The following is a 142,249-nucleotide window of genomic DNA, read 5'->3' as shown; positions in this document are numbered from 1 at the left end:
ATTCTACAATTTGCTACAGCAAAGTTAATTGACTAAGGGCAATTCTAACTGCCAAACAAACTACCAGCTTGGCAAAGGAAAGTGGAAATGGGCGAAAATGTTTGTATCTCAGCAGTTTAATCCTAAATCAGTTATGACTCTAGGAGTGACCCAAAAGAAGATATTTTAGGAAAGAACCAGCCATCCACCCAACCAACCAAGTGACCATTTGCTTCTTTCATTGATTATACACACATATCTTGTCTCCAACTACATGGTTTATCACTGCCAATTGTCTCATTTATCCCCTTGCCTTACTGAAATCTCTTTATCCCTCTTGCACTTTCCACGGGCCTTTGTAGTTTTGTTTTCTCCTTTTTTGGTTGTTCTCAATTTCTTTTATTCAGCTGATGTAACCAAAACTGTCTACAGCATTGAAGGGAAGGTCATGCCATTCATGTAATATCATTGTAATTTGTAGCATTTTCCAGGTTATTTTCGATTCCCCTTTGAAACACAGGCTAACTTCTTATTTGCTTTTAATCATCTCCGTGCATTGAGCAGATCCTTTTACTGAACTGTCTGCAGTGATTGTATCTGTCCGCAATCATTTCCAATTGTTTTTTTTTTTCAATCTATGTTGCTGCAAATTTAATTTCATCTACCATCACACTGCTCAAGCTACTGGCTTTGTTAAGAGCTGAGGGAATTATTCCCATCCCTTTGCTAGACACTGGTTTCTTACTGATGAATATTTAACAGAAAAAAGACAAAAAATTAGGTTAGGTCAATTCTACACATTGGGTCCTTCCAGACTGTGTCATTCTTTGACTTTCCATCTTGCTCCTCCATTAATCAGTCAATATTTCCTGGACACAGAACAACCCAATACAGTATAGGATTGTTGGAGATTTTTGTTCGCCCTTTGATTTAGATTTGGTTTTTGTTTTTGGTTTTTTTGTGAGTCTATACATCTTTGGCTTTCTTCAAATCATTCTTTCTCTGCAGACTCTAACAGGGACCAGCTTTGAATGGCTAGATCAGATACATCAGAAACATAGCAGCCATATTCTGCTTCAGCTGTAGCATCCATAATACTTGCAAAGATAGCTCCAGGGAAAGCACATTATAATTAGTTAGTTAATTATAAATAACTAACCGGGATATGGCATATCAAAATGAATATATTGTATTTATTTAAAAATGTGAAGTGCATCTTTGCATGCTGCACTTGAATTCTTTTACTATGTAGAAAATTGTTACAATGGAAAAGGTTTATAAGATATTAGGTGTTCAATATGTAAAGTAACTAGATCATTTTCCACTAGAGCTTTAACAGATTCATGGAATACTTTCTTCCCCCTTAAAAACAAAACCAAAAAGAAACAAACACAACTTGATGTCAACCATTAATTTTCATATGCAAACGTTTAGGAGCAATTGAATGATGCATCACAAAATAGTGCCAAACTTCTTGAAACAGTAAACGTATCTCCCTGTAGCAACAATCTATCTACCACAATAACATAATGCATTATTGTACCAACAATAATGCAAGAAAGGAGCCATCTTCTTGGAATACTGCATGCAAATTAACAATGATTGTAAAAGAATGTTATTTTTTCAAGATGCACATCTTTAGTTCCCGAGGACTCATTCTTATCTTCCCTCAGAATTGCAGGGGTGCACTGCATGAACTTATCAGGTTATTCTAAAGGGTACGGCTACAAAATAGGACAGACTTTTAAAGGAGAGTCCGACCATGCCTGGAATGCAGTTTACCTTGATGGACAGTGGCATTTGGTGGACAGCACTTGGGGGAGCGGCGCAGTTGATAAATGTTGCAGGTTTAGCTTCAGGTGCGTGTCTCTAGTTCTGATATGGTGCTGGGGGTGAGGACGGGGTGAGGGCATAGAGTAATTGCATACATTACCAATAACGTTATGACCCCTCTCTTTTTATTCTAGTTACAATGAATTTTATTTCCTCACCCACCCTGCACTCTTTATTAATAATCATTTCCCAGAAAACAACAACTGGCAGCTACTCAAACCAACCATGGCATTAAAACAGTATGAAAATAACCTGCGGTACTCCAGTGACTTTTACATGATGGGAATGCTGGTGGCCCATCCAGAAACACCTATTATTCAGACAGGTACAGTCATACAGTTTCTTGCCCCATGCTAGTATTATTATTAGATACTTTTCTAGCTTTTGGAAGGAAAACTTAATTTAAAACTTAGGGCAATTTTAATTAATTTTAAAAGATTAGCTTGGTAGAACTAACGTGTGGATCTCAAATTTTTACAGTTGTATTCACTTTTGCACTTATGCCAAGTATAATTTATGCCAAATTCAAAATGCCACTACATAATTAGTCTGAAGGGGTCCCTAGAATTTTTTGTATATTTCAATTTCAAAAAAAAAACACAAAAAAAGAAAGGTTAAGAATACAAATGACTTATAGGTGCAGGTTAATAAGCCTGATATATAAATAAACATAAATAAACATTAGTTCATAGGTTTTCTGATGTTTTCAGCTGTCCCTTCGGTGTCAATTAGCAGTTTAACTAGTCCAGGGGTGTCAAACCTGATCATATTACAGACCATATTGTGACGTATTTGGGGGTGGGTTGCTCTTGCGGGGCCAGGGTGGCCTGATCATATTACAGACCATATTGTGACGTATTGTGACGTATTTGGGGGGGGTTGCCCTTGTGGGGCCAGGGTGGCCATGGCTTGCACAGGCCAGATCCAGCCCACAGGCTGCATGTTTGACATGCCTGAACTAAACAAACATTTTCATTTTAGAATTCCAGCTTTAGAACTCTTTAACTCTTTGAAATCCAACAGTGAAAGAGCAGACAGAACTATAAGTAATAAAAACCACATATGCTTTTATGTTACCTCAGAATAATGAGCAATTCTATTACGCTAGCAATAGAATAAAAACAAACAAGTCCCCAAACTGAAATCTCCCTACCTGCAATCCTGTTGCTGTTTTATTCTGAATTTGGATATGACAGAGGTTTTAAACAATTTCTAACCACAATATTCAACTACAATGTACTCCTTTTCATTACCAAAGTGACTGACAGCAAAGCTGAGTTCAGGTCACTTTCTACAAGCTTTTTGATTGATTTGTGTTTCTCAATAATAAGACATATTCTAACTAGCTTTCTTTATTTGCATGTTACAGTAAATGGAAAAGTCACAATAGAAGTGGAAAGCCGTTCTCCAGTGCTGTTCATGTCTAAACTGAAAGGGGCAAAAGAATACAGCCTGATGACTTTGAAGAACAATGGGATGAAACTGGAACTGTACCCACAGGAGAAGGGGAGTCATAAACTCAAAATCTTTGCCAAACTGCCTAAAGGCCCTGAAGATGTTTACAAGCACATCCTAGAATACAAGATTGAGTGCAGTTCTATAGACAGGAATGTTTGTTTCCCAAAGGAACTCCATCAACCAGTTGGGCCCAACTGGTTCACAGAGAAACAAGGAATCATCAAACCTTCCCAGAAAGGTCCAGTTATTCATACTAATGATGGCTGCTGCAACCTCAGCTTCATCCTCAATAAAGACTTGAAAATTTTAGCCTCATTGGAGTCAGACGATGTAAGCCTCAGTGAAGATGAAAGAAACCGACATATCTTACAACAACAACAAGGAAACCAAATAAACTTTAAGATCCATCTTCCACATGCTGGGAATTTTGCTTTCCGAATTTTTGCTAAGAAAAAGTCAGATCGTGGTAATTATGGCTATATCTTTAATTACCTCATCTGTTGTCCAAACACTGATGTCAAATGGCCAATGTTCCCCCTGAAATATAGTACGTGGGCAGAAGGCTATGAATTAGTGGAACCTTTGGCTGCATTTCTACCAGCCAATTGCAACATTCAGTTCAAACTTAAACTTCACAGCATTGCCGAAGCATTTGTTCAATGTAAAAAACGTTGCCCCTTGTCTCTTAGTGAGGATGGCTACTGGGAGGGATCCTGCAGTACTTCTGGCTGCAGAGAGATATATGTGAATGTGGTAAAGAATGCAAACTACGAATTGTACATACCTGTTTTGAAATATGAAGTAGAATCACAGTAATAGGCCACTTGAACTTTTCCATCTGCCCATATGCACAATATATGATCTAACTATAATCCATTTCACTCTGAAAAATTTATTTCATGCTGTTGGGTGACAAACTCATGCTACTGAAGCAGCAGCAAATTAATTTAACTTGATCAACCCCCATCCTTTGAGACTTTTCACTGATGTTATATGATGCATGAGGTTTATACAAAATGTAACTTAAAAACCAAGCAAAACTTTTTCATAAATAATTTCAACATTACAAAATTATTTAGGTAGCTAGCATATAAAAAAGCAATTATATCTTCTCACCCATCTTGCCATAATTTTGAGATGAGACCACTGATTCGGAAAGGATATATTCAACATTATCACATATAACAAAAGAAGACTGTAGAATTTATGTTGGGCCAAAAAGAGAAAAAGACCCACATTTTTGACTGTCAATACAAAAGTGGCTACAGAATTGGAAGAAACATGAAGAAACATGCTTTTACAAGAGTATAATGTAAGCTTTCTTCTGTGCACTTCATTGTCTTACAAATAGAAATACTGAAAAGCTCATTTTTATTCACTGGGCTAGAGTATATAGTGAATGTTTTTAATAAGAATCAGTTATTTCTATATAATTTATATAAAAACTTATTTACTTTGGGAAATGCTTCTTCACGAAATACCGTATTTTTCGGAGTGTAAGATGCACCTTTTTCCCTCAAAAAAGAGGCTGAAAATCTGGGTGTGTCTTATACACTGAATACAGCATTTTTTTGCCTCCCTAAACCCTGCCCCCTTCATCAAAATGGCTGTGCAGAACCTTTCAGAGAGCTCGCTCCTGGAGGCTGGGGAAGGCAGTAATGAGTGAAAAACGGGCTATTTTTTGCTCAGGTTTCTTCCCCCCCCCCCCCCCTCAGCCAGCCTCCAGGAATACTCTATAAACCTCCTAAAGGCTATGCATGTAATTTTTTTGACAAAAAACGGGCCCGTTTTTGGGAAAAACTGGCCATTTTTTGCTCGTTTTGGGGGGATCCCCCAGGAACACTCTGTAAGCCTCCTAAAGGCAATTCATTATTTTTTTTTTAGTTCCCCAGCCACTCATACGAACCATCCCCTCTCATCCTCTCCAGTCTGCAAAGCCGGAAATGCTGGGGAACTCTGAACTAGATTACTACATAATGAAATACAATAAGTTATTATTGAAACTGGTGCTCTCTTTATATAGAAATCCTTTTTCAATCTATGGTTTTGCTGAATTAAAAAAAAATTCAACAAAAGTTACCTATTATTCAATCTCTTGTACTTTCAAACTGACCACATTTTGCAGATTATTTTTTTTAAAGTTTGTCTATGGTGCAGAAGCTTATTTAAAATGATCCTGGAGATGTTGAAATTTTGTATCATTAATAAATTTTTGATTGTTTCATACATAGAGAACTGTGTAAGTTCCTTGTCTCACCCAGAAAATATTAGCAATTCATTTTACAAATGCTGCTTGTCTTACTACTGTTTTATTACAGTTGTGCAGAACTGTAGATTCACACAAAAACCTCTTGTCAAATAAACAATTTTCTTGCTTTGTTACTTAGGTATCATTAACATACATTAAAGTATTTAAACAGACATATTTCAAGTGATGAAAGCCAGTAGACCCATTTGTAGTTCACATTCTTCAGATTCAGGGAAAAGCCAAATAATCATTGCCATGGAAAAATAGCATCACTTGTTTTCAAACCGGTTCTCACTACTAACTATTAACAAGGATTTCCTGACCTGACATTTTTCCTTCAATTTGAGATATTTAAAAAGCAAAGAATTTGTGCTATGTAGAAATTCTGGGACTTATCTTAAAATGCATTTGGAAGACACCAGTCAGGAAAGGTTTTTTTAAAAAAACTATAATGCTTGGTGCATAATCATAGAAAGTAGTACAGGAAAATAGCACAGCAGCCTAACTTTGAAGAGTAATAAAACCCTATGTAGAAAATAACAAATGCAATTTGAAACGCATTAGATGAGGGTGATAGTATTCAAGATAGGCAACATTCATCTATCAGAGTCTTAGTTTCAAAAAAATACTTGAAAAAATTCCTACAGTAAATCTTTCCAGGTGGTTTCATTTTGAAGATTTTGGCTCTTTGCCAATGATTTTGTGTAAACGAAGTAGGGAAAGCATACAAAGAATTCCTAGAATTTTTTACAACCCCATTAATAATGGTGGCCACAGGAGATGCTTTTGTTTTGTTATCCTGTGAAAGAAGCACAGAATAGGTTGTTTTTGAACTGCTGAGTCACATGACCCACTGCCCAATTCCTCTATCATTAGGGTTCACAAGGAATATTTTCTGGATTTTTGTTTCTTCTATAGCCCCAAGTCATATCCTGGCACTGTGTGTTTGTATGCCTCTGAGACAGTCTTGATTCTTGGCAATTGCTTAAGCATGTCCTTACAGTTTTCTTGGCAAGATTTTAGAAATGGTTTGGCATTACCTGGTTCCTAGGGCTGAGTATGTGTGTAAGAGACTTGTCCCGGGTCATCCAGCTAACTTTGTGCCTAAAGTGCAACTAGATCTCGGCCTCCCATTTTCTTAACTTCTGAACAAAATGGCTCTCTTAGCAATATCTAGCCTTCTTTATTTCACTGTTCGCCAATATTCCACTGGACTGAAAAGAAAAAAGTCGAGTTGTGTGGGCCTCAAGATTATCTCTTATTCTAATTCTGACAATATACTCAAATCAGGTGTGATGCATGAAACATCTTAAAACAGCAAGGATGTCTATTATGTATGCTTTCCTTTATTTCTTTTATGATGTCTTGAGAGGAAACTGCAAATACTATTGTTTGCCAATGTAGGATTGAAAACAAGTTCTAATTGTTACATCAATAAAAGTAGGCCAAGAAGCAATGGATAGAAACCTATCAAGGATAGAATCAATCTAGAAGTAAGGAGAAATTTTCTGACAGTTAATCAGTGAAACAATTTGCCTCCAGAAGTTGTGAGTGCTCTAAAACTGGAGGTTTTTAAGAAGAGACTGGGCAAGCATTTGAAATGGTATAGGCTCTCCTGCCTGAGCAGGGGGTTGGACTAGAAGACCTCCAAAGTCCCTTCCAACTCTGTTATTCTGTTAAATTTAATACATAGATTGTTCTAGTACAAAAGGGAACTCATACAGGTGAAACTCGAAAAATTAGAATATCGTGCAAAAGTTCATTTATTTCAGTAATGCAACTTAAAAGATGAAACTAATATATGAGATAGACTCATTACATGCAAAGCAAGATAGTTCAAGCCGTGATTTGTCATAATTGTGATGATTATGGCTTACAGCAAGCCCAACTATTTGATACCATATCTTTTTTTCTGATGAGCGTGTGTATTACTAAACACATATGTTCATTACACATTCTATGAACTCAAGGCTTTGACTACCAACTATATTATTAATGTATAACTTCATTTCAAAATATTTCTAAAATGTAATATGCATACCAGGATCAAACAAAATAGAAACTGTAGTTATTAAAATCCAGGTTTGAAGATGAAACTCCGCTACAACTCTATTAATTATAAATTTTTAACACCACTTGATTATTCCAAAGAAGCATTCAACATTCTCAAGGCATAACCCAGCAGTGACAGATAAAAGTGGTTCACATCAGTTATTCAAGAAACACCTTTTTCCACATCTAAGTGTTGTTATAGTCACCACCCACATCAATTCTGACAGTTTGATGCTATAATGCATAAGCTACAAGCTCCTGTTTTACATATACTTAAGCAACCATATCAACAATTTACCATAAATTATGGAATAACAATAAGAATTCTAATCTATTAGCATAATCTTTTAATTTTGAGCTACTAATCATTTGAAATAGACTGCTATGCCAAAATTAAGAACTGTTTCAGCGATTTGACATCACTATTATGACAACTGGTTTTCTTCAACTTGGAAACAAGTGTTTTTCAAGAACATAAAAACTAGCTGTTTAATTCCTGAAAAATACATGTAATAGCAAAGGCACAAGACACCATTTAATGCAATGATTAAAGTACAGGGCTAGAAACATGAAAGCTGTGAGTTCTAAGTCTGCCTTAAGTGTGAGGCCAGTCACTTACTCTTTGCTCTAGGAAGGCGGCTATGGCAAACCACTACATGGCATCGGACCTGGGTACCTGAGAGACCGTCTCCTGCCAATTACCTCCCAAAGACCAATTCGATCGCACAGGCTTGGCCTTCTCCGGGTTCCATCTGCCAACCAATGCCGGCTGGCGACCCCCCGGGGGAGAGCCTTTTCTGTTGCTGCTCCGGCCCTCTGGAATGAGCTCCCCGTGGAGATCTGGACCCTTACTACCCTCCCGGCCTTCCGTAAAGCTACTAAGTCCTGGCTGTTCCGGCAGGCTGGGGGTTGTTGAAGTACCCACCCCCGTTTCAATTGTGACTGTTGTGGATTTTTAATATTGTTTGTATTGTCTTATGTATTCCGCCCCTGTTTATTGTGAGCCACCCAGAGTCCTTCGGGAGTGGGCAGCATACAAAACCAATAAACCAAAACCAAACCAACCAACCAACCACTTCCAAAAACTTGCCAAAACGATTTCATGCAGTAATTGCCAGGAGTCAAGATTGATTTGAAGGCACACATACAGTATACACAAAAAGCAAAGGCACCAAGAATTTATCATTTGGGATAAAGATGGAATTAAATAAATAAATAAAATTTTAGCTTTAAATTATTTGCACTGATCATAATACAGATGATCCCAATACACTCTCACTCTCTATGTACACATACACAATCTGGACTCCAATTGCATGGTACCAGCCGAGGTACCGGGGCAAGGTCTTGAGCGGATTTTATGGAGCGAGTTTCAACTTGTCGCTCCTGAGGAAGTGGACAAGGCCATGGGAGCGGTGAGTGCCTCCACCTGTATAATGGACCCGTGCCCCTCCTGTCTGGTCTCGACCAGCAGGGAGGTGACACGTGGCTGGCTCCAGACGATAGTTAACACCTCTCTCTGGGAGGGATCCTTCCCGCACCTCCTAAACGATGCGGTGGTGAGACCCCTCCTGAAGAAACCTTCTCTGGATCCAGCCATTTTGAGTAACTATCGTCCAGTCTCCAACCTACCCTTTGTAGGGAAGGTTGTCAAGAAAGTGGTGGCCTTTCAACTCCAGCAGTCCTTGGATGAAACCAATTATCTGGATTCCTTTCAGTCTGGTTTCAGGCCTGGTTACAGCACGGAAGCTGCTTTGGTCGTGCTGATCGATGATCTCTGGCGAGCCAGGGATAGGGGTCATTCCTCTATCCTAGTGCTCCTTGACCTCTCTGTGGCCTTTGATACCATCGACCATGGTATCCTTCTGCGACGGTTGTGGGAGGTGGGAGTGGGAGGCACCATTCTTCGGTGGTTCTCCTCCTACCTCTCGGACAGGTCACAGTTGGTGTTGGTTGGAGGGCAGAGATCAACTCCTAGGCCCCTCAATTATGGAGTGCCGCAGGGTTCGGTCCTGTCCCCCCTCCTATTTAACATCTACATGAAGCTGCTGGGTGAGATCATATGCCGGCACGAGATTAAATATCATCAATATGTGGACAATACACAATTGTATCTGTCCATCCCGTGGCAACTCAGTGAAGCGGTAGAAGTGATGTGCCAGTGCCTGGAGGCTGTCAGGGTCTGGATGGGAATGAATAAGCTTGCACTCAATCCCGACAAGACTGAGAGGCTATTGATGCTCCCTCCCAAAGATGGTCCAGCTATTCCATCTCTTAGCCTGGGGGGTGAAATTATATGCCCCTAAGAGAGGGCTCGCAATTTGGGAGTTCTCCTGGATCTGCAGCTGACACTAGAACATCATTTGTCAGTTGTGACCAGGGGGGCCTTTGCCCAGGTTCACCTGGTGCACCAATTGCGACCCTATCTGGACTGGGAGGCCCTTCGGATAGTCACTCACGCCCTCGTCACCTCAAGACTGGATTACTGTAACGCGCTCTACATGGGGCTGCCCCTGAAGAGTGTTCGAAGACTTCAGCTAGTCCAGAATGCAGCCGCACAAGCGATTGTGGGTGCACCTAGGTACACCCATGTTACACCTATCCTCCGCAAGCTGCACTGGCTTCCCATTGGTCTCCAGACAGGCTTCCTGAGAGACTGCCTCCTGCCAATCACCTCCCAGAGACCTATTAGATCGCACAGACTTGGCCTCCTCCGGATTCCATCTGCCGGCCAATGTTGGCTGGTGACCCCCCAGGGGAGGGCCTTCTCTGTAGCTGCTCCGGCCCTATGGAACGATCTCCCCGTTGAGATCCGGAGGGGAGGGCCTTCTCTGTAGCTGCTCCGGCCCTATGGAACGATCTCCCCGTTGAGATCTGGACCCTTACTACCCTTCCACCCTTCCACAAAGCGACCAAGACCTGGCTGTTCCGGCAGACCTGGGGCTGTTGAATTATCCAGCCCCATTCTAAGTTATGAATGTTGTTGAATTTTTATTGTTGTTTTTTATTTTTATTTTTATTTAATTTTTTATAGCCCCCCCCTCCCCTTCTTATTGTAAGCCACCCTGAGTCTTCCAAGAGTGGGCGGCATACAAGCTAAATAAATAAATAAATAAATACATACATACATACATACATACATACATACATAATAAATAAATAAATAAATAAATAAATAAATAAATAAATAAATAAATAAATTTGTTCTCCACTGTCCCTCTGAACTGCTCATTGTACCAGCAAAGACAGTTTTCAAAGCGGACCAGTTAAATTCATCAAGAACAGAGCTATCAGTGGCTTATAATCTTCACAGTTGAATCTCGTCTCTGGAATCAAAAACGGCATTCCTAAAATGCCATTTAATAAGGATCAACAGTGGAAAAGAGCCATAACCTTCTTATAAACTTCCTGAGTGCTTCTGTTAGCCACTCCATGATGCCATCTTTCATAGTAGGGATCATAAGCAGGAACCATCTCCCATTGTGGTGATAGATTTATCTGTGTAAGGATGCTTTGTTAGATTTTATTCTGTGCTTTGCAGATGGAGAAGCTTCTACATAACTCATGGCATCAGGAGGATAGATCTGCTTGGAATAAAATTGTGGTTGCCCAGCCATTCCAGTGGCGGTGTAAATAATTAATGAAAAAAGGCTCATAGAATACTATAGCAGAAAGGCCTTTAATAGACAAATCTACTAAAGTCTTCACATGAGGGGAATTAAAGCAATCCGCTAAGAATGACTCTTTAAGAAGCGGAGGTGGCGCAGTGGTTAAATGCAGCACTGCAGGCTACTACAGCTGACTGCAGTTCTGCAGTTCGGCTGTTCAAATCTCACCGGCTCAGGGTTGACTCAGCCTTCCATATTTCCAAGGTGAGTAAAATGAGGACCCGGATTGTTGTTGGGGGCAATATGCTGACTCTGTAAACCGCTTAGAGAGGGCTGAAAGCACTATGAAGCGGTATATAAGTCTAACTGCTATTGCTATTATTCTGTTTTCTATTCTACTAGTAAACAGGAAGAGGAAGCAAAATGCTGGTCTTATATAATATAAACAGACTCTGTTGGTTTGAGGCTGTTGTTAAAAAGAAAATGTATCACTTGCAGTGTATTCAACCATTCTGATGTTCCTTCAGCAGCTGATTCAGCCATCGCTCCCTGTGGTCTGCCTGGGTCAGCTGCAGCAGGCAGGATCAATCAAAGCATGCCAGGCTATGTGTGCTTGTTGCCAAACAAGGAAAAGCCACGGCAATGGGCACAGTGGAAGATTTTCCCTTGAGCCAACACATTTCAGAAATGGTCCACAGGGAGATTCTGTTATTGTGGTTTCTTGCCAGCCTTTTGATTATGATAAGAAAATCTATTACAAACTAAAGTTAAAGAAAAAAATTAGTTTCAGGGATCAAGTCACAAGAAGTAGGTACCAAGTTAACCAGGAACATTATGCAAGTTTACTTGTTAGCTTGATTGTAGGGAGTTACATCAACTTACACCACTTCGTAAATAGTTCCCAAAAATTTTAGTTGCATAATTAATTATTAGAAATCTTCATGTGCTTAATATGAAGGTGTCAACAAATAAATTTTGGGTATTACGGTTTGATTACAGTACTTGTGAACTGTGCCTAGCTTTTAATAAACATCTTTCTTAACACAGGGAAGTTTAACCTGTATAAACATTGTGCAGATTGCCATGTGCCTGTCACTGTCAGGGAGGGCAGTTCCAGGAAGGTTTGGTATTCAGTATCATTCAACCTTTTAGGGACTGTTTTTTTTTTTTTTGCCTGGTCAAACCAGTTGAGTTGAGTTGAGTTTATTCAATTTGTATGCCGCCCCATTCCCGAAAGACTCAGGGCAGCTAACACTCAGAGGGGGGGGGATACAAAATAAAAATAAAAAGGCAGACAATTTAAAATACACAACAGACGTAACCTTGGATGGGGCTGAAAGATTCAACAGCCCCAGGCCTGCCGGAACAGCCAGGTCTTAACTGCTTTGCGGAAAGCCGGAAGGGTGGTAAGGGTCCGGATCTCAATGGGGAGATCACCCCAAAGGGCCGGAACAGCCACAGAGAAGGCCCTCCCCCGGGGAGTTGCCAGTCAACACTGGCCGGCAGATGGAATTCGGAAGAGGCCTAGTCTGTGGGATCTAATAGGTCTATGGGAGGTAATTGGCAGGAGGCAGTCTCTCAAGTACCCAGGTCCAATACCATGTAGGGCTTTAAAAGTAACGAGTAGCACCTTGAAGCGTGTCTGGAGACCAATGGGCAGCCAGTGCAGCTCACGGAGGATAGGTGTAACATGGGTGAACCGAGGCGCACCCACAATCGCTCGGGCGGCTGCATTCTGGACAAGCTGAAGTCTCCGAATACTCTTCAAGGGCATCCCCATGTAGAGCGTGTCACAGTAGTACAGTCTTGAAGTCACAAGGGCGTGAGTGACTGTTCGGAGGGCCTCCCGATCCAGGTAGGGTTGCAATTGGTGCACCAGGTCGTCACTTATAAAGCCCTTCATGGTATTGGACCTGGGTACTTGAGAGACCGCCTGCTGCCACTCACCTCCCAAAGACCCATTAGATCCCACAGATTAGGCCTCCTCCGAATTCCATCTGCCGGCCAGTGTTGACTGGCAACTCCCCGGGGGAGGGCCTTCTCTGTGGCTGTTCCGGCCCTTTGGGGTGATCTCCCCATTGAGATCCGGACCCTCACCTCCCTTCAGGCTTTCCATAAGGCCGTTAAAACCTGGCTGTTCCGACAGGCCTGGGGTTGACGAGTTCCCTTCCCCGCTCAAATTGTGTGACTGTTGATGGTTTTAATTTTCTCTGTATTTTGTTTGTTTGTTTTTTCCCTTGTCTGTATTACTCCCCTCCTGGGTTTGTTAGCCGCCCTGAGTCCCGAATCGAACCGAGCACTCTTAACAACTTGCACCAAGGAGTACATCAGGGCACTTAGGACAGCAAAAAGATCGTATATTGCTACCTTGGTTGCGTCCGCCGAGTCCCGCCCAGCCGCCCTGTTTAGGATAACCCGCTCCCTCCTAAATAGGAGGGATACGGGGGACCCCTTGCAGGGTAGGGCTGAGGATTATGTCCAGTTCTTAGCGGACAAAGTTGCTCGGTTTCGGTCGGATTTGGACTCCACCTCTGCAGATCCAGCCGAGGCACAGGAGGAAATTTTTGACCACCGCTGGGTTGAGTTTCAGGATGTTGCCCCCGGGGACGTGGACAAGGCCATGAGAGCTGTGAGTGCCTCCACCTGTGTATTGGACCCGTGTCCCTCCTGGCTGGTTGCCAACAGCAGAGAGGTGACATGGGGCTGGATCCAGGCGGTTGTTACCACCTCCCTTCGGGAGGGGCTCTTCCCCACCGCACTTAAAGCAGCGGTGGTGAGACCCCTCTTGAAGAAACCATCTCTGGATCCAGACGTTCTTAACAATTATCGTCCAGGCTCCAACCTTCCCTTTGTCGGGAAGGTTGTTGAGAAGGTGGTGGCCTACCAGCTCCAGCGGTCCTTGGAGGAAGCCGACTACCTGGACCCCTTCCAGTCCGGCTTCAGACCTGGTTACAGCACAGAAACCACTTTGGTCGCATTGACCGATGATCTCTGGAGAGCCAGGGATGGAGGCCACGCCTCCATCTTGGTTCTCCTTGACCGCTCGGCGGCTTTCGATACCATCGACCATGGTAATCCTTCTGCGACGACTGCGGGAGGTGGGGGTGGGAGGCACTGTTTTGCAGTGGTTCTCCTCCTACCTCTCGGACAGGTCGCAGTCGGTGTTGGTCGGGGGACAGAGATCGACCATGAGGCCCCTAACATATGGGGTGCCGCAGGGATCGGTCCTGTCCCCCGTACTATTTAACATCTACATGAAACCGCTGGGCGAGATCATTCGGAGGCACGGGATAAGATACCACCAATATGCGGACGATACGCAGCTGTATCTGTCCGCCCCGTGCCAACTCAATGAAGTGGTGGACGTGATGAACCAGGGTCTCGAGGCCGTCAGGGACTGGATGAGGGCTAACAAGCTTGTACTCAACCCAGAAAAGACCTAGTGGCTGTTGTGTTTCCCTCCCAAAAATTTGGTTAGTGTTCCATCGCTCAGGCTGGGGGGCCAAATTTTACACCCCTCAGACAGGGTTCGCAACTTGGGAGTCCTCCTGGATCCACAGCTGACCTTTGATTACCACCTGTCAGCTGTGACCAGGGGGGCATTTGCCCAGGTCCGCCTGGTGCGCCAGTTGCGACCCTACCTGAATCGGGAGGCTCTCACGACAGTCACTCGGGCCCTCGTGATCTCTAGGCTGGAATACTGCAACGTGCTCTACATGGGGCTGCCCTTGAAGAGCATCCGGCGGCTTCAGCTAGTCCAGAATGCGGCCACGCGAGTGATTGTGTGTGCACCTCGGTTCACCCACATAACACCTATCCTCCGCGAGCTGCACTGGCTACCTGTTGATCTCCGTGTGCGCTTCAAGGTGCTTCTTACTACCTACAAAGCCCTCCATGGTAGTGGATCTGCGTACTTGGGAGACCGCCTCCTGCCAATTACCTCCTCTCGACCCATAAGATCTCACAGATTAGGCCTCCTCCGAGTGCCATCTGCCAGCCAGTGCCGGCTGGCAACTAAGCGGAGGAGAGCCTTTTCAGTAGCAGTTCCGTCCCTCTGGAACGATCTCCCCGTGGACATTTGTACCCTCACCACCCTTCAGACCTTCCGCACAGCCCTCAAGATCTGGCTATCCCGCCAGGCCTGGGGGTAAAGACCATAATCCGCCCCCACCCGAATGTTGTATGAATGTTGCTTGATTTTAATTATACATTGTGTTTTTATGTTATTGTATGTCTTCCCCTCCCATACAAGTTGTTAGCCGCCCTGAGTCCCCTCAGGGAAAAGGGCGGCCTATAAATAAACTCAACTACAACTACAACTAAAAATACAACAATAATGGACTAATAAAAAAGTGGGCTCATTCATTCAGTCACACCAGTATCACATGCTCTCCCCATACAAGTTAAAAATTGCACAGCGGTGCAAGAAGTTCGTACAAAGTTTATGCTAATATGGAAGAGGGAGTCCTAGTATTCCTGATCTTCTCCTCTGCGGAGTCCAGCAGAGAGGGCAAAGTCCAAAAGTATGGAGCGGTAGGGAAGTTAATGTCAGTTGGAGGGAGGTGCGAAACAAGCTCCCCGCCCATGTCCTCCTCGTCCCCTGCTTAAGCGGGAATCTCAGCGAGGCCGGAGATGGATTCAAAAGACCCGGCTCGCTCCGAGATGATGGTCTGGAGGACGAAAGCAGGGGCAGAGATGGCCGGGAGGCAAAATGGCCATGGTTAGCAACCGGTACAGTAGTGAAAGCCGAAAGGCCAGTCATGATGCAGCAGCTGAAGCACCGCCCCCCCCCCATGGCAATCCGGATCCAGCTGAAAAAGACTGCGCCCCCGATGGAAGGGGTAAAGGGGGGAGGACATCCCTCTCAACAGCTGAGCCACGGTGTTCACAAGGTGGCATCAGCGAGCCAGTGGACCATCGGGCTAGCAACCCCAACCATACCCCTACCCCTACCCCTAACCCTAACCCTAGCCCTAACCCTAACCCTAACCCTAACCCTAACCCTAACCCTAACCCTAACCCTAACCCTAACCTAACCCTAGCCCTAACCCTAACCCTGACCCTGCCACTAAGCCTAACCCAAACCCTAAACCCTAACTCTAACCCTAACTCTAACCCTAACTCTAACCCTAAACCTAGCCCTAGCGCTAACCCTAGCCCTCACCCTGACCCTAGCCCTAACCCAGCAACAGCACAGCAGCGGTTGTAGCAGTCAGGGCAGCAATAGCCAGGTCAGGGGCCCCCCAAGACGGACCTCCGGGCTGCCGAGACCACAGTGCGACAACTGCAGCCGATGTTTTGCTTAATGATGGTCACAGAGCGGGTTCCTCCCCAAAGAATCCAGAGCCAGAAGCCAGAAACCGGAGTCTCGCCATCCCAACGCCGTCGCTGCCACCAGTGCTAGATTTAGAAATGCGCCGAATTCAAAACACTGCCGCCATTTTCCGTAGCCGGCATGGCGGATGGGAAGGTCTCCGGAGCATTCAAGTGTCCAGGGGCCACTAAAGCAATCCCCCTTTCAACGCTCCCCCACTCCCCCGCTCTTCCCTCCAAAGTCTAGCAGGCAGGAGTTAGAGGCTTGTTGTTAGGCTTATCGACCTAACGCTGCCACTGCCGCCGCTGCCGAGTTCAAAAAGCCAATCTACAGCTGATCTTCAGCGCCATCTTTACCGCAGACCAGCACAAGGTGGGAAGGTTTGGAGCGTTAAAAGTGCCTAGGGAGCTTTTACACGACCCCCCCCCTCCAGCCATAACGCACCCCCGGACTGCCTGATAGAAGTTCCACGGGGAACTTCTCCCTTCGAGTTTCCAGGGGCTCCGTCCCTCTCAATTCTGCTCCTCTCTTTTTCGCAAAGCTCAACGTTTCGCTCGAGTAGCCATCTTCCATCCAGGATTTATCCATTCTGTAGCACCCAAATGATAGCAAATCTGTAGTGGGCACAGAACATTTGTGATTTACTGTTAGTATCCATGATGAGAAGTGGTTGTTCTTTCAAATTAACAGAACCAGGCCATTAAAGAAGAATGTTATTTCCAACCAATTTGTAATAAGTTACTTCTATTTGGGGCATTCCTGTTCTCAGGTCTACCTACTGTGTCAATTTAGAGAGTAAAGAAGATGATTTTGACAGGGGGGGTGGCTGGCTGACAAGAGGTGAAAAATATTTTAAATCTAGATAACATTTGGAAGTGGCTTAGGCATAAACCAGGAGGAGAGGATACAGCAAATCAAATTTGCAAGTTTCTATCATTAGTATAGCCAATCTCAACAAAAGTAGTTTTAGTCTTCCTGGGGAATTGATTTCTTGATGGGTATACCCAATGAGACTGACAACAATCTTCCAAATCTTAATTGAACTTAAAATATTTTCACACTTTGTTGCCTTTGCAAGAGATCTTTCATATCTCTATCAAGGTCATCTTCCTTATTCTTTACAGTTGAGATATAGCTGGTAGTATGGATCTTAGACATTTTCTCTGTGTAGACTCAAGAGAATTTTTCTACATAAAAAGTCCCACCTAATCCCTATATATAGTTTGGGCAAGGTTTTTAATATTTGAACAATTTTAGGGTTGCTTAGTTATTTTAGACGAGTACTTTATATAAGGAATATTATTGCCTGCCCTGTTATGATCTTTGTAGATGCAGACACATTAGATTGCTGGTGTCAAACTCAATTTCTTTTTTTCTTTTTTTTATTTTTTTTTCAAAACAAACACAACAAAGAGAATCCTCCTTCTTTTCATACTGTAGAAAGTGTATCAGTTCGTTACAAAAGACTTCCGTGCAACTCTTCCACAGTCATCAACCATAATTCATATTAACTCAAGTATTTTAACTCAGATATTTATACATATTACCATCATCACACCTCCATTTTCATTTGACTATAATTGTTTAAACATCCTTCATCATAAAATATACCAAGATTTAAAACATAACCACATACTGGCATTTCATTTACTATTTCTAAAATCTTCCAATAACACTGAGTCCTTATGACCTATTCTAGCTAAACATCCATAATATTTAGTAACAAAATTTTCTAATCCTCCTTTCCAAATCACTATTTACAATTTACATCCAGTTTCCTTATGTTGTACCCATACATACATACATACATACATACATACATACAGAGAGAGAGAGAGAGAGAGAGAGAGAGAGAGAGAGAGAGAGAGAGATGATAGATAGATAGATTAGATATAGATATAGATATAGATATAGATATAGATATAGATATAGATATAGATATAGATATAGATATAGATATAGATATAGATATAGATATAGATATAGATATAGATATAGATATAGATATAGATATAGATATAGATATAGATATAGATATAGATAGATATATAGATATAGATAGATATATAGATATATAGATATATAGATATATAGATATATAGATATATAGATATATAGATATATGTTGTTATCATTATCTCTCCTTTATTTTACTGCATCCTGTATCATAACATTTTCCCCCTAATAATCAAAACGTAACTAAATTTAACTTAGTTCTTTTTTATTAGCCTTTATATATATCCAAAAAGATTTCTAATCTTCCTTTCATGGGTATCATTCAATATTCATATCCAATTATTACTTATCATAAAAATACATATGTATACATTATTATCATTATCAATTATTTATTTGACTATATCTATTGTCACTAAATTTAACTAAGTTTAACTAGTTTTAAATTATACACTTCTATCTATCAACCTGTATCTTTCCAGTAGCAAAACAGTCTCATGTCGTCTGCCATTTGTGGTATCAGTCCTCTAATCATCTTCTTAATCAAATTTGTATGGACTCCTCTTAGCAACTCCTTGCTTATTAAGTCTCTCATGTAATTTCGATGCCCCTTTTCTGTTTCCTTAATCAGCTTATCTTTAATTGTCACTATTGTTATTAATGATGTTGCTAATAAAATTTCTCTCTTTAAATCCATAAATTCTTTTGTTTTTCTTTTTTCTTCTTCTGTATCTTGCCATCTGGGTTAGAGTTCTCCTCCATTTAATTCCTCTTTCAGTGTTCCATTCTTTCCATTTCCAGACACAAACCAATCACCATAGATATCAGCAGATTTAATTTCTTTATGGTAATTTTCCTCTTCTGTTTTTAGGACTCTAACCTCCACTTTTTCCACTTGATAAACATCTCCAACTTCTTCATCATATTTTACTGTTATATGCTCTAGGTTTTCCAACTTCTTCTCCATTCTCTCAAATGTGTTTGATAATTTCTGAATTTCTAAGAATATCTTTTGCAGGCTTAAAGTTTCTTTCTGCTGTTGAAATTGTGCCATTATCTCCAGCTGACAAACACTGCAGCTCTGGCTTGGAAGGTTTTTACAAGATTAAGCATAAATTCATAATAAGGTCTTATTTTCACTTTTCTCTGGTTAAAGATATACTTCAAAGGAACATCTGTATGCTTTTCTTCTTATCACTCTCTATAAACAACAGTAAGACCTTGAAGTGCCAAGCCAGAATAATCAGTAAGAAAAGTAAACGTGTTTTGTTTCCAATACACAAACCTCCAGCCTCTGAGTAGCAGTGTTTTTCTTTCCCTCTGTTGTTACAATTTTCTTTGTTCCCTTTTATATCTTTTTTATATTCCAAGTTTTAAAAAAGTCAAATTCTTCAATGAGTTAGAGAAGAAAAGGGGGAAAACACCTGCTGTAATGAAGGAGAATTTTGGTCCATAGGTTACAAAGAATAATAATAAGAGAAAAAAATAGAAGAAGAAAACTTAATCCATTCGTTTTAAAAGGCTTGCATAAATTTCATCCATGAACATAGTATTTAAAAAGTAAGATAACCCACTCTCCAAAACCATTCAAAGCTTAATTCCGCCACTTATTTCTTCTGTTCTCAAATTTAAATTAACTTTAAGTTTTTTATACTCTTTTAAAACAGTAAAAATTCCTCACCAACTGGAAACACTTTCTCTTTCCGTATCCTTCCGTTTTGGAGACGCCCCGACTTCTTCAGCCTAATGGCTGGATTTTTTGTCACCAGCTTGAAGAACTTCTCTTGGATCAATCAGGGACTTTGTGATGTCCCTGAGATCAGCAAGACGTATTTTTCCTGTTCACCATCTCTGCGAGATGGTTTAGGTCCAATTGGACCACCCAGTGGCAAAAGTATTGGCTGCGGTCTTGGAGCAGCGAGACCGCACGTCTTATCATTGTGATATTAGCGTCTCCTCGTCAAACTCAATTTCATTTAGGGCTGCATCAAAGTTGTGTTTGACCTTGGGCAGCTGAGGTAGGCATGGTCAGGGTAGACATGGCCACTCAACATCACTCGTGTCAGGAGCGCCCGTGGTGGCCTGAGCACTCTGCCTGTGAAAATGGGTTCCCAAACTCTGTTTTAGCCTGCGACTGCCTCCTGTAACCCTCTGCCAGTGAAAATAGAGTTTGGGAGGGCTACCTGCTGGCAGAGGCACTGTGGGACAGCCCTTCACTGTTTCCAGGGCAGCCCCTTGGCCAGATCTAAGCACCCCTTGGGCCAGATCCAGCCACGGGCCTTGAGTTTGACACCCCTGCATTAGATCATTTGAATATATTTTCCAAGGCTTTCATCACTACTTTACCAAGTGATACTCCACAGAGTATTTTTGATTACTTGTTCCTTGCTCCTTCCTGTTGATAGTTGTTCATATAAAGCAACTGTCCACCACTAAATATCTTCATTGTTTATTCTAATAATATAATAATGCATAATATATGTGAATTATTTTGTTAGCATGTTAGCATATTCCTTTACCAAGAAAACCACAAAGAGAGAAACATTCACATACAAGTAGATAAAACTGGAAATGGTATTGGCTCTGAGTTGGGAAAACTACCAGTATATTTTAGGAGTAACCATTTTGTAATGAAAAGCCAGCTTGATTCAGTATGCATGTTGAATAGAATGCATTATGTAATATAGTCAACACTTAAACTATTCAATGTATAACTAATTACTGTATATATAGTTATGTGTTTTTAAAATCTTAATCTGTTCAGTTTTAATGTTTTAATATTTTAATTATTTTTAGCTAATTTTTAACAGGGTTTAATCATCCTTACCTCATTTTTAAATTTTAAATTTTTATATGCTGTTTCTAGAGATGAATATGGAGTGGCAACAGAATAGAATAGAATAGAATAGAATAGAATAGAATAGAATAGAATAGAATAACAGAGTTGGAAGGGACCTTGTAGGTCTTTTAGTCCAATCCCCACCTAGGCAGGAAACCCTATACCATTTCAGACAAATTGTTATCTAACATCTTCTTAAAACTTCCTGTGTTGGAGCATTCACAGCCTCTGTAGGTAAGTTGTTCCACTGATTAATTGTTCTAACTGTCAGGAAATTTCTCCTCAGTTCTAAGTTGCTTCTCTCCTTGATTAGTTTCTACCCATTGCTTCTTGTTCTGCCCTCAGATGCTTTGGAGAATAGTTTGACTTCCTCTTCTTTGTGGCAGCTCCTGAAATATTGGAAGACTTCTATCATGTCTCCCCTAGTCCTTCTTTTCATTAAACTACACATATCCACTTCCATGCAGGCTCAGGTTATTTGTAACTGTTCTTCATATGTTTTAGCCTCCAGTTCCTTAATCATCTTTGTTGCTCTTCTCTGCACTCTTTCTAGAGTCTCCACATCTTTTTTACATTGTGACAAACAAAACTGATTGCAGTATTTCAAGTGTTGTCTTACCAAGGCATTATAAAGTGGTATTAACACTTCATGTAATCTTGATTCTATCTCTCTGTTTATGCAGCCTAGAACTGTGTTGGCTTTTTTTTGGCAGCTGCTGAACACTGCTGGCTCAAATTTAAATGATTGTCCACTAGGATTCCAAGATACCTCTCACAGTTACTACTATTGAGCAAAGTACCACATATGCTATACCAATGCATTTGTTTTTTCTTGCCTAAATGTAGAACTTTACTTTTTTCACCACTGAATTTTATTTTGTTAGATAGCGCCCAATATTCAAGTTTGTCAAGTTCCTTCGTATCTTAAGCCTATCTTCTGGAGTGTTGGCTATTCCTGCTAGCTTGGTGTCATCTGCAAATTTGATGAGTTCCCCATTTATCCTCTCATCCAAATCATTGATGAAGATGTTAAAGAGTACTGGGCCTAAAACAAAACCTTGTAGATGCAGTTCCATTGAGGACTACACGTTAAGTACGGTTGGTCAGCCAGTTTCGAATCCATCTCGTGGTGATGCTGTGTAACCCACATTTTTCTACATTATCTAGTAGTAGGTAGTAGGCCTACTTTAGTAGGTCTACTTTATCAAATTCCTTACTGAAGTCCAAATAAATTATATCGACAACATTCCTCTGGTCCACTAATTTTGTCACTTTGTCAAAGAATGCAATAAGATTAGTCTGGCATGGTCTGTTTTTGACAAAGCCATGTTGGCTTTTGGTTATTACTTTTTTAACTTCTAGTTGTTCACTGATTTGTTTCTTGATTATCTTTACTAGAATCTTCCCTGGTATTGAGGTCAGGCTGTAGTTTCCTGGATCTATTTTTTTCCTTTTTTGAAGATGAGAACCACATCAGTTCTTTTCCAGTTCTCTGGCAGTTCCCCAGTGCTCCAGGATCTCTGAAAGATATAGTTCAGTGGTTCTGAGATCTCATCTGCCAGTTACTTCAGAATCCTGGGGTGTAATCCATCTGGTCCTGGTGATTTGAACTCGTCTAGGGGAGACAGGTGGTCACTTACCATTTTCTTCCCTATTTCAACTTGTGTTCCTAATCTGATTTTTGTGGTGCTTTACAGGCTCGGGCTATTTGCTGATATTCTGCCTTAGTTATGTCCCCCTCTTTCCACTTTTTATACTTATCCTTTTTGAATTTCAATTTGTCAGAGAGTTCTTTATGCAGCCATGTTGGTTTCTTTTGGAAGCTGTTATATTTCTTTTTCATTGGTATTGTGCTGACTGAACTTTTATAATCTCACTTTTCAAAATTTCCCATGCTTCTTGAGTTGTTTTTCCCTTGAGGATTCCCATCCATGGAATTCTTCCCAAGCTCTCTCTAAGTTTATTGAAATTAGCTCTCTTAAAGTCCAAGACTTTAGTTTGATTTTGTTCTACTACTTGTTTGCATAATGTTGAATTCCAATATTGCATGATCACTTGCCCACAAGGTTAATGTAGCTTCAACACCTTCTATCATTTCCTCTCTATTAGTAAGAATTAACTCCAATATGGCTGATGCCCTTGTTCCCTTCTCTACTTTTTGGGAAACAAAGTTGTCTGCTAGGTTTTTTAGGAACCTGTTGGATCTTTCACTTGGTGCAGAGTTTGTCTCCCAGTTGATGTCAGGGTAGTTTAAAAAACCCCATTACTATTGTGGTGTGCTTCCTACATACCTTAGTTAGCTGACTAGCAAAAAGTAACAGAAATGTTCTGTATCAATTAATTCTCTGTCCCCGCTGTTCAGTTTAAATGTTTATCCAGAAAATCTGTGAATCTAATGCCAAGTAACTCAGTTCCTTTCTTGGATGGATGCAAACCATCTCTTTTGTACAGTTATTCATTGGACCAGCTGCAGACATCATGACTAATGAAACCAAAGCCTTCCTTTTTACATCACTCTTTTAGCCACACATTAAACTCTGCTACATGCTGGTCTTTCCCTTTTTTGTTCCTTATATACTGGTAAAACCTCTGAAAAGATAAGCCTACAATCTATACTACTAAGTTCATACCCCAAGCTCTGGAAATCATTCTGCACAGAAAGTACATCTTTTTGGGACACATCATTTGTGCCAAGATGTATAATAGCATCAACATCACAGTCCTTTCTGGCATTTTTGACTATTTTAAGAATATACTTCTTGTCTCTGCTGACATTACACCTGGCAGACACCTGACCTCTTTCAAAACCTCCATATCATTTCCTAAATTTACATCGTTTACAATTGAATCACCAACCAGAAGGTGACTTCTCTTTTTGGATATCTTGCTCTTCTTGTATGACTGATGTGTAATACCTGACTCACACTTTTGCCTTTCCAAAGTAAGTTCTTCATTTCGGACTACAATCCCCTGCTTATTTGAGTCATTATTATCACAACTACCTTTACCTTAGTGTCCCCATTAAGGTCAGCAAGGGCACTATATCTGTTATGCTGGGATACAGCAAAAGCTTTGTGTTTATGGTTCACAGCTCTTACCATGGCAAATCCCACGGTTGTCCATACTGCTCTTCTCCGGCAGGATCATTGTGGTAGAGAGAATGTGGTACAGTGGAATGGCTGAATTGGGCACCTAATTTCTTCTTGGAGAGTACAGATTAGAGATTCCAGATAGGTAATCTGTCCGTGTAGATTAGTAATTTGTTTACAAAGGGGACTGTATCCAAATTTGAAAAGAGTACTGTGAAAGACAGCTGCAAAACAAGTATTACATTGAACTAAGCCGGTCATTTTGAAATAAAATAAAATCATAATCTCAAGCGCACTAACTCAGAATTTATTATTGCTATTTTTGGTTTATAGTTTTATGATTCACCTCTACCTTTGTCCTTTGTACTCTCTCTGACTCCCACTTCACAGCCAGCAGCTCCTCCCACCAGACTCAAGGAAGTTCAAATGAAATGGAGGCAATTTTACTCTACCTTTGTCCTCTGTACTCTCTGACTCCCTTCTCTCAGCCAGCCACTCCTCCCACCAGCTTCAAGGAAGTTCAAACAGCAAAAATGTTTTCCCTATGTGGTTTTATCAATGAACCAGGACTGATAAGATTGTTTGGACCTTTTACTTTTTCAGTATAAGTATTTTTAATAGACCTGTGATAGTCAGGCAACAAATTGTAACAGGCAAACCTCTTACAGACAACATGGCTGAGACAAGGCCGACAGAACCCAAGAAAAACTGCTGTTACCGGATAATAGAGATTGCAAGTAAGACTCATTTTTCTCTTTTCTTCCCCCACACCCTCCAAACAAACCTAGCCTCTTACTGGATTGGGAAGAGGATGATTGCTTCTCTGTGGAGGAGGGAGTTCCAGCTACAGTAGGAGCTAGTCGGGTAGGGGGACAAGAATAATATTAGGAACAATTTTAAAGGACACTTGAATTTGGTCACCAGAATTGCCTAAAGCACAAACAGTCTTTGCCATAATTGACCAGCTCCTGGAAGCAAATGGAGGAATTAAAGAACTAAAGTCTCTAATGGGAAAACAGATTAATAAGTTAGCAAAACTCACATTCCAAAGATTACCCATGATGTTTGGCCAGCCTGTATGGACTGGGAGCTTCAGGACAGAGAGGATGCAGTGGAGAGGATGATCTTGCAGAGATACAGAATATTACTCCAAGTTGCTTACACCCCTCTAAATAGGGGGAGGTGGCATAACAGAAGAGTGATTTTGATTTCTCTGTCCCAACTCTTATGCTGCAGGGTATATTCCAATGAGCTAATAGAGATTTCTTGGCTCCCAGACAGACAAGGCTGCAAAAGAATATTGCCAATCTTTGGGCAGATTGTTCTACATCAATGCTATTCATACTTGAAACCCCCCTAAAGAAACTTTGTATTTGGCCAAGATTGGAAATTTTGTATTTGGCGAAGACGAGTATTTCTCATCACCTAAATTCGGTTCCTGTTAAAGTCTGGGCAGAAAGCCAAGACATGAGGGAGATCAACATCCCTTGGAATTACAATATACTAATGGCCAAACAAACAAGCCCTCAACTAACAAGATTAGAAAAAAAATAAGGAGAATACAAAATAATATTTAATCTAAACAACGGAAAAGTTTAGTTCAAGAATGATGAGGAAGAGCTAGTCCACCAGTTTGCGCACCCTTTATCCAGAAGACCAAGAGAAGATGCTGACAAAGATTGAAATAATTGGTCAAATGTTAAGGTCAGGAACTAGTGCAACAGAATGTTGAATGTTTTGCTTCCTTCTGGCAGTTCCAGAGATGGGTTCTTACAGGTTCAGACCGGTTCGACCGAATAGGTAGTGGTGGCCTGGGTCACTGCAACTAGTAGGAACCTACCACTGGACCATATAACATGGTTGACAGATGGCTCACCAAAAAGATAGAGGTGACCCAAAATAAAAGGTTAATTTGGGTTAAAGTTGATATTAAGGCAAGGAGTTAGAAAGGAGATATAAAAAGAGGAAATGTTAATGTGGAGAGTTGTTAAAGAAGATGATGTTAAATATTATTGCTGTTATATTATTAATATTATGGTGATGAATACTACAACAAATATGTGTTGTAGTACCAGTAGCAGGAATTCTAAAGTAACTGAGATTTCCATTTGATGTACCAATCTCCACTGAAGAATGGGACAACTACTATCAAAATCTGTTTGCCTCAGTCGAATATGTAGAGAAACTGCCTCTGAGCAGTAAACAAACGCTTCCTGAAACCCTTCCCCCTTGGCCGCCGGTCTCTGTAACAGAGATACAATCTATTATTAAATGTCTAAAGAGCATAAAGCTCCAGGTGAGGATTTTCTACCAGCAGAAATATTTAAGAACTTTGCTGATTGGTGGATGGAATTTTACATTATTGGCAGGTCTATTCACACATACAGTATAAATAACACCTGCCATATTTCAATTGGCAGGAAGATGGCAATAATGGTCCCCATATACAAAAAGGGAATAAAAAGGATCATAGTAATTAAAGACCCATCAGCCTGATCAATCTCATAGCAAATATATATGCGAGGTTCCTTCTGAACAAAATAGAAATCTGGGCAGAGGAAAATCGTATTCTCGTAGAAGAACAAGCAGGCTTTAGACAAAGCCAATCTACCATTGACAACTGCTTTGTTCTAAACTATCTAATGGCCAAATATGCCTATAAGAAGAGACACCTATATTCAGCATTTATAGATCTTACAGCTGCATTTGATATGGTAAGTAGCAATGTACTATGGCATAAACTGATAGGTTTAAACTTAAAATTAAACCTAGATTACTAATCCTAATTAAAATCTTATATACAAATACTTGTTTGAAAGTGCGGTATGGGGCTAATGGAGCCCTGACTAACAGGATTCACATTAGCAAAGGGGTAAGGCAAGGGTGCATTTTAGCCCCATTACTATTTAATTCATACATCATTGCCAGGATTAACAAAAGACCCTATGATGCACATGCCAACAATCCTAAATAGAAATTGTAGCACCTTACTCTATGCTGATGATATACTATTATTATATTCACAAGTAGGATTGCATAGGCTACTAAAGAAATTTAGCTACTACTGTCAAATGACACTCTAATTATTAGCAAATCCAAATAAAAAATTATGGTGTTTGGTAAACATAATCAGAGATATGGGGAACTAATTGAGCAGGTTAACACCTTCATATACTTGGGCATAACTTTTCCTAAGATCTTCAGCTTGTAACCACCAACAGTGCACACTTAAGAGCAAAAGGTTGCTTGAATCTATTACTCAAATTAAAGAATCAAAGTTACCCAGCTCTCTAATACCACTAATCAAAGAATATAAAGCTAAAATAATCCCTATGCTCCTAATAGGAGCTGAGGTTTGGGGTTTACACCCTAGTACAGCTTTAGAGCAAACACACTCAGCACCAAAGATGTATTTTGAGTCCGGACCCTAAGACATCTGCTGCAGCAGTCAGAGTGGAACTGGGAATCTACACAATTCACACACTGTCTAAAATTAGAGTTTACAACTATTAGGTCAAAATTAATGAAATAGAGACGGATAGATTCCCTAAGGTATGTTTACTGAAGCAGATAAAATTGCAATCACAAACCCTCCTGAAATGTCTGAGCAAATTTATAAGTGCACCCTCCAAATAGACAACTATTTAAAATCACAATTGCCAAAACATCTCAGGCAGACATTTACCTGAACAAGATTCGAACAGCTTGATACAATGGTTAGATTTGGGAGATTCCATTATATCCATACAATGGATATACATGCATCTGTGGAGTTGAAGATGTAGAACAGTGGTAGTCAACCTGGTCCCTACCGCCCACTAGTGGGCATTCCAGCTTTCATGGTGGGCGGTAAGGGTTTGCTGTAACTCTGCTTTATAAATTTTATAAAGTAAAGTTACTTCCCTTCTTTATAAATCACCATTACTGTGGAACTGGTGGATGGTTAGAAAAATATACTACTAACAGAGATACAAAAGTGGGCGGTTGGTATAAAAAGGTTGACTACTCCGATGTAGAAGATCTGTTGTTATTGCTGTTAGTTGCAAAGTTGTGTCCGACCCATCGAAACCCTATGAACAATATTCGTCCAAGCCTTTTTGCCTTTTGGTTCTGTCCATGGGTTTTTCATGGCAAAGATATTGGAGTGGGTTGCCATTTCTTTCTCCAGTGTATCACGTTTTGTCAGAGCCCTCTGCTATGACCTGTCCATCTTGGGTGGCCCTGTACAGCATACTCATAGCTTCATTGAGCTACGCAAGCCCCTTCACCACAACAAGGCAGTAATCCATGAAGGGGTTGAAGATCTGACTCATATATTATTCAATTGCTGTTTATATAAGAGGGCGATAAATAAGGGCTTTGATTCACATATTAAATGCATAGCCCAGTGGGAGGCCCATATTAAAACAACATATCTCATGTGTGGCCAGAATCTGAAAATGACAGCACATTTTCTGACTAAAATAGTCTGACTGAGATTGGCATATGTGAGCCTGATTGGGATAAGATTGCAGGGGTGATGAGGAAATATAACTTTATGTCATTTTATTCTTTTTTACATGTTTATGTATTAAATTATTGTATTTTATCCTATAACTATTGTATTTTACCCTACTCTCATTTAAAACTCTTTGTTTAGAATTCTATTGGTAACATGTGTTTGAACCTATATGTTGATATGGCCTGTTGGAAGAATTGTCCATCTGGGTTCAGTTCCAAGTGGAAAAAAAGACACTGGAAACATGGAGACTACTTGGAAAGATGGTTTAATGGTGGACAGGACCACATGGTTTGAGATCCTGGGCAAAAAGAGCATAGGGGTGAGAGAGGGAGATAGATTTATACCTCTCTTGAGCCCCACCTTGGAGCTTCCTGTTCCTGTGTAAGAAATGTATTCTGATTGGTTGTCAGAATCCCATGGGGCCAGGTTGAATCTTGTCAAGTGATGATGTAATAAAGGGGCATTGGGCAATCCCTATTATGGTTTAATGGCTTTGTCCTGGTTTGGATCTTGAGTGAGGGCTAATCCTATATCACCCTGGAGCTGAAAGTCTTTTGTCTTGTAGATAACCAAAATATCTGCTGAGCGCAGGAAGCTGGAGTTTCTGTCTTAAGATTTCTATTCTCTTTTAGGAGAAATATTCTATTCTGCCTTTTTAATATTTCTGAGAATATTCCATTTTCCTAGGAGAGGGGTGGGTGCCAACTTCCTACAGGCCTATGGGCTAATAAATACACACACACACAACAGTTCTTATTCATTTGGAACAGATAATAGATGTTTACTACAAAATATAAACATAAGCTGAAGATTCCCCTCTGCACTTTCTGTTAACAGAATGCCTTGAACTTAAACTTCAAGAACTTCATTCACCTTGTTGTCCTAATTCCTTGATAGTTTTTTTCATCTTTCACATAAACTAGATCAGGGGTTGGTTTGCTGCTAGTGTTACTGCCCGTTCTCAATCCACATGCAATGTGTGCTGTTCAATGTAAATTGTTCTGCACGCATGCGCAGAACAATTTCTAGTGAACTGCACGTACACAGTCACTAAAATTTAAAATGTTGGCACCCATGTGGCAGTGAGGGAACTAGTTCGGGGTCATGGCAGGCCTGGGTCACTGCCAGTTCTGTGACTCAGGCATGAATTCCACTATCGGTTTGGCCAAACTGGCAGCAACCCACCTCTGAACTAGATGTCGCAAAGAGGAACGTTCAAGAAATATTTATTTCCGAAGGCATTTTTTTCTATATTGGGAGCCATAGGATCTGCAAAGGCTTTTCTAACCAACTGAGGTGCAGTTGGAATGTCTTAATAAAGATAAGAATTTCCAATGGCAGATTCCTGCAAGTTGAATGAGAATCAGCCGGAAGAGAATGTATAAGTAAGGAATTGATTAAGGAATAGTCTCCCCAAAGGAAGCTCTGGGAGAGCAGTGAATTTTAAGTGTGGAATGCATGAGGTAAGATATTTAATGATTTGAAACAAGAAATTAGAGATGAGTTTGTAAAGTAATGGTCACTGCTTTTGATATTTGAATTGAGCTGAAACACGGGAGCCAAGTGAGATAGCATTTTTTATGCTGGTTTATTACCAATGGCCACTTCTTATTTAAGAAACCATGGCTTGCTATTGTCCCCAGGAAAGCTTGCAGAATTTTGAGGTTTACAAAATTAGAAATAAGATTTTACAAAAAAAAAAATAGGAAGATAGAAAAAGGGAGGGAGGGCAGGGCAGGCAGGGGAGGGAAACGGAAGAGAGAGGAAAGAAACAAGCAGAAATGAGAATTAAGCACACTCAGTAATCATTAAATGTGGAATATAGTTATGAGGCGACAATATACACCAAAGTTAGGTCTAGATCCTATTTGTTTCTACTCGCCCAATTTCACACTACTTCTTTCACTTAATATATGTCTCTTTCTTTCTCCAGGGAATTTTTTTTGCAAGAAACAAGTCACTACACCCTGCTCATCTCAAGGTAGGTTGCAAACTAGTCACAAATGAGCCGATAGTTCCCTATGTTTCTGCAATTTTCATTCTCAGGAATAACATAAAAATTATGAAGCACTTGAAAAGATTTGGCAAGAATGGAAAAGTCTGTAAAGACATTATAATTCTGTTCATATATTCTACCTGAAGGGGAATTAAATTTGTGTCAAAGAGATGGGGTTATGCTTCCTGATTTTATTCAATTCGTTCCCAAGCTTCTTTATCCAGCAGGAAGTTAACAGAGAAGGATCATGCAAGATTGTATTGGCATTCAAGCACAAGCAAGCAGAACTTCCCCTTGAAAGCTTGCTGGAAAGATCAGGACTGATAGATTCTAGTTCACCTTTTAACAGGTACTTTTTCAGCTCAACATGTGGACAATGTCACCCATGTTTTTAAAAAATATATTGAAAGCGTGAAAGAAAATCTTAAATTAACATGTTCCTAATGGGTAAAGCATTAAAAGGATTCCTTTAGACCTGAATTATTGAAGTAACCAAAGCAGATCAACCTGGAATGATATTTTCTGTTAGAACAATTTTCTTACATTACCTCATATCAGCTATGAATCTTATTTTCATGCAAATGGGAGAATTGTCTATCTTGACGAAACCAAAGACTCATTTAATTCAGCATTGAGTCTCCATCCCTGATTTACCAGATGCCTGCAGAAAGTGTAGCTGAAAACTACACTTTCACTCTTCAGTGAAAACTGAAGAGTTGTACTGTAGCTCAGTGAGACAAGCTTATAAACAATATTCAGTTCCATCTCCAAAATCTTCAAAAGAGTTAGAAAAGTCTATGGTTACCAGCCATAGAAATCGATACTACATTGCCCAGAATTCCTAGATTTTGAATATATAACAAATTAGGATATTTGTGATGACTGGGAAAGCCAAAAACTGCTTATCCAAAGAATGCCCAATTGGGGTAAGTCTTATTAACATTTAAAGAAGTTTTGGGGCAGAAGTCCTTTGGGATTGGGCAGCATATAAATTTATTAAACATTAACATTAAACAGAATGTTAATTGAAACCCCCAACTGTATTTATTCTCATCATAATGACTTAGTGAAAAGGAGGATAAGAGAACTCAAAATATTTACATTATTATTACAATAATTACTTAATTTATCAGTTCTGCTAGTCTGAAGGAAATTTACTGACCCTACTGGTCAAACATTGAATCATATTTTGATGAAGGCTTTCTCCATTGATGGTCTATGGTAATTATGTCTCTTAAAAAGGTCCCCTTGATAAAGAACTGTAATAAATTGTAGATTGCTGTATCTGCCTTAGAGTGAGCAGGACCATCTTTCACCTTTTTGGCCCTTTGGAATGTGTGTGTGTGTGTGTGTATGTTTGTGTGTTTGTGTGTGCACCAGCAGAATGCCTTTAAAAATCGCTCAAGACACAATGTTAGAAGAAAATTCTGGTCTATTTTGTGGCTGAGTAAATGGGCAGATGATGCCTGGTTGAAGAAGAAATAAATTTTATTCAGTAGCAAAAACAGCCAAAAAAAATCAGCTGTCAATGGTACAAAGCTACAAGGTTAGGAAGCTAAGGGTGATAGTATTTATAGTAACAAAGGCCTTTAATTGAATAGTATTGGACTTTGATGTGAAGTATCTTAGATATGCAAATTGAGGTGTTTCTGCCCCTGTGAAATCCAGGTGAAGTCCAAGAGAGGAGGGTTTTGTGGTGTGTATGTGATAAATCTCTTCCTTGATGTGGAATTTTATTAGGGGTCTGGTCTCAAAGTGAAGTATTGTGATTTCCTCTTATCTTGAAAGGGTTCCATTTGATGTTTGCTTGTCAGTACCAGCTGATTTCCTGGAAAAAGTCATTTAATCAATTGCAGCTCAAGTGTCAAAGGCCAGCAGAAAAAGCTTAAGTAGTTTATCTATATCTTTATTTGAGGCTGCTGATAGATGACAGGTGGTTTCTGTTGATGTGTGACCTCATTAAGGGATGTGTGTGTCATATAGGGGCTTTTATTGTTCCAACAATAGATGGCATTTTCCTCCATTTGGAGGAGACAAGAAGCGTTTTTTTCATTTTGACTCTAAAAAGCTCTTAATTCTATTTGCAAAGAAAAAGGGGCAAAGATATTGCACACTGTGTAACCAAAAGGTTTGCCTGCATTTGATATAAACTTTATTGAGGCAAGTGAACCAAATTTCAGACTTGGTAGTACTGCATGCAATTTACTATAATTTTTAAGATTTCATATGGTTCCAAATGGAATAAGTTGAAGCTATTACATATCTATAATCTCATTTCTTTTCTGGAAAGATGTACAAATGGAAAATAGTGATGTCTGTACCTTATATAAAACTCTTATGTATGACAGGATGATTCTACAGTAAAAGCCTACTTAAAGTGGCCAGAATTGACAACTGACCTTTATTCTCCTTTCCAATTTATGAACCTTCAGAACTCTATCCTTTGTTCCCTACCATCCCAATCACCTCACACTTTTTCAGCACTTTCTTTCCCAGGAAACAAATCTAATAAGCATAATTAAGCTATATCTCAAAGAGAAAGGATTCACCTGTAATAGAAGGAAGAAGTGGGGGGGGAGAGAATACCCTTTCCTTCTTCAAAAGAGAAGGAAGGACTGGCAGAGCAATTACTTTGTTTCATTGTGTGCAAAGGGATTACAAGAAATCCTAAAATACATCAGTAAATGCCCAGAGGCTCTCAGCTAAATTTCTCTGTTTGATGAGGAAATATCAAAGGCAAGGAGACACTGCTGTCATAACATGTCTTTACTTCTTGTCAGCATTTTATCCTTTGCAGCTCTATTCTGAAAAAAAAATGAGCTGGATTGAGATTGATCTATCACTATAAACCCTAATATAACTTTTCTTGAAAACAAGAAGGTGGCATATTTATATAAGAAATCAGTTCCTGAAAAGTAATTCTGTGTCTTTTAATATTAAATAAATGAACAGACAACTGAACAGTAATAGAAATAATAGAAAACGAACAGTATCTGAAGGAACTTTAAATAGTTGAACAAAAAATTGATGATCTTGTAAAATGAACATGTGAACCAGAGTTATTTTTCTAGCCATTTTATGGATGTATGTGTGTCTGTATGTATAGGTTATGAGTTGGAAGAAGGGAATTCCTCAATATTGAATGGAAATTGTCTGATTGAACAGAAATTTACTCAGACACGTTTGTGCTGCTGCCTAGTTTTCCCCAACTCTGCTCTTTCACAAAAGTTGCCAAGCTTTTATCTCCACCCTTTCCTGTAATTAAATGATCCCAGATTTGGAGATCAACTAGCAAGTTGCATTGGGGAAAAAGGACTGGAACTGCCTTTTCTGTGTATAATTTCACTTTTTGTATCTAAGGGATAAAACATATATATGTTATGCAATCTGAAGTGTTTTTTCCAAAACTCAATGACCACAAAATTATCATCTATTTTAGAAAACCAGGTGACCGTAGACGTTTATAATAGTACTTCTACTCAACAGTTATTCAACCAACACTCCTCTGAGGAAGGTATGTGGCTTCATAAAAACAGACTGCTTTAAAAAGAGGGGGGGGATTAGATTAAATCATACTATATTAGACAGCTGGCATTATACAGTGCTTGCATCAGAAAATCCCTATTTTATATCTACATATTGCTAGTTTGGTTTTAGCCAAACTATTACCTTTCAGCCTGAATTCCCCTTTCTGTAATATGAGGACAATAATATCTTATTTTATAGATCAGTCATAAAGCTGACAAGAGGTAATGTACATGAAATGCTTTCAGTAAATTGTAATATAATATACTGGAATACTAGAATTAGTAGAAACTTCTTGTTCTATAAACATTTGTTTCCTGTAACACAAATATATATTTTGCCTTTGTATTTGTAACATATATATGATACATTATGCCTTTATATTTGTATTTCATGTAACTAACTTCCTGTAACAAACACACTAGGCCTCTGTAAAGTATCTGGTATTTGCCAAACATATGTTCCTGACATCTGATCTAAAGATTTGATCAATCTTCTTCCTGCAATCCAAGGCTTAAGAACATACCTCAGGGTGGAGTTGTATGGAATTTACTCTCCAACCCAACAGCCCTAATACTTACACATTTGATGTGTGCAAGTTCCCTTCTCTGCAATACTAGGTGGCCAAGTAGCCAATTGTGAGAACAAAGGAGGAGATAAGGCTAATTAAGAAGCCGGAATGGGGGATTTAATTTACATTTCTAACTGTGTGAAAAGGAGTGACACTTCTCTGAGTGTGTAGCTTTTCCTTGTTGTGTATCCGTTTGGAATTGCTGACCCAGACTTTAAACTTTGATCAAAGATTAAATGCTGATTCTTGCTCAAGCCTCCGTTTAAGGTCTTAGAGTCATAAAGCTGACAAGAAGAAATGTACATGAAATGCTTTCAGTAAATTCGGAATACTAGAATTAGTAGAAACTTGTTCTAAAAATATTTGTTTCCTGTAAAATGCAAAGACAAACACAGACAAATACATATACATTATATATATATATATATATATATATATATATATATATATATATATATATATATATATATATATATATATATATATATATATATATATATATATATATATATATATATATATATATGTGTTTTTTTTTATTTGTGCTGATAAATAAAGGAAGACTAGTATAGATCTATTTCAAGCTATTTAGCTCTCATCAGCTAGCCATATCCTTACTGGGATTCGAATAAGGATATGGCTAGCTGATGAGAGCTAAATAGCTTGAAATAGATCTATACTAGTCTTCCTTTATTTATTTATCAGCACAAATAAAAAAAAAACACAAATATAACAAAAGGCAACAGTAAAAATATTGGGTTTCTGTCTGGATGGACTCTTGTGACGAGCCTAATGACAGAGAGTGGAAGTGTGACCTTCCTCCCACACTTGGGCATACCAGGGGTTGTGACTTTAAGTATATATATATATATATATATATATATATATATATATATATATATATATATATATATATATATATATATATATATATATATATATATATATATACACACATACATACATACATACATACATACATACATACATACATACATACTATATACTATATACTATATACTATATACTATATACTATATACTATATACTATATACTATATACTATATACTATATACTATATACTATATACTATATACTATACACTATACTATACTATTTGGGCATACCAGGGGTTGTGACACTAAATACATACCTATTTCCCTGGCTCAGTTGATAAAGGAGAAGAACCTTGTGGCTTAGTAGTTAACACATCTGCCTAATATGTAATACAGCCCAGGTTCGAATCCCAGTAAGGGTATGGCTAGCTGATGAGAGCTAAATAGCTTGAAATAGATCTATATAATCTCCCTTTATTTATTTATATAAATAACACAGATACAGACACAGAGACACAGACACAGACAAACACACACACAGACACACACAGACACAGACACACACACACACACACACACACACACACACACACACATATAACATTTTTACAACCCCTGGTAAGCCCCAATTATGGGAGGAAGCTAACTGCTTCCATCATCTGTCAATCGGCTCGTCACAAGAGTCCATCACGACAGAAACCCAATATTTTTACTGTTGCCTTTGTTATATTTGTGTTTTTTTTTATTTGTGCTGATAAATAAATAAAGGGAGACTAGTATAGATCTATTTCAAGCTATTTAGCTCTCATCAGCTAGCCATACCCTTACTGGGATTTGAACCTGGGCTATATGGCATACTAGGCACACTAGGCAGAGATCTTAGCCATTAGGCCACAGGCTTTTATCCGTTATCAGCGAAGCCAGGGTGAAAGGTATCTATTAGATTTTTACAACCCCTGGTAAGCCCCAATTATGGGAGGAAGCTAACTGCTTCCATCATCTGTCAATCGGCTCGTCACAAGAGTCCATCACGACAGAAACCCAATATTTTTACTGTTGCCTTTGTTATATTTGTGGTTTTTTTATTTTATTTGTGCTGATAAATAAATAAAGGGAGACTAGTATAGATCTATTTCAAGCTATTTAGCTCTCATCAGCTAGCCATACCCTTACTGGGATTTGAACCTGGGCTATATGGCATACTAGGCACACTAGGCAGAGATCTTAGCCATTAGACCACAGGCTTTTATCCGTTATCAGCAAAGCCAGGGTGAAAGGTACCTATTAGATTTTTATTTTATTTCAAGCTAAATAGCTTGAAATAGATCTATACTAGTCTCCCTTTATTTATTTATCAGCAGAAATAAAAAAACACACACACACACATATATATACACACACACACACACACACACACACATTCTCTCTCTCTCTCTCTCTCTCTCTCTCTCTCTCTCTCTCTCTCTCTCTCTCTCTCTCTCTCTCTCTCTCTCTCTTTGTATTTCCTGTAACTAACTTCCTGTAAAAAACATACTAGGCCTCTGTAAAGTATCTGGTATTTGCCAAACATATGTTCCTGACATCTGATCTAAAGATTTGATCAATCTTCTTCCTGCAATCCAAGGCTCAAGAACATATCTCAGGGTGGAGTTGTATGGAATTTACTCTCCAACCCAACAGCCCTAATACTTACACATTTGATGTGTGCAAGTTCCCTTCTCTGCAATACTAGGTGGCCAAGTAGCCAATTGTGAGAACAAAGGAGGAGATAAGGCTAATTAAGAAGCCGGAATGGGGGATTTAATTTACATTTCTAACTGTGTGAAAAGGAGTGACACTTCTCTGAGTGTGTAGCTTTTCCTTGTTGTGTATCCGTTTGGAATTGCTGACCCAGACTTTAAACTTTGATCAAAGATTAAATGCTGATTCTTGCTCAAGCCTCCGTTTAAGGTCTTATTTTGGCTGTGTAGGCTTAAACGTATTCTGGGACCTTACAGTATCTAAGGGATAAAACATGTGTATGATGTGCAATCTGAAGTGTCTGTTTCAAAACTCTATTACAAAATTATTATTTATTTTAGGAACCCATGTGTATACAGTAGACGTTCATAGTAGTAATTCTACTCCACAGTTATTCAAGAAATTCTCCTCTGAGGAAGGTACAGTATCTAAAGGATAAAACATGTGTATGCTGTGCAATCTGAAGTGTCTTTTCCAAAACTCAATGACTATAAAATTATTATTTATTTTAGGAACCCAGGTAACAGTAGAAGTTCATAATAATAATTCTACCCCACAGTTATTCAAGAAATTCTCTTCTGAGAAAGGTATGCGGCTTTATAAAAATAGGCTGCTTTAAAAAGAGAGAGAAAGAGAGAGATTAGATTAAATCATACTATATTAGACAGCTGGCATGTATAAGCGGTATATAAGTCTAACTGCTATTGCTATTGCTATTGTTCAAAGGCTGGAATATGTGATGACAAAGTGAGTTGGAAGAAGGGAATTCCTCAATATTGGATGGAAATTGTCTGATTGAACAGAAATTTACTCAGACACGTTTGTGCTGCTGCCTAGTTTTTCCCAGCTCTGCTCTTTCACAAAAGTTGCCAAGCTTTTATCTCCTCCCTTTCCTGTAATTAAATAAGCCCAGGTTTGGAGATCAACTAGCAAGTTGCATTGGGGAAAAAGGGATGTGGAACTGCCTTTTTCTGTGTATAATTTCACTTTTTGTATCTAAGGTATAAAACATATATATGTTATGCAATCTGAAGTGTTTTTTCCAAAACTCAATGACTACAAAATTATCATCTATTTTAGAAAACCAGGTGACGGTAGACGCTCATAATAGTACTTCTACTCAACAGTTATTCAACAAACTCTCCTCTGAGGAAGGTATGTGGCTTCATAAAAACAGACTGCTTTAAAAAGAGAGAGGGGGGATTAGATTAAATCCTGTTAGACAGCTGGCATTATACAGTGCTTGCATCAGAATATCCCTATTTTATGTCTGCATATTGCTAAGAAATCACTAGCTGCTTTTAGCCAAACTACTCCCTTTCAGCCTGAATTCCCCTTTCTGTAATATGAGGACAATAATGACTTACTTTATAGACCAATCGTAAAGCTGACAAGAAGTAATGTAGGTGAAATGCTTTCAGTAATTGAGAGCACTATATAAATTAACAGTGCAGTACTGCACAGAAAAGGAGCTAATTCTGAGCAAGTCCTCCCTTTAAAAAATATGTTTCTAAAGATTTATATGTAGCCTATGTTTCCCAATTAAAGAAAGCAAATGAGCCTCAAATTAATTTGCAAATAGATTATTAGGGCTGTCCTCTTCCTTCTCATTAAGAAATCAATCCTATGAGATTTGAGCATGTTCTTCATAATAAGAAAATTGTACAATGTTTCCTTAAGTAAATTTGACTCCTGGTAACTATTCAGATGGATCCATGAAAGTTGAGGGTTGGTTAAAGCTGTTTGTTTTAGGAAGTAATTTACTAATTTACTATATACTTTTTGAGACTAGTATGAAACCTTGAGAATTCCTTAAGGTGCCTCATCGTAAACATTAGCCAAGTCTGACCCTGTTTTCTTCATAAAGGTCAGCGAAATTGATTAAATACTACAACCTACAGATCTCTCATTTAATGAATAAGTTGTTTCAATAAAATGAAAATAAAAGCAAATATTATTGAGTTGCTTAAGAAGTGGCAAATATTAAATGGACACCACCAAAAGTCCTTGGTCAAGCAATACTGTAAGATACATTTTATGGGTAATTGCAGATATAGTCAATAATAAATATTTTCACTACAAACTCTCAGTTCAATGAAAGATACAAAATGGATGACATTATGCCTAAGCATTGCTGTCAGTTCTCCATGTTGGTCAAATCTGCTTTCATCTATAATAAATGATACTTAAATTCATGATCAGTTTGTCAGATGTTGCATCCACTATCTAATCATGAGAGAGATTAAAATCCTAGATTCCCCATATCACCAAAATAATGTTATTTATTGTAAGAGATTTACAATGAATTGTGGTTTTCTAATTTTGGTCAGTTGGACATTCCAATCACATCCCATTTACATCCAATCAATTTCTTAATGCTTTCCTATTGTAATATTTGATTATTTTAAAAAAGAAGTGGATAGATTGAGGAGAGAAAAATAGCAAAAATTAACTGCAATTTAAGTAAACAATAGGCGAATTTCAGATGAAAATTTTGCAAAGCTATGACACTAATAATGATTACATGACAACTCCTTGATTTGCATACTCATGGAAAAAGTATGTGCTTTTGTCCCAAACACTGCTCAACATCTGTTATTATAGTGGGAGAGTGACTATAGAGAGTTTAATAGCAAAGAACTACAACAGGTTCTCCAGCCTGGTGTTTTCCAGTTGTGTGTTACCAAATCTTCTACAACTTTCCAAGCTAGCATATTAGAGTATGCATTTTTCTGTCTATCCAACGTGTTCATATTCTTTTCAAAATTTCATGTTTTCAAGTGAATGGAAATATCAGACCCCGCCCACCTGGACTCAAAGATCAGCATGGTAACTACATTATATTGTCTGTCCCATTTCTACAAGGCTGTGTAATTAATTTATATTCTTCAGTAATTCAGCAAGTCTTATATATTATGTTTAGTTTATCAAAGTATCTCAGTAAATTATGGCTTAATCTGTTAACATGAGGTGTAGAAAATATTTACTAATGTTTTATTTGAATTAGGAAACCTGGTCTTTTGACCTTTTTTAAAAACCCTAATATTTATTAAAATATCCCTCTCAATATATGAAATGAGCAGACATAATATATGGAGAAGGGGAAGAATTCTTGGCAGAGATTACCATTTTAAGGTATATTTTTCCCTTTGATTCTCTCTTATTCTTTTCTGCTGATAATGAACAACAGTATGGTTTTTTAGTGGACACACTTGTGCTTTAAAAATTCCAGGGTTGACAAAGTCAGCATTCAAGCTTTGTTCTGTTTTGGTGTAAAATAGAACTCTGGGCATCAGGAAACTGGAAATGTCCACTTTGGCCAATAACTCTAATCCCCTTCATAATCCTTTTAGGGTTAGGGTTAAATTAAAACATCCCTGACAAATACTTGAACACATCCAAGGAATGGAAGATACCAACTCTCCAGATTATTGGCTCCTCTGAAGCCAATTTTATATTCAATGACCATATCCTTTCCTATCACTTAAAATCTTTATTTCATGTCTTATATTCTGGAATAATGAAGAGCACATCTTGACCTTTCATATTATATCCCTTCAGATATTTGAGGAGCGCTATCATCGTTCTCTACTTTCTGTTATAAACATTCCAAATTCATTCAAACTCTTGGCATAGATGTGTTGCTTGGTACTCTTATTTGCTTCCTCTGAACTTCTTTCAGTTTGTCTGCCTCTTTCTTACATATGGATGATATGGATGAACTGGATGCAATAGTTGTGGAATCTGGTCAGTACAGAATGATTACTTCCTGTGATTTGGAAACTTTCCTTCAATTGATAGAGCCTAAAATTGCTTTTGTGGCTACATCATATTGCTGACTCAAATTTATTTATTAAACTACTATTTCAATCTCTTTTTCAAGAGAATTACTGCCAAGTCAGTATGTTAGCCTCCCCACATTGTATACTTGTGCATCTTATTTCTGCTTCTTAAGTTAAAAGTAGGAATTTCTCTCTCAAATTTCATTCTGTTATTTTAAACCAATCTCTGAAAGCTATGAAATTTATTTCACATTTTGATTCTTGCTTTCTAGATTATTATATATCTACCAATTTTGCATCAGCTACAAATAAGCATTCTCTCCACCACTTCATCCAACTTATTAACAAATCTGTTGAAGAGCACAAGGATTGAAACTTATGGCACCGCCCTCAGCACCTTATTCCAGTTTCATGAGGAACCACTTATGATCCTTCATTGAGCATGATTTTAAGGCAGCTACATATCTGCTTAATTTCATTTCATTCAGCCTACTCCTAAGTAGCTTATTAATCATTATGTCATGTGATATACTGTCAAACACATTTCAGAAATCAACATGTTAGATCTTCAGCAATATCAGAATTTATTTAAAAAGATAATGTTAGTTTGATAACACCTGCTCTATATTGACTATACTATATTGACTTTCAGATAATTACTAAACTATTGTCAAGATGCTTACAGAACAATCTTTATAACATGTGCTCTAGCATCTTTACCCATATTGAAATTACTCATTCCTGCCCCCTTTTATTTTTTTCCAACCAGCTTTTTCTGTATATATATCTATCTGTGTACCAGCAAGAAAAGTCTCTAAACACAAATCAGAATGGGATCAAAATATGGCAAGCACAGCAGAAAATGTCAGAAGAAGAAAAAAAATGAGTTTATAAATGGGTTAGTCCAGCCAGGAACTACAGATATATATTTAAAAATGCACTAGCAATGCACTAGCAATGCACTAGGAGCCTGGTACATATTTCCAGCTGTTGATGGTATCTTCATATCATTGTATGACTTCTTGTGAATTCTGCTGCTGTTTTGAGCCTTTTCAATTATAGCCTGAGAAAGAGCAAAACAGACCACCAATTTAAAGAATGGCCATGCTCCCAAATGGGAAAAAGTAATTTTCAGAGATGTGCAGAGTAGGAACCTCTTAAATGCATAAATCTGCTTTAGCTCTCTTTAGGTTACTGAAATAGCCCTCTTCAGTAAAAGGCCATATATACCAACAAGCTTATTAAAGAGACAGATGCTGGTGCTGAGTGCTGGTTGAGACAGACAGATGGCTGCTCAGCACATTAGGCGGCTCATGGGTCCATCCTTTCTTGCTTGAAGTTTTGCCTTCACTCACTGCAGCCTGGAAATGAGGTTAAATCCTAAAATATCCTCCTGCAGTCTCTATAGCTTCTGAAACAAGGCTTTTCTTTGGTAGCACCTGCCCTTCCCTGCAATCTCAGGTACAAAGAAAGATTGCTCCCTAATGTTAAAATATGGAATAGTGTAACTTTGGAAAGCTCCAATCTGAGATGATAGATAGATAGATAGATAGATAGATAGATAGATAGATAGATAGATAGATAGATAGATAGATAGATAGATTAGACAGATTGTTTATTTATTTATTTATTTATTTTGTCAACAAGTACAAGGAAACAAGTATCAGTATAGACATAGACACATGAAAAAATGGCACATGAATATAAGTAAGCAAAACATAGCCATAAACACATAAAATGAGTACATATAAATGGGGACAGTAGGATAGGGATGGTAGGCACGCTGGTGTGCTTATGCATCCCCCCTTAGGGACTTCTTAAGAAACGTGTAAGGTTCAGGGTAGACAGTTTAAGGTAAAAGGCATGGGGCTTAGAGGAACTAACAACAGGATCAGGTAGAGTGTTCCAGACATTTACTACTCTATTGCTGAAGTCGCATTTCCTGAAATCAAGATTAGAGCTGAATACATTTAGTTTGTATCTATTGATAGCCCTTGTGTTATTGCAGTTGAAGTTAAAATAGTCACTAACAGGTAGGGCATTATGGCAGATAATCTTGTCTACTAAGCTTAGGTCAGAATGTAGATAGCAGTCCAAATTTGTGGTGATAGTTAAAATTAAAACTGGAATCTTAGGACAATTTAAAAGTAGTTCACATGATGTCAGGAAAAAAACATTAAAAACTCATGATATTGCATAATTCTCAGGATGGCTATTTTCTAAAAGTAGCATGGATGCTAATCGTTGGATTAGATTATGTGTGTTTTTACAAGTCCAACCCAGGTTGAGTCATCTCTGCAACATGCAAGAGTTATTTAGCCCCAAGTGTTCAGAAGAAGGCAGGCATCAAACAAAACTCCTTGCTACTCAGAAATAAAGTAGGGTAACAATCAAACCAACAATCAAATAAGCAATACCCCAATCAAGAAACTACCAAAGAGCCATCAGTAAACAGCCCAACTAAAGCATGTCTATGACAACTCCACTCAAGACATCAGAATATAAACTGACAGAAAGCGGCACTCCTCAGTAGCACTGATGATGTTGCCTAGTTAGGATAATGGAACATTTGCAAGAAAACAAGCAAGCTCAGAGAGCACCAAGAACCCCTCACAAAGTAGAGTAGTTAGGTAAATAATAAAGCAGGTGCGTCTTCTTTATAAAGTTGTAGAAATCATCTAATTTGAGCAGTAGGTGTTTTTGTACTTTTGTATCTAGAGTAGCACTTACTTGATATAATATTGACTTTCTGCTAACATTGTAAGACATAACTCCCATCACCTGACTCAATTCTGTTTAGCTGACATCTAACCTGAATAAATATGAATGATGCTATTTGCAGACAAAATCTCACAAGTATGTCAGTTTAGGAGCAAGTTACCTCATCTATTTTGCCCTAAGCAAGGCTGCTGAACAAGAAACCGTATACATATTAAGTAGAAAGCAGTATACATTTGCTTTACTGCCCTTATTGCCAGATTGACCCAAACATACCATATTTGTGCCTAATTCTCTGCTATTACTGCTGCATCTTTAAGACTTCTTAGTTATGCTATTTAGGATTTTACATAACATTTTATTGTGCTAACATAATATGTACCGTGAGCTAAAGAAAAAACCCAACCTGAAGTATAGAAGCCTTTATTATTGTTGTAAATTAGATTTACTAGGTTGTTGGCTTGTTCTTTCTAGAATAATTAATCTAGGGAGATCAATTGCAGAAGAAGATAGAGCTTCTGCATCCGGTCATCCTAATTATTCCTGATTGCATGTTTACTTCCAGCTTATCCATGGGACAGATCATGCTTAAAATCTATGCCTTTGGACCTGAAGCAATTTGAAAAAGTGGATGCATATGCAAAAAAGGTAAATAAATTCTGAAAGTAATAACAGCATGCCTCAAATAGGGTTGCTACCCTTTTTAGATATAACCCATGGCCTTGGATATATTAGTGTTTACTGCATTACATAGATTCTAGTGTTAATTATTTCCAGCAACATTATGGAATTCATGTGGAGCCTAGTTATTTAGTTTTTCTAGCTATTTTAAATTATGCTGATGTAGTTATGCTGACAAATTGCTTTATATACAATATATTATTATTTCAATAATTATGTTGTATGTCCAAATTACTAGCATGTTTGACAGTTCGTCAAGATTTATAGAGCTGCTAATAGCTAAGCTGATAATCCAGATACGTAGTGAATTAAAAACTACACAATAGTGTTGATTTAATACATACTCTCTCACACACAGACACAAGTACTGTTTTGGAGAAAGATGGAAGTAAATTGAACTGCATCAGAAATTCATAATATTTGGATCCTGGGAATTATATCTGATTTGTAGAAAATAGGTGCTGCGACTATCAGACTTATGACAAATTATAAAGTTTGCTAAATTTTGATGGCTGCAATCTATTGCTTCAGACAAGTTCTACTTGAACAGAATATATTTTAGTGATGATGAACCTTTTAGGCACTGAGTGCTCAAACCTGAAGGCGTGTGTCCCCTGGAAATCCAAACCAGCTGGCTGGCGGGAGGCATGGCATCTTAACACCCGCAGCTCTGCAAGTCTTTTTCTCCCGTGAGCTTCTGTTTCGTCGTTTGCAGAGAAAGTTCTGTTTCCCTGCAAACGATGGGGTGAAACACCATGGAGAAACATGGTAGACCTGACCTGGGTCAACAGAGCACGTGTCCACAGAGAGGACTGTGTGTCTCCTCTGGCATGTGTGCCATAAGTTTGCTATCACGGAAATATAGTATACAAGTGATCCATCTGAGAGTTTTATTGTATCTGTATTTGTGCATCCGTGTTGTATCTTCTATTGTATACTGACCTCATTCTTTCACAATTATGTTAAGGAAGCCATTTTCTCTTCTTGAAGAAAAATGCAAACTTATTCTAGTTCAAAATGGTAGCCTAATGGAAGTTGTATTTTCATTGAGAAAAACTGCTCAAAAAACATGTGATATGCATACTACCTTGAGTGGTCTAGTTGCTTTAGAAGTGTGAGTCAGACAGAATAAATGTTTCATTGATGGATCCTGGCAAACGTTGCCGTCTGATGTTATCTAAATGGGTGATCTTTTCCTATAAAAGTGAGCAAAAAACATGCATAAGAACTGAAGTCAAGCATATTTTAAATAGATCAGGTTAAGAAAGGGATTTTTGAAATATATGAGTACAGATCTAATTAGGTAAAACATCAACCATTTCCCAATCATATTGCTAAATTTTAGAAATGCAAGAAAGTATTAAAACAAGCTAAAATTATTTTCCCATCTATCCTTGCGTAGACTCTGTTGACCATCAGCAAGTCTCCAATTTCTACTATCTTGAAACTAGAAGGCTGAAGAACACCGTATATCAGGCTTATCTGTTAGCAGTACACAGTAGGAAATTTCCCTTGTCTCCAACCTCTTAGCTGAAAACTTAAACATTTGCCGTTGTGTCATATATTCTGTCATTTTGTTAAGGTATTTTCCCAAGACATTTTTCTGATCTTCCTCCTTAAGAATTTGCATCCATTTTTATCATTAAAGTCACAAGACTATAAAAGCTTTTGAAGAAACATCTCAAATTTATAGAACACATTTTGTTTTCTTCTAAATTCCTTAGAGGTCTCACTTTGAGGGGACCCTCAGGATTTATTACCACTTTTGCAAAAAAAAATCACATTGATAACTCAATACAAGTTGATAAATATTTATTACAAATACATTCACAACCCAAGATAGATGCCCATAAAAGATAATATTTGTAGCTTGAAATCAGGAGTTCTTGATGCTCTCTGAGCTTGGTTGTTTTCTTGCAGACATTCTTGCACACAATGAAATATCTCCCAGAAAACAACCAAGCTCGGAGAGCACGACTCCTAACAATGAGATATTTATCACCAATGAAGATGAAAATACACCAGGATAATCTTGCAGGATCCAATTTGGGTCAGTCATCAGGACCAGATTCTGAGCTTTCAGACTCATTTTGGAGCCCATCTTCAGGAAACACCTCTCTAGCAGTGTGTGTGCTGTTCTGAGTGTGGTATTTATATGGTGGCTTTTTAGATGTTGATTGGGGTGTTGATGTCTGGTTATTAAGTCATTGGCTGTCACTTGCTTGTGCTGCCCAGACCTCACCTTGATAAGTACTTGATAAAATGATGGTAAATTAGCACTCCTGTTGACTGACGAGGGGCCTGTTTTCCAGGCTTCAATCACTTCCCTGGTTGTTTTTGTGCTTGCTCATCCAACAATCTTAGTAGGTGCAAAATTTAATATGAGTCATTGCAGTGTGAGGCTACCAGTGAGATTGAGTCTCCTTATCTGACTGCTCACTTGTGTTCTTGAAATCTGGTGGTTACTTCCTCCCTGTCTGTCCTACATAGTCACAGGGCAATCCATGCACAGGATTCATTAGCTTATATTGGAAGCATTTCTCACCTCCAAATGATCTTCACAATGCATAGTTTGTCCTCATATGATAGCCTCTGGACGGTGTGCAATGCCCACTTGCAGATCTCAGAAGTTGTGTTCTACAGCTTCCAAAATGTTTTTAATGTATGGCAAAAAAACATGTTCCTTTCTCTTCGCAGTTACGCAGACATCTTGTAATAAATAATTGTAGGTTCCTATTCTGCTTACCTGACCCAGATTGGCTCCATTGGCTCTATCCACTTCTGATTATGCAGCTTCCAAATTTTTAGAATATAGTCTTAATCAGCCAATAGAGAAAATTACAGATAAATAAAATCTCTGCTTTGGCCTGACAACTGAGCAATTCTGGCTTTCAGTAAGGATACATTGTGAAAGAAAATAATTGAATTGTAATCAGTTATAGCTACTCATGCCTGAATAAACTGTACACATGTAACAGTAAAGTAATCCTTCGTAACAGTGCCTTTGAAACTTAAGTAGAGTATAGCAACACTAAGGGAAACCCTGCTCTATCAATGTTTGATTACAATTGATTACTCCTGTACAAATATATAAGCTTGCCCTTCCACTCCAATCACCCCTAAAATTATTCTAAACTGTGAACTTCTGTGGGTTTTTTTGACAGAAGGAAATCAATTGTATGATCAAATGTGCATCTGCAGCAGCACAGGGGAGGTATTTTGCCAACTGTTTCCCCAAAAAGGTCTAGAAAATAAAGGATTGAACTCAATTGCATCTTATTGTCAGGGAATGGATCTGACAAATAGAGATGCATGGACTTTCTGAACTGAGCATTAGGGAAAGAAAGCTGACTGACTGTTGGTTTCAAATTAAGACAATACCTTGCTATCCAATATCTTCAAATTACAGGTGGATGTCAAAAGCAGTGTGGAAGACTTAACACAAGTCTTGCTCTGTGTAGCACATACTGACCTGGAGAAAGTTAGGGCCATTTGGATATGGATATCCCACCACATAGGTAAGCAGTCTCTTTCTATGAAATGTGTGGGTAAGGCTCATTGTTTGCCTTGCATTTATGCCTGCTGTTCTGTTCTGACAGTCTAGAATGAGAATATATGACTGAAGGGGACCTACTATAGTCTAGAACAAGGTTCTCAACACTTTTTTGCTCATGCCCCACTTTTGAGACCTGTGTATCTCTGACCTGTGTATCTCTGATTGTCTTGAGTTACTTTTTAAACTATACCGAATTTGATTGATCTATACTTCAAAGGTCTAAAGAGCACTGGAACCAGGACTGGTGGTTATTTACATATATCTATAAGTTTTGAAAAAGAACCCAAGATATATAATTGAAATGCACAAATATGAGTGCTTCCTATTGCCTCTATCCTATCCTATACCCGTGATGGCAAACCTTTGGCATGCATGCCTGAAGTGGCACACGGAGCCATGTTGCCTGGGACATGCGGCGTCACCCGTTCATTTTCCGGGTTTTGCATGCATGCGTGACAATCAGCTGGACTTCATGCATGTGGCAGTGCCGAAAACTAGAAGAGCCAGGCCGATTATTGCATGCACATGCATGCCAGAAACCTGGAGGTCTAGCTGGCTGGTGTGCATGTGCACACCAGAAACTGGAAGTTCATTTTTGGGCATGCACATGCACCCTGGGCAGCTCCTCTTCCAGGTTGCAGCCCAGACTAGTGTGCACGCTCCTTTTCGGCACTTGGTGCCAAAACGGTTCGCCATCACTGTCCTATACTGTAGTTTTTGACTTACAACCATTTGTTTAGAGACTATTTGGAATTACAACAGCACTGAAAAAAGTGACTTATGACTGGTGGTCACACTTATAACTGCAGTATCCTCATGGACATATGATCAAAATTCAGGCACTTAACAACTGGCACGCATTTCCAATGGCTGCCGCATCCTAGGCTCACATGAGTACCATTTGTGACTTCCCCAGCCAGCTCCAACAAGCAAAGTCAATGGGGGAAGCCCGATTTGCTTAATGGTCATTCACTTAACAACTGTAGTGATCCATTTAACAACTGTGACAAAAAGATCATAAATTCAGGCACAATTCACGTAACCATCACCTTGTTTAATAACAGAAATTCTGGCCCGAATTGTGGCTTGCCATACTGCTGGCTGGGGAAAACGTGTCTGCAATTTTTCTAAGCAGCTTGCTTTCCCAAAGGCTCCTCATAGTTACTGTTGATATTTATTGTAAACTGTATTGTAATTTTCAATTATTTATGCTGCTGAAATTAGCATACAGAATGAGATGAGAGAAATATGATAATTTGATCGCATGGCTAGTAGTTGAGTGGCCCTCTCAGAAACTTACTGTGGCAGCATGATCCTGGAAGGGAGAAGTCCTATGGCTCATGTTGCAAACTACTGATTTAGATTATCTCCCTTCTGGGGAAAATTATTATCATTCACAGGAAATATCTTATTCCAGACGCTTTTCCAAGAATTGCCTATCATCAGGAAACATATATAAAGTATTGCTCTTCTTGGATATCCCAGCTTCTTTCTTTCGGCTGTTATATCTGTTTTGCAAAACTGACGAACAACTATTTTTCCAGGAAAATATTTGGAACAATGAGTTATGAAAAAAATGTGTACAAAATCTTAGGAGAAATTCATACAAAAAGCATATGTGTAAACTAAGTTGAGCTGGAAACTTAAATAAAACTTATTTGATCAGAATTAAAGGTATCATTTATTATTATAGAAAGGTTGAAAAACTGGTAATCTAGGAACTTTGTAACTCCTAGATTGTTTTAGATTGTTATTAAATCTTTACTCACTAACAATTAATTAACTATAAATAATAATAATGAAATGATAATGGATACAGCCTAATAATATATACATGTATTGACAATTTAGTAAAAGAAATTTGGATATAAATTTTAACTTGGGAAAAATACCTATAAATTTTATTAACAAATTTTCATTTAGATCTTGTTATAAAGGTGTAATTTTTGGGGGGCGGGGTTGATGAGAGGAGATGGGGCATAAATAGTAAATGATGTTTAGCCAATTATAGTAACAACAAGGAAATGTTAATGGTCATTATTTAACAATATATACATGCTATGGTATTGGCTGAAATAACTTAGATATAATTTTAGTCAGTGAGTTGGGAAAAAAAGTGAGGGGGAAAGGCTTAGAAACTTTATTTGTTGACTTTTACTTAAACGATGCTATAAAGGTATAATGTTATTGGAGGATTTTTTGAAATAGCTAATGAATGCCATTATGTAGTTGTGTCTTTAAGTATGAATGATTTGAGGTAAAAAGCATGTTCAAATAATTGTAGTCAAATGAGAATTGTGGTACACTGATAGTAAGATATACAAAGATTTTTGACTTAAAGTGTATAATCTAATATGAACTATAAGTAATGACTGTGGAAGAAATGCATGAAAGTTATCTGTAACCAATCGACACGCTTTCTACAAGATGTAATGAAGGATAATTCTTTGTTTGTGTTTTTGTTCAATTAAAATAAAAAAAACTTTCAAAAAAGAAAAAAGAAAAACTGGTAATTAAGCTTGTACATTTTAGCTTTTTATCCACTCACTGTTTAAGATAGATCTACATGATCTACGTTGGAACAAGTACTGGTTGGTAGTTCTAGAATACAGAAACTTTTGTAACTTCACATTGCTTGTTTTATGTATTACTTATTCCATTTTTCCTCCAGAATATGATGTTGCAGGTTTGTTCGACAAAGAGAATCGGTCTTGCAATCCCCAAGATGTCCTCCAGAATGGAAAGGGCGTTTGTGCAGCATATGCTAACCTCTTTGAAGAAATGTGCAGGTACATGGTTCCGAAATGTTTGGCCATATTCAGTTGCTTAATCATCTATGTATTCCATCTCCATTTGCACATAGTAGGAATCTGCGGGACCGCCTCCTGCCACATACCTCCCAACGACCCATAAGATCTCACAGACTGGGCCTCCTCCGGGTGCCATCGACCGGGCAATACCGACTGACGACCACTCGGGGGAGGGCTTTCTCTGTAGCTGCTTTGGCCCTGTGGAATGATCTCCCCGCAGAGATCCGGACCCTTCCCACTCTCTCGGCCTTCTGAAAAGCCACTAAAACCTGGCTGTTCTGGCAGGCCTGGGGCTGTTGACCCCAAAATACGGTCCAGCCCCATCTAGAACTGAGTGCATGGGGTGTTGTTTTAAATCTATCTTTCCTTCTCTTATATTTTTATTTTTGATTTTATTCTGTATTGTAAGCCGCCCGGAGTCCTACGGGATTGGGCGGCATATAAATGTTATTAAATTCAAATCTGAAATATCATTTTGAACCTGTGTTGTTGAATGGCAAGAAGTCCTTAAAAAGGTAATTTTGCTTATCATTCTTCCCCATTATAATTTATTTTGCACCATCTGCTGAAACTCACATTATGTTAACATAATGGCAGATGTGAATATGGGGATAATTAAGTTAAAAGAGGTACTGTGTTTTTCTTGATATTTGAAGGACGGGGGAAAAAAGTCTGAAGGCAATGGAATAGGGTTGCCTGCAAGAAAAGAATTGTGAATCCGCATCCATTTTATGTGTAAGGGCATGTTAGTGTATTAAGGAAGAGACCAATCTATCCCTATGTAGAAGTTTTCTAATAATTTTATTTTATAAAATCTAACTGATGGGAGCTCACCTATTTTGACGTTAGAGATAACTGGAAGTAACTTGAAACTCTCTATTTCTGTACTGTCATCAGATTCTTAGTTTAATTTTTTTCCAATTAATTTTTTATTTTTTATATTCTTTATGCATATCAGTGCATGAATAGTGTGGTAACTGGGTAACATTCATTTCAATGCATGTAAACATAGTCTTATTATTCCTAAATATTACATTTCATTTCCATTATTTCATATTATTTATATATGTCTTTTATTATCACCTTTCATTTCTAAACCATCTTTCTGTCCTTTTGTATATCTTAACATATTAATATATTATTATTATTCCCTACTATTTTCTATTCCTAACTTTTCCCCCCTTTGATATCACTATAATATCCAAATACATGTTTTCCACCTATTTTGTTGTTCATATTTCCTTAGTTAAATCAAAGTTCCATCCTTCATTCTTCCATTATTCAATATCTCCTTATACAGTTTTGGTATCAATCACAATCATTTATACATTTAGGGTATTTCTATTCATATTCTTTCCAGTTCTTCAATCCATATGATTCTACTATGAATACATATATTTAGATTAATATATGCTTATATATATATTTCCTAATCACCATTGTTAAGTTTTAACCTTCCACTGTTCATATTTTTTCCCTCCTTTTTTAGTTCTTTCATCACTATTTGTTTTAGCAACATCTCTTCATTATTTCCTTTTTGCTGATTTCTCTCTGCTTTCCTCTCCGTTTCTTCTGATGGCTCCATTCTTTCTTCCTTGTCCTGATCATTGTCAGTTGTTCTTTGTATAAAATTTCCCAATTTTTGGTCTATGTTAGGGATGTAATCCTAGTCTTAGGTTGGCTATATAATACATAATTGGGGCATACCAAGGGTTGTGACTTTAAATATATACCTTTCTCCCTGGCTCAGCTGATAACAGATCAGAGCCTGTGGCCTAATGGCTAAGACGTCTGCGTAACATGTAATATAGCCCAGGTTCGAATCCCAGTAAGGGTATGGCTAGCTGATGAGAGCTAAACAACTTGAAATAGATCTATACTAGTCTCCCCTTATTTATTTATCAGCGCAAATAAAAAAACACACACACACACACATATATGTGTATATATATGTGTGTGTGTGTATGTAGATATATATATATATATATATATATATATATATATATATATATATATATATATATATATATATATATATATACATACATACATACATACATACATACATACATATATATACATAAATACATATATATACATATACATACATACATACATATATACACACACACACACACACACACATACATACATACATACATATACATATACATATACATATGCGCTCTCGCTTCTGTCTGCTTCAGCCTCTGTGATATTGTTGAGGTTCCAATTTCAATTATTTTAAAATTATAAATCCAATAATTTAGCAATATTTGTAAAGAGAAATTTGGGACTTTGATTCCAGCATTTTAAAATGCTCTCAATACCACGTCTGTTAATTTTGAGGAGCCAAGTTTCTATTTATTATTTAAAAAGCATTTTTCCTTCTTCAATTCTCTGGTATTTTTCCTGTGTGCCCATTCGCAGCTTCAACAAATAGCTTTAAATAAGCTTCCCCCTGGGATTTCTGGGGTCAGCTTCCAATAAAAAATGTTTTCTCACCCCAATCACACTTCATTTCTCTGCGCCAGCACAGGGTTCTAGGACTGTTCTCCTCGTACCCTTCGCCACCCCTTTTTCGTCCCCAGGTTTCTGCTCCCCAGCCATTGAATTTGGACATTACGACATGGAGAGGTGGGAGCTGAGAGGTGGGAACTCTTGATAAAATTGAATTACCTGGAAGTTAAATAACATTTAAAACAAAATGTGATTGAAGATTTTGATGTATTAAAATTCTTACAGTCTATATTAATAACTCTAACATTTACAGGCTAACTGTTTAACTGTAGCAGTGTGTTAACTAAATAGATCTATATTCATATTTTACCAAACATTCATGTGCAGTCAGATCAAGCAAAAGCTGTCCGTGTGTGTGTGTGTGTCTGTCTGTCTGTCTCTCTCTCTCTCGCTCACACACACACACACACATTTTATGATTGTAAGCCACCTAGCTACTTTGTTGGTAAGAGGGCAGCCAATAAATTTAATACATAAATAAATAAATTAAAAATCTCCAAAGCAGGGACATACTGGGGCACAAAATGCAGAAAAACCATAGAAGACAATTATATATTTTTCAACAAGTTGCACTTGCATGTCTACTTCTTACTCAATGCATTAATAACCTTTTCACAAGAAATAAAATTGTGTCTTAAATACAACTTTTCTCTTAAATTGAGGCAGAATAGGGTTCTGCCCTCATTCTTTTATTTTTAAAAAGGTGAAATAGAGCTGTTCAACTTTTTTTTTCATACCAAACTTATAAATGGCACTTGAAACTTTATTCTTTCTGCATGTCGAAGTACTTGTAGTTCCACCCATCTCAAATAATGAAAAGTGGAGTAGAGCATTGCTTGCTCTCTACTTGATCTTGGATACTATGACATTTGTTAGGTCAGCAGGATTCTAATTGGGTTCATTGTAGAACGTCACCCATAATGACCATAGAGTACTGACAACAGTATCATGCTTAATTGTAACCATGGTCTATAATTATAACTATAATTGATTATGGAACAAATTCGGTTAACACAAACAAATCTCTCTTCTTTTGGCCATCCATTATATAACAGTCAATGGAAAGCATTAACTTGTCCGATTTAGTAGAATTTAGGTGAAGGGTGTTTAATGTCCAGACAGGAAAATAATCTTTTCTCCCTAAGATTTTGGTTTATCTATTACATTTCCTGATGTTTAAAATTCTCATAGATTTTAGCTTAAGTGCTGAATGAGGTCCAAGAACATTGACATTGTGATGGTAGGGTCTTTGCTGAAACAGCTGCTTGATTTGGCAGGCCTGCAAGACAACAGTTGGGAGGCAAAGAACAGTCAGGGACTATAATAATTTTTCTGAAGAACCTGAGCCCAAGCCCTAGAAAGCAATTTACTGCCTTGTTCCAGTAATTGGTAATGCAAAAAATAGCTATGGAAAAATATAGGTTTTACAAGATACCATCAACTTCTATTGTTGATGTAAATATGATAAATTTCCTTCTCTAGCTCATTATAATACTGGTTTTGTTTTGTTTTGCAAAAAATGTTCAATTGCCTGTTTGCCATTTCAAACAGAAGATGCCCCAAATACCAGAACTTTGCTGACTCAGACAGCTGTCTAGATTTGCAATTCTACAATTTGCTACAGCAAAGTTAATTGACTAAGGGCAATTCTAACTGCCAAACAAACTACCAGCTTGGCAAAGGAAAGTGGAAATGGGCGAAAATGTTTGTATCTCAGCAGTTTAATCCTAAATCAGTTATGACTCTAGGAGTGACCCAAAAGAAGATATTTTAGGAAAGAACCAGCCATCCACCCAACCAACCAAGTGACCATTTGCTTCTTTCATTGATTATACACACATATCTTGTCTCCAACTACATGGTTTATCACTGCCAATTGTCTCATTTATCCCCTTGCCTTACTGAAATCTCTTTATCCCTCTTGCACTTTCCACGGGCCTTTGTAGTTTTGTTTTCTCCTTTTTTGGTTGTTCTCAATTTCTTTTATTCAGCTGATGTAACCAAAACTGTCTACAGCATTGAAGGGAAGGTCATGCCATTCATGTAATATCATTGTAATTTGTAGCATTTTCCAGGTTATTTTCGATTCCCCTTTGAAACACAGGCTAACTTCTTATTTGCTTTTAATCATCTCCGTGCATTGAGCAGATCCTTTTACTGAACTGTCTGCAGTGATTGTATCTGTCCGCAATCATTTCCAATTGTTTTTTTTTTTCAATCTATGTTGCTGCAAATTTAATTTCATCTACCATCACACTGCTCAAGCTACTGGCTTTGTTAAGAGCTGAGGGAATTATTCCCATCCCTTTGCTAGACACTGGTTTCTTACTGATGAATATTTAACAGAAAAAAGACAAAAAATTAGGTTAGGTCAATTCTACACATTGGGTCCTTCCAGACTGTGTCATTCTTTGACTTTCCATCTTGCTCCTCCATTAATCAGTCAATATTTCCTGGACACAGAACAACCCAATACAGTATAGGATTGTTGGAGATTTTTGTTCGCCCTTTGATTTAGATTTGGTTTTTGTTTTTGGTTTTTTTGTGAGTCTATACATCTTTGGCTTTCTTCAAATCATTCTTTCTCTGCAGACTCTAACAGGGACCAGCTTTGAATGGCTAGATCAGATACATCAGAAACATAGCAGCCATATTCTGCTTCAGCTGTAGCATCCATAATACTTGCAAAGATAGCTCCAGGGAAAGCACATTATAATTAGTTAGTTAGTTATAAATAACTAACCGGGATATGGCATATCAAAATGAATATATTGTATTTATTTAAAAATGTGAAGTGCATCTTTGCATGCTGCACTTGAATTCTTTTACTATGTAGAAAATTGTTACAATGGAAAAGGTTTATAAGATATTAGGTGTTCAATATGTAAAGTAACTAGATCATTTTCCACTAGAGCTTTAACAGATTCATGGAATACTTTCTTCCCCCTTAAAAACAAAAACAAAAAGAAACAAACACTTGATGTCAACCATTAATTTTCATATGCAAACGTTTAGGAGCAATTGAATGATGCATCACAAAATAGTGCCAAACTTCTTGAAACAGTAAACGTATCTCCCTGTAGCAACAATCTATCTACCACAATAACATAATGCATTATTGTACCAACAATAATGCAAGAAAGGAGCCATCTTCTTGGAATACTGCATGCAAATTAACAATGATTGTAAAAGAATGTTATTTTTTCAAGATGCACATCTTTAGTTCCCGAGGACTCATTCTTATCTTCCCTCAGAATTGCAGGGGTGCACTGCATGAACTTATCAGGTTATTCTAAAGGGTACGGCTACAAAATAGGACAGACTTTTAAAGGAGAGTCCGACCATGCCTGGAATGCAGTTTACCTTGATGGACAGTGGCATTTGGTGGACAGCACTTGGGGGAGCGGCGCAGTTGATAAATGTTGCAGGTTTAGCTTCAGGTGCGTGTCTCTAGTTCTGATATGGTGCTGGGGGTGAGGACGGGGTGAGGGCATAGAGTAATTGCATACATTACCAATAACGTTATGACCCCTCTCTTTTTATTCTAGTTACAATGAATTTTATTTCCTCACCCACCCTGCACTCTTTATTAATAATCATTTCCCAGAAAACAACAACTGGCAGCTACTCAAACCAACCATGGCATTAAAACAGTTTGAAACTAACCTGCTGTACGGCAAAGAGTTTTACAAGATGGGAATGCTGGTGGCCCATCCAGAAACACCTATTATTCAGACAGGTACAATCATACAGTTTCTTGTCACATGCCAGTATTATTACGGTAGATACATTTCTATCTTTTGGAAGGAAAAATTACAGCAACATTTAAAACTTAGGGCGATTTTAATTAATTTTAAAATATTAGCTTGGTAGAACTAACCTGTGGATCTCAAATTTTTACAGTTGTATTCATTTTTGCACTTATGCCAAGTATAATTTATGCCAAATTCAAAATGCCACTACATAATTAGTCTGAAGGGGTCCCTAGAATTTTTTGTATATTTCAATTTCAAAAAAAAACACAAAAAAAGAAAGGTTAAGAATACAAATGACTTATAGGTGCAGGTTAATAAGCCTGATATATAAATAAACATAAATAAACATTAGTTCATAGGTTTTCTGATGTTTTCAGCTGTCCCTTCGGTGTCAATTAGCAGTTTAACTAGTCCAGGGGTGTCAAACCTGATCATATTACAGACCATTTTGTGACGTATTTGGGGGGGGGGTTGCCCTTGCGGGGCCAGGGTGGCCATGGCTTGCACAGGCCAGATCCAGCCCACAGGCTGCATGTTTGACATGCCTGAACTAAACAAACATTTTCATTTTAGAATTCTAGCTTTAGAACTCTTTAACTCTTTGAAATCCAACAGTGAAAGAGCAGACAGAACTATAAGTAATAAAAACCACATATGCTTTTATGTTACCTCAGAATAATGAGCAATTCTATTACGCTAGCAATAGAATAAAAACAAACAAGTCCCCAAACTGAAATCTCCCTACCTGCAATCCTGTTGCTGTTTTATTCTGAATTTGGATATGACAGAGGTTTTAAACAATTTCTAACCACAATATTCAACTACAATGTACTCCTTTTCATTGCCAAAGTGACTGACAGCAAAGCTGAGTTCAGGTCACTTTCTACAAGCTTTTTGATTGATTTGTGTTTCTCAATAATAAGACATATTCTAACTAGCTTTCTTTATTTGCATGTTACAGTAAATGGAAAAGTCACAATAGAAGTGGAAAGCCGTTCTCCAGTGCTGTTCATGTCTAAACTGAAAGGGGCAAAAGAATACAGCCTGATGACTTTGAAGAACAATGGGATGAAACTGGAACTGTACCCACAGGAGATAGGGAGTCATAAACTCCAAATCTTGGCCAAACTGCCTAAAGGCCCTGAAGATGCTTTTTACAGTTCCATCCTAGAATACATGATTGAGTGCAGTTCTATAGACAGGAATGTTTGTTTCCCAAAGAAACTCCATCAACCAGTTGGGCCCAACTGGTTCACAGAGAAACAAGGAATCATCAGACCTTCCCAGAAAGGTCCAGTTATTCATACTAATGATGGCTGCTGCAACCTCAGCTTCATCCTGAATAAAGACTTGGACATTTTAGCCTTATTGGAGTCAGACAAAGTAAGCTTCAGTGAAGATGCAAGACGACGACATATCTTACAACAACAACAAGGAAACCAAATAAACTTTAAGATCCATCTTCCACATGCTGGGAATTTTGCTTTCCGAATTTTTGCTAAGAAAAAGTCAGATCCTGGTAATTATGACTATATCTTTAATTACCTCATCTGTTGTCCAAACACTGATGTCAAATGGCCAATGTTCCCCCTGAAATATAGTACGTGGGCAGAAGGCTATGAATTAGTGGAACCTTTGGCTGCATTTCTACCAGCCAATTGCAACATTCAGTTCAAACTTAAACTTCACAGCATTGCCGAAGCATTTGTTCAATGTGAAAAACGTTGCCCCTTGTCTTTTAGTGAGGATGGCTACTGGGAGGGATCCTGCAGTACTTCTGGCTGCAGAGAGATATATGTGAATGTGGTGGAGAATGCAAACTACGAATCGTACATACCTGTTTTGAAATATGAAGTAGAATCACAGTAATAGGCCACTTGAACTTTTCCATCTGCCCATATGCACAATATATGATCTAACTATAATCCATTTCACTCTGAAAAATTTATTTCATGCTGTTGGGTGACAAACTCATGCTACTGAAGCAGCAGCAAATTAATTTAACTTGATCAACCCCCATCCTTTGAGACTTTTCACTGATGATATATGATGCATGAGGTTTATACAAAATGTAACTTAAAAACCAAGCAAAACTTTTCCATAAATAATTTCAACATTACAAAATTATTTAGGTAGCTAGCATATAAAAAAGCAATTATATCTTCTCACCCATCTTGCCATAATTTTGAGATGAGACCACTGATTCGGAAAGGATATGTTCAACATTATCACATATAATAGAAGATTGTAGAATTTATGTTGGGCCAAAAAGAGAAAAAGACCCACATTTTTTATTGTCAATACAAAAGTGGCTACAGAATTGGAAGAAACATGAAGAAACATGCTTTTACAAGAGTATAATGTAAGCTTTCTTGTGTGCACTTCATTGTCTTACAAATAGAAATATTGAAAAGTTTTATACTAGACCTTAAATGCAATTAAATGCTCATTTTTATTCACTGGGCTAGAGTATATAGTGAATGTTTTTAATAAGAATCACTTATTTCTATGTAATTTATATAAAAACTTATTTACTTTGGGAAATGCGACTTCACGAAATACTGTATTTTTTGGACTATAAGATGCACCTTTTTCCCTCAAAAAGGAGGCTGAAAATCTGGGTGTGTCTTATACACTGAATACAGCATTTTTTTGCCTCCCTAAACCTTGCCCCCCCCTTCATCAAAATGACTGTGCAGAACCTTTCAGAGAGCTCGCTGGGGAAGGCAGCAATGAGTGAAAAATGGGCCATTTTTTTGCTCAAGTTCCCCCTACCCCCACCCCCCAGCCTCCAGGAGTACTCTATAAGCCTCCTAAAGGCTATGCATGCAATTTTTTTGACAAAAATGGGCCCTTTTGTGAAAAACGGGCTGTTTTTTTGGAGGTTTGCAGAGTGCAAAAACTTTTTTAAAAAAATTTGCCTCTTCAAAACCTTGGTGCATCTTATACTCCAGTGCATCTTATACTCCGAAAAATACAGTACACACTGAAGTACCTCAGGATAACATAAGACAAACTAGATCAGGAGTCCCCAGCCTGTGGGCCATGAGGGAACTTCAACTGGGCCATGGAAATGTACATGTGCATTATCATATGTATGAGCAGCGGCAGGTGCACATGCATGCTGCTCACTCCAATTGAACTGCGCACGCACACGTATGCTTGCCAGCCACTCATACGAACCATCCCCTCTCATCCTCTCCAGTCTGTAAAGCCGGAAATGCTGGGGAACTCTGAACTAGATTACTACATAATGAAATACAATAAGTTATTATTGAAACTGGTGCTCTCTTTATATAGAAATCCTTTTTAATCTATGGTTTTGCTGAATTAAAAAAAAGAATATTTCAACAAAAGTTATCTATTATTCAATCTCTTGTACTTTCAAACCAACCACATTTTGCAGATTTCTTTTTTTTAAAAAAAATTAGTTTCTCTATGGTGCAGAAGCTTATTTAAAATGATCCTGGAGATGTTGAAATTTTGTATCATTAATAAATTTTTGATTATGTGTTTCATACATAGAGAACTTTGTAAGTTCCTTGTCTCACCCAGAAAATATTAGCAATTCATTTTACAAATGCTGCTTGTCTTACTACTGTTTTATTACAGTTGTGCAGAACTGTAGATTCACACAAAAACCTCTTGTCAAATAAACAATTTTCCTGCTTTGTTACTTAGGTATCATTAACATACATTAAAGTATTTAAACAGACATATTTCAAGTGATGAAAGCCAGTAGACCCATTTGTAGTTCACTTTCTTCAGATTCAGGGAAAAGCCAAACAATCATTGCCATGGAAAAATAGCATCACTTGTTTTCAAACCAGTTCTCACTACTAATTTAACAAGGATTTCCTGACCTGACATTTTTCCTTCAATTTGAGCTATTTAAAAAGCAAAGAATTTGTACTATGTAGAAATTCTGGGGCTTATCTTAAAACGCATTTGGAAGACACCAGTCAGGAAAGGGTTTTTTAAGAAAACTATAATGCTTGGTGCATAATCATAGAAAGTAGTCCAGGAAAATAGCACAGCAGCCTAACTTTGAAGAGTAATAAAACCCTATGTAGAAAATAACAAATACAATTTGAAACGCATTAGATGAGGGTGACAGTATTCAAGATAGGCAACATTCATCTATCAGAGTCTTAGTTTCAAAAAAATACTTGAAAAAATTCCTACAGTAAATCTTTCCAGGTGGTTTCATTTTGAAGATTTTGGCTCTTTGCCAATGATTTTGTGTAAACGAAGTAGGGAAAGCATACAAAGAATTCCTAGAATTTTTTACAACCCCATTAATAATGGTGGCCACAGGAGATGCTTTTGTTTTGTTATCCTGTGAAAGAAGCACAGAATAGGTTGTTTTTGAGCTGCTGAGTCACATGACCCACTGCCCAATTCCTCTATCATTAAGGTTCACAAGGAATATTTTCTGGATTTTTGTTTCTTCTATAGCCCCAAGTCATATCCTGGCAGTGTGTGTTTGCATGCCTCTGAGACAGTCTTGATTCTTGGCAATTGCTTAAGCATGTCCCTACAGTTTTCTTGGCAAGATTTTAGAAATGGTTTGGCATTACCTGGTTCCTAGGGCTGAGTATGTGTGTAAGAGACTTGTCCAGGGTCATCCAGCTAACTTTGTGCCTAAAGTGCAACTAGATCTCGGCCTCCCATTTTCTTAACTACTGAACAAAATGGCTCTCTTAGCAATATCTAGCCTTCTTTATTTCACTGTTCGCCAATATTCCACTGGACTGAAAAGAAAAGGGTTGAGTTGTGTGGGCCAACTCCAATACCAATTCATGGTATTGGACTTGGGTACTTGAGAGACCGCCTGCTGCCAATTACCTCCACTAGACCAATTAGATCCCACAGATTAGGCCTCCTCCAAATCCCATCTGCCGGCCAGTGTTGACTGGCGACTACCCGGAGGAGAGCCTTCTCTGTGGCTGCTCCGACCCTCTGGAACGAACTCCCCGTGGAGATTCGAACCCTCACCACCCTCCAGGCCTTCCGCAAAGCCCTTAAAACCTGGTTGTTCCAACAGGCCTGGGGCTAAAGAGCCGTTGCCCCCGTCTCGAATGGTATGACTGTTGTGAGTTTTAAATTATATATTGTTATGTTGTTGTTTTTAAATCTTTTGTCTGTATCCCCCTCCCCGGTTCGAGTTGTGAGCCGCCCTGAGTCCCCTTCGGGGAAAAGGGCGGCATAGAAATTTAATAAACTGAACTGAACTGAACTGAAGATTATCTCTTATTCTAATTCTGACAATATACTCAAATCAGATGTGATGCATGAAACATCTTAAAACAGCAAGGATATCTATTACGTATGCTTTCCTTTATTTCTTTTATGATGTCTTGAGAGGAAACTGCAAATACTATTGTTTGCCAATGTAGGATTGAAAACAAGTTCTAATTGTTACATCAATAAAAGTAGGCCAAGAAGCAATGGATAGAAACCTATCAAGGAGAGAATCAACCTAGAAGTAAGGAGAAATTTTCTGATAGTTAATCAGTGAAACAATTTGCCTCCAGAAGTTGTGAGTGCTCTAAAACTGGAGGTTTTTAAGAAGAGGCTGGACAAGTATTTGAAATGGTATAGGCTTTCCTGCCTGAGCAGGGGGTTGGACTAGAAGACCTCCAAGGTCCCTTCCAACTCTGTTATTCTGTTAAATTTAATACATAGATTTTTCTAGTACAAAAGAGAACTCATACAGGTGAAACTTGAAAAATTAGAATATCGTGCAAAAGTTCATTTATTTCAGTAATGCAACTAAAAGATAAAACTAATATATGAGATAGACTCATTACATGCAAAGCAAGATAGTTCAAGCCGTGATTTGTCATAATTGTGATTATTATGGCTTACAGCTCATGAAAACCCAAATCCACAATCTCAGAAAATTAGAATATTCCATGCAATCAAAAAAACAAGGATTGTACATAGAACAATATCGGACCTCTGAAAAGTATAAGCATGCCTATGTACTCAGTACTTGGTTTGGGCCCCTTTTGCAGCAATTACTGCCTCAATGCGGCGTGGCATGGAAGCTATCAGCCTGTAGCACTGCTGAGATGTTATGGAAGACCAGGATGCTTCAATAGCGGCCTTCAGCTCTTCTGCATTGTTCGGTCTCATGTCTCTCATCTTTCTCTTGGCAATGCCCCATAGATTCTCTATGGGGTTCAGGTCAGGTGAGTTTGCTGGCCAATCAAGCACAGTAATCCCACGGTCATTGAACCAGGTTTTGGTGCTTTTGGCAGTGTGGGCAAGTGCCAAGTCCTGCTGGAAAATGAAGTCAGCATCCCCATAAAGCTCGTCTGCAGAAGGAAGCATGAAGTGCTCCAAAATCTCCTGGTAGACGGCTGCGTTGACCCTGGACTTAATGAAGCACAGTGGACCAACACCAGCAGATGACATGGATTCCCAAATCAACACAGATTGTGGAAACTTCACACTGGACTTCAAGCATCTTGCAGTGTGTGCCTTTCCATTCTTCGTCCATACTCTGGGTCCTTGGTTTACAAATGAGATGCAAAAGTTGCTCTCATCAGAAAAGAGGACTTTGGACCACTGAGCAACAGACCAGATCTGTTTTTCTTTAGCCCAGGTAAGATGCTTCTGGCATTTGTTGTTCAGGAGTGGCTTGACAAGAGGAATACAATATTTGAAGCCCATGTCCAGGATCCGTCTGTGTGTGGTGCCTCTTGATGCACTGACTCCAGCCTCAGTCCACTCCTTGTGAAAGTCCCCACCACTTTTGAATGGCCTTTTCCTGACAATTCTCTCCAGGCTGTCATCCCTGCTGCTTGTGCACCTTTTTCTTCCACACTTTTCCCTTCCACATAACTTTCTATTAATGTGCTTTGATACAGCACTTTGAGAACATCCAACGTCTTTTGCAACTACCTTTTGAGGCTTTCCCTCCTTATGGAGGGTGTCAATGATGATTTTCTGCACAACTGTCAGTCAGCAGTCTTTCCCAGTGTGATTCCTACTGAACCAGACTGAGAGACCATTTAAAGACTCAGGAACCCTTTGCAAGTGTTATGGCTTAATTAGCTGATTAGAGTGGGACACTTTGAGCCTAGAATATTGCACCTTTTCACAATATTCTAATTTTCTGAGATTGTGGATTTGGGGTTTTCATGAGGTGTATGCCATAATCATCACAATTATGACAAATCACAGCTTGAACTATCTTGCTTTGCATGTAATGAGTCTATCTCATATATTAGTTTCACCTTTTAAGTTGCATTACTGAAATAAATGAACTAATTCTAATTTTTCGAGTTTCACCTGTAAGTGAAGAAAATTGCTGGGTATTCCAGATTCTTCATAACTTCTTTAGGTCCTTCTTCTTTGTTTTTAGATTTTGCTGAGGAGTCAAGTGTGGGGGCAGAAAATATTATCTGATTCCATTCCTATGTTGCTGAAATTGCTACAAGTGGTCCTTGGATAACAACTACTTGTTTAGTCATTGTTCAAAGTTATGAATGGCATTGAACAAGGATTTGTATTTATTTTGAAAGTGCAAGTAACTCATTCATCTACTTGTTTCACATTTTAAAAAGCACAAAAACGCTGGTGTGGATTTTAATAACAAGCCCAACTATTTGATACCAAATCTTTTTTTCTGATGAGCGTGTGTATTACTAAACACATATGTTCATTACACATTCTATGAACTCAAGGCTTTGACTACCAACTATATTATTAATATATAACTTCATTTCAAAATATTTCTAAAATGTAATATGCATACCAGGATCAAACAAAATAGAAACTGTAGTTATTAAAATCCAGGTTTGAAGATGAAACTCCGCTACAACTCTATTAATTATAAATTTTTAACACCACTTGATTATTCCAAAGAAGCATTCAACATTCTCAAGGCATAACCCAGTAGTGACAGATAAAAGTGGTTCACATCAGTTATTCAAGAAACACCTTTTTCCACAACTAAGTGTTGTTATAGTCACCACCCACATCAATTCTGACAGTTTGATGCTATAATGCATAAGCTACAAGCTCCTGTTTTACATATACTTAAGCAACCATATCAACAATTTACCATAAATTATGGAATAACAATAAGAATTCTAATCTATTAGCATAATCTTTTAATTTTGAGCTACTAATCATTTGAAATAGACTGCTATGCCAAAATTAAGAACTGTTTCAGCGATTTGACATCACTATTATGACAACTGGTTTTCTTCAACTTGGAAACAAGTGTTTTTCAAGAACATAAAAACTAGCTGTTTAATTCCTGAAAAATACATGTAATAGCAAAGGCACAAGACACCATTTAATGCAATGATTAAAGTACAGGCCTAGAAACGTGAAAGCTGTGAGTTCTAAGTCTGCCTTAAGTGTGAGGCCAGTCACTTACTCTTTGCTCTAGGAAGAAGGCTATGGCAAACCACTACATGGCATCGGACCTGGGTACCTGAGAGACCGTCTCCTGCCAATTACCTCCCAAAGACCAATTCGATCGCACAGGCTTGGCCTTCTCCGGGTTCCATCTGCCAGCCAATACACATTGGCGACCCCCCGGGGGAGAGCCTTCTCTGTTGCTGCTCCGGCCCTCTGGAACGAGCTCCCCGTGGAGATCTGGACCCTTACTACTCTCCCGGCCTTCCGTAAAGCTACTAAGTCCTGGCTGTTCCGGCAGGCTGGGGGTTGTTGAAGTACCCACCCCCGTTTCAATTGTGACTGTTGTGGATTTTTAATATTGTTTGTATTGTCTTATTTATTCCCCCCCTGTTTATTGTGAGCCGCCCGGAGTCTTTCGGGAGTGGGCAGCATACAAAACCAATACACCAAAACCAAACCAACCAACCAACCACTTCCAAAAACTTGCCAAAAAGATTTCATGCAGTAGTTGCCAGGAGTCAAGATTGATTTGAAGGCACACATACAGTATACACAAAAAGCAAAGGCACCAAGAATTTATCATTTGGGATAAAGATGGGATTAAATAAATAAACAAAGTTTTAGCTTTAAATTATTTGCACAGGTCATAATACAGATGATCCCAATATACTATTTTGTTTCAGTTTCGGAATCTGTGTGCTCTCTCACTCTCTACGCATACATACACATGTACATGCACATAGAAAGAGCCCCATGGGATAATACTATCTGGTTTTCTTTCTTTCTATCTATCTATCTATCTATCTATCTATCTATCTATCTATCTATCTATCTATCTATCTATCTATCTATCTATCTACACTACACTACACTACACTACACTACACTACACTACACTACACTACACTATATTGCCAAAAGTACTCACTCACCCATCCAAATAATCAGAATCAGGTGTTCCAATCACTTCCATGGCCACAGGTGTATAAAATCAAGTACCTAGGCAGGCGGACCATTTTTACAAACATTTGTGAAAGAATGGGTCGCTCTGAGGAGCTCAGTAAATTCCAGCATGGAACTGTGATAGGATGCCACCTGTGCAACAAATCCAGTCGTGAAATTTCCTCGCTCCTAAATAGTCACAATAAACTGTCAGCTGTATTATACGAACGTGGAAGTGTTTGGGAACGACAGCAACTCAGCCATAAAGTAGTAGGCCACGTATACTGACGGAGCGGATGCTGAGGCACATAGTGCGAAGAGGTCGCCAACTTTCTGCAGTGTCAATCGCTACAGATCTCCAAACATCATGTGGCCTTCAGATTAGCTCAAGAACAGTGCGCAGAGAGCTTCATGGAATGGGTTTCCATGGCCAAGCAGCTGCATCCAAGCCATATATCACCAATTGCAATGCAAAGCGTTGGATGCAGTGGTGTAAAGCACGCCGTCCTGGACTCTAGAGCAGTGGAGACACGTTCTCTGGAGTGACGAATCACGCAATTCTCCATCTGGCAATCTGATAGATGAGTCTGGGTTTGGCGGTTGCCAGGAGAACGGTACCTGTCTGACTGCATTTTGCCAAGTGTAAAGTTTGGTGGAGGGGGGATTTTGGTGTGGGGTTGTTTTTAAGGAGCTGGGCTTGATCCCTTAGTTCCAGTGAAAGGAACTCTGAATGCTTCAGCATACCAAGACATTTTGGACAATTCCATGCTCCCAACTTTGTGGGAACAGTTTGGAGCTGGCCCCTTCCTCTTCCAACATGATTGTGCACCAGTCCACAAAGCAAGGCCCATAAAGACATGGATGACAGAGTCTGGTGTGGATGAACTTGACTGGCCTGCACAGAGTCCTGACCTCAACCCGAGAAAACATCTTTGGGATGAATTAGACCAGTGACTGAGAGCCAGGCCTTCTCGTCCAACATCAGTGTGTGACCTCACAAATGTGCTTCTGGAAGAATCGTCAAAAATTCCCATAAACACACTCCTAAATCTTGTGGACAGCCTTCCCAGAAGAGTTGAAGCTGCAACAAGCTGCAACAAGTGGACCGATGTCATATTGAACCCTATGGATTAGGAATGAGATGTCACTTACACTAAGTTCATATGCGAGTAAAGACAGGTGAGCGAATACTTTTGGCAATATAGTGTATCTATCTATCATCTATCTATCTACCTACCTACCTACCTACCTAACTACCTAACTACCTACCTACCTACCTACCTATCATCTGTCTATCCTGCAAAAACACTTGCTATGATCTTTAACTAAGTGAAATGTTGCATCATAGGCAGTGGTGGGTTCCTAACCGTTTTACTACCGGTTCGCTAAGAGGGTGTTTTGCACACACGCTGCTGCGCATGCAAAATGGACTGAAAACTGTTCTGCGCATGCACAGAAACATGCTGGCGATGGCAGAAGAGACCGGGGAACCGGTTCGGGGACATGGCAGGCCTTGGTCGCTGCCGGTTGCAGCGATGCAGGCTGCCATATCACTACCGGTTCAGCCGAATTGGTCCAAACCGGTAGGAACCCACCACTGATCATAGGGTAACAATCTTTGAATCAAGGTACCTCAAATGGACTTCAATACAAAATGTGCCAAATGGGGAAGTTAGCAGGAAGTTGGTGGTCACTCCTGCTCCCACTGCTTTTTTCCCATCCGTAGTCTTTCTGTTTCTCAGTTTAGGTAAGGCAATATCTTTGAAACACTGACCAAACGGTGTTGTCTACTTAATGAAAAAGCAACTCATATGTAGAGAACAAATACCTCTCTTTAATTTAAGACAAAAAAATCCATATGATGCTATTTTTCCACCATAAAACAATATTCTTTAGAATATTTCCCCCAACTTATTAAATATATATCCTATTTTAGCCAAATATTTAATAAAAACCTAAATGATTCAGATAGATATACTGGGTGCTTGAACCAAACAGAGGTTACAAAAGTAGCCAACTCTCTTCCAGCAATTCAGAGACGTAAAGGGCTCTTTTCATTTTGGAAAGAAAATGATATTATTCTTCCTAGATTTTTCATGTAAGGAAACCGCCAGGGAGAGAAAAAGGTGCAGGTGTATAACAGAGGGTCTAGCTCAAGGGTGTCAAACTCGCGACCCGTGGGCCAGATGCGTCACAGGCTGGCCATGCCCATGCCGTTTAGCGAAGGGGGGAAAGTCATGATACATCACAATACGACGACTTGACAACGTGAGTTTGACATCCCTGCTCTAGCTTCTACTTATTCTAAGAGGAGATCTCCAATCACAATGCTTTAAATGGAGAGTTTAAATAGAAGTAATATCTCACAAAAGTTACCAAAATTTGAATGTTCAAATCCTCCTGTTTTTACAACTTCGTGCTTCCAAATATATCTTTCATTCAAATATGCAAATTCCACCATACAATCTTCTTCTATTTGACATAGTTCATTGCAGCAGTGAGATAGGAGGCATATAAACTTAATAAACAGCTATAATAATAATAACAATGTAGGTCAAACAAGTGTCTGTGCTCTCTATGAGTTCATGGGTATCATCACTAAATGATATTGGGAGCAGTTTTAAAAAACTCCACTTCACAGAGTGGCGATTGGTAGAACTAACAGACAAATAACTTACCTAAAAAGCATAAGTCTCAAATATCTTTAAATTTTCCCTCTCTGTTCCTGGACAACTCTGCCTTATTCCTGTTTTCTTTTTCTTTCCCCAAGACATTCCAGCAGTTAACTTTTCTTAAAACATATGCATACAAAAAATATTCATTTAGACAGAAGATAGGATCCATGGACTCTTTTGCTTTTTCTCTCAGGACTGGCTCACAGCTTTCCTAATGGCAATTATGCTTCCTTCTTCTTTCGCCACTGCCTCTCTTCACTATATTGAATTGCCTTCTTTGGGCTACACCAGCACTTCCTTACTTATCTCACAGCTGTTCACATGTCTCTTCACTTATCTAGCAGAGAAAATAGGACCATTTCTTCATCTCAGTCCCAGGGAACAAGGAAAAGTAAGCCAATCAACCTACACATCCACTTAAAATTTTAAGAAAATGTAAAATAAGTCACAGTAAATCACAATTAGTTTATAAGACAGTACTGTAAATAAATCTACAGAGCACCTTTGTCTATCTCCACCTTTCAGGAAGTGCGTCTCCAATGATAACTGAAGCAATAGGCATTTGTTTTCTTTCTTTTGGGATCATTACAGAAAATACAATATTGTGGTCTCATATAAGAAAACATTGACACATTAATTCTGCTGGACTGAAAATGAGTTGTTCTTCATGTCCAAGAAAATGCTGTGTGTGCTTTGACAGCCATTATTTACCATCCCAACAGAACAGTATAAATCAAAATTTGTGTTATTTTTTTGGCATACCTTCATGCTGAGTATAATTTCATACTGTCCATCAGTGTCAAACTAAAGTGTCGGCAAAGAGAGGCATGAAGCCATGAAAAGCAAATTTAGCAAGCAAAACAGAAGCGTTAGAAAACTGAAAAGAGAATGGAAATACATAGAAATGGCACTGGAAAAACTCTTGGAGTTATTGACAACTCTTTAGCATTGTAGTATTTAAGTAATCTCAGGTCTTGCCACCAAATATGCTACATTTTAAAGATATAAATACTTTTTACTTTCTACAGAAAAGATAATGTCAAAAATTACTATCCCAACAGAGAAAAAAGCATTCTAATGTCATTATGCTCACAAACATGAAGAAATTACAGTGCAGATCTTGAACTGAGACTATATATTTAATAGCTTTCTAGTTCCACTTTTAAAATCATAATCGTAATCAGAAGTTATCGTTTCAAACATCCAAGAGTAAAAATCTAAAAGTCTTCACTTCTTTGAAATTACACTGAAAGTAAGATGTTGCACCTGGCCACTGAAAACTTGGTATCTTACTGGTAATTTAGAGAAAAAGGATAAAAATAAGAAGAGGTTATGCTTAGTTTCTTAGCTTTTGCCCAAGGACATGCTTTAAAATCTGCATTTCTTCCTGAAGCTAAACAATTTTTTGAAAGCTGTTTGGCATACCAACCAGCTTCCCAAATTTGTTCTTATGCTCCTTAGGAACAGCTGTGCAGTACTTCATAAGACAGCTGTAATTTACGTTAAATTGCTCCCATGTATAAATGTTTATTACTTATATCGAACTTCACTTTTTGAATCAACATATATAATAAAACATCTCTTCATGACATAGTTATTTGTCCATATTTTTTCTATAGCTATGAAAGTGCACAAAGGACCATTACTAAACCATTAATCTGATGGTTGATGGCAACTAAAATCCACACAGAATATTAACAAGAAAATGACATTCTTTTTTCTTCTTTTCTCAAGCCATTCTGTTATGTTTCATGGCATCTTAGAAATAGATAGAAAGTTAATATTCAAATGGTAAGCAATATGATTTGTATTCATATTAAAATAAGTTTCTACATCGTTTTATTTCTTAATGCATAGACATAAAATATTTAATCTCCTTGGATGGGCAACAACATCTACTCCTTAAGCTTGCTCTTTACTTTAGGGGAGCAGAATGTTATAGGTTAGTTAGAAATGTTTTCTGTAGTAGTGCAATAACTGTAATCAGACAAAGTATTTTGCTACAAACAAATTTCATTTCTTTGATTTCACTGCCACTGAATATCCAAAGACAAAGAAGCAGAGAAACCTACTTCCAGAGGGCAATAACTGTGTTTTTTCCTCTAAAGAAAGCAGCATAAACGAAGCAGCTCTTCGATTCACAAATCCCAAAACACAAGTTACTTCTGGTGTGTAAACTGTTGCACTGTCCTTTCACTCTCCTTTTTCAATTCTTCAATATGTGTATCTAAGCGTTCCAAAATATGATGGGATCTTTCTTCTTCTTCTTCTAGGAACTTTGCAGCAATCACATCTACATTTGCAGTAGGCAGAGGACTCTAAAAAGAAAATATGTTCAACAAGGCTGTGAACCCCAAAAAATCAATTTTAATCTAATGCTTATTTTTACTATTTAAACAATGAAAGGGTGAGAATAATTACTGCTAGTTTTACAATGTAATTTCAACTCTAGCTGGTTTGCTAGCTCCAGAACTTTCTAAAGAATAGCTAGGCCAGTGATGGCAAACCTATGACACGCGTGCCACAGGTGGCACACGGAGCCATTTGTCAGGGCATGCGAGGCGCTGCCCTGTCAGCTGGCCAGCATGCATGCGTGCGCTGGCCAGTTGAGTTCACCCTTTTTTACAACCATTTTTCACCCTCCCCAGGCTCCAGAGGCTTTATAGGAGCCTGGAGAGGGTGAAAAGAGCCTCCCCCGCCCCCCGGAGGCCCTGAAACTTTCCCTGAAGCCTCCTTAGTGCAAAAAACTGGCCCTACGGGCAAACCGAAAATTCGAGAACGACTTCCAGTTTGCTCGGAGATTCATTTTGCCTGCTCCGGAGGCTTCAGGGAAACGTCCTGAAGGTCCCTGAAGCCTTCGGAGCGCTCAAAACGACCCTCCGAGAAAACCAGAAGTGACTTCCGGTTTGCTCAGAGGGTCATTTTGAGCGCTTCGAAGGCTTCAGGGAAGCCTCCTGAACCCTCCAGAGGGCTTCCGGGGAGCGGGGGAGGCTTTTGCCCTCCCCAGGCTCCTATAAAGCCTCTGGAGCCTGGGGAGAGTGAAAGAAACCTGCAAAAAATGGGGGGACTGCCTGTAGTGCACGCATGCGCACTGGGGGGTTGCACATTGCATTGTGGGTGTGACACGCCTGCACACGACCCTCCTGCACTCCCCCCAATTATGGCACACAAGCCAAAAAAGGTTCGCCATCGCTGAGCTAGGCCATTGTGATACACCTCTAACTAACCTTGCTCCAAGATTACTGCAACTAATTCAGGAGACTGGACAATCACTTGTCAGAAATGGTATAGAGCAGCGATGGCGAACCTTTATTGGCTCGTGTGCCATAAGTGGGGGGAGCACAGGGGGGGTCATGTGTGGGCATGCCACAAGCATAATGTAATGTGTGACCCCCCCCCCCAGTGCCCATGTGTGCACTATAGGCGCTCCCCCATTTTTTGCATGCTTTTTTTCGCCCTTCCCAGGCTCCAGAGGCTTTATAGGAGCCTGGGAAGGGCGAAAATAGTCTCCCCCGCCCCCCTGAAGTCCCTCCGGAGGCTCCAGGGACCTTCAGGAGGCTTCCCTGAAGCCTCCAGAGCACTTAAAATGACCCTCCGGGCAAACCGGAAGTGACTTCCAGTTTGCTCAGAGAGTCGTTTTGACTGCTCCAAACGCTTCAGGGAAGCCTCCTGAAGGTCCCTGAAGCCTCCGGAGTGGTCAAAACAACCCTCCGAGCAAACCGGAAGTCCATTCCCGAACTTCCAGTTCGTCCGGAGGGCTGGTTTTTTGCGCTCCGGTGGCTTCAGAGAAACTCATGAAGCCTCCGGAGGGCCTTCGGGGGGCGGGGGAGGTTCTTTTCACCCTCCCCAGGCTCCTATAAAGCCTCTGGAGCCTGGGGAGGGTGAAAAATGGCTGTAAAAAAGGGTGAGCTCAACTGGCCAGCGAACGCATTCATGCTGGCCAGCTGACAAGGCAGCATCTCGCATGCCCTGACAAATGGCTCCACGTGCCACCTGTGGCACGTGTGCCATAGGTTTGCTATCCCGAGTATAGAGTCTGCTGCTCAAGCAGGGAGTTAGACTAGATGACCTATCAGGTGCTAACTCTGTTATTATTCTTTTTTTTTCTATTCTATTCTATCTGTGTATGTCAATCCTTGCTAATTAAGATTTTAGGAGGCACTGTTTGTAGTGCCAAAAGGAAATGTTATGAAGCATTACCACAAGGAGTGGTTTTGGTGAAGCATATCAGGCATGTAATTATTAGCTAATTTGCATGTACCTCTTTAAACTTTATTTGAAGCATGTGGTCTAACTACTATATGGTTTGTACTTTATTGCATTGTATACATTTTAGTTTTGTTATTTTGTATTCTGCACATTGCTCTTAGTATTGGTTACAGAGTATAATAAATTGAAAATCAGAAGGCAAAGCTTCATTTCTGCATTGAATACAAAAATTTCACTGCAAATGGAATCCCAATTTAGAAGCTAGATACGTAAATATCTATATATTTTAAAAGATATCTCTATTTTTAAAAAGCCGATCACTTAAATGGCTACTTTATTTGCATTTATGATCTCTGGATTTTTTTTGACTAAGATTGAATATTTGGTTGCATATTGAAAAACATTTATTGAAAATGATAACTATCATTTGCTTTTAAGTCATCTAGGTTTAATTTGGAAACATACTCCTAGAGCTCAAAGTCTCAGTGAAATATATGACTGACTTCTCAACAAGAAGATTCATCTTCAAGCCTTTAACAGTTCCCCCATAATTACTGGCATTCCTCAGCAACCATATGACCTTTGAAAACTGAATTCTAAATATTCAAAAATCTTATTGGTAATTTATAATTAATCCTTCAAAAAGTACATTTAGGCAAAAGGTTACATTTTTAAGTTTATATAAATATTTATATTCTATGCATTTTTGCATATGAATTTGCTTCTCATAAATGAACATATCAACAGTTAAAGCACTCTATACCTATCATGTTTAGCACTCATTCCAGCAGTCCCCTTTCCAGCAATTTGTTCTGTCCCATATTTTCTGCTAAGTTCAAAGTTAATAGCAAACTAGCACCAGATTTACAAGCATTGTTCTCAGAATTTAGAGAACAGTTTCCACTTATTATAGTTGGGAATTGGGAGTTTAGAGTTCTTTTTTATTATTTCTTGCTCTAGTCAATGTAGATTGAATGGGAAATATCATAGCATTAGTGAGTGAATATATTTCAAAGAGGACATACTGAAATGAATGCAGAGCCTCACAGATTATGGTATCAGAAAATAGTATATTCCTTACAGTCTTTTATTATGCTTACCAAAGGTAAAAAGTCTTTCGCACTCTCTCTTGATACCATGTAAGAAAATTCTGGGTCTTCACAGAGCAAAATGTCTGATCTCCCAAGAGATTCATAAGGCAAAGATTCAATACTGTTTGTTCTATGAGGTAGTCCAGCAGCTGTACTAGAAACAGGAAGCATTCTGGGTGGAAACTGTTTTGCTCTCTGGAGTTCCTCTTCATAATGTTGAACAGTTCTGTCATATTTAGCTTGAAGTGCTTTCATTTCTTCCTCATGTTTGTACTTCAGATCTTGCATCCTCCTGTAAATTTATTAGAAATAGTATGTTAGATCCAACAGACCATTGATTTCCAGCTTAAAATCTGCAAAAGATGTTTAGTGGCTGAAATCACACCCAGAAACTACATGAATGAAATATAAGCCACAGAAAATTTAAATGTAATTTCCTTTTGTGTTATTCAAAAGGCATATATTACAACTGCTTCTACCACATGAAACTGTCTTTTACAAAACAGGAGGGAAGAAGAGAGAACTCTCTTTTCTCTTTTCAATGTTCTTTCTGTTTTGCAACAATGTAGGGAAAAAATAATCAAATCTCATTTACATTTAATAAAATATGGGAAATAACTATAAATTATAAAAAGTTTTTGAAGTACTTCATTTTTAAAATCATATAAATTCTTACTTGTTTTCTGCATTTGTTATCTCAGTCACCTGATGCTGCAATTGCTGCACAATATTGTCATATTTGCTCTGAGAAGCCCAAGATGAAGCTTCCAAATTAGTTCTAGCTTCTGCTAATTCTTTCTGTAGCTGCTTATTCTGAAGTTCCACTTTATTTAAAACCTTGTTATAAGTTTCCTGGAATTCCGCAAAGGAAGTACTTTTTGCCTTAAAATGATAGAAACATGTTAAGAAAGAAATTTTTTGTTTAATGAAACTCAGATGCTTCTGAAGGTATTTTTCTGTTTTAGAAATTTAAGAAATTTACAAGTCTTTTATTAAGAAAGAACCCTATTGGAAGTTAAGTCAATCACAAAATGTGTGAATCATCATCTGACCAACAAACATCTCAAATGAATATAAATTTCAAAATCACTTAGTGGATCACTCACAAATCAATGTATATAGCTTCATAATTCAGATCCAAAACATTGAGACTGCTCTCTGGTTACTGAGGTTACTCAAAATCTCCTAATAAGCCATTTAGCACAAGTTGCTATATGGTTAGTATATTTTTGCTCCATATAAAACTTAAATAAACAACAATGACTGCAATGAATCTAAAAATCTTATTATGGACAAAGCCAAACAGAAGCATAAACACAAATTAGGACGTAACTTATAACTGCTTGCCTTGAGCAAAAGAATTTCTTAATTGTCTTTTCCATTTTGTTTCTTCATGGTTACATGGGTAAATGATTAAAATTATTGAAGTTAGTTTCTGCACCCTAACTCATTAAAATTAATTTGCAAGAACTGCAATTTTTTAAATCAAATTCAAATAGTTCATTATGAATTTTCAAAAATTCCTTGTATCTATCCTATACAACTATCCTTGTATAGTTATTAATTTTGTAAATGAATGTATATATGTATGTGTGTGTGTGTATATATATATATATATATATATATATATATATATATATATATTATTTGATACAAAAAAAGCTAAGCCTAGTTTCATTTTATGCCAAATATAAAAATTTGTAAGGGCTCATTCTCACATGGAGTCTCTTTAAAAATTGTCCCCTCTTTATACAAAGATCAAAAGGGCAGCACTGAGATTATGAACTTGCACTGACATCTAGCGGTCATATTAAATAAAATAATACTTTATTTACTTCTTTTAAAAAAATCATACTCTGTAGAATATATTGAGAGAAAAAATTCCTAATCAACTTTGCACCTGACTATTACTCTCTACAGTAGTTTCACACAGTAGTTTGCTTTTTGGGGAAAAGATATCTAAGCAGCTTCAACTATATATAAATGCATAAATCTAATACCTGTCTATATAACAAACCACTTAAGCAACTCAGTACATCAGCTCAATCAAAATATATTCTACCTTCTGCAGCTTCTCTGACAGATGGTGATTTTCTTGTCTGAGAGCCTCCAACTGAGACAGAACAGCCTTAAGAGATAAATTTATTTTTTTTAATTGTTAGTATAGATTAAGTGCAGGAAATAAATAGTCCCTTGGTTATACACTTCTTACTAAGCCATGTGGACTTCAGTATCATAAATTATTTCAAATATGAAGCCAAATTTGTATATTCTGAAGTTACTACTAATTATATTTAAATTTGAACAAGTATTACCAAAAAGAATAACAGTGTACAACAAGAGAACCAAATAAAACAAATCTCACATTACTATTTTTAATTGAAAAAGTTGTAATACTATACTATAAAATATTGTAAAATTCAATTATTTTACCTTGTGCTCTATTGTCTTTTGCTCCACTTTTTCATTCTCTATTTTTAGTTGTTGCTCTAAGCTTAAAGTAGAACCCAAAGAAGAAGCAATTGTGATTTCACATTGATGCAGTTCTCGTGTTAGTTGGGTAACCTCAAGCCTCATTCCTTCCAATTCTCTGCTATGACTTTGCTCTTTGTGGGATAGCTCTTCCTTCAGCTGGGCAGAATTGGATACAATTTGCAGGTCAACATTTTTTTGTAATAAATCATGGAGCATATTAATACCAATCTCTCTGTAGCATAATTTCCTCCTGTTACCTTCCTAAGGAATCCCATACTGTAGCAATGTTTCAGAAATCCATTGCCTTATTTTACAGTTAAAACAGTCCTGTCTGAAGTTGGAGTATTCATCTGGAATCCTTGTATTCAACCAAATAACATCTAATTGATGATTTCCTGTATTTTCTTTGAAACCAGCCAACAACAATGTACAAATATGATCAAGTAAGGCTGTTTTTAGAAAATAGTTTGAATTGCTAAAGATCTGCAAGTTAGGGTACAGATTACACAAAACAAGAACAAGCTCCTAAAGCCATTCATAATAAACACCAGCATCTCTTACAAAGTTGGAATAATGGGTCTAATCATCAAGTAGAAAGCTGTCAACCCTAAAAGTCCCAATATAGATCAAACAAAGGATGGCATCTTAAGATAATACTCTCAACTCCTCCAGATTTTATACATTATTCCTAGAGGACCATCATCCATCTTGGATGGGGATAAATATTTGATAAGGGCTGTAAGAGAATGTAAGACACTATGCTTAGATTGCCATATGCAACTTTAAATGGGCAACTTCAGTTCAATTTACACAAAACAGCCACTTTAGCAAGCCAATCTGCTGGAACATGAATAAGCTTAAGCACTACTGGCATTTCATTGTATAGAGTTATGTTCAGTTTTTCTTTTCAATCAAGGCTGGATGACTTTCTCTGCAATTCCTTGCACTCAACTACTCTTCTGGAATTTTGGAAATTATAATAATAATGATACGAGACATAAGGGAAGCTCTTGTCATTTTTTTTAGGAATATTCTGCAATAAGACCTTAGACAGCCCAAAATATAAATAGATATTAGTCTGCACTTTCTATAGCTATCTAACTTTACTTACATAACCTGAAATGGATACTGGGCTTTTTTCCATAAATAAATGGAAAGGTCATCTTTCAGGCATGAAGATTACAATAATGGAAGCAATTAGTATTTTGAGTTGCAAAGAAAATAATCTTAAATTCTGGACCATCTTTTTCAATATAGTTCATCCCTCCTCTTTTAGTACCTTTTAATTATAAATTGTTTCTATGTCTACATTTCCACAATGTTAAGAAATTCCATATTGTCCCAATCTGTTTTAATGATGTATAAATTTAGCATTTTAATGTATTTATTTGTACATGAGATCCACACCTTTTTAATCTCGGTCTTGGCTTTGCACAGCTGTTCTTCAGTTAGACGAAGCTCCAGTAACTTCTCCGTTTGCTCTTCAGATGGCTGGATGAACTTTCCATCTGGAGATCCCAAGCTAAAGCAAAGAAAGATACATGCAAAAATCAAAAGCAACTATTTTGTAAACAACATAATGCCGAATTTAACAAATCCAACAGATTTTTTTGTTTCATAGTACTTTTATTAATCTGAACTTTAACTTGGATACACATCAGTGGTGGGTTTCAAATCATAGACACACACAGTGTGCATGCATTCGAGTGCCTCCGCGACGCTCCGCAGAGCGTCGCGCAGGCGCTGTACATGCCATGCTCCTGCGCAGAAGCGCAAAAGCCTTTAAACTCCATTAAAGAGCTCGGGCGGGCAGGCAGGCCCTCTGGAACACCGTACCGGAACGGTATCCGATGCTCCAGCCTGGCTCCGGTATGCGCGTACCGGGCGTACCACCTGCAACCCACCACTGATACACATATAGTATTTCATCCAGCACTAAGGTTAAAAATTCAACGGAAAAAAATCAAAATGTGTAAATGGCCACAATACTGAAGGTGTATATCGTAATTACTATATTTTCTTTTTAAATATAAAGAAATTTTTGAGGTCATGTACCTGCCATCAAGTTGAATCATTTCAACACCATCAAACTTTTGGTATAAATGTTCCTCTAATTCTGTTCCACCATAGTAGTTTTCTTTGGCTCCTGTAGTCTTTTGCAGCTGCCTAGACAAAACAAGTTAATGCTTGAAGCCTTCTAACAAAGTCAATTATACCAGTTGTACAGAGACACATTTCTGTAGACACTCATGACATAGATGAAGATGGCAATGTGCCTTTAAAATAACTTTAATTATTTATCAAAATTGTAATAAAAGAAGTTCTACCACAATACTACATCAGTAGGTATTATCAGTCAATGACATGACAACATAACCTCTTACCAATCATCTTTTAAAATTATTATCTCAACCTGAATTGTCACTGGTCTTCCTAATATTGGAACACTGATTAAAACATTTTATTACAACATTAAGGGAGCTAGTTTGGTTTATAGATTAGAGTTTGGATTAGAGCAGGAAAACCTGAATTCCAGTCCTGCCTTATGAAGGCATCTGGGTGACATAGAGCCATTCAGCCTCTTGTTAATTCAAAAGTGATTTGAAGTCAGACACACACACACACACACACACACACACACACACACACACACACACACAGAGTGAGGTGGAATATTACGTTTTAAAATGAGGTGATTGGGTGAATCTCTAGGCCTAATTTTAACAAAAAAGGAAAGGGGGAGAATTACAAAGTATGGAGAAGTAGGAAGAGTGATCCCTTCTGGGCTTCTGGTAAGATAAATCTTTCCTTTTCCTAGTAGACTCATATGCAGAACAAGATAGAAAAGAGATCATATGGAAGGATGGCCATGCTACTATTGGTTCTAGTCTTATCTACTTTTGTTCACAACAAATTTAGGAAAGAGAAAGAGCTTTAACAATACTGGAAACTTAATGAATTCAGTTAGGTTGAAATTTCATGCATGTGCTAGGCAGTAACACACATTCTTAGCACAGCAAAAATAGAGTCTCAAAAATGTGATTCACAATGCATAAACTGGCTGAATTGGCAATTTCAAATCTAGAAAAATTGCAGCAAGGGTGTACACAATCAACAGCCAGAGGCACATTTTCATATTATAATAATGCACGGATACATTTTGATAACTTTCCATTATCTTTGCTTTCCTAGAATATTAAGAAAAAGTTCAATTTGCCAAACAAATTGATTTTGTATAAAAACTGTTAGCTTGCTGAGTTCTCTCACACAGGCAACAGTTGTATTGACAATCAACATAAAGGCAATCCATCTGTTTTCCTACTAAAAAAAAATCTGAAAATATTTTAAATTATGTTATAAATCTATGTAATCATATTTTCTCTTAATTAAAGAATAATGACATATTGCATAGTAATCCAAGTTCAACATTTTCCTCAATATTTGGAGACCTACTTGATAAAAGTTTCTTTCATATTCAGAGTTTCAGTCAGTTTGGACAATTCTTTCTGTAGCTGTTCATGATAAATCTGTAAATTTGTGATGAAGTCCTCCTGAGACAGCAGAGTGGACCTGAGTTCCATCTTTTCATCATGAATAACCTTCAAAGGAGAAAATGAAACTCAATAGGAAATAAATATAACATATGAGATTAAATTTACTTTTCAATGGAGAACACAATTCCTTTCTTACCAAACTGTGTTTCCTGCTTAGCCTCAATGGAATGCTAGAACAAAGTGGCTAAATAATAATATTCCAAATAATTACTATTTATACACTTCGTATTATTCAGCTTCCAAGCAATTCATTCACACACCTCTAGGGAATTCCGGGAAAGTTTCAGCTCATGTAGAAGCTTTTGTTGTTCTGCCAGAATCTTCTGGTTAGTATCAGTCAAATCATCTACTCTTATATTCAGCCTCTCCAGTTCCAATTCATTGGCACAAATCGTGTCATTGGCTCTTTCCAACTTGCTGGCTAAATGATGGATTTCAGATTGGCTTGCCAGTTCCACAGATTCAAACATTTGCTTCCGGTTGCACAGTTGAGTCTATCAAGTAGAAAGCATTATTCTGTTAAAATTAAGCAATGTCTTTCAAAAATAAAAATTAAGTTGGAAACAGATGTTACATGTCATTCTATTTTCCAATGTGAGCAGATTTTTTTTTCCCAAAGCTTATTTCCATTGTAGAAATAAGGAATTGTGGCTAGAAAAATTTCTCAGAGCTACTCAGCATATATTTAACTCTATCAGATCTTTAACTGTCCACATCCAATTAAGAATACCATTCTATTAGGCCAAGGAAATAAATAACCACCTCTGGATCCCATTATCTCCATTTTGGTCCTTAAAAGAAAGATTCAAAAATTGAATCTCAAAGATTGAATCTCAGAAGAGTTTTGAGAATTTCTGAAATGAAGAATGGCATCAGGCATTGTTCTAGGCTTCTTCTCCATGAGATATTCAAGTGCCTCCAAAGCAAACAAAAGTCCAACTCAAATTAGAAAAAAGGGTTATCCCTGTAAAAGATTCAATGCCAGGGATAATGAGACATCTGAGGCAACATTCTTATTTTTCCATGTCAGCAGTACTGTACATTAGAACAGTTACAAATTCCGGATGATTATTGCAAGCAACCAAAATTTCTGGACTAATTCAGAATAATTGACTAATAGGCTTCCCATACATTAAAAGTTTAAAAAAAATACACTGCAAATGACATAAATGTAAATAAACCTATTTCAAAAATAGAAGTTACTGTTACATGACTTATTTTAAAGGCAGAAATATTGCATACCATTTTTTATTCTTGCTCACAAATTTACAATATTTTCCTTATGCTCTACACCTTTCAGTTCTACTATAAACTTGAAAAAATCAATGTGCTTGGGCTGTAGAAGAAGCAAACAGAAATTAATACAGCACAGAAGGCTAATATGTCTGTGATTGTCAAAATAGTAGACATTGGAAGAGCACATGTGAGCTGTCACACGAGAAAAAATATTCTTGCCAAATTTTCTTTTTATTACCTATTAAGTGTTGACTATGACACTAATTTTATGCGGGGAGGGACTTTTAAAGATTTGTAAAAACAAATATTACAGAACATTTTTTTTGTCATTGATTTAACAAGTCAAGCAAATTACAGTTTGCAGAAATTCCTGAGATTTCTGTAAAAAGAATTGTTGGGGTCAAATTACAATCCCTGACCTCAATACATCTTCTCAAGAAAAACTCTTTGTTCACTCAGAAAACATTTAGAAGACCAAAGCATGCCAGTATGCTGAGGAAAGATACTGGGATGACATAAGCAGAGCTCTGGGAAAGCAAAATAAAGTAACACCCTGGAAAGAAACAGAGTTCTCTCTTCTTGAAATACTGCCTTTTTCTTCTTTCAAAACACAACTGTCTTTGAAGTCTTTGCCCCAATACCTCATAGCTACACCCTACTGGCCCCATTGACTTTATACACACATGATGTGTTATATACATGAAATACGTAGTTGCTCTTCCCCATCACATATGTATATTCTATTTTGTATAAGTTTGTAATAGGAACCCTGCCCTTCTTTAGACTCATCAACAAAACAATTCTGTAATTCAATGTAATGTGTCCCTAAAATATTGTAAAATAACATTTGCTTTACCCAAATTTGCATCAGAGGATCTGATTCCCCCAATGCTACTTTTCAACGGACACTGAATGGATCTGTTTTGCCAGACAATCTGAATAGTTATCAGCAGAGTTCTACAGTGTAATTATGTATCAAATCACACACACACAAACACACACACACACACACACAATCTAACAAAGTAATAAATAAATAAATAAATCATAAATCAATTTTCTGCTGGAGAAACAAATGTTTTTATGGAAAACCTTCATTATTAACTTTCATGGCTACAATCATTCCAGAAACATGAATGTGGCAAATACCCAGCTGAAAATAAAAATGTCATTTATTATTTTTCTATTAACTTGTCACTAACAAAAGTATACCAGGCAAAGTTCTCTGAAACCCAGTTTTAAAAGAACAACAGGAACATCAAGAACTCAGGCATAACTTCCACAAGGCATTTGTTTTAAAAAGACACACTTTTTTCCCAAGCCATTCTGTCAGCATCTGCCTTTTGCAAAGCCACCATCAGTGTCAGCTTCAATCCCATCACAGCCAATTTCTGCCATGCGGAACTTCTATTCAGAGGCAACTCTGTAGCCCATTAAGTGGAAAGCTCTCAGCAAGAGCTTCTTAGCTGTCACAGCAAGCTTTTTTCGCAGATGGAACCTCATCTGTTAAACTAAACCACAGTAGCCTTAAGCCAACATTTTTTAAGAAACTGTGAAAGTCTGTTTTTAACCTCATGAGAAATAAACAACAGAACTTAGGATATTTGGTTATGTATCACCTTCATATTTTGTAAGACACCTATACTATTTATGAAAAAGCATTGTTTACATCTATTGCATATACTGCGGCCCACTATCACGCATTTAGTTGCTACAAAAGCCTTTAACAAAATAATTTTTTAAAAAATCATACTATTTGGTTTCTCACTCAAAACATTGTTTGGAAACTTAATAGCAAAAAGGACCAGTGTATATTAGTTACTCAACAGATTTTACATTATTTCCTGACTATATGCACACTGGTGCTTAGAAGTTTATCAACCTTTTTGAATTTTCTATATGTCTGCATAAATATGACCTAGAACCAGTGGTGGGATTCAAATTTTTACTACTGGTTCTGTGGACAGGGCTTGGTGGACATGGCATTGCTTGGTGGGTGTGGCTTGGTGGGCGTGGCAGGGGAAAGGATCCTGTAAAATCTCCATTCCCTTCCCACTCCAGGGGAAGGTTACTGCAAACTCCCCATTTCCTCCCGATCAGCTGGGACTCGGGAGGTAGAGAATAGATGGGGCGGGGCCAGTCAGAGGTGGTATTTACTGGCTCTCCAAAATACTCAAAATTTCCGCTACTGGTTCTCCAGAACTGGTCAGAACCTGCTAAATACCTCCTCTGCCTAGAACATGTGATCTATTGCCTGTGTACACCAGGGGTAGTCAATCTTTTTATACCTACCGCCCACTTTTGTATCTCAGTTAGTAGTAAAATTTTCTAACTGCCCACCGGTTCCACAGTAATGGTGATTTATAAAGTAGGGAAGTCAATTAAATTAAAAAAAGGAAAGTGCTTCAGTGTCGGACAAAACCCCTACCGCCCACCATGAAAGCTGGAACGCCCACAAGTGGGCGGTAGGGACCAGGTTGACTACCACTGGTCTACACAAATCATAAAACTAGATATAGAGAACCCAATTAAACAAATGAGTCAAAACATTATGTTAGTTCATTTATTTATAGAGGAAAATGACTAACATACTGTACTTATAAGCACCACTTTACATACTGAACAGGACAGGTTTATCCCACAAGATCCACAACCACTTAAATGGTTGCCTGAATAAAAACTCAATAGCAATAGCAAGAGCAATAGTAGACTTATATACCGCTTCATAGGCCTTTCAGGCCTCTCTAAGCGGTTTACAGAGAGTCAGCATATTGCCCCCAACAATCTGGGTCCTCATTTTACCCACCTCGGAAGGATGGAAGGCTGAGTCAACCCTGAGCCGGTGAGATTTGAACTGCTGACCTGCTGATGTAGCAGTAGCCTGCAGTGCTGCATTTAACCACTGCGCCACCTTGGTTAAGATTGCCATAAATTCTTTCCCAGTCTTCCCAGCAAACAATTCAACTTAACTGTACCTGAACTAGCTCAGACTTCTCAGCTAAAGCCTTCCTCTGTGCTTCCAATGAAGCAACTTGTTGCTGGTACTGCAGGCGCTGCTTTTCCCAATCTAAAGACTTTTCATGGAACTCCTAGAAAAGATAATGACTATTTATTTACAATCTGGATGCTTAACAGTATTCTGGAGTTCCTTCCAAGATTAAATTAAATTCTGATATTAAATTATTGGATATTATTGGCTAAACAGGCTTAACAGTTGTTTTTAAGGAATTAACATTCTGATTTCCAAAGAAACATTACAAGTAGCATATACCTTGCAAGTATGGTATAGCAAAAATCTGATGTTTTTCATAAGCAATGCTGAAGAATGACAGAAAGATTAAGATCAGTTTGGATAAAAGAAAGGATTCTTCTTAAGAATAGAAGGCTCTTAAGGTTAGAAAGATATAACCTGATATTTGAGTGGCATGCATATTTGTGATGGCATGGATCTAAGGAGCTGGTGGCGGACCTCATAAATGTAAGGCCCCTGTTTATTTCCTCAGGTGCAACAGAATTAAACTGTTCCAAGACAACTAGGCAGGTACAACTGTACCTCAGTTATCTCCCTGGGACCTATACCAAAGTTAGAATCCACATAGGAACTTACATTTAGGAAGCTTTAGAAAAAAGAACATGGTAGTGGATCGTGGTTAAATATACTTTTTTTTACTGAGCAATTATGTGAAACTAAGAAGCCTAATAATTTCATCTGGACTTAGGTAAAGGTCTCAAAATTTCCAAATTTAAAATAAAAACCTTGAGATTATTCCAAAATTATTCACACCTACTTGAATTTATAAATTCTGATCAAGACCATTTTCCCACCTACCTCTAATTTCTTGGTCAGAATCTTTATTTCAGACTCGTCCTCCTCTTGGCTCTTGGAAGATTGCCTAGTTCCTTTTAACTGTTTCTTCATCAATTTTTCATAACTTCTTTTCAACCTAGCAAGCTAGAAAAAAGAAAAATAGTTTTGAGCATAAATACTAAAACAGAGGAATACATTTTTAAACACCTAGCCTGTTTTCAATGACCAGAAAATTCATCTTTATAAATTAAATTAAGAAGAATTGTAAATATTTCTGAAATGTTACAGAAATTAAATGGACTGATAGTTAAGAGTTCTTATTATGGTTTTATTTCAATGAAAATGTATAACAAGTACAAATTAACCATCTTTCATTGAAAATACAGAAAAGAAAGTAAATATCTAAAAATTCCAAATCAAGCATAAACAAAAGATCAAGAAAAGAGAATAGAAATAGAATATAGTTTAATTTTTTTTAAAGTAAATAAGGAAGCAATATTGCTAATGAACTATGAATAATTTTATATTTCACTTCAAACAGTGTGTATACTTCTTTAAGATGAGCATTTTATTTAAATCAAATTAGCCTGCTATAAGAATCACACTGTTGATGGAAAAAAAGAAAGTGGACATTGCACAAGGATTTCATTTTTATCATACAGATCAAAAATCATAAACAACCAACAGCAACTTGGGATACTACAAATAGAGACATAATTATTCTTATAAGTGAAAAATAAGATATGAGAAATATCCCATTATTGGATTTTAATTACTATTAGGAATTACTAATGCTTTTTAACCTTATTTTTTGTTCAATTGTGCTGTGATTCCAGCTGCCACACTTTCTAAAGATCTGCCACTGAACTTCAATTTAGCGCTGTGGAATCCTTCCAATTTTCCTGGAGGGACCTCCTAAGCAAAAATCGTTATTCATGAAATAATGTCTTCAACTTGCAAAAAGAAGAACACGAAATTTGATTTCATCAACAGCCCAGAGCTGAACACTGTGTGGTCTCTGCACCTTGAGCATCCCACCATCTTTTTTTTTTTTTAATGTCAATACATTTTCCAGAGCTACTCAAAATGTGCATAATTTAGAGCCCCTGATGCTTCTAGGTCTACCAGGTCCAGCGCTACCACTCTTCTACTAGCCACCAAACAGCTAATCGATGCACCAGGTATTTCTTTGGGGTCCCTATGATTTTTAATTTATCAATGTGGCCCTTTCCCCTAACAAGTTGTGTAGGCTGGCCTAGAATAAAACAAAACTTTAACTCTCCAGGGAAAAATTTAATGCACTACTAGTCACTTCAACAAATAAAGAGAAAGCAAAGCAAAAAGCACAAGCTGAACATGAAATGACACTACAGCATATGAAATTTTACACTGAAATAGTTAAAATAATGGCAAACCTTTTAGTTTCTTATTTTGGAAAAAACTTTCAAAATACAGAAATGCACACACTAACTTTAAAGAAAATAATTCATCACTGTCTTTTGTTATATGGAAAGTGGACTCACTCTTATTCTAAATGTTTGTCTTTATTCATCTGAAATCAATCCATATCCTTTGATTTCAATACCTATATGTACAGATATACAAGCCTCCTTTCATCTGACAGATATGATTATGAAGAAACCCGCTTTACATTTTGGTCAAGGCATTTCAGCTATCTTTCACAGAGCTCACCTCATTTTGGACTTTTGTTAATTGACGTTCATATTCTATAGTCATCTCACGATTCAGTTGCTCCATCTCATCTAATCTCTGGCATAATCTGTCAGTCTGTAGGATAATAGTATAGAATTTAATACAGAAAAGTCTATCTGAGAAACATTACTTGGACAATGGGATAGAAAAATGGCAAACCTATGGAGCCACAGAACTAAATATATAAATGTCCAGACAAATAACAATCCAGTAGAGTCAAAACTCTAAATTAGTAACGCAGACCCTTTTACTCTCTTCCTTCTCCCTCCCTTTATTTGCCATGATAAGGAAATGAATAAACAAGGTTATTTTCTAAATAGAAAGTAAAACTCTGAACCAATCTTCAGAATTATTTGCTAATATAACATGAGTAAAATTAATTTTCCATATTTAAATAATAGATGAACAAAACTGGTGGGACATTATCATAAAGAAGTCTTCCTACAAACTGTAGCAACTATTGCCCACTGCAAGCATACTCTCCTAGAGCGGTTACTAAGGATTCAGGTATTTATAATTACAATCTGAACCCACATTACTTTTTGTAGAAGTAGCTCAATATCAAAATTGTCTTAAATTTATTCGCGTTGGCACTGCCTAATTCAGGTGCTCTGACAGTTTAAATATATTGGAGAAAGACCTAAGAGAATAAAATTGTTAATTTAAAAAGTAGTTTTCAAAGATTAGTGGTCCTTCACATTACTCTCTTAAGAGGAAAAAAGTAACAGTTACAGATATAATATTTTATGAGTCAATGTATCAATAATGTAGTGTTCTTTTTAAGAAAGGATGTGTGACACTGAACTTTTCTACTATACTATCAATTTATAAAATATCCAAAACACCACCTACAGTCACTTTTTGTGGAATGGACGGCCATACAAATCTGATAATAAATCTCATCACCACATCCAACCAAATCACCAAAGGCAAAATATATATTGCTGCAGGTCTCACTATAAAACCCTCAAATGAAAAAGTTCTCAGAGCCCAGTGCTATTTTTGGACAGATTGCATTTGAGATAGAAAGACAGATAGATAGTTTTTCTTGGCTATTGGTGTTATGTTCTTAATCTTTACAATATTTTATCAATGGCCAGTTAAATGGTTTTGACTATAAAGTGTGAATCAAATGATATAATAAGTAACATATGAAACCTTTCAATAGAGAACAAATGAGAAAAACAGATGTAAAAAAATAATGGTGAATCCACCACTTTAACTGTATCAAATGAACACCATTCACATACTATTTGCAGATTTCTCAAACTATGACTAGTGGATACACTTTATTTGACAGCATTTTTACTTAGGGACCAATCCCTTTAAATGACGTCCAGAAATGTTCAAAGAGTGTGTTTTGATGGAGTCAGTATCTATTGTGGAATTTTTCAGAAAAAAAGGGGTAATGTCTATTTAATCTATTTAAATAAAATGAAAATTACATGAAGTTCATACAGATACCTCTCTGCGTTTCTCCTCTGCTGCATTTTTGAGGGAGGACAGCTCCTGGTCTCGGAGTTCTAAACAAGACTCCAAAGCCTGAGTTTGAGTATCCCATTCAGCTTTCTTGTGAGCCACCATGATATCTATCTGCTTCATCAATTCTTGCAGCTCTGCCTCACAGGAAGTCTGGAAACTTCTGCTGTCAAGAAAACAACTTTATTGATGGCACAATTATCAGAAAACTGATATTAGGTAAGCAAAGCTTTCTTCATCTTTTTCTACAAGATTAGCCCCTAGCCATTGGTAATATTCTATAGCAGAGTGATGTAGCAGATTTAGATTCTCATTCAAAAAGATACTTCAGAGTATACAAAAATACAAACATAATATCCATCCATAACTTCTTAAAGCAGCTATACTTTTTTTCCTGGTATTGTGCAGCTGCATAAAATAAGTATAGATGGTTCTTGTTTAACAATCACTTGTTAACAACCATTCAAAGTTATCACAAAGCTGAACAACTGATCCTTGTAATAGTGCCTGTAACAGCATCCATAGTCACGTCAACAGCATTTTCAACCTTTAGTGCTGGCTTCCGACAAGCAAATTCAATGGGGAAGCCAACAAGAGATTGCAAATGGAGATGTGGCATCACACTTAATGGTAACATGAGATTTGTTTAATTAGAAGTGTTGGAACTGCCATCACTAAGCAATGCAGTCATATGACATTGAACTTTGGGGGAGGGAAACTTCAAACCTAATGCAGACAAATGGAAAAAAAGATAATTTGATAAGAAAACACAATTACAGTTTGTGGAAATGAATGTCTCAAGCTTTTCAAAACCTTGACTGGAGATTTTAGTTCTTTCAAAGCAAAGGCATAGCAAACATATAAGGAAAAACATTATCGTCTTAATCAATAGAAAACAATTTACAGTGTAATTCTACTCAAATAGCAGATCTAAAATGAATGAACCAACTGAACAAATTCAAAATGCAGCTATTTTTTATACAAGCAAGCTGAAAACAAAGACAAATTGCATTTTTTCTTTTCCTGCTTATTTTTGATTATTTAAAAAAAGTTCTCATTGCATTCAGTAGAAGGGAAATTGTATAAAACATTCACTTCTGAAACATACCAGAAATATTAACTTGCAACAGTGCTGTCCCAGAATCTGTGAATTCTAATTGTGTCTCAATCTTACCCATGACACGGTACTCATTTTTACTTCTACCAATGTTACTTCTACCAATTTTGACATCAAAATGTAAGAGATTCAGATTTTTATACAGGCTGAATTAGGATATTTAAGGTCCAAATGTGAGATCTAATATCTCAGTGAACAAAAGATTGCATCTTTTGTGTTTTCAGGTTCTCTACAATAGCCTCCAACCTTTTGAGCACTAGGGGCTGGTTCCATGCTGAGTGATTTTTCCGTGGACCTGAGGGCGGCATGATTTTGCATGCTGCCTGCATCCTGCACATGCACGGATGGGGCTTCACTCATTTGCACGACCCAGTTTCTGGAGTACCACAGACCAAGGCCAGTCCATGGCCTGGGGCTGGGAATTTCTGCTCTACAAGAAAGCAGGATTTTTTTTAACTTCTATCGTAAAACAAATATACACCTACTTCATTAATTACTCTGAATGAGACCTGGGCATTTCACGCCCCCCCTCCCAATTCACATCTGTCCTTTAGTTGACCCTGTCTGGCCTGCATGAGGTCAATGTGAATAAGTGCACTGCAAGGGACTGGAGAATGGATCCATCTCGGCATAATTGCCGTGCTCCTTTAGTTGGCTGGTGGCCATGGGAGGGCGAGGAAAGCACTTTTTCTGCACCTGCACAGCACTTGTTCCTCACCTGGAACAGCCTCAGGAGTTGAAGTGATGGAGTTTGAGGACATCAAATCAGGTTATATTGGTTTGGCATTCCACAACAGTCTCAGTTTCTCATGTGGCCCCTTGGGAAAATTAATTACCTATCCCTATTCTAAATAGTGATCTCTGGAATTATAATAGGTGCACTCAACCTCCCTATACCTTTCCACAATTATGATTCCCATAGAGTACTGTGTTTTCATTATTATCAGAACTATAAGTATAATTATAAAAATTTTCTGAAACTGAACATAACTGATATGTGTTCTAAAATTAGAATAACCTAATAACTATTCTTAGTTCTACATAGCTAATTCCTAAGGAGAATTACTTTACATTGAGTGCACTTAGGTGCGCATTAAGATGGCTTACATATCTCTCTATAATTAGCCTGAATTAATCTGTACAGCAACTTTAAAAGATAAGTATAGTACTACTGTTTTAAACACCCTTTGCAGTTGCATTTAAACAAGGTATTAAGAAAGAAGCAAAAACAGCTGTTTCTGATTTTAAAAAACTTTCTTTAAAGTTTATTTAAAATAATACTAACAACACCATGGTTAAATTGGTTTACTTTAGTAAAAAAGGATACAAATTATAAATGAATGCACATTTCTTCTTCTCAAATTCAGATTTTTTGTATTGGAATGGAAAAAACACACTCTAAATTGGTGCATTTAATAAATGTGGCTTTTACTGACAATTTGGGAAAGGAGGAAGGTAATATATTTTTGCTTTGATATCTAATGTTATTTTAATAACATTTTCAAAAAATAGCAAATACACACCTGCCATGTCTTTGGGTTTGCATTTTTTCCAACAATGCCTCCATCCCGAAATCACCTCCCTTAAAGCTGCTGGGGGAGAAATGAAAATTGTGGTACAGTAAGCTATCGTAATTTCTACCCCTATCACACTGAGACACTTGATAAATGATATACACCCTACAATTAAAAAAGGGGAAATCACTGAAGAATTACACAATTTATGGTAGTGAGTAGTTAACCTTTCAATAGCTTTATAGACTAAATATTGGGAAGACTACAACTTATAGAGTCTATAAACTAAAAATAATACAAAAATAAACTAGCAAACAACATTTGCCAAAACTTTACCTAAGCAAGCTTTATTTCATACTACATTGCCATAGTATTATAAAATTGAGGGTTCTAAAGTAGCCTTAAAGCTATTCATAAAATGTATTTGTTGCAATTATTTTTGCTTTGTGTCTCTTTCTTTTTCAAATCAAGAAAAGAAAGGCATCACCCACTCCAAACCATGCACTGTAGTTTATTTTCAGATCGAAGAACTACAAATGACTCAGGAGATATTTCTTTTATGTATAGATAATGTTGATGTATGGATGCAATATCTGGACTAAAATGATTTTCACATGCACAACTGTTTTATAGTATTTTTACAGTAAAACTCCCAATTGATACTAAGATTAGAAACCTGAGATATCAAGAGCAAGCATACAGCTTTTATAAGACTACAGACTGGTTCACAAATTCACCTAGCAAAATTTAGCATCTGACTTATCCCATTTAAAAATTGCACCAACTGAGCCAAAACCTCATTATTTGTGGGGAGCCATTTATGTTAGGATTTTGCAGACGCTTTAAGTTATTTTCACTGTAATTGTAGATATGTTATTGTATATATTTATTTTATTACTTTTGCATTATTTTAACTGGTTTTAGTTTATTACTTCTTCATTTTTATTGTTGTTGGATTGTACCTTGCTGAAAGGAATAATTTCGGTTTGTACTTTAGGTATATAAAGAATCCACTGAGAGAGTCCACTGAAAGTCTTATCTGAATACTGGAAAGAGCTTGCATACCTGCTTCCTTCACCCTAGAATGGCTATATTTAGTCAGCTATATGTAAACCAGACTGCTTAAGTTTGCCAATAAATTGTTAAGACCTAACACTAAATACTTACTCCTTAATAAAGTATCTTAAATTCAGAATTTACCTGAAAGTTGCCATCTAGTATTCAATATTTAGTGTAAACAAAGACATTATTCCATTTTCTCAGATTTTTTTCCTCTAAAGTCCCAATTATTTTCATTTCTGTTAAGGCAAAAAAGCAATAAAATATAACAATAAGAAAAATGTTTCTTAGATTTAATAAAGTTTAATTTTTTACTATTTTATTGTTCCTACTTTTCTCCATTCTTTATTCAAATCTAAGAATCATCAGGTTAGAAACTCATCAATGACATTTCCTATATTTAATAACAAACTACACTTTTGACTGTATCCCCCGTGTGCCTAAAAAACATATGCAGTAACAGTGGTGATTGGTACATATTTATTTCATTTCCTGTCAGACCATTAATGTAGCAACTAAAAAGGTCAATGAATAGAGAACATGAGGTGATGGGGTAAGTTGAATTGAGAGCTAGTAAAGGTTAATCTCCTAGCACATCATGGCAAAAAAATATCCTCTAAAGACCCACAATAATTAATTGAATTGCAGCTGGTTTAATTAAGCTTCTAATAACTCCCTAAGTACGTACTTCCCCTTTTTAAAAACTAAAATGAATGTGAAAAAGATTTATTTATACCGGTATATACCCTGTCCAAAAATAAAATCTGTCATCTTTTTCCAAGTACTGATTAGCCAACCAACAAGAGTGCATTTTTGTTATAAATTATTAGAGAACTTTCCTACATTATTACTTAAATCAGTGAACTGAGGCTTCCTCGAATATGAAAAGAAATACATCTTGATTTTTATTCAAAGCGTCAGGTTTTTCAAATAGGACCTTATCAAGTATCTCTAGAATAGCATCTCAAATTATTTTTAATGTCTGTATTGGGACTTCCTTCCCTGCTCAGAAAGAATTCTTGTCTTATCTGTTGTAAAGAAAAGTAGTTGGGCAAAGACCAGTAAATGAGAGATGGAGACTGAATGCCCGCATTCGCGCGACACTTGCACTGGGTCACGATTTATTCGTTTAATCCAACGTTCTGGATTCACATATAACATGTTAAACCCCAAGGGCTGGGTTCGCATCACTCAGTAAGAGAAAATGAATGAGGGCGAACCGACAATAGAGGGTTAAGAGAACGGAAAGCAAAGCATCAGAAAGGGAGCCAACTCGGCGGCAAATAACTGTTGCCAAGTGCTCGGAGCGCTTCAGAGACCTAAGGTTCCCGGGCAAAAAGAGTCGACGAAGCTCACAGACGAACAACCCGCTCCCGCTCACCACCATCCCCTTCCCCGGAGTTCTTCCGTTACCTCCAAGCCGCTCCGAGGGGAAGAATTGCGACCGCCCCGCCCACTTTCCCTTCGATCCTCTCTATGATTTACGCCTACTAGAACCGCCCGCCTGTGACGTCACGTCCTTTCGTTCCAAAATCGCGGAACGGCGGCGGATATCGCGTGCTGCAGGTGCTGGTCGAGGCGTTGGGGCGCGAGACGAAGGGAGAAAAGAGAGAGAGTAGTGATGGAGGAGGAGGAGTGGGGCGCGCAAGAGAGGGACGGTCCCGAAATAGCCCCCTTTGGGGGGATAAAGTCGAGATGGATACATTTTAGGCTTCGTATAAGGGGCAGGGAAACTGTAAGAATGTAGTTTGTAGAGATTGTCAGTCATCCAGGTCGTGGTTGTCCCAAAGGACAACCAAAGGTGCTTTTTCAGGCGGCAAACTACATGTGAGAATGTAGGTGCTGCTAGTTTCGGGTATGCCGTGTTTCGGGCTGTCAGAAGAGTCTTGAAGGTCCTCATGAAAAATGAGTTGTGGTTGTGTTCATCAGTAAGTGCTATTTATCTGTTAAGTTTTACAGTCAGCCTTGTAAGATAAGTTAGGTCTTCATTAAATGGCATTTACAATCAACCCTACAACAAGACACTTGAATAGTGTGTATATATCCAGATAATTAAAAAGAATGGGAGGTTAGGAAATACGAAAATAAAACCAAGCAAGTAGTCTGGACCCATTCAAACTTTCAGAAAGATGCTGACAAATTCGGAATGCCTAAGTATATTGTAGATAGGAAAGTGCTGTGACGGGCTTTATAATGGTTAAAGAACAGAAATGCCTTCAGATGGATATTATGTAATGTTATCCATTATGTATACCTGTATTTTCCCTCCATTATTGTCTTTTTAAAAGAAATATTACCAGCATTGATAAAAACAAAATTATTATATATTTTCTTAATACTTTTTCCTCCTTTTTTCCACTAGTGTCTTAAAAGTTGCAGGGCAAAGTCTCTAGAGTATATGAAGCAATAAATATATAAAAGTTACTGAACTTGAGAAAAAAAAACATTGGAAATGTCCAAAAATCTATATTGTTGACATTTATCTCATTATATTTAATAGGGAGCAGTTCAACACCAATTTTGAAGATTATACTAAAACAGTTTGAGAAAAGGAGAAGCACTTTGCAAAATGTTCCCAAAAGATTTCTTTCAAACTAACTGGCCTAAAAAAGTGGGGAGAACATGATATGTAATATACAATTATTCTATATTGGATTTTTAAAATATGTAGGTGGTATATGATCAGTGCTGACTAGCTATAGAGGGAACTTGGTGTCATAAATATCCCAGTGTTAGAAGAAATCTAGTTCAGTTCCAAGTGGGAAGAAAGACACTGGAAACCTGGAGGCTGATTACAAAGTTAGTTTAATGGTGAAGCAGAACCACCAAGGGTGTGATTCTGGGTAGCTGACTACATGGAGTGGAGAGAGAATTATTTATACCTTCTCTTGAGCCTTGCCTTTGAGCTTTCTGTTCCTGTGGCAAGAGCATGTATATTCTATTGGCTATAGTCAGACTCCCATGGGGCCATATGGAATCAGTTTATCTGGATCAAGTTTGGTTGAACTTTGGGCTGATGCAACACCCCTCAGGTGATTTTGTAATGCAGTGAATCCTGCTGCTAGATAATCCTATTATCTCCTGGAGGGTCATGTCTTAATCCCATCACCCTGGAGCTGAAGGTCTTTTCTTTTATAGATAGGCTGGACCAATCCTTATCAATGGGCACCAAATATCTGCTGGGGGCAGGGAGATAAAGCTCTGTGTTTCTGTCTCCCTTAATATTTCTATTTCTCTTCTAGGGGAAATATATACAGTGGGGCAAAAAAGTATTTAGTCAGCCACCATTTGTGCAAGTTCTCCCACTTAAAAAGACGAGAGAAGCCTGTAATTGATATCATAGGTAGATCTCAACTATGAGAGACAAAATGAGAAAACAAATCCAGACAACAACATTGTCTGATTTGGAAAGAATTTATTTGCAAATTATGGTGGAAAATAAGTATTTGGTCACCTACAAAAAGCAAGATGTCTGGCTCTCACAGACCTGTAACTTCTTCTTTAAGAGGCTCCTCTGTCCGCCACTCATTACCTGTATTAATGGCACCTGTTTGAATTTGTTAGCAGTATAAAAGACACCTGTCCACAACCTCAAACAGTCACACTCCAAACTTCACTATGGTAAAGACCAAAGAGCTGTCGAAGGACACCAGAAACAAAATTGTAGACCAGCACCAGGCTGGGAAGATTGAATCTGCAATAGGCAAGCAGCTTGGTGTGAAGAAATCAACTGTGAGAGCAATAATTAGAAAATGGAAGACATACAAGACGACTGATAATCTCCCGCGATCTGGGGCTCCACGCAAGATCTCACCCGTGGGGTCAAAATGATCACAAGAACAGTGAGCAAAAATCCCAGAACCACATGGGGGGATCTAGTGAATGACCTGCAGAGAGCTGGGACCAACGTAACAAAGGCTACCATCAGTAACACACTACGCCGCCAGAGACTCAGATCCTGCAGTGCCAGACGTGTCCCCTTGCTTAAGCCAGTACATGTCCGGGCCCGTCTGAAATTTGCTAGACAGCATTTGGATGATCCAGAAGAGGATTGGGGAGAATGTCATATGGTCAGATGAAACCAAAGTAGAACTGTTTGGTATAAACACAACTCGTCGTGTTTGGAGGAGAGAGAATGCTGAGTTGCATCCAAAGAACACCATACCAACTGTGACGCACGGGGGTGGCAACATCGTGCTTTGGGGCTGTTTCTCTGCAAAGGGACCAGGACAAGTGATCTGTGTACAGGAAAGAATGAATGGGGCCATGTATCGTGAGATTTTGAGTGCAAACCTCCTTCCATCAGCAAGGGCATTGAAGATGAAACATGGCTGGGTTTTACAGCATGACAATGATCCCAAACACACCGCCCGGGCAACGAAGGAGTGGCTTCGTAAGAAGCATTTCAAGGTCCTGGAGTGGCCTAGCCAGTCTCCAGATTTCAACCCCATAGAAAACCTTTCGAGGGAGTTGAACGTCCGTGTTGCCCAGTGACAGCCCCAAAACATCACTGCTCTAGAGGAGATCTGCATGGAGGAATGGGCCAACATACCAGCAACAGTGTGTGCCAACCTTGTGAAGACTTACAGAAAACGTTTGATCTCTGTCATTGCCCACAAAGGATATATAACAAAGTATTGAGATGAACTTTTGATATTGACCAAATATTTATTTTCCACCATAATTTGCAAAAAAATTCTTTCCAAATCAGACAATGTGATTGTCTGGATTAGTTTTCTCATTTTGTCTCTCATAGTTGAGGTCTACCTATGATGTCAATTACAGGCCTCTCTCATCTTTTTAAGTGGGAGAACTTGCACAATTGGTGGCTGACTAAATATTTTTTTGCCCCACTGTATTCTGCCTTTTTAATATTTCCTAAAATATTTCATTCTTCTAGGAGAGGAATGGGTGCTAACTTTCTACACCAGAAAAAGCAGTGTATGGCTCATGATGCTCATTTATGCTTCTAAAATAATACATTTTGACTTTTTAGGAATAACTTTATCAGATATGGGGGTTATCAGATATGGAGTTTAGAAAGGACAATTTTTAGGGACATTGAAATAGATTCATATTCATGATGTTGAAGATTTCATTCAAAATATGTGCCTTAGCAATTTTAAAATGTGTTATATTTTAAAATGAGAAGATAGACCGATATGTTTTATATGGTTAAAATGTCATACTTTAATCCTTAGTTTCTCTTTCCTCTTAACATTTAGTTTATTTTACTTAAAATAAAGCATGAAGTTTTTAAAATTGTAAACAAAACATTAGTTTTGGTTTTCTGTATTTCACAAATTCACTTTTTAAAAAACACGTTCCCTTCAGTGGAATTTTTTTGGCAGTTGACTAAAAGAGAACTACTAGTGTAGATATAGATATATGTATAAATATATTCTTTGTATTATAGCCCTCATTATACGCTGTGCAAAAAATGGACAGTGAGGTACAAAGAGATGGGAGAATTCTAGATTTGATTGATGATGCATGGAGAGAAGATAAATTGCCATATGAAGATGTGGCAATACCTTTGGTAAGTTCCTAGATAATCAATATATTTTTCCCATTTATTTTAGACTATTTTCTCGGTTTCAAAAAGCTCCCAATGAAGCTTTTGCTAATAATTTTATTTAAACCCAGTCAAGAATTAACATTCCAAAAACCTGATAAAGTTTCTCCCTATGAGCAGAAAAGTGAGATATAAATAGTACAAATATTTATAATAAAACTAAAGCAGCAGTGATGCAGCTGTTGTTAATACAGATATATACAAACATAATCTTATAGATGCCACATACTTTCAAACTTTGTTTGAAATGTTTTTAATACAAAAGTTGTGACATGATCTATGTTTAAAGGGGATAAGCTGATTCAAAGTGTAAATTGAGAAATATGTGACACATTAGCAGCTCTTTAAAAGAATTGTCATTCTCTGTACTACTTTACTCCAGAAAAGAGTATTTGATTAAAGGAGGTGGGATGTACTGGAGCAGGAAGGAGGAATTATCTTTCCTGTTTACCAATAAAAATTGCTTCAGCAAATGATAACATGGTTTGGTTTCTATTCATTTGCCATCCTATACGAGTCCTAAAATTGTTTTACCTGAAACAAAATAAAAATTACAAATCATAATGCAAGCAGAGCAATTCGAGATTGGGTGGATGCACAGTTATAAATGTTTTATAAGTGCATAAAATAAAATAAATTTAAGAAATAAAATAATTTAGTGTTGGTTTTGTAATTGTGATATGAATAAACTATTAAATAAAATTACAGCAAGTAAGCAAAACAGTATATTTTCATAAAATAGTTTTAACTGCATTATCAAGAACCATATCTTGTACTTTTGTATATTAGGTCCATCAGTTATGTTGATATTTTTATGGCATGTATATAAACTATAATATCTTTTTTAGTTTAGTATATAATGCAAGAACCTATTTTGTTAACTCTTCAAGTTGTACAGTATTGAGATATACATCAGGAAGAGTCAGTGTTATGGAACTTTTAATTTTACCATTTTATGAATGTTTATTTAATGTACAGATAGTCCTCAACTTACAGCAATTGACACCAGAATTTATTGCTAAGCAATATCATTACGAAGTACAACTGCATCACTTAGAAATGGCAATCCCTTCAATCTCCATTGGCATAGTTAACTGAATTCCATGGTCATTAGGCAAGGCAACTTCCTACTTACTTATCACAACAAAGACAATGGGGAAGCAGGAGGAAGTTGCAAACCTCAGGCTTACAAGCAGGTAAGTGTCTGCTGCCAAGTGAGGAGTCATTGTGGGGGAGGACCAGATAGGGGCTGCACAAATGGCCAATGCAAACACAAATGGTCTGGGAATTTATATGGGAGAGGGAGATTTACCACAGTGACTTGTGTTCTTCCCTGCCATCTTCTCCTTCTATTTTCTGAGGAAGCCAATAAGGAAGATTGCAAATGGCAGTCATGTGATTGCAGGACACCTGACAACCAATCATAAGTAATGATTATTGAGTATGCAGATGACAATGCTATGACTGCAGGGATGCTGAGATGGCTGGAATTCCAAGGACCGATTATAACCACGGTTCATTCAGTGTCGTCATAACTTCAGATAGTTGCTGAATAAATGGTTGTAAGTTGAGGATTGCCTGTATGCTATATCATCTGAGTGGTTTATTTTTCAGTACATAAGGGGAAAGGGAATTAATCATTTAATAAAACAAGGTGATATAAAATAGATCCTGAAGAATCAATAGGACACTCAATGTAATAAGCAAAACTATAATTACAAACTTAATTTACAAATGCCTAGCATTTGAGCCAGTAATCTATTAACAATTGCATACATATATTCTTATGCAGGATGCACTTAAAGATATTCTAGATTTGTAATTAAAAACAAAATATTGCTTACATTTCCATTTGTAGATTTAAAAAAAACAAAAAACCCAGAATTTATTATTGAAAATGGAGCTTTTTTTCTCCATTCAGATCTATTGGTTTTTTTTAAATTATTCAATGATAAATATTTTTTTATTTTCAGAATGAACTTCCAGAACCAGAACAAGACAATGGTGGAGCAACAGAATCAGTAAAAGAACAAGAAATGAAATGGACTGATCTGGCTTTGCAGTATCTTCATGAGAATATTCCTACAATTGGAAATTAATCTGTATAAATTAGCATAATAGCCACTTTATTCAGAAGAATTTCTTGTCAGTTTTGGTTTTCAGTCTTTTGCCCTGTTAGTCTTGTTTTGCAACAGCTGATAATTAATTGTTTTAATTAAACAAGGTATTTTGTAGATCCTGAGAGATTGCTTACGTTTTGCCAAGTGCTAAAGATTTTCCTTGAAGTTGCCAGCAGAGGTCGTATAAGTACAACAGTTTCCATGAGTATGAATTGCTGTTTAATCAATTTGTAATATGTTGCAAAAATTCTATATGTTTGCACTTCTTGATTTCAATAAATTCTTATTTGTGGTAAATACATTCTGTGGAAATTTAGGCAGTTCTGATAAAAGCTTTTTCACTTCATATTTTTAATGCCATCTAGATAATGAATTGAAGGTACTCAAAATATATATTACCACACGTAATAAAACTTTAATAGCTTCAACTACAGACAGGGCTAATGCACTGAAGTAGCTACGGGAGAAATATTTAAACTTTCTTCCATCTACTGATTTTCTAGAGCATTTCATTCCAAATGTATCATCACATACTTCCTGAATTTGCAGATACGTTCATAAGTTATATATGTAATATTGTAAATAAGAAAAATGGTGAAAAGTCAAAGTGATCTCTTTTAAGTATTTTGTTGCATGCTGCATTTCTTAAAAGACATAATACTAAAAAAAGTTTATTCTAGAAAATTGGACCTCAAAATGACAACATTGCATCAATCTTTAGAGTACTTAAGGTTCTTGGTGAGATTCTTCACAAGTGATATGGAAAATCCAGAAACAATGCCATTTCTACACAAATTTAGTGTAACCATTAAGACTTTAATGCACTAGTCCTTGACATTACCAGAACGGGGACCAGAACTCTTAAAATTGGGTGGAGATTAAGACGTAATTCTTTAAAAAATCCATATTGCTTGAATTAACACTTTAACCATCTACTGAAATGGACCTCTAAATTTCTTTAAGAAGTATAATTTATTACGAGAGACAACTTTTACTTCTCTTCCCATCTTTTTTCCCCCTAAGCCCAGCAATATAATAATTTTATGCAGCGGATTTTAGCTGCAATTGGGTTGATAGCCAAAAATCAAGAGGTTACTATTTTAGGAGGAAATTTTCTCTAATTTTGTTGATCAACTAAAGTTATACAAGGGACACAGTGTACAAAAGAGAAAAAGGAAAACAGCTGTAATAATTATATAAATATGATACATGTTTGCTAAATCAGGATGTCTGGATTATAATGATTGATACCATGATACTGAGGGCAATCCTGAGCCAATCAAATCAGCCAAAAATAGTTTGCTTTGTTTGGAATGCAACAGCCAACTTTACTTGGCCCCTGACAGCCTTTAAGGCTGAACTGAGAGGGAAAATCAGCTTATGGGTCTTAACCCAATAACTTGTCCATGCAGAGCTAAAACACAATTTTGCGTTATATCTCAATTCAATAGAAGAAAAGGAAACCCGTTTTTAAAAACATCAGTTACATCATAACAGTGTTTTAAATATAATATTGTAGCATTTTAACACAAAATTGAATTGAATTTGCCCTTAAGAGTATAAAATATTTGGTTATATTATTAAAGACACAAGATATTCTCTCTTAACACTCAGATTTTATTTTTTCAATTGGATTTCCAGGCAACAGACTGTGCTTTAGGTACAAATGTCTCTTTAGTAAAACAAATCTCTGAAATAACATTACAACATCTTGTTTTCTGTGAAATTGCAATATGCATCCAATCTCAACTGAAAAAGACAAATTGTTCAAAATCAAATGATATTCATTTGTCATTTTGTCCAAAATATTGTATCATATTTTTCACTGTTTGAAAGCAGAAATAAAAATACTATTAAAAAGAGAGAGCAATAACATGTTTTACAATCTAGTACAATAGATACTAAACAAATGCCTCATTCATTTTCTGAACTATTAAAATAGATATCCTCCAGTCTGGTGCCTTATAAATGCAGTAGGCTTGCTACTCCATAATAGTTATTATGCCAGAGAATTAGAGGATCCAAGAAACCAGACACCCCCAGACTGAGAAAGTTGATTTAAAGTGTTTCTTTTCCTATTTCCTACTTGCACTCCATCTTCCCAGTAAACCTTTCACTTCCCAGGTAATTCTGTTTCATAGTCTCAGTGATTTAAACCATTAATTACAATAGGAAGAAAAAAATTGTCATTTCCAGTCTCCAAAATCACATAGCAATGGAAATTATTAATAGTGTCAACACTAGTTTGACCTGGTTAAAGTATAGAAACAGAATGCATCTGAGAATCCACACCATCATTTCAAAGAGCAAAATAGATACATATTTTACATTAGGGAAACGATTCAGAGCCAGATTTGTGTGTCACACTGAATCATAAACTAACTAGCAACACTTTAGCCTAACAAATTGGATGAATCCAGACGGTATGATTAGTCTGCAGTTGCAATTGCATTCATTGTGCAATTCAGGAATGTTAGTGCCTACTATGATTAAGAAAATGTAAATATGTTGTGAAAACATAAGTGTCTTTCAAATGAACAATCACTTCCATAGTATATGAAGGGAAAACTATAATCGTCTGATTGCAAATGCCCAATTCTAATTCATTTCAATTAACTGATCCCTAAGATGTTGATGAGTAAGTCAGTTCATTTAATTTTTCATTATATTGAGTTTTCTCAGGAACAGGCTTATGTTTCATGTTTCTGTTCTGCTTTTGCAGCTTCAGATTTTATTTTCTTTCATGGCAACATCAGCAACTATATATTCATTAGGTTTTAATCTAATCCATGTCATAAACATAATTAATATTCCAAAAGATTTTCAGCTTTCCTTGAGTAAAAGATGGAGTGCCATCCAACCTTAGGGGCTCATCATCTGTCACTATATCATCAATCACTTTATTTTTTTTCTATTTGCATGATTTTCTTGTTAAATCAGGAGTGATTTGGCACTGCCTTCTTTTGCTCATGAAATTGTGCCTTTGCCATTTTCACTGACATTATCATTAACTATATTGCTGCTGCCCAGTATAGATGATCGCTTACTTTAGTGAAACAACTGGAATGTCTTCATACCTTGGGTGAATCTGTTGGTATATATACTTTTAATATATACTCTTACAGTCACTATTACCACCACAGTGAGCCACTATAACAGAATTTAGGATGCCAAACAGGATGTATTCCAATACATACCAGTTATTCACTTCACTTCATACAAAAGCAAGGGCAGTCCACACCAAATGGCATGTAATCCCTATGAAAATCTTGGCTGTAATGCTCCCTTAATTTCTTCTCATTGTAAACCGAAAAACTGAATTGCCGGGGAAAGAGTGGGAAAGGCTCCAGTTCTCTTCTTTCCCTCATCTGCACTCATTTCCATAATCTTTATGCACATATGTACCCCTCCACATTACTAAATGTTTAGATATGTTTTTATATTTTGGGAGACAATTTAAGGAGCAAGCTGTTGTTGGCAACTGAAACAATATTGGAATGTTAATGTGGACCATCTGGACTACTTGCTAATGTCGAAATATTAGTGTGATGTGGTAATTTTAGAGTATATGCCAGAGAAGGAAGAAAGAGCTGTTGGTACTTTTTGCCCTAAAATCCAATAACAATTAACATATTATTTAAGTCTCCATAGAAAATAAAATGCATACTGTATATGTACATTGGGGGGGAAAGTGAGGATGTGCATTGATTCTCTTCTATCCCAGTGTTTTCTTTGGAAGCTAGCTGGGGGAGGTAGTTTTCCAAGGAGATCTTGAAGTATGGGGTTTTGTTAGGCATGGAATCTGTATCTCCATAGAAACTGGCCATGAGGAGAGCAACAAACAGAGGCGAAGGAATTTCAGCATTGCCAGACAGGCATCAGTGAAACAAGAAAAGTTCTCTTTTAAAAATGAGGAAAAATACAAACCTATCCAAGCAATACATGGGGGACAGAAGTGCTACTTATTGCTGAGAACTCAAGTATGAGGGTGGGAGATTTTTGCTCTTCAAAAAAAAAAATCCAATCTGTCGTACTTAGTAAGATTTTTTTTTATTCTTTTCCTTTCCAAAGAAAGAACCACCCTAAAACATTCTTTTGAAGAGATTCTTAACTAAAAACAAACTCTTGAGGAAAGAGATATTCTCCAAATCTTTACACCCTAACTTTTGTCAGAAAATATTGACAAGAAAGACTGTGTGAAGTAAGATAGAACAGCAAGAAAATAATCCCTTAACAGAAAATCAAAATGTAAATGAAGTATAAACTGGTGTTGTATCATAACAGTGCTGTGTTGTGATTTGGAAAAGTACCTAAATAGTGGGAAGAAAATGGTCAAAAGCTTAGTAATAAAGATATTTTGTACTTGTCCCTATTTTTAAACATTTGAGATCCATTTTCATATTATATCCTCTTTCTCCCTCAATGAACTCCAGAGCAGTTTGCAATCCCCCTGATTATATTTTCACAACAAGAATATGCTCATCAGAAAGAAATTATTGGTTATTACTCGACTATTATCAAATAATGTCCTGGAAGATTTCTGGATGATCTGCAATAGATCTTCAAATCTATAGGCTCAGTTTTAAACAATATTCTCTTAGACTGCCGAAAAAATTCATTGGGGGGAAAAAAGAAAGAAAATAGATTAGGATATGTTGAGAAGCATTCCATTCTTCAGTCCTTAGTGTATCTCTGAATTGCACTTAGCTCTAATGTATGGAATTCAGGGTTCTAATGAAAAAATTCATGCCAATCATACAATTCATTTTCAATGTAAGCAATATTTAACAAACACAGTAGGAATCAGTAAGAACAGAAATGAAAAGGGGGAAAAATGAAACAGAGCCAAGTGTAAGTTATATCAACAGCATTCATTATTCTTTCCATAAACCTTGTGTCCTTCCAAACCATGCTTGCTTTCACTATTTCCATACACCACTTCAGACATGCCTATTTGTTGTTAAATTTATCTCTTGTCTAGTTTTGAGGATCTCATCTGAAATTTATGGCTGTATTCAGCCATAAATTTCTGAAACTTCTCTTTCCTCTGAAACTGGTCACTTTTTATTTATTTATATACTTAGTTAGTTAGTTAATCAGTCAGTCAGTCAGTTTGTATGGCCACCCATTACATAATGACTCTGAGCAGAAAACAATCTTAAAATAAATTAAAAACAAATTTCCATCATAAATACATAAATATTGAAATACCAGACAACAGAACCTTCAGATACATTCAGAGCTTCAGGCCTGGACATTTATTTGCTTTGTGATGTGATCATCATTTTTCTCAATTCACTTCATACTGAAGTGACTGAACCACTTCAATATTGCACAAGTGATTCATGTTCTCTTTTATCCATATTTGTTCATCTTCCATTGATTCCTGAGCCTACCTATTTGTATTTTTACTACAAACACTCTTCAGAAATCCAGTCCCACTGCATTATATATCACATAAACAGAATGCTCACTTTCTATTCTTTATTCTTTTTTGACTTTTCTGATCAATACTGCATCAATTACAATTTTTTCAATATTACCATTTTTCACTGTCACGTTACTTCTTTTTCTTTCTTTTTTGGTCTTCAACATCAACATAATAATCCTTGATACATCACTGTCTTTATCTTATATATCACCAAAATATTCCCCTCAGTCCTGAATTAACCATTATGTAAAGTTGTTGTTGTAGTTTATTTATAGGCCGCCCTTTTCCCTGAGGGGACTCAGGGCGGCTTACAATCAAAAGGAAGGGGAGTGTAGGACAATACAAAAAAAGAAATGTGCACAAAGTAAATTAAACTATAAAACTCAACATTCACTCAGCATTCGGGAGGGGCAAAATAAGATTATCCCCAGGCCTGACGGGTTAGCCAGTTCTTGAGGGCTGTACGGAAGGCCTGGAGGGTGGTGAGGGTACGAATCTCCACGGGGAGATTGTTCCATAGTGTCGGAGCCGCAACAGAGAAGGCTCTCCTCCGAGTAGTCGCCAGTCGGCACTGACTGGCGGATGGAATACGGAGGAGGCCAACTCTATGCGATCTGATGGGACGCAGGGAGGTAATTGGCAGAAGGCGGTCTCTCAAATAGCCAGATCCACTACCATGGAGCGCTTTATAGGTGGTAAGTAAGACCTTGAAGTGCACCCGGAGACCAACAGGTAGCCAGTGCAGCTCACGGAGGATCGGTGTTATGTGGGCGAACCGTGGTGCGCCCACGATCACTCGCGCGGCCGCATTCTGGACTAGCTGAAGTCTTCGGATGCTCTTCAAGGGCAGCCCCATGTAGAGCACATTACAGTATTCCAGCCTAGAGATCACAAGGGCTCGAGTGACTGTTGTGAGGGCCTCCCGATTCAGGTAGGGCCGCAACTGGCGCACCAGGCGAACCTGGGCAAATGCCCCCCTGGTCACAGCTGAGAGATGGTGGTCAAAAGTTAGCTGTGAATCCAGGAGGACTCCCAAGTTGCGGGCCCTTTCTGAGGGGTTTAAATTTTGTCCCCCCAGCCTGAGTGATGGTATGGTGGTCAAATTTTTGGGAGGGAAACACAACAGCCACTCGGTCTTGTCTGGGTTGAGTATCAGCTTGTTCGCTCTCATCCAGTCTTTAACGGCTTCCAGTCCCCGGCTCATCACGTCCACCGCTTCATTGAGTTGGCACGGGGCGGACAGATACAACTGTGTATCGTCCGCATATTGGTGATATTTTATCCCGTGCCTTCGGATGATCTCGCCCAGCGGTTTCATGTAAATGTTAAATAGTAGGGGGGATAGGACCGACCCCTGCGGCACCCCATAGGTTAGGGGCCTCAGGGACGATCTCTGCCCCCCCACTAACACCGACTGCGACCTGTCCGAGAGATAGGAGGAGAACCACTGCAAGACAGTGCCGCCCACCCCTATCTCCCGCAGTCGTCGCAGAAGGATACCATGGTCGATGGTATCGAAAGCCGCTGAGAGGTCAAGGAGAACTAGGATGGAAGCGTGGCCTCCATCCCTAGCTCTCCAGAGATCATCAGTCAATGCGACCAAAGTAAGTATGTGCTTGGGGCACCAAGGAAAGGGGGACACCACAGATGTTTTGTGCTTAGCAATCATGCCCTTAACTCTTTCACTGCCATACTTGACTTCAGTTTTCAAGACATCATTATATTTGTATTTTCTTCTATTGCAATTTTATTTTAAATACAATTACAAATTTTTAGAATTTGCATTTTTTTTCCTATTACCCAAATTATTAAAAAATACTTCTATTTCTTATGGCTATTTAGTATTACATTTTTTCCCAAAATATTTATATTTAATATACCATAGTAAAATTTTACCTGGGCATGGTTTGAAAGAAGATTGAATTTTTAATCTCTTATTTCACTGTCACCACTTATTATTTTTTGTCAGTTAAGCCATGGAAGACCAGTTTTCTTTTCCCTATCCTTGTTGGTGTAAAACCAAAACCTTCAATTTTATCAATAGATTTGTTTACATCCTAAGTTTCCCTATTCTTATGGTATGAAGAGAATGTACTTCAATTAATTCTTGCTTGGAATAAAAATCTTTCTGAGTCACAAGTATAAATATCAAAATCTGGTTCAGATCTTATTGATCAGTGCTTTTGCCAGGAAGTAAGAAAAAATAGGAACTATTTTGAACAATGCCAGACTTTTTAAAAACTCATTCTCCCATGTCAATACCCCTTCTGTAAAGTATACATCTCCTGGGAAAGCAATACTGATTGAAAATTTTCAGCAACTCTACTTTCCCCCATTTCCCCTTTCAGCAGCATACATTTTCTTAAATAGGTAGTCCTCAGGTTATATTCATTCCTTCAGTGACCATTCAAAGTTACCGCAGCACTCAGTGAAAGGGCTTTATAATGATGCATCAGAATTCCAGCTGTTGCAGTATGCCAACAGTCATGTGATTTTCGGGCCAAATTCACCATTGCAATGTTGCAATGAGCTGTGGTCATGTTATCATGATTTCTAACCTACTAGCTTCTCACAAGCAAAGTCATTGGGGAAACTGGCAAGAAGTTGGAAGTTATGGTCACATGGCTCTTCATTTAACAACCCCTGTTCCTTGCATAATAAAAGCAACCCAGATTTCTGGAATTAACATTGCTAAACAAGGCAGTTACCTGACATTGTGCTTTCTGATTGTGCTGCTTAACAATGACAATTCCAGCCCCAATTGCTATAGTAAGCCAAGGAGTACCTGAATTCTCATTTGAAAAGTTGGGAATCACAAGTTCAAGAAAAACTAACATATCAAGTATACTAAGCTTGTGTTTGAATCTATGTTATTTTGCTAAAATTCCTGTTTGCTTGCTCAAGTTTAAATCTCCAGTCAACACATTTAGAGATTCCATTCATATTCTTACATTTTGTCATACATGGTTGAATAATGCCTTTCCACATTATATTCCTTGATCATTGATATGAGTTGCATATACACCAAACATTTTGATTGCAATGCTCAATCATTTTCCCAACCTTCCTGATAGGCTCTATTTTGATTTTCAGTCTTACGTTTCTTCTTACTCATTTTGATATCCTTCACAAAACAGGGAAACAGTGAAGTCAAGCTGGCCTTACATGTATAAATGAACCTGTAGTGTCAGAATCAGTAACACAACTTATATTTTAAAAACAGAGTTCAGGGTATTTTATTGTTGACTGAATTTTCAATTAGAGCTATGATTATTTCTTTCTTCTGTAGGATAAAGCTAAAATTCATCATGTCCTTACTAACAATATTTTAATAAAATAATTGATATTTTCATAAGAACTTCACAAAATAAAGCTCCATAGTTCACTTAGGTTGCCAGCTGGATACTCCTCCTAATAGCAAAACATGAATACTATTGCAGGCGTGAGTTTGTGTAACATATTTGTGGTATACTCAAGCAGAGTTTCACTCTATGTCAGAAATAACAGTAAATGCAGTAGTAAGTGCCCAGCTATTTGTAAAATTGGAGTGATGTTGATTTTTCTTTTTCATTGTTATATCTTTGCAGTTTGTATTAGTTTTTATTTGTTCTAATTATAGCTTTTTAATAAACATTTTTATAAAAAGAATGTTGTTTTAAAGCTTCCAAATAAATAATCATTTTCACTAGGCTCAAGAAGGAATTTACACAATATTGCTCACCAAGTCATTAAAGAACTGAAGTAGTCTACATTCCTGTCAAATTAGTCAGAAAATTGTGGGTTCTGAATAAATGCTAACAGCAGGCCTTTTTGCCTCAAAAGATATGAGTTATCATGCCCATAAGTGGTTGAAAAGCTCTTTCTAAGTAGCACACAGGATTGCCCATGAAGAAAAATTATATCTCTCTGTCCTCTCCCTCACTCTTCAGGGCTTCAATATGTTGGTAATATTTTTCTGGGCTGTTTAGAAAATGATAATCCCATGGATCCTTTGGTATGCCTGGAATGTTTGCATTTCCAACTGCGTACTATGTGTTTTAGGCATGCTGGAAAAGGAAGAGCTTCCTAAAATTATACTAATGGTGCAAGTCTTTGGGGTTGTTTGTTTGTTTGTTTGTTTTGCAATCCGCACCAACGTAAGTTCAGAAATTGAGAGTAAGACTTTAGAAACTTTAACAGCAATTAGACAATGGCACAACATCCTTCTGGCTTGCAACAGATTAGAAATACAAAGCTATGGCCATCCACCACAGATATGGTAGTTTGAGAGGCACTGATCTAGAATATCATTTGGCATTTTATTGATAAGGATGTAATGAGATATCTAGTTGAATACTTCACTGAAATTTAGGTACATTATGTCTATGGTATTTCCCTGATCCGTAAAGCTCTTTCAAAAAGGGAGATAAATTTAATCTGACATGTATTTGTTAATTATTGCATCCGTCCACAAGAACCAAATACATATCTACAAGTATAATATTTAATAATCTGAGTGGAGTTCTCACTGCTCTCAGTGCTTGGTTGTTTCTTGCAGATATTTGATTACCAAACTAGGTAATATCATCAGCACTAATAGGGAGTAGGGTTCGAGAGCACAAAGACCACACAGATGAACCCTGAGCTACAAATATTCTTTTATATCAATATTCTGAGGGAGAACCTAGCCTAAAATAAATATAAGGAAGATGAAACTATAATTTTCCATATCCTTTTCCTTCTCTTTTTGTGGAGACAAAGACTGCATTTATGATCATTCTGGGACTTCCCCATATCTGTAGGAATTCTCAGAGAGTACAGTTAACAATTTTGTGGCCACCTCCACTAGCTCTGTTAATCATTATTCTGGCCCTGGACACTTGAATTCATTTAAATTGGTTACATGTTCTTCTTGTCTACCCTGAGCTGCAGCTCTTTCTTTCGACCAGTAGCACAACAGATGGCAAGTAGGGTTTGTTTCCCTTCTAAGAGAAGACAGATGCAAAATGCAAATTATAACAGTCTGCTCTCTTAGCACTATTGTTGCCATTCCATTCTCTTCACAATAGATCTACAGTCCCTTTACCTTTTCCTTTGTTTCTGATGTAAGTAAAGCCCAGTATTGCTCTTTGGGGCATTTCTTAAAAGCCTTAGCTTAATCTGAGTATTAGCTTTTCTTACTCAATCCTACATTTCTGAGGATTACCTTGCATCCATTATTGGATATATAGCCCTCATTTCCCATATACATGGCTTTTTCAACATTTTAATACAGACAAAGTTAGATATAGAAAGTAATAGTGGTCTTCAGGGGTGGGTTCCGGCTTCTTCTTCTGTCACTTTACTCAGGGACATGCTTTGCGCCCATGCGCAATAGGTAAAAAATTGCTTCTGCGTATGTGCAGAAGCTAAAAAACAAGATGGTGGTGCCTATGGCGCTGCTGATAAAACCAGTTTGGGGGTGTGGCTGGCCGAGTTACTACCTAGTTGGCCAAATCGGTCCAAACCGGTAGGAACCCACCTCTGGTGGTCTTATTTCCACATACTTGTTACATTCATACATACAACTTTGAGAAAGGCAGTGTCACATGAAGATATTTAGTCATATTGGTCTTCTTAGAAATGCTTAACAGATACTGTACATAATTTTGGGGATAGAGAAGCAACTGCTGACCCAACTTAAATCTTAAAATGCTAACTTAGTCTGCTTCTTTTCCAGTCTTAGTTGGTCCCACTCCTATGCCCTTGTTTGAACTTCTTTTAATTGCTTTTAAAGAATAAACTCTTTTCTAGCAACTGTTCCTATTTGTCTAGCAACGGTGGTAAAAGAAACAGTGGAAATACTGCAAGCTTTCCAGTGTACAATAACCTGTTTTCTCATCTTACAGAAGAGCAAAAAGCCACGCTGAAGTGCTCTGACTTTAATTAGGGAATATGAATGATTCAGGCAATGCTTGGCTGTCATACCAGTTTAGAGAGAGTGAAGACATGCTTATAGATTATTGTAATTGTTGATGAGCAAGCTTCATTTCTTCCTTTGTGTAGCTTTGGAAGAACATTCCTGTTTACTTTCTAAAACTGGAATCAATTTTAGCCATTTATTAAGGACTACGTGGCAAACAGATTCAAAGATTTTTGATCCCTACTCTTTTAGGTTTTATTTCTAAAGCAGAACGCACCTGTAAATTTATTTTGAGATTGAATATGATGAGTTCTTCAGAACTAGAAGGAATTACTCTGCACTCAATACCAGTGACGTGCGGTAAGGTTCACGGCCGGTGAGGCAAGCAGGCAAAAGCCGCCCTATGTCTGCCAGCGTGTCCCGCTCTTTGGCCACTGTGTCCGCCATAGAGTGGGACGACGGCTATAGAGCGGGACATGTCGGGGCTTTGGGGGCGGCTTTCCTTTATGCTTTTATGTAAAAAACAAACAAACCAGACATGCACTCGAGAGAGGCGGGGGGGCAACCAAGGGATTGACAGGGCACTGATTTTGGCACGCTCTTGCCACATCGCTTAGAACTACCTGCCAGAAATGAAGCAGTCTTCGGGCCCCCAGCAGCCCCTTTGCTCTCGGGGTGCAAAAGCCCACCCTTTGATTCGCTGTTTCCTTTCAGGTGGCTGGAGAGCCGCTTGTGACAAGGCGCGCCACCTCAAGCTACCTGCAGTGGCACTTCCCTCCCTCTGCGCCCTGCCTGCCTGCCTGCTGGCACCGACGTCCAGGCATCATCTTCACCGGGCAAGCCCTTCACAGGGCAAGGGGGTGTGACCGCACAAGATGGAGTTGGGGGGGCAGACAAACTCCATGCCTGCCTCTTTCTTCCAGAAGCGCCAAGAGTTGCTGGTGCCAAAGAGCTCGGCGGCATCACCCAGCTGGAGGGAAGGGCGTGGGGTGCAGGAGACCAGCCTCTGGGAAGCTCGCCTCTCCAGATGGCCCTATAAGCACCCCACACACACCCCGGCTCACTCCGTCCCATCTGACAGAACTTCTCCCATGTGCCGTCATGTGGCGAGTGCTCCGCTCCAGACTGGCCGCTGCTGCGGCACTTGTCCTGACAGCCTGCGCCTCTCTCTGCCAGCCTACCTAGCCCATTCCTCCCTCGGCACGGCGAGCTCCTGCGGGCTGGACACGGGTGGGAGGGGCCTGGCAAAAGAAAGAAAGCACCAGCCCGCCAACAGAGGCGGGTAAAAGACCCGCCTCTGCTGGCGGGCTGCCCCTCTCTTCTCAAACAAGCTGTCCTCCCAGCCTCTCCCCCTTTCCACTCTTCTCAAACAAACTCTCTCTCAAATTGAGAGTTTGTTTGAGTGAAGTAAAGAAACACACACACACACACACACACACACACACACACAAATTACTCACAATAAAAAATTACTTACTTACAATAATTTTGAATTCTTCCCCCCTCCCTCCGTCCGACCCACATACCTTTTCCAGCTCTGTCACAGTCAGAGGATTTCAACTCTCCTCTTGTCCGCCATGATGAAAATGTAAAAAGAAAAAGGCAACTTAGGCAAGATTTGCTGCTGCCAGAACAGGAGGCAAAGAACCACGTGCCTCCTTTGCATACAGAATTTTCTGCTTTTTAACCCTTGCTTAACTCTGAGCAAGGGTTAAAAGGCGAAAAATTCCTTATGCAAAGGAGGCTCGTAGTTCTCTCACCTCTCCCTGCAGTTAGCACTAAGCAGTGTCATCCACTGCGTCTCTGGCAGCAACTACCTTAGCCTTTTTCCTTTTAATTTTTCTTTTCCTCATAACACTGGTGTTGCCCCGCCCCTGCCTTCCCTGACTGCATGTCCCTGCTCAATACTATAGATATGATTAATAGTTTCACTCTGGTCTATGGCAAACTGCTAAGTTCAAGTCCTTTCATGAAATGGCAAAATGTATTCTCATAAACCTTGGCACTAATGCTACCAGTTCTACCTGAACACTGTTAATAAATAGCTTATTCCAAAAAAACCAAAGAGTTTTTTCATGTTTTTCAAAAAGTTGTCTTGAATGTTATTGTTGTTATTATTATTGAATAGCAAAATATAATTATAGAGTGCCAATTTCTTAATTTTATAATGAAGACATGTAGGTACTTATGTAATATAACAGAAGAATCAGTCTGATTAAACACCAGGTTTGTTTAAGAGACTAGAGTTTAATTTGTTGGCAGCCCTAGCAGTAACTTGGATTTTTTCCATACCAAGTTGGCATTTTTCACATAATGATAGATAAGTTACACATAAACTGGAATGATTATTATGTTTCTGGTTATTCCTTACAGCCTATTTCTATTGTATAAATGTATGCCATACATGGACAGGTCTTGTCAAGAGGGAGTAAACAATATCTCTAGGTACATTCCCTGCATCGGTAACATTCAGGCTACTGTTCTGGAATGTTACACAGACAAAGTAGAGCTTATTCTTTTCAACAACAAAGAAAATAAGTCCTTGTTGCTAGTATCACCCTATATATCTCATCTTAATCTCATAGTGCATGGCATATAATATTTTTATTTCTAACATAAGACATGGATCTTTAGGACAAAAAACATGTCTAATAGTCTAGTCAAGTCTAATATGTAAAGCACTCTTATACAAAGCACAGAAAAAATAATTATAAATAGTATTCTAAAGCAATTTTTCTTCATATTCTTTTTACACAGTCATTATTGTCATGTCTTTTTGGGGGGAAATGGTCCAAAAAAAGAGAATATTTGTAGCTCAGGGTTGAAATGAGGGGTTGTTGGTGCTCTCTGAGCTTGATTGTTTTCTTAGCAGATGTTTCATTACCCAAACTAGGTAACATCATCAGTCCTTGTCTCCTCCATGATAGTATTGAATCATTTGCAAATATTTCACTCATGCATATTTCATTGTTCTTTACTTCCAACATAGATTGCTCTTACCACATTCAATTTTACATTCACACAGAATTTTCCATAATTCAAGCCTGTTCATTTATTAAATCAGCTTTCTGTAAAGCAAAGGTATAATGGGGTCTTTGCAACCTTCTGTCCATTCTCAATTTTTTTCGGAAGTATGAAGCCATATGGAACTTTTCATATTCTTGCATTCCATAACTTTCAATGAAAATTCTGCCAAACACCTTCCCAAACATTTATCAGACAAATCCCCCTACCATTTTTCATTCTGTAAGTATAGTGTTACACTTATAGCATTTTTCCAATTGTGAATCACAGATTCAGTCTTGATACATGCATTAAATGTTGTACAGCCATTCTGTAGGAAAATGCATCCATATTTTATCATAATTTGTAAAAGTACACAATGTATTCCAGAAGGCTTGCCAATTTTTAATAGTCTTAGAACATGTATGACTTCCTTTCCATCACCGTTTTCTGAAACATTAGCATGTACAGCATTCATTTTAGTCCACTAATTAGTCCACGCTTTGGTACCACTGTCATTCATTCCCTATTTTGACTGTCTGCATATGTGCATATATACACACATACTTTTGATTCTATCTTACATTAATCTATTAACTTTCTGTCTATCATTTTGTATGCTGCCCATCTTACCAATCTTGACTTCTGCCACTATGTATCTATTATCTTGTATGCAGGCACTGCCAATCTTGACTTCTGCCATACAACCCCCTACAATTTTCTTGCCAACATTTTTCACAAGTATGTCCTCACCTTCTTCCTAGGACTGAGAGAAGGACTAAGGCAGGAGAAAAATATCATAATTTCCCAGTTTCTAGCCTGGTGCCTTTAACTATTACCTCAAATCAGCTCTTCTTCTCATTGAAATCTCTAAATTACTATATCCAGTGTTCTTTCACATCATTTAACTGAAATTATTTCATTACTTTTATTCCAGTGTTTTTCAACCACTGTGCCGTGGCACACTAGTGTGCCGTGACATAGTGTAAGGTGTGCCGTGGGAGAATTACTTTATATATAGTCAGTATAGGCACAGAGTTAAAAAATTTTAACATTTTCTAATGGTGGTGTGCCTCGTGATTTTTTTCATGAAAAAAGTGTGCCTTTGCACAAAAAAGGTTGAAAAACACTGTTTTATTCTTCATTCCATGCAGTTTGCTAGAAGTTTCTTGTAGGTTTTTTTTAACAAGCTTTGTAAGGACACCCAATTCAAACACTGTGACTCTGGGTGGCATACAGCATAACAAAAACCAACCTTTCCACTAAATCATATAATATTAAACAATATATATATATACACAATATATTATACAATATAAATAGCATTTGCTTAACTATAATCATTAGGACTTGAATTTCCATTTGTAAAAAATTCAGTGATAAAGCATGATGTCATGTGACCTCACCCCTTACCAATAGCAATCCTGGCAGTCCCTATTGCCATCATTAAGTGAGGATTGTGCATCATTAAGTAAATATCTTATGTGGCTGTGCCTTGTGACTTCCTGGCAGCTGCCAACAAGCAAAGGCAAGGCGGAAGCAATTGACAGATGGCTCAGAAACAGGTTAGGAGGTCTATGGATGGGTTGAAAGGAGGGGAGATGGAGTGTTGTGGTGCTATGCCCGAGTGGGTGGCAGTGGGCTGCAGTGCTAAAGGAGGACAGGCAGGTGAGGGAGGGACAGAGGCACCATGCAAATGGAACCATGTAAGCCTGTGCTATGGAGTATGAAATCGCTGGGATCTCTACTCCATAGCAGGCTTCTCAGGACAAAAAGCAGTGACAGGGTCCTACCAACAACAACTTATGACCTTCCCTCCAGTTTCCCTATTGGCTTTCCTTGTAGAAAGCCAGCAGGGAAAGTTGCATATGATGATCTTGTTGACCCTGAGACATTGCAATCATTGTAAGTGTGAGCCAGTTGCCAAGAACCGAATTGCAATCACACAACCATGGGGATGCTGTGACAACCAGAACTTCAAAGGTTTTGAAGTACCATTCATTCAGTGCTGTCGCAACTTCAAACAGTTACTGAACAAGTGGTTGTTAACAGGTCTATTTATACAGGTAGAAGTTACAATGGATTTTTAAAAAGCTACTTACAAACCATCTTTGAAATTATGAATTATCAAGGCAGTGAACAGATAGAAACCGACCCTATTTCAGAAAAGAGAAAGACATTCAGTCTCCGGCATAAAAAGGAGGCAACCTTTAGGAATTTTGCTGCTCTATCCTCCTTAGTAGAAGCCTCAACTGCAAGTAGAGTGCCTACTGGCATTTTGGAGCTCCAGGTTTACCTTCCTTCTAATAAATACTATTAATCAGAAGTCTTGGATTTTCATTCCTTCGATCCAGTTTCCAGTCCAGATTGCAAGGAAGGAAATCTGGCAAATGCAACTAAAGAACAGTTTTGCCCAACCATGAGACAGGGATGAATATTGAATTATAGTAAAAGTAATTCAAATGAATGTAGAACTGTTGCCTACAATGAAAATGTTGTCCAAACAAATTGTGTTCTTGCTTTGGCCTATAAAATGCAAATATCAGCTGCTAAGGATGATATATGATGCAGTCCTCAGTATTGTTGAGTCCATGTATGCAAAAGTGCATTTTTTTTAAAAAGTGAATGTAAAGGAGCATTTCCTTTCTGTACCTTGTATTATGTGGCTAGTAGATTCTACTTTGTGAAAAGGATGTGAAATAAAAAGATTGGAATGGCGGGTCTTGAATGCAAGCAGGAAATAATTTCAGAGTAATGTGTTTCTTGACTGGGCATGACTTCCTGGAGTATAGTAATGGTGCTCTCTTGTCCAATTCATTGTCCCTGGTTCAGTTTAGGGATCAGGGGTTGGGGGAACTAATGAGTCAGAGACAATAAAAACAGAAGCCAAATGCTCTGACCCAAATGCTCTTTCTCAAACTCAACCTTTCCTACCAGTAAGTAATAGCTAGAAATAATAGGACAGTTACAGGCCTGGAGGAAATTTTGCATATTATCAACTATATTTAGAACTTGTCATATAAACCATTTATTAGCTGAATGTATTGTTGGAAGAAATGTCCTTTTGGGTTCGGCTACAAGTGGGAAAAAGACACTGGAAACATGGAGGCTGCTTAGAAAGCTGGTTTTAATAGTGGACAGGACTGCATGGCTTGAGTTCCTGGGGGAAAAGGTGATCACATGCTTCCAGGTGTTGGGTGAAGAAAAAGAAGGGTCAAGGGAGGGCCTTGCAGGACTTTTTATAATCTGTTTGGCCCCACCTATCTGCCTCCTGCTCCTGTGCAAGAAATGTATTCTGATTGGTCATCAGACTCACATGGGGCCACGCAGGGGCAACTCTCTAGGTTGAGTTTTGAATCCAGGTTTGGTTGAGTTCTCAGATGCCATGTGGTCAGTTGGGTGAAAGGTTTATACTAGCAAGCCTTGATTCCATCCCCCTGGAGCTGAAGGGGGGAACTCTTTTATTAGGTAAAGGGACTGGCTTGGCCTTAATGTAAGGTGACCAGATTTTCAGATTGGTAAAGAGGGACACCTTTGACTGGAGGGGGGGGGGCTTGATTAAAAATTTTATATGGAGCAACAAACATTTTCATACAATGCAAAAATAGTATTGTAATATTTTTTTTATTTCAACATAACTACAATTTACAAATATAAATTGTAACTGTTGCCAAATATCAAAATTTTGATCACGTGACCATGAGGATGCTGCAATGGTCACTAAGTGTGAAAAATGGTCATCAGTCACTTTTTTCAATGCCATTGTAACTTTGATCACTATACCACCTTTCTTGCCACAGTGCTTAAGTGAATAACTGCAGCTGATAAGTTAGTAACATAAGTGAATCTGGTTTCCCCATTTGACTTTGTCAAAAGGTCACAAAAGGCAATTAAAATGACCCAAGGACACTGAAACCATCATAAATACGAATCTATTGCCAAACATCAAAATTTTGATCGCGTGACCATGAGGATGCTGCAATGGTCGCTAAGTGTGAAAATGGTCACTAAGTGTGGAAAATGGTAATCAGTCACTTTTTTCAATGCCATTGTAACTTTGGTCACTATACCACCTTTCTTGCCACAGTTCTTAAGTGAATAACTGCAGCTGGTATTTTGTATTTTGGATAGAATCTTTTTAAATAGTCTAAGACAATTTTAAAAAAGAATCCACACAGAATAAATTGAAGTAAAACATTTCAAACTATTCCACACAGAATAAATTGAAGTAAAACTATTTTTTAAAATTTTATGCACAATATATTTCAAAATATTGTGCATAGAATTTTTAAAAATGGTTTCACTTCAATTTATTTTGGATAGAATCTTTTTTTAAATAGTCTAAGACAATTTAAAAAAAGAATCCACACAGAATAAAACTATTTTAAAAAATCCTATGCACAATAAATAAAATATTATTTTAAAATACATTAAAAAAATAAAAGAAAAAAAACCCAGCTCACTTACCAGCAGGCAGGTTACTCCAAGTCAATCTAGAATGAAGTAGATGTTAATACAAAGAACTGAGCAAATTAAAATGGTGAAATTAGTCAGGGAAATATTTTTCAAAGAAACTTTGCCACCATTTTTTCCACATGAGCCGACCTCCAACCTCCATGCCCCTCCCCTCTGGAAAATCCAGGAAGGAATACTCGCGACTTCTCTAGCCAAGTATTTCCTGGAGCTCTATGGTGCTGGGTCATCTTTTCTTATAAAAGTAAGTAAAATGGGCGTGGGGGGGTTCCGTTTTCTTGCTTTAATGTTTTGATATCTTCAATGAAAGTACTGAGACAGAGAGAGAGGTAGTTAGACAGAGTGTCTTTTGTCTTGCCCCAGTTAGGATTTCTTAAGCAAATCCACTGGGCTTTCAACATGAAGCCAGAAAATCGGGACTTTTTAAAAACACTCCGGGACACAGGACAAATTGTTATAAATCGTGACTGTCCCGCCAAAATCGGGACATCTGGTCACCTTACCTTAATGGCCCATTGACAAAAGTGGGGGGGGAGAGGCAGGAAACTGCAGGGAGAGTCACTTTGTCTTTTTGAAGCATGTTTCTTCCTTTTCACATCCAGAGAAATATAGGATATTTCATTTTTTTGGGAGAGGGCTGAGCGATAACTTCCTACAGTGTAATAGCGTATTACTAATAGGCATGAATTAAAAACTAAAACTAAGCCCACAACAGGACAAGCAACTGGATAGGCATTAGCCAAGGCAGCAAGAGGGAAACTGAAAACCAAAGGTTATTACCAATTTGGGTAAAATGGTAAGATTGTTCTGTGGCCAATGTTAATTAGGATCAGATAGGAACAGAAATAATTTCTGCTTTCTCTGATTGTTTCTTTCTGCTGTCTCTGATTTTCCCTCTTTTTGCTTTCCTTGAGAGTCAAGATCCAAATGATCAGATGGACAAACCAGTGGTGGGATTCAACAATTTTTACTACCGGTTATGTGGACATGGCTTGGTGGGCTGGCATGGCTTGGTGGATGTGGCTTGGTGGATGTGACAAAGGAAGGATGTTGTAAAATCTCCATTCCCTCCCCACTCCTGGGAAAGGATACTGTAAAATCTCCATTTCCTCCCCACTCCAGGAGAAGGTTACTGCAAAATCCGCAATTCCTCTCAAGCAGCTGGGAGCCAAGAAATAGAGAATAGATAGGGGCGGGGCCAGACAGAGGTGGTATTTACCAGTTCTCCAAACTACTCAAAATTTCTGCTACCGGTTCTCCAGAACTGGGCAGAACCTGCTGAATACCACCTGTGAGACAAACCCATACCTCCCTTGAACCTACTGGGAAAAACAGAGTCACAAGCACTTTCCACATCTATGTATTTTTTGTCAGCCTTTTACTTACAAATAATTCAGTTGACTGAAACATGCATAAAAGGTTAAGCAACATTATCAAGGAGTTGAAATACTTTCCACATGCCTAAATATATTATTATTCAGTCAGGTAGGCATACATGCAAAACTTTAAATTTGAGTCATCGAGTTGCTCAGTTGTCTCTTTCGATCTTGGTTGATCTGATATAAAAACAGGAATGCTTTGTAAACCTTAACTAGTATCTTTCATAATATAGGGAAAGGATAATATTTGCATGCATAATATAGAGGAAATAAACAGTCTGCACATGCAGCATTGTCTTTTTTATGTAACAGGTGTGAACAAGAACAACATGCATGTGAATTTCCCCCAGGATTTTCCTCTGGGGCAAGAATTATTGTATTTTTAGAGTATAAAATGCATCTTTTCCCCCCTAAAAGAGGATGAAAATTTGGGTGTGTCTTATACGCCGAATGTAGCCTCACCCACCAGCCCCACCCTTTGGCCTCTGCCTCCCAGCAATTTACCTCTTTGCAGTAAAAGGGGCTTGTGGAGGCTTCAATAAGATATAGCAATCCCTGCAGTCTCAAACAGCTGATGATCGGGAGAAATTGAAACTAGCTGTTTGCTCCACATGGCAAATTGCTGGGAGGCAGATTTTTTTTCTTTGAGTTGAGTTTGAGTTGCGTTTATTTATAGGCCGCCCTTTTCCCTGAGGGGACTCAGGGCGGTTAACAACTTATATGGGAGGGGAAGACATACAATAACATAAAAACACAGTATATAATTAAAATCAAGCAACATTCATTCAACATTCGGGTGGGGGCAAATTATGGTCTTTACCCCCAGGCCTGGTGGGATAGCCAGATCTTGAGGGCTGTGCGGAAGGTCTGAAGGGTGGTGAGGGTACGAATCTCCACGGGGAGATCGTTCCAGAGGGTCGGAGCAGCTACAGAAAAGGCTCTCCTCTGCGTAGTTGCCAGCCGACACTGGCTGGCAGATGGCACTCGGAGGAGGCCTAATCTGTGGGATCTTATGGGTCGAGAGGAGGTGATTGGCAGGAGGTGGTCTCCCAAGTACGCAGATCCACTACCATGAAGGGCTTTGTAGGTAGTAAGAAGCACCTTGAAGCGCACACGGAGATCAACAGGTAGCCAGTGCAGCTCGCGGAGGATAGGTATTATGTGGGTGAACCGAGGTGCACCCACAATCACTCGCGCGGCCGCATTCTGGACTAGCTGAAGCCGCCGGATGCTCTTCAAGGGCAGCCCCATGTAGAGCACATTGCAGTATTCCAGCCTAGAGGTCATGAGGGCGCGAGTGACTGTTGTGAGAGCCTCCCGATTCAGGTAGGGTTGCAACTGGTGCACCAGGCGAACCTGGGCAAATGCCCCCCTGGTCACAGCCGACAGGTGGTGATCAAAGGTCAGCTGTGGATCCAGGAGGACTCCCAAGTTGCGAACCCTGTCTGAGGGGTGTAAAATTTGGCCCCCCAGCCTGAGCGTTGGAACACTAACCAAATTTTTGGGAGGGAAACACAACAGCCACTCCGTCTTTTCTGGGTTGAGTACAAGCTAATTTCTTATGCTAATCAGGCTGTTTGCTGCAAGGAGATAAGTCAACAACTATAAATGCCTATAGAATGTTCAAATTGTTAGACTTATTTTTTAAAGATTGCTTTATTATTGTTCTAGACAATTTAACAAAATGAAGAGGCTTTTTAAAATAAATTCTTGATCTGAATCAGCTATTGTTTTAAAAAATGCTATTCTTTTAAGTAGCAGAGAATAACTATACTTCCAGAAAGCACATTTTAACAGTGTCTGTACAAGTATAGTCTGAAATATAACACTAAAACAGTGAATATTGTCTGTACTGTTTGTTGTAAGGAGGCAAATTGCTGGAAGGCAGAGGAAGATATTTTTCCCTTGTTTTCATCCCCAAAATCAAGGTGTGCCTGATACTTTGGAGCATTTTATATTCTGAAAAATATGGTAGTTTTGTAACTTTATAGATATAACAATGAAAAAACTGTCATGTGCTGCATCAGATAAAAGAATGAAAACATGTCATTAGAAGTCTACTCCTTGAGAAAAGATTTTATATAAAGATTTGAGAAAACTAGAAGAGGCATGCTTTTCCTATGTACATCTGAAAAAATGCATATATTGAATATTCTAATTCAAAGAGACTTATCAATTATAAGAGCAACAAACCAACTGCCTCTCCACTCCTTTAGGAAATAAATTAGTAGCAAAACATTTTATTTCAAAAACATTAACTGGGATAGTACAGTTTTTTTTCAGTCTCAGATCTGTGCTTACAGGTGTCTTTCTTCCTATCATATGACCAGCAACCAGCTGCAGGATGTAATAAGGTATATCCTGTCTGGAATCCTGCAGAGGAAACTCCCTCCTCAGTGTTTGAATTTGAGAAATGTGCACCACGTGTCCATTGTCCTGAGATGCTCTTCTCAAAACAGAATGTTGGTCCATACCTTAGGAAAATAACAGAGTTGACTGCAAAAGTTCTCATCTATTGCACATTGCAGGAGATTGATCAGACTCTGTGCAAGTTAGAAAGACAAAAAGCTACTGCAGATACTTTTATTGAGTCATGGCTATGATTTTCATCTGGTTAAAAAAAGTTTATTTTAATGTTTCTACAGCACTTTTTCTTTGATAGATATGATCTATAGGCGTGATTTTCTTTACTTTTCTATTTTTATAGATATAATTCAGAACAGTTCGAAGTAAACTTATGTTTATTCTATTGTGAAAAAGAATTAATTGTCAAAGAAGAAAGAAGCAATAGTTGGTGTGTACTAGATAAGAACTATTGTTTTGAGGAATATTTAGAATTTTCAAAGGAATTAGTTAAAAGGAAAAATAAACTTGGTGAACCTGCATGCTTCCAATGATGAAAAGCTGGAAAAGAAGCCATTTTCAGAAATTACTCTCTGGATTTCAATTACTCTTCACCTTTGGCAGCAATATTATTAGGAGGACGAATCACATCTTTTTGATTGCTTCTTTACCCCTCCTAATTATGCTTGGACAACAAGCATCTTTTTCTGGGTGGATCTTTGAAGATGTATGATTTCCACTGATAGATGTTTTCTATAAGCCATTCCTCCACTTAGATAGTTGGAGAAACTCCAAATATCACTATGTTCTCTGAGAAGTGAGGTCATGGAAGATATGTTGGGCATTGCCTTCGTAACAGGATAAAATAGGATTAAATTAAGAACATGTCTGGAATGAAACAAGACTCTTCTGCAGGGTCACAGACGGGAGGAGTACTCTGGAGAGTACTGTTGATATACAATGGCTGGATCCCTGAGCTCCAGGTATACACTTGGCCTGTAAAGGTGTGCTTTCATTGTCTATACCTGCTTATAATCACTAAAACCTGAGTAATGAGATAGAGCACTTTAGAAAATAAAATTCTATGACATGAACAATAATAATAGTAATGTATGTTCAAAATTCTGAACATATTCTAATTTGCAATTCCTGAATCCATCTGGCATATGATTTTAAGAGGTGAAAGCCGCATTTGAACCTTAAGCAACAGGTAGGGCTGTGAGTGTACAAGATGGGGCAAAAACTAAATTTGGTTTACCATGGTTTATAGCTACACCTGTTTAAACTTAATACAATTATGTCAGATATTTGTCTCTGTCTTCCCATCGCATTATTTTGTTAACAACAATTGGAAGTCTTTGGAGTAACACCCATTTGTCAGGTTGTACATCTCTGTTTTAATTCCTTACCATTCTTTTTCTTCATCTTTAATTTTGGAACCTCATTAATGTTCTTGTGAATCCCTGTTTCAAAAAGCAAAACTGGACATTGTTGCAGAACCACAAACTGTAGCATTGGAAAAAAAGCAGAAGTTCAGCTAAATTTCTGCTTCCAAGTTCCAGGCATATTTTTATGCCTGACTTCCATGATGATGGAGCTATATTTTGAGTCATAAAAAACACTGCCTCATTGTATATGTGAAACTTAAATACCCCACAAAGTAATCATTCTGCTGTGGCTACATTCCTGCATCTGAAAAGAAAATAAATATATATTATACTGTAATATTACACCAAGAACAATTAAGAACTTGTCTCTGTTGGTCTCTGTCTCATCTTGCAGCTATGTAAGTAGTGTGGTTTTGCAGAAGTGGCATTTTTGGCGACTAGAGAATGTTACTTATATTGCCAGCATTACAACTGGAATGTGCAGTTGGCTCTGTGAAAAAATTCAGAGAGTTCATGTCTATCATTTGGCAAAACATCACAAAACGTATCTGATATAGCACATGAAATAAGGGTAGAAAAGCATTTTGAATGGAAAGTGTCTTTTAAATGAGATATAAATGTATTAATAAAACATACCCTTCTTATCAGGAGACATTTTACAACTGCATGTGTGCTAGAGGAAAAAAATGTAGACTTCTTCAATTATGTTATTGGCTTCCTTGTGGGTATAAAAATAGATGACGTTGGGGATGGGGGACCATACTTAACTCTTACACAAAATAGACAGGGCTATATCACATAGAAGTAAGCAGGGACGTGCAGTCACTAGAGGCAGGGGAGGCGTGGCCTCACCAGTCATGAGGAAAAGGAAAGAATTTTAAAGATTTTTTTAAAAATAATGAAAGCCAAGGTAGTTGCTGCCAGATTCCAAGTAACAGTGACTTGGAGTCTGCTTAGTGTTAACTATAGGAGGAGGTAAGAGAACTATGGGCCTCCTGTGCATAAGGAATTTTTTGCCTTTTAAGAGTTAAGCAAGGGTTAAAAAGCGAAAAATTTCGTATGCAAAGGAGACACGTGATTCTCCCACCTCCTGATCTGGGAGCAGCGAATCATGCCTTGCACTTGAGCGACTGTGCAATCTAGCAGCAGGAGCCTTGCTTGTAAAACGCTCCTGTGTTGGAAAAGTTCATGCTCCGAGCAAGTTCAATTCTCCACTTTGCATTGCGGGAGCTGCCAAGAGCAGAACCATCAGAAGACTTAGAGGTCCCTTATTTCAAAAACTCTCCCTTAAGAATGATTAAGTCTGCATTAAGACATTATTGTTATTATCATCCCCGACATGGGAAATTAAAGCAATCTGCATATGGAAGCCACTTGGGAATTTATGGCCAACAAACATGGTAAGCTACTGGGAAGTAAAGCCCACAGACTTAACTGCTGGGCTGGCTGCAGGCCGGGGCAGCGGGTGGGTGGCGGCCTCAGCGGGGCACTTTGCATCGTGGGAGCCAAGCGCCTTTGCTGCAGACCCGGCAGCAAAGGCGCTTAGCAGCTCCCGCGAAGGCGCTTGGTGGCTCCCATCGTGGGAGCCGCCAAGCGCCTTTGCTGCAGACCCGGGTATGGCGCTGGGCTGCCCAGCACTATACTCAGGTCTGCAGCAAAGGAGCTTGGCAGCTCCCACAATGCAAAGTGCCCCGCTGCCACCAAGGCCGACATTTACGCCGCCGCCAATGCCACCACCTGCCCGCGGCATCGGCGGTGGCGTGAATGTCGGCCTCGGCGGCGGCGGGACACTTTCCATCGCGGGAACTTCATCGGCCGCCACTGCTGCTTCCTCCGCTGCCACCACTTTCCCCTCTGCCCTGGCCGTGGCTTATGCCGCATTTGGAGTGCTGCCCTTTCAGAAAGCCCCGCCGAAGCCCCAGCACTGTGTCCGCTACAGAGCAGGATGCGTCCCGCCTGTATGGCAGACACAGCGCCGGGGCTTTAAAGCCTGCCGCTGTGTCCGCCATAGAGTGGGACGCATCCTGCCTGTATGGCGGACACAGCGATGGGGCTTCAGTGGGGCTTTTGGAAAGCCGCACCAGAGCTTTGGCGGGACTTTCCGAAAGCAGACATAGGGCGGTAGACATATGGTGGCTTTTGCCCGCTTGCCTCACCAACCATAAAGCTCACCGCACATCAGTGGAAGTAAGAATAGGATTATCTTGAGATTTGGGTGAGTGTTATGAGGGTTTACATTATAATTTTCCATTTATTTACAATCTGAAAATAGTAGAAGTTACTATTATAGCAATTTTAGGTGACTTTTATCAAGTTGTGGGAAAAATTAAATTACTTTTAAATTATTTAAAAGCAATTTAAAAAATTAAAGCTAAAATTGCCCTTTTATATTTTGATTCCTGGCTTCATTCACTTCTAAGGCCTCTTTTTACACAATAGCAGGTACATCTCTCATGCTGATGGAATTGCACATTCATTTCATAAATCTAAAGAGCACCACAGCTGGATTCAAATATGGTGCTAAGCCAAACCACAGGGATTGTAAAAATGCTTAAAGCACAGTGAATTGACTATAACTAGGAGTTCTGATAAGTATGACCAAAGGTTATCAGAACTGTCTGTGGTAAACACTGTCAGACCTTTTCTCTGCTAGTTCACATGTTGCTTTAAATGATATTGTCTCTATTGCCTCAACCCATGGTCCCCAAATCTATAATTTAGCTAGTTTTATGTCATAGGCAAACAGAAATTTGGCTCTATCTGCTTAGTTTTTTAAAAAAAGCCATTAGCTGGTATGTAGTAGATAAATTATTTTGTTCTTGAACTTAACCAGATAAATGAAACAGGAACTTCTATTTACATATCACAAAATGGCAAATAATTTATATTATATATTGATGCACAATCATACTGTAAATAAAGTTGGCTGCATTATTTATAAAGCACAACAGATATACTAGAAAGAATTCAGTCTATTTAAGTGGAATGACTGGATACAAGTTTTAAAAATTGAAATTCTGATTAGACATAACTTTGACATTCCAAGTCTAATCTTCCCAAAGGTTTGTTTTAAAATAGGATAACTGAGTTCCCTAGAAAAAAAATCAGAATTAAATAGTAACAGCAACTGCACCATTTGAGTACTTTCAATCATCCAACTAAAAATGCTGGCTAGATACTATTGGATAGTTAATCAACCTTTAAAGAAGTCCAGATGAAGCAAGTTTTGTGGTATTAAAGCAATGAATGAAATGCATTTTTTTCAGATGACAAGAAAATATATTAACCTGATCATAAAAGATTTGCCTAACTTTTGCTTGATAGAAACTTTCAAGTTTCGTAAGTAGTACAATATTTAAAAACAGAAGTACAAAATTCAGGGGGGAAACCATAGAGCTGTAGACCAGTTTCCCTTACTTTTCCTATCCCAAACTGAATATTAGAGTTGGACACTTAAATCATGCAATCCTAACCTACATCTGAAATTACAGCTGTATGTCATGTTGAGACACGTAACTTATTTCTTTTTCCTCTTTCTTGGGGCTCCATGCACACATCAAGAAATGTTGTCAGCATTGTCTGGCTTTTCTTTACTGCCCTAGAATTATCAGACTTCTGACATGCTACCATTTGATGTGGTCTCTGATGAAATATGTTGAAGGGTAGACCCCAGCACAAAGAAAAAAAACTTGCCTATGTATTATATCCTACATCATAAACCTTCTGAAAAACATCTGCTTTTGTGGGTTCTGGCACAAGATCAAGATTCAGATGAAAAACTAAACTTATTATGGAGTCCATAATGGACTCCATAGTTTCAACAACAATCACTTTCTTTATCTCATCTTTTTACTTTGTCTATTATCAAAGAGTTTTTGAAAGCTTCTACACTCTAAATTCATTGGTAATGCTATGTCAGGTTTTTTTTTAAAGTGTAACTCAGAGGCTGCAATTTAGTGCCCATGAATATGAAATCTGCTGGGAACCCAGATGGGTGTCTATAGCTTCCCTACAAATATATATATATATATATGTGTGTGTGTGTGTGTGTGTGTGTGTGTGTGTGTGTGTGTGTGTGTGTATATGTGTATGTATGTATGTATATGTATATATGTATACGTATATGTGTATGTGTATATGTGTATGTGTATGTGTATGTGTATGTGTATGTGTATGTGTATGTGTATATGTATATGTATATGTATATGTATATGTATATGTATATGTATATGTATATGTATATGTATATGTATATGTATCCAAAAACTCCTGCAATAGCACATAAAAATACTAAAATCTCGCAAGACAGTTGATATTTCTACACAATATCTTATAAAATTGCTGTTCTTCGTTGTGTTTTTGCTTTCGATTGTGCATACATTTTTCTAAGACTTTTTAACCTCTATGTGAAACTCATGGGGAAAATTTTCCAGGGTTTAGGCTGAAATATCAGCAATATGCAAATACTACTCCTCTTTAGCTTTCCTTTCTATCTACTATTGAACAAGGTCTAGAGGAGGGCAAATGGGTTTCTCTGTTCAGTTATTGTCAGTAGTGTTCACTCAATTCTGAAGTGGTTGCATTCCCTTAAGCAGGAGTGAGAATTCTTTACTGAGCTGGAGACACAGTTAACATGTTTGGAAGAGTATAGTCTTGTTCTTTAAGCCAGGAATAGATAGCTAATAATCACATGCTCTCAAATAACCATCATTTCTGAACTCCAAAATTCCTCCAATTACAGTAAATGTTGGTAGCATACTGTATCAGCCTTTAGGTTAGACCAGGTCAAGACATACACATGACAGGAATTACAATAATGTTCTTTACTATAGCAAAGTACCTAGAATTACAGAATCTTGAAAGACTATCCAGGTTTCTCTCTATCCCATTTTATGTTAATTAAGGCAGAATTATTTTGAATTTCTTTCTTGTGCTTTCTTTTTTATAAAGACTGTATAATCTTTTTTTCTCATGTCCTTAATAGTTTCTTCATTCCTTCCCCTTTTAATGGATTCTTAATAGCTTCTACAAGGTGTGTTTTATATTCCTTCACATATAGCATAATTATCAAAAAAGAAGGACATTTTCATTGTTTTTTGTGACCAATAGAAAATCCTAGCCATTTCTATGTATGTGATGTGGTCCTTCATCATGTTAACCCTAAAAATCAGGTTCCCTCTTTGGGACTACTCTTGGATTCATCATTATCGTTATAAGCACTGTGCCTTTGAATCAGTGTTGAGTCTTGGTGACTGCCTAGGCAAGTATCTGCGGTTTTCTTAGCAAGATTTAAGGCATGACTTACCATTATCTTTTTCCTCGGGCTAAGAGAAAAGGACCAGACAAAGGTCTCTCAGCTGTTTTTGTACTTAAGGTGAGACTAGAACTCAAATTCTCCCGGTTTCTTGCCTGATGTCTTAGCCATCACACCAAACTGACTGTCATTATTCTCTTCTTATAACCTCTAAGTTGTGACATTACATAGTGTATATGTGCAACTGCCTTTGAAAACATGTTGGAAATTTCAATCAGTACATAACTAAATTATTCCTTGACTAATTGATAAAACCATACAGTACTGGTTCCTTATAATCAATTCAAAATATTGATTTAAAAAGAGTTTGGAAACCTTTGGTTAGCTTTTTTTCATAGGAACATATTTATATATCATATTCAAATACCATTTTATAGATGTATCTTCAAGTCAAGAATGGAAGTGCTACGTAAATTTGGGGTGAAGCTGGCTGCATTGGTGTTATGAGACACAATGGTTTTCATAATTCGTATAAGTTGTGTTGAAATTAGCTTAATAGCATTTATTATTATTTTATTCATTTGATAATTTTGGGATTGTAGTGTAGTTGTAGTGTAATTATTGTTGTTATTATTATTATTGCCCAAGTCTATTGTCAAGTCAAGCTTCACTTTTGGCAATTATATTGATAAGTACCTGTAGTTTTCTTGCACTATTGCAGTAGTTGTTTGCTATTGGCTTCTTTCTAGAGCTGACCCAGAATCACACAGCTGGTTTCATGCCTAAGGCAAAACTAGAAATTATGGTTTTTTGTTCTATAGCTTAAGGCTTTCACCATTATGCTAAAACGCCTTCTCAACAAAATGTTAATTGTTTTGTGCCTTTCGGGTTTTGAAAAGCTATGTTGCTGTCAGTTGTAGTTCAATATATCTTTGTTGCTATTAATATTTTAAATTACTTTGCACTGGTTTTATCACACTGTTATCTTTTAGTTTAATTCTATGTTACCCAGGAAATTATAGCTAATTAACCAACTGAAAAGTTCCATAAATATATCACTATATTAAATTATTGGAATTAAAGCTTAAAATCAAGACAGTATGGTTAACTACCAGAAAATATGTTCCATGGTAAGGTTGGGATCACATCTTATATTCTGGAAGAATCTGGGAGTGGAACATCTTACATTCTGGAAGAATCTGGGAGTGGAAATACAACACATTTAAAGGCATTATTTTGATGGAAAATAATGAGTAGAAACGGGCAATACAAGAATATAATCACATACTTTGGCTTAAATGGACCAGAATATAAATTTCCACCAGATGCATTTAAGTCTTACATTTTTTGTAATATTGTAATATGCCAAAGCTTGTAGGAAAAATTAAATCATGGAATGAATCTGCTATAAAAATTCCTTCTGAAAGCCCCTTATGATTTCATCAGCTTCTGGAATCTTTTTCACAGGATAACATCACTGAATTATTCCTAAACCACAAAAAATATTGAAGTCAAACACCAATTCTACCAGTGAACATGCATTTCAACTCTCCTACAAGCTGAAGTTTAAAAGTCTGGTTTATTCTAGAAGGAGGAGGAAGAGGAGGAGGAGGGTAGACAGAGGAGGGAGACAGAGGAGGGAGACAGAGGAGGGAGGGAGAGATGACAATGACTTGGCACATAATCAAATAAAATAAATACAATTATAGATATAGCTCCATTTTATTTTAGGATGTGACTATGTATAAGAGAAAGTTGACCAATTTAAACAGAGCCTTTTGAGAAAATGTTTAAGATTAAGTTCACTTGTTGAATATTGCTGATTGCTCTTTTCATCTTTGTCCCAAATTCTAGCCAGACCAAAGCTGACAAGGAAAACTGACTTGAATGGCTAAGCTGTGTGTCACAAAAGGAGGTCATGAGTTCCATATTTTGCAATATGCTTTGGTTTCTGTTCGGATAAACTAATTCCTTAAATGGTTTGACATCTGACTAGTTTAAAATCTATAAAGCAACTATTATTCTTCCTTTTAAAAAAGAATCCCAGACTCAAGTATTATGTTAATTAAATTACACTCCAAGGAATTCTAGTCCTCCCTGGATATTCACTTGTATTTTCCTGCTAAGGAGATGATCACAAACTTTCTGATTCTTCTGTTCTAGAAAGGAAAATAACTTGTAGTAACCCTGTGGCATATAAACCACATTAAATCTCTAGGGAAATGATACTCTAAAAGCATCATACAGGTGACAGCATTAGAAGTCCAAGTGGAAATAGAAGATGATTGGACATTAAATATAAAAATAAGTTTCTAAAATGATATGCATAGATACTGGGTCATATATTCCTACCTGTCCCATAGATTCCTTGGACTTGCCTTTCAACATCATATAGGATGAACTTCGTCAGATTATTCAATGTGCTGAATACCAGAATGGTTTCACTTGAAAACCAAAAGGGGTTTTGAAGATTTCCTCTTCATCAATCCATACCCATTACCAGGAAAATAAAAACCCCTTGATTTATAGGTTTCACTATAATAAGATAGGAATCTTCTCTCAAGATTTATTGGACTATGTTAGTGATCAGAGCTGAAGCTACAATCTTGTTAAAGTAATGTCTACTTTGCTGATTTGTTCCTTCCTTCATCTTCCATGGATTCTACCATACAAGCAGATGAAGACTTTTGCATTTTAAAAAAATCCTTGTAAAATCCTTGTCTAGGAGGAAGGGAACTAGATTCTTTTCTTTTTCTGTCCCATTTTATCTTACTCAATCCAATCTGATCTCTTTTTAGTTATATCTCCACCCCATTCCATAAATTTCCAGGACTTCACAATCCATGTTGATAACAATTGTGTTTGTTTCAGAACCTTCTACTAAGCATTAAACCAGAAAACATAAGCAGTTCAATATGGCATTTGAGCCTACATGTAATTGTGGCCGCAAGAATAACTTATGCACAATTTTGGAAATCCACTACCATACCATCAGAAGATGCTATAATTAAAAAGATCTATGAATGTGCAGAAATGGACAGAATGACGGGTTGGCTGAGGGACAAAGGAGAAACGGAACATTATCTTAGCTGGAACCTATGGTATATGTGGGCGACAAGGAGAACAGCAGGGACTTAAAATGGGGAAAGTTAACATGGGTATTGTAATAGATCCCTGAACTTTGCAATGAGAAGATGTGGCTTAGAGACCTAACAATGAGGAAGGAAAGAAAAAGTTGGGCTGTGAATGACTGTCACCGCGGGGGGGGAGGGGAGGAGAGGGGGGTTTGTATGTTTAAAACGGTATTTGTATCTGTATGTTTTACGCTTAAAAAAAAATGTATAACTAATGAATGCCGATACAAAAGGCTGTATATTTACTTTATATTGTTATGTATGATTTGTCTTTCTTATGTTGTTGTATTTTTCTTTCTGTTTTTTAAAGGTAATAATGTTTAATAAAAATTATATTAAAAAAAAAACAATTGTGTTTGTTTCTTTGCCAAATATTTATTCCAACATGGATTATTTGTAATCTTGCTACATTTTAAATAAAATAGATAGAATTCTTTATTGGCCAAGTGTGTCAAGGAATTTGTCTTCAATGCATAAGCTTTTGGTGTACATACAAAATACATTCATCAAGAATCATAAGATACAACACTTAGTGATAGTCATAAGCAATCAAAATCATACTAGGAAACTAAATGAAACAATATAATCATAAAGATAAAAGCAACAAGGTTATAGTCATAAGTGGGAGAAGATAAGTAATAGGAAGGATTAGAAGAATAATAGCAATACAGTCTTAGCAAATAGTTCAACAGTATTGTGGGAAATAGTTGTTTAGCAGAGTGATGGCATGTGGGGGGAAACTATCCTTGTGTCTAGTTGTTCTGGTGTGAAATGTTCCAGAACAGTGATGGCAAACCTTTTTCCCATTGCGTGAGAAAAAAGGGGGAAGTGCAGGGGGGGTCGTGCAAGGGTGTGCCCACACTCATAATTCTATGCATACGACCCTCCCCCCCCCCACTTTTTATGCATGATAGACCACTTTTTCCCCCTCCCCAGGCTCCAGAGGCTTTCTAAGACCCGGGGAGGGCGAAAAACAGCCAAAATAAAGGCCAAAGTCAGCTTGCCAGTGTGCACATGCATGCTGGAGCTGACAGGGCAATGCCTCACGTGCCCTAACAAATGGCTCTGCGTGCCACCTGTGTCACACGTGCCATAGGTTTGCCATCACAGCTCGTTTTGAGGGTAGAAGTTGAAACAATGTATGTCCAGGATGTGAAGGGTCTGTAGATTTTTTTGTAGAGATCTTTTTGATTCATGTAGTATACAGGTCCTCAATCGAAGGCAGGTTGGTAGCCATTGTTTTTTTCTGCAGTTTTGGAACTTGTTTTGAAATATCCTTCTTCTAGATAATCAGCACACTTCACAAGCCAAGTCAGCATACTTTTGTTTTGGTGCATCATAAGGGACATTGACCATCAGAACTCTTTTTTTATATACAGATGCAGCTGCATCCTCTCTGCTCTTCATAGATGCCTCATCCAATTTCCTGTTCCCCAGGATCTTTTTTAAATCTCTTGAAAGCTTGGAGCTTATTTCTTGGGCAAGGGCCTAAAAGCTCTTTCCCAGTTCCAGTACTGCAAAATATCTTCTGAATTTTTGCTTCTGGTTATCTCCTATTGGCTGGCCTTCTTCCTTTGTTTGATTGTTTTCCTTTTTTCACCTTTTGTTATATAGTATGTTATTTGTTTAATCTAGTAAATTTTGCTTATTGCAAAATATATGTCAAATTCATTTTGTGTAGGAAGACTTTTATATCACAAAATGTTAGTTATATAAATATGACTATGTTTTTGTATAGAGTTATGCATAAAATTGCATAATTTTTAGTTATAGAATTGTATATAGAATTGTAAATGCATTCGCTGGCTGGGGAATTCTGGGAGTTGAAGTCCAGACATCTTCAAGTTGACAAGGTTGAGAAACACTGTCATAACCCTTTGCTCCCATCCAGTGATCATCTGGCTTTCTAAGGTCTGGAATTGGAAGTGTCTCACCTACAACATCTGGAAACTGAGCCCTACTGGCCATAAATGATTTGTCATACACAGAATCGTTACAAGAATGGAGTGATATTCTGGACACTTTCTCTTCAAATACTCAAACCTAATCATTGTGTGTATTATTAAGGAGACTATTTTGGCTTTCCCTCAGCTATTAATAAAATATACAACAAGAGCCCAACAAATAACTGGGAAAGAGATTTTCCTCCTGATTACTTTCCTGCTGAAAAAACTTTTTTTATATACTTCAAAAAGAAAAGAAATCAGGCTGGTTTGTCGATGATAAAACTTCTCATTGCTTCTCCCCCTCCCGCAACCCTCCCCCCCCCCCCCGCCACCCAAACAAATGTTTCTGCCCTTTGCTTGGGGATCCTTTAGTCTTTTCAGGAGAATTTGGTTTATTGTGGAGCTGCCAGAAAATCCCAAGATTGCTGCGGGTGTTTGCTCTATTTTTTTAAAAGGTACTGAATACCAGCTTTATAAAACGCATGTTTAATGTTCCATGCCTAATTAGCAATTTTGTCTGCACCTGCCCTGTCTCTCTCTTCCACTGCCACACATGGTCATCCTTCTGGCCATCTGCTGTCTCAAAGCCATGCAGACAGCAGCAGCTCTGCATCTGGGACAGGGGCTCTATGGATACATGTGTCTCTGGGAGAAGAGTTAGAATACAAGAAGGGGCTTCTTTCGGCTTTTGCTGTCAGTGTCCTTGAAAACAGCAGGAAGGTTGACTGCCAGCCACATTCTTCTCTGCTGTGCCCAGGGGCTTTTAATGTCCTGAGAAGTAATCTGAGCTGTTTCTTGGCTGCTATTGTTAGGTGATAACTATTCACAACATACAGGAGCTTTTGTTAGTCCTGGGCCACTTTGCCAATCCCCTTGCTTCAAAAACAAGGAAGCAACTTTACAGAATTAAAAGCCTGATTTTCACATTGTTATGGAAGCAAGCAAGATTGAAATTGTTTGGGTTTTTACGCCAACTAATGTTTTATTGGTTTTATACAATAGTCTTCAACCAAAAATATAATAAATAAGGTATTTTCCTTTGTTTATATTTGGACTATAGTTTTAATTCCAATAAGGGACACAGTGGCTAAGAAATTGAGCTTGTCGATCAGAAAGGCCAGCAGTTCAGCGGTTTGAATCCCTAGTGCCACGTAAAATAGTGTGAGCTCCCATTACTTGTCCCAGCTTCTGCCAACCTATCAGTTCGAAAGCACGTAAAAGTGTAAGTAGAAAAATAGGATCCACCTTTGGTAGCAATGTAACAGTGTTCTATGCATCTTTGACATTTAGTCATGCCGGCCACATGACCATGGAGACGTCTTCGGACAGCGCTGGCTCTTTGTCTTTGAAACAGAAATGAGCACTCCCCCCTAGAGTCAGGAATGACTAGCACATATGTGCGAGGGGAACCTTTACCTTTATTAATTCCAATACTGTACATTCCATTATATTTTTCTTCGGAAAATACATTAAGGGATATACTGAGGATTCAATCTCATCAGAGTCCCTATGAAGAGTGTAATCAAGACTTGGTTTATTGCATGTGGATTGGACTAAATTAAATTTCCTTTTTTCACTCAATTGAAAGGGGAAAAAAAACAATCTCCATGCTGGCTATTATTTTAAGCCTGTATCTTTAATTACACTAATCAAAACAACAGGCCAGATAGCCTTATATGAATCTACTGCTCCCATTTTATTGATATGACTAGGTCAATAAATCCAATAAAATGCTTTATCTGATTAATGTGAATCATTGGAATTTATAACGAAACATGAGAATGTGGAATGTATGACACACATGCAGTGACATCATCAAACCAACCCTGCCCTTACTTATTTGCATCCAAATATCTGTTACAAGTACAAACATTGTGGAATTTGCATGATGATATAATGATAAACAAGTCCCTGTTTGCATATTATCATGACCCACTGCAGACACCATTAATTCATAACCCAGTACAGTGTTTTAACTGATAATCTATTCATGGAAATATAAAAGTATGGAAGCAGCAGATACATATAAGATGTATCTGCAGGTGAACTAGACATTCATTTGCAAATATGCTTTTATATAATAAAGACAATTCTAACGTAGGAGCCAATTAAAATTAAAGCTTTGAAGATCATTTTTCACCAGTAAAACAGATGTAGAATGTAGGGTTCCTTCTCATTTTTTCTCTCACGCAATGAAATTTAATTATAAAAAGGTCTGAGGCTATTTCACCAGCTATATGTCAGAAAATCAAGAATCGGTTTTTCAAGGCTCCAAGTGTTGTCCATCAGTAATGGTCATCATACCAGTTTTACTCTATCAAAAGACAAGACACAGAAGACAGGAAGATACGTGGGTCTGTGTGGTAAGATTTTTCATTTCCAGTGGCACTGATGTAGGAGCAGGCCTCCTGACTGGAAGGCATGGCTTCTCTAACCCCTGCTGAGATAATGGGTTAGTGAGAAGGAATATACAGCAGGGAATCCTGGTGTTCAAGGAAAGGCAAAGGAGCTAGTCTTTGACCCGAGGTGAGCAAATTGCTGGCTTTTGTCCCTTTACATTGTATTGGGAACAGAAGAGGAAATAGCTGCATTCCAGACATTACCATGTCAATGTAAACAGAGGAGGGAAAGGAGAGAGGAGGGGGATGGGGCATGTGTGACTTTATACAAAGGAATCCTTGTCTCCCTCTCCAAGAATCCCACCTCCAACATTAAAAAGGGATTTCTTAATGAAGCTACAAAATTAAGCTGCATATACATAGAACCAGATTTTGCATTAATGTAAAATTACAATGAATTTAAATTATACTTTCTAAAAGAAATCCATCATATTTTTAACAGCAAAAGCAGCACAGTGTCTGCTGGATCTTTCCGAAGCCAGAAGATCTGCTATGGTACAAATCTGTATCTCATTTATCAGAGAGCATAGCAACGTGGAATTTTTTAGGCTCAAAGTAGTAGTGGCTCAAACTTATTGAAACTCACGGGGATTTAAACTGAGAATATTTCCCCCTTCTACTTAAAAGGTAAGGGTACTCATTGCAGAGGAAGCCAGCATTAACCAAAGATACTTTCCACGGTCATGTGACCAGTATAGCTATATGCTAAAGGCACATAAAAGGCTGTTACCTTCCTACCAAAGTGGTACTTATTAATCTGCTCACATTTGCATGCTTTTGAACTGCTAGGTGGGTAGGAGCTGGGATGGGAACGGAAGCTCACCCCATTGGGTCGCACTTGGGTCTCGAACCCACGCTGTCAGCTCAGCATCTTTAACTGCTGAGCCATCCTGCTGACTATCCTTCTACTTAACCACACCATAAATATGTTCCAGCAAAATCTATCCCCACCCCCACCTTCTCTCTCTCCCCGTCGCCTTGCTATGTCCTTATGTCATTTCCTTGTTTGTGGCCCAGCATACATAAATGAAACAAAGCTAGGCAATAATTTGCTGTATATGAGTTTAAGTAATTCTTTCTCCTTTATTTCAACACTCCTTTATTTCAACAATTCAAGGCAAATAATCTAAACATCTGTTAGATTTGGTTATTCATTACTTTGGAGGGATGTCTATTTCTATTTATTTATGTATGTTTATTTATTTATATATTTATTTATTATTTTTTATAAATAACTCTAGGCGGTGAACATGTCTACTACTCTTTCCTCCTCCTGTTTTCCCTGAAATATTTCTCTGAGGTGAATTGGGCTGAGAGAAAGTGACTGGCCTAAAGTCACCCTTAGGCTTTCATGCCTAAGCCAGATCTACAACTCACAGTCTCCTGATTTCTAGCCTGGTGCCTTAAAAATTATACCAGTGACTGCCATAGAGATGACAGAGATGATATAGTAATTGTAAGTGGAAAATAGTTGCTTTCATGCCAAGATAGATGGATGGATAGATGGATGGATGGATGGCATTAAAACTCAGTAGCAGGCAAAAACTCTTTAAGGAATCTGTTAGGCATAAAGTTTCATAAACTAAATTTCTCTTCATTAGATACTTGAAGTAAGATTGTGAGAAAAGATACTCCTATGTTTGAATGAAATCAATATTTGACAACAGCTGAGAAAATAATGTGTTAAGAAATCATGTTGGTATACTGTAGCCATAAAGCTAGCCATGGTAGTGCCCTTAATATAAAGATGGATGTTCTCATCAAAGTTGACCAATTGTGAATTTGAAGCTAGGTCATCACACAATGAGTAGTGATGGTCCTTATAGTGATACTTTTGTAAGGAATATTAAAGAAACTTATAATGAATAGAATAATGTAATCTGAAATGTAAAGGAAACAAACAGACTAAGGCAGATAATTTCATTAGCAAATTTAAAAAAAAGATGGAACCTGTGTATCTCACCCAGAAGAGAGTAATTCCTTATCTTTTGCATTGCACTGGCGAGAACAAGAGGTACAATAATCTGAACATTGATTTCACTAGAAACAGAGCTTGCATTTAACATATGGCAGTCACTGGAATTCTTTCATAATGGCTTCAAAGCTTTTCTATAATAAAACCTACTTAAAAGAGCATTTGTGTTCTTGAAATTTTGGTTTGTCAGCCAAGGAAAGCCTGGCAGATTGTCAACTAATTGTAGTTTCCTCAGAAAGTGCATAGCATTTCATATGCTTTAGATCAGTGGTCTCCAACCTTGGCAACTTTAAGACTTGTGGACTTCAACTCCCAGAGTTCCTCAGCCAAAGCTGGCTGAGGAACTCTGGGAGTTGAAGTCCACAGGTCTTAAAGTTGCCAAGGTTGGAGACCACTGCTTTAGATGGTCCATGTAATAAGACCTTAACTGTGAGATATAACTGCTTGAAAAAAGTAAGACAATTAAGATACAGCACTCAATTAAGAATTTTGGCAAAGTGATGCAAGGATGCCTCCCAGAGTTCTGAATGATGCAGACTTAGTCCTACAGAACAACATGCAGGTATTACCTGAGGGAGATTAACAAGTGATGGCAAGATACAGAATTATTATTCTTGATGTCACTTGTGAGCATTGTTTTCAGCACTTCCAATAACACCTTTGCAGACTCCTTTTTACAGAATCCACCATTCCATTATGTCTTTTCCAATTTTTGTCTTTGATTCTTCAATTGGTCAATATTCTGTGCTCAGTGAGTATACTTCTTTTTTCATTTCCTCCTGCATAGCATGTACAATGGTATGTTGGCTGGAGAGTGATGAAGCTTCTTGCATGAAAAACGAAACTACTTCTTCTTCCTCAGGGGAAAAAGTTGTAGTTGTCTTTCGTAAAAGCACCTTTGAGACAGATACTGAAGCGGGAGCTCAAATACTTTGGCCACTTAATGAGAAGAGAGGACTCATTGGGAAAGACCCTGATGATGGGAAAGACTGAAAGGAAAAAAAAAGAGAAAGGGGTAGCAGAAGATGAGATGGTTAAACAGTGACATTGATGCAATAAGCAGGAATTTGGGCGAACTCCAAGAGAGGGTGAAAAACAGGGGTCAGTCACACTATATTCAATGGGGTGCAAAGAAGCAGACACAACTTAGCGACCCAGCAAAAACAACAACAAACTGCCTTATGATTTCTGGTGAGGCATCAAAGTTTTCACATAGACCATACAATAGGTCTCATAGTATAATGAATGGATATAAACTGAACCTTAACAGACATATTTGATTTATCTTGAGCACAAATCACAGGAATTTACTTCCAAGGGACTTCAGTTTGTCTGTTTCAAAACAGTAGTAAAAGCAGACAATGGTGCATTGAGAAAATTCAAAATACTAACCTATTGATAAATGAAATTTAAACAGTGCCCTTGTTCTATGGAAATACAGAAGAATCTTTCTCATTTCTTTCCCTTTTACATTATCTCTCATACCTCTTTCTTGCCTCTTTCTCTCATGCGTGCGTGCGCGCACACACACAAATCTCCATAAACATTATAGTTCCTTGCCACAGTACTATGCAATAAAAAAATCAAATCATTAACTGATTACATATGTTCAGGTTACATGAAATCCAAAGATACTGGTGTCATAACATTCTTCACATGTTTATATTTTTCTAAGACTTGGAAACATTAACTTCTAGGGACTGAAAGGCAAGTAGTAATTCTACTTTTAAAACGCACAATAGAGTTAATACTTTCAAAACTGGGTTTCTTTTCAATGGATTCAGAGTCTAATCCAATTACACACTTGTGTTTCCATTTTTCATATTTTACTACTTGACCTCTTGTCAGCCTTTACAAAAGTATCAGATAACCAGCTGGTACATATACAATTAATGTTGCCCAAAATTCATCCTCTCCTCCTTCCCTCCCTCCTTCTTGTTACCTGTGTGACTTTTATAGCCATTGCTTATATTGTTCTTTTTTCCCAAGGCCGCCTGGAGAATTCTCGGAATTGAAGTTCACACATCTTAAAGTTGCTATGGTTGTAGCCCATCTTCTTTAGAATTCCCTTCCTAGACAGACTCATATGATACTTTACAACAGTGGTGGGTTTCAAAAAAATTTAGAACCTCTTCTGTAGGTGTGGCCTGCTTTGTGAGGTGGCTTGCCGGCCATGTGACTGGGTGGGAGTGGCCAACTTGTGGTGAAACTCACTTAACAACACTCTTGCTTAGCAACCAAAATGTTGGCTCAGAAACTCTGGCATTTGAAGCACACAAGTCTTAAAGCTGTCAAGTTACAAGACCCTTGCACCCCTTTAGAAAAAAAAACCCAGGTGTGTTCAAACTTGACAACTTTAAGACTTGTGGGCTTCAACTTCCAGAATTCCCTCTCTCGTTCTTCATCTTGATGATGTCCGGACGGGCGGGGGGAGGGAGCTGGTACCGGTTCTAAACGGCACTGTAGATTTGTGGAATATCTTCTATAGAAGAGGTTAGACCTGGCAGGAACCCACCCCTGCTTTATAAGCTAAAGCTTTTTTATACAATTCTTTTATATTATGGTTACAGGTAATGTTTTTTAATGTCTTTCAATCACACTATTGAATGCATAAATATTGTCCTGTATTTGGAGTGTGACCTTGAAAATATCTAAAAAAAATTAATCCCTGAAGTTTGATTTTATCTTGAGTTATTTCTGTTGCCTTAACAGTTATCATTATGCCAGTTCCTGTACTTCTCTTTTATGCCATCACGATATTTGATTTCCATTGTATTGTATTTATATCACTTGAATCATTTTATATTGTACCCGAAGAATTTGTTTAGAGTCTAATCATTTAAAAATTAAAAAAAAACACTTATATAAATATGCTTAGGATCTCTAAACATCCCTCCATATATCAGATTAGAAGAATGAAAGACACGTTTTGTTGTTGTTCACTTCTATCCCTATTTAAATCTGCCAAATATTATGCTTAGGCATTTTCCAGATGTTATGCAAAATTAAAAACATGCAATTTTTCAATAATTAGGATTAGGTTGGGGATATACTTTTGGAGTTGGATCCAGACTTTTTCATGCTTAGAACAGGCTATGAAAATGAATGAATCCACATTAAGTACAACTAATCCAACCCATTGTTTATTCTTTGTATATCTATGTTAATTAGTCCTGTTTTTTAACATTCCCAGCCTTGAATAAGCATATGGATTCATTTGCATGGTCATCTTTCTATGCCATAAATATACTTTCATTTTCAGTTGTTGCACCTAGTTATCCTGATTTTTCTTATATTTGTGACTGTTTTACTTCATTGCACCCAAC

The 142,249-nt window shown here is 37.8% G+C and overlaps 4 protein-coding genes across 11 annotated transcripts in view; 3 read left to right on the top strand and 1 right to left on the bottom strand.

Annotated features, from left to right (window-relative positions):
* Positions 1–4,628, top strand: part of KY (kyphoscoliosis peptidase) — a 19,601-nt gene extending 14,973 nt beyond the window's left edge. The window contains exons 5-7 of the mRNA XM_087725567.1: positions 1,653–1,838; positions 1,947–2,137; positions 3,182–4,628. Coding sequence (XP_087581693.1) covers positions 1,653–1,838; positions 1,947–2,137; positions 3,182–4,086 — 1,282 coding nt within the window. The 3' untranslated portion in view covers positions 4,087–4,628. The remainder of the gene's footprint in view (positions 1–1,652; positions 1,839–1,946; positions 2,138–3,181) is intronic.
* Positions 4,629–21,193: 16,565 nt separating this feature from the next.
* Positions 21,194–62,607, top strand: LOC148043613 (kyphoscoliosis peptidase-like). 2 transcript variants are annotated; one of them, XM_087725565.1, is made up of 13 exons: positions 21,194–21,521; positions 25,045–25,113; positions 30,811–30,858; positions 34,313–34,387; positions 37,888–37,965; positions 38,627–38,701; positions 40,328–40,375; positions 44,612–44,694; positions 48,137–48,245; positions 50,955–51,072; positions 56,868–57,053; positions 57,162–57,352; positions 58,330–62,607. In XM_087725565.1, exons 2-13 carry the CDS (start codon positions 25,050–25,052, stop codon positions 59,235–59,237), a joined length of 1,983 nt encoding a protein of 660 aa, XP_087581691.1. In that variant the 5' UTR covers positions 21,194–21,521; positions 25,045–25,049; the 3' UTR covers positions 59,238–62,607. The 2 variants fall into 2 exon arrangements, with proteins under 2 accessions (XP_087581691.1, XP_087581692.1); XM_087725566.1 differs by lacking the exons at positions 34,313–34,387; positions 37,888–37,965.
* Positions 62,608–68,504: 5,897 nt separating this feature from the next.
* Positions 68,505–94,081, bottom strand: CEP63 (centrosomal protein 63). Of its 7 annotated transcripts, none has more exons than XM_014054000.2 (16): positions 94,036–94,081; positions 92,764–92,861; positions 91,573–91,641; positions 88,918–89,098; positions 87,433–87,528; positions 85,762–85,884; positions 84,908–85,021; positions 80,957–81,190; positions 80,596–80,741; positions 79,198–79,308; positions 78,550–78,664; positions 77,101–77,298; positions 76,730–76,795; positions 75,344–75,549; positions 74,677–74,959; positions 68,505–71,685 (listed from the first exon to the last, which is right to left on the bottom strand). In XM_014054000.2, exons 2-16 carry the CDS (start codon positions 92,775–92,777, stop codon positions 71,527–71,529), a joined length of 2,115 nt encoding a protein of 704 aa, XP_013909475.2. In that variant the 5' UTR covers positions 92,778–92,861; positions 94,036–94,081; the 3' UTR covers positions 68,505–71,526. The 7 variants fall into 7 exon arrangements, with proteins under 7 accessions (XP_013909475.2, XP_013909474.2, XP_013909476.2 ...); XM_014053999.2 differs by having other exon boundaries at positions 94,004–94,073; XM_014054001.2 differs by having other exon boundaries at positions 88,918–89,095; positions 94,004–94,073.
* A 43-nt stretch (positions 94,082–94,124) lies between these two features.
* Positions 94,125–100,614, top strand: ANAPC13 (anaphase promoting complex subunit 13). The gene is made up of 3 exons (XM_014054005.2): positions 94,125–94,188; positions 98,039–98,161; positions 100,171–100,614. Exons 2-3 carry the CDS (start codon positions 98,063–98,065, stop codon positions 100,294–100,296), a joined length of 225 nt encoding a protein of 74 aa, XP_013909480.1. The 5' UTR covers positions 94,125–94,188; positions 98,039–98,062; the 3' UTR covers positions 100,297–100,614.
* The last annotated feature ends 41,635 nt before the right edge of the window (positions 100,615–142,249 follow it).

The sequence above is a fragment of the Thamnophis sirtalis genome, unplaced genomic scaffold (assembly GCF_051295495.1).
Source record: "Thamnophis sirtalis isolate CommonGarterSnake01/CBP01778 unplaced genomic scaffold, rThaSir2_p1.2 scaffold_11, whole genome shotgun sequence".
Lineage (NCBI taxonomy): Eukaryota > Metazoa > Chordata > Lepidosauria > Squamata > Natricidae > Thamnophis > Thamnophis sirtalis.
Note: the sequence above shows the minus strand (reverse complement) of the source record. Positions and strands in the feature narration are given on the sequence as shown.

Bases quoted from the DNA above. Each gene is read 5' to 3' on its own strand.
- ANAPC13 (XM_014054005.2), top strand. From the start codon at position 98,063: ATGGACAGTGAGGTACAAAGAGATGGGAGAATTCTAGATTTGATTGAT. The intron at 98,162-100,170 runs GTAAGTTCCTAG...TTTTATTTTCAG, and splicing joins AAGATGTGGCAATACCTTTG to AATGAACTTCCAGAACCAGA.
- CEP63 (XM_014054000.2), bottom strand. The intron at 79,309-80,595 runs GTAGGTCTCCAA...TGTTTTGTCTAG, and splicing joins ATGAAAGAAACTTTTATCAA to GCAGCTGCAAAAGACTACAG. The intron at 75,550-76,729 runs GTAGAATATATT...TATCATTTTAAG, and splicing joins TGTCAGAGAAGCTGCAGAAG to GCAAAAAGTACTTCCTTTGC.
- LOC148043613 (XM_087725565.1), top strand. From the start codon at position 25,050: ATGGCTGAGACAAGGCCGACAGAACCCAAGAAAAACTGCTGTTACCGG. The intron at 30,859-34,312 runs GTAGGTTGCAAA...CATCTATTTTAG, and splicing joins TACACCCTGCTCATCTCAAG to AAAACCAGGTGACCGTAGAC. The intron at 51,073-56,867 runs GTACATGGTTCC...ATCTTCCCTCAG, and splicing joins CTCTTTGAAGAAATGTGCAG to AATTGCAGGGGTGCACTGCA.